Genomic DNA, 144179 nt, shown 5'->3' on the forward strand with positions numbered 1-144179 from the left:
ATCCTTCCAAGGTCCACTGGCTGACATGGCTCACCCAGAGTCTCCATTCGCCCAGGTACTTGCTGTCAACGCAAGGCTGGGGTAGCTGTCCAATTTGTTCTGCCCTCCTTCTTCTGCTGTGGTACCAAATGTCCTCTACAGGTCTCAATGGGACTGCCATATCCTCCATGTGCATCTGAGCACACTGTTCATTGCTCCGCCTAAGCCACTGAGGCGTGCTCTCCACTGTCAGACCACACATCCTGTGATTCTCCCCATGGTTGGAGTTCTGAGTCCAGCGGTTCATCTGGGGGACCCTCAAAGAAATCCTGACTGAGGTGTCCCAGACCTGGCCCTGTGTGTGCTTGCCGGTAAGGGGCTGGCTCTGTCTGTCCCCACGCCAGCCTACACACACAATGGTAGTTGCAATTGCTGGTTCAGTTCTGTCTCCAGCGCTGTCTCTTATATAAGCCAATGGATGCTGTGTGCAGCCCAACCCTGCCCACCACACACTCGGTCCTCATGTACACCAGTAGGGGCTACAGCCTAGTCGCAGTGACCCCAGGAAACCCTCCACACGGACTGCCCCAGCCCTGGTTCCTGTGCTTGCCAGTATGTGCAGCAGACTGGCCTAGCCCGTCACACATCCCATTCAGTTCTCATACACATCAATGAAGCCTCGCTCAACCCAACCAACCCCACTACCCAGCCCGTACTCATGTCAGCAGGTGCCATCCCCAGCTCTGATTCTCATGCTTACCAGTAGGAGTTGCAACATATCAGAGATGTGCCCAGTTTCCCTACGGGGCCCACTCTCAGTCCCAGAACTTGCATTCCTCAGGTGGTTCTGCAGACTAGTTTGACAGGACTTGCCCCCAGCCCCGGCATTTGCCAGCCAATGTTGCAGTAAAGCCCACTTACTCTGCACTTACTCTGGCCCATGCACCGCTGGATACCAGCCTGGGTCTCCGCCTAACCCAGCTCACATGTAGGCCAACAGGTGTTGTAGCCCTGCCTGGCCTTGTCTGTCCCTAGTCCCAGTTCTCATGCTCACCAGTAGGGGCAATGGCCCAGCAAGGGAGCATCCGCAGCTCCTCTATTGGGCTCGCATCCCCCTGCCCTCAGGTCTCATGTGTGCTGTGGCCCAGTCTGGCATGGCCTACCTCGCCTTGGCATTTGCCAGCGGGTGCTGTAAGCTGTCAAATGTCCAGCCCAATCTACCCCTAGTTGCAGCTCATGCTGGTGGGTGCTGCAGTCCGGTCCAGACAGCCCTGTTGTGAACTGGCTGGTGCCACAGCCTGACCTGGCCTGTCCCACACCCTGTCCTGGATCTCAGATCTGCCAGTGGGTACTATGAACTGGCCCAGACTGGCCCCAGCCCCAGACCTGACCTACATGTATGCCAATGAGTGCTGTAACCTGGCTTGGTCTGGGCTGCTCCTATCCTTGGTTCTTGTACTCACCTGCAGGGACTCTGTCCTTGCAGGGGCGTTCCCCATGTTCCTCCATCAGGTCTCCTCCCAGTTGCAGATCTTACGTACACTGCTGGGTCCCTGGCCCAGGCTGACTTGGTTCACCTCTTGTCCTGGCAGGAACACTGGTTTTGACCAACTGGCCCACACCCATCCTTTTCTTACTGTTGGGTGTTACAACCCAGCCATTCCTGGTCCACACCTAGACAGAGTTCTTGGGTGGCTCAGCAGGTGCTAGCCCAGCCTGCCCTACACGCACCGTTTCCCAGGGATACCACTGGGTACTGGAGTCTAGCCCAGTCTGACACACCCCAGGCCCAATCCACACCTATGCTGAGGAACACTGCTCCCATTCTGGCTTTCATGCTTGCCAATGGGAACCACAACCCAGCTGGTGTCCTCTTTGCTCCCCACCCAGGCCTAGTCCCAGCCACAGATCTTGTGAATGCCAGTGGTTGCTCTGACCCAGTTTGGTATAGCGCATTCTGTCTTGGCCTTTGCATTGGGAGCTGCCGCATGGCCTGTGCTGGCCTGCCCCAAGTCCCAACTGTCACTGGCAGGTCCTGCAGCCTAGCCTTGCTCAGTCTGCTCCCATCCCTGGCTCATGCAAACCAGTCGGTGTGATAGCCTCGTCCTACATGACCTGCACTCCAGCCTGCCTCCTGCACATGCCAGTGTGCTGTTAGGTCTGCCCTGCCTAGTCCACTCACCTCTAGAACCAACCACACACCTGTTGGCCTTGTCCATCCTGACCTGAATAACTTATTCACAAGCAGGAGCTATGTCCCACCAGGGGAGGCTCCCAAGTGCCCCCGCCAGGCACACTTCCAGACCCAGAACCCACATGTGCCAGCAGGTATGAGGCCCTTACCCAGCACAGTCTGCCCCTCCTATCCCAGCCTTTGAATGAGCTGGTGGATGTTGTGGCCCGGCAATCACCACACCCTATTCTTGGGTGCGCCCATGAATGCTGCAGCTTGCACCATCCTGGCCTATTCCCAACACCAGTACCAATAAGGGTCAGGGTGATTCCATGGTCATGCCTAGCTTAGCCCATCACCACCCCCAGTTCTTAAACAAACCAGTGGAAATTGCAGTTCCACAGGTGTGGGCCCACATACACCCCACAGCATCTGTTCCCAGACCTGGTTTTCATGTGCTGGCTAGTGTCCTGGCCTAGCCCAACATTACCCGTCCCTTGTTCCAACTCTCACTGGCAGGTACTGTGATCCAGCCCTGCCAGGGAAGCCCCTGGCCCCATCCACAGTGTGCACCAGTGAGTGGTGGGCAGTGATCTATGCACACTAGCCCAGCTCAGGTTTCCCAGTGGGCTGGTGCATCAGTCTGAGCCATAAAGGTCTTTTAGTTTCTCCTCTCCAAGCCGCTGGGTCTCAGCCTCCTTACCTGCAAGTACAGAGTGGCCTTGATGGGAGTCTGCAGAAGCCATTCCTCACCTGCAATATACTTCCTCAGTGGTCCTCCCTCCCACACCTCCTTCCCTCCTTTCCCCTTCCTCGGGCAATCCGTAGTTCCTGTGCCCAGGAGCACATGGGCTCCGCAGCCCAGCCTTCCAGAGCCTGCTCTTCCGGTGGGGTGGAGTGTTGCTCTGGAGTTCTGCCTGCCCACTAGGGTCCCAAGGTCCTGGCGCATGTGCTGGCCTGGGACCTTGCCCTTTTGCACACCCAAGACCCAAGCCCATTCAAAGTTCCCCAAACCCGGTGCACCAGCCCACCAGGCCAGCTTGCTAAATTAGGCTTTTCCCTTCCCTTCCTATCCTGTCAGGGACCAAACATATGGGGAAATCCCCAAGCTGGCTCTCTCTGCCTGGACGTGAGCCCCAGGTCCACGCACGCTCTGGCCGGCGCCATCCCCCCGACCTCCTGCAAGCCCACACCCCTAGGCTCCCCGCTAGCCTGCCTTCCGCCCTGGCACAAAAGGCTGCTGCCATGCCCTGTGGGCAAACACCAAGTGTCTTGCTCTGAAAAACAAAATGGGGGGAGATGATGGCGCGTTGTGTAGGGAGGGAAGGCCCCTGGGGGCAGGTGCTGTGGCTTCTGGGGGAGGAGTTCCCAGGAAGCAGCCAGTTCAGGCATGGCAAAGGGCCAGCACACAGGCCTGGGCCGTCCTCTCTGCATGCCTGAGGGGCAGAAGGGGCCGAGGTTGGAGAAGTTCTGATCAGTCAACATTGGGACCATAAGAAATCGACATCTAAAAGCTCAATAAATCTGAATGTCAACAGGCTTTTGGGCTTCCCAGGAGCGGCTTTCTCAATGTTCATAGGTTTTCCTGAACAATTCAATAGATCTGTTTCTGCTGGGATACCCATTCAAAGTGAAATACAGAGCTACAGGACAGTAACGTCCAACCACAAAGAATACAGAATCCCATCTGGTGCAGGTAGGCAGTGGATTATGCTAACAGTAAATGAGTTTTATTAACAACCAACTCTATCATTATTTAAGTTCTATATTGACTTCCGGCAGATTAAAAAAGTTTTCAAGAAGCCAGCTCTTCTTTATCAGCACTGCAAATGAGATCAAATCGGTGGCTTCAAAAGACAAACATAAATAGCAACATGACATGAAATTCCTTGGGACAATAACACAGCCGGAATAGTAATTCCCATTGGGAAGCCACGGGCGGCAATGGTTCCAGCCAAAGACCCAGGAAATGGCTCCATTTGGGTCATGGACAGGGCAGGGAGGGGCAGGGCTGGGCTGGGATCAGGACAGTTCATTCCTTTCCTTCCGGAAACTGCAAGGCAGCATCAGACAACGGGCAGGGGTTAGGGCTGGGGGCAGCGTGGCAGCCCTGAGTGGGTGCTAAGCTGATCGCACCCTCCCATCCCTCCTGGACCAGATGGGAGAGTGGGAAGATCCTCTCCGTGCTGCCATCCCTGGAATCCTAGGTGGTGGCCCGGTGCACCCCCAGCCTGACAGGAACAAGGGCGTGCACGGCTGGCTCCGCTGCCCAGTGCACTTGCTTGCTTCTCAGTGGAGTAGGAATGAACAGCATTGACCTTAGAAGCTGCCCCGAAGAAAAGCTAACGCGCATTAAGCACGTAGACATTCTTCATTTAACAAATATTTATTGACTGTCTGCTTTGTCTCGGGAATTTCTCAGGGCACTGCGGACACTTGGGCAAAGACCCTGGCCTTCTGAGTTCACGTCTTTATCGTCGTTACCGTCAGAAGGAACTCGGAGGCTCCTGTGAGGCCCACACACAGCAAGGCTTCACCCGGAAGCCTGGAAGCGATGCTCAGCCTCACATCCTGTCTGGATTAAAACTTTGCATTTGATCTTCAGGGAATATCCTCACCCTGCACGCCGCAGAGAATACTATGATTTAGAAACTGCTCTGAATGAAACCACTGTCAGGGTTATCTTCCTACAGTGTCAACATGACCTGAGTGTAGAAACCGGCTGATGACACGGCTCTGCCTGGCGTCCTACAGACACTGTAGTCAGCGTTTATCCAGCTAACTGGCTCCCTCTAGTGGACGCAGTTTCACGGATATCGTTCAATATACTGAATCTGCACTTTTGGTTCCTTTTTCTGCCAAGTTCTCAGGAACTGGTGTCCCCTGAGCTTGCTTTATAAAATTTATTTATTTATTGCCACATTAATGTACATAAAGCTATTTCAGCACTATCTGTCTATGGGCTCTTGTGGGTTAAGGAGTCAGGAAATGAGTTTAGGTCAAAGAGGCTGCAACAGGTGTGCACTGCCTAACAGTCACTCCACCACTGACTGTGTACACACATACAGCGCTGGCCTGACTGTGTCAGGAGCTTAGGTAGCTTTCAACCAACCACGCCCACCACTTTGAATTAATCACACCCTTAACTCATTTCTCTATCTGGTTATCTTAATGACTTGTGAAGTGTAGCTTGAACCCCTCCTCACCTGACACCCCCACCCCCATTTTTTTTTTTTTTTTTTTTTGGTGAAAGGACCTACAAAGTTCCCCAAACTGTCATGTAAACTTTCTCTTAAAGACAGTGAATTGAGAGGCAGAGAGCTTCCATCTTCCAACTGACTTCCCAAAAGGCTGCAATGCCTGGAGCCGGGCCGGATGGAAGCAGCGAGGGTGGCCCAAGCCCTTGGTCTGTGGTCTGCTGCTTTCCCAGGCACATCAGCAGGGAGCTGTACTCCAGGTGAGGAAGCCCTGAATCCAAAATGGTGCTGGCACGGACGCGGCAAGTTCTCAGCTTGCTGAGCTCACACCATTGGCCACAAGTCTTAGAAAAATCAGGGGCTCTGGCTGTCAGCTGGGACACTCACTTCGCATGTGCCAAGTGCAGACAGTCTGTTTGACTAGGCCTTCTGCTTTTGTGCTTGTGGAGGCAGCGGAAGACGGTCCCAAATATTTGGGTTCCTGTTACCCAGGTGGGAGATTCATCTGGGAGTTCCTGGTGCCCAGATCCCGGCTGTTTTTCTCTAGCCCGCAGATGACTTTGGTTTCGTGGGCTGAAACACCAGGCCTGGTGGCTAAATCCTTGTCTTGCATGTGCTGGGATCTCACAGGGGTGCAGATTTGTGTCCCAGCTCCCTGCCTGTGGCCTGGGGAAAGTCGAGGACGGCCCAAAGCCTTGGGACCCTGCACCCGCGTGGGAGACCCGGAAGAGGCTGCCTGTGGCCTGGGGAAGCAGTCGAGGACGGCCCAAAGCCTTGGGACCCTGCACCCTCGTGGGAGACCCGGAAGCTCCTGGCCTCGGACCAGCTCAGCTCCAGCTGCTGACGACCACTTGGGGAGTGAAGCAGTGAATGGAAGATCTGTCTCTCCCTCTTTCCAATAAATTAAAAAAAAAACCCTTAAAAAAATTCATTTTCTATCTTCAGTCAGGTTATCACGCCTGAACCCTCTCATGCTAACCACTTCTTAAAGCTAATGGCTGAACCCAAAGGGCGGAAAGGCCAAAGACCCACAGCGCACGCGCAGGGCTGAGCTTGCAGGCTTGCCCTGAGACACGCCCACGGCTCCTCTCTGCCTTCGCCACTGCTGCCCTGCGGTCTAATCTCTTGCTACCTTCCCATCCGCCTCGCTTTGGGCATTCCAGCTCTGTGCCCGTTTCTCATGTAACACATCAAGCTCTCCTATTCCACAGCATTAGTCCTTGCTTGCTTCTCCTGGAACAATCTCAGACAACTCAATCTCAAGTTCCTGCACCCTCACTCTTGTAGCTTCTCCCCCACAGTCCACTTGAAACAGCGAGTCTTTTTTTTTTTTTAAAGATTTATTTTTATTATTTTTTCATTGGAAAGGCAGATATACAGAGAGGAGAGACAGAGAGGAAGATCTTCCGTCCGATGATTCACTCCCCAAGTGAGCGCAACGGCTGATGCTATGCCAATCTGAAGCCAGGAGCCTCTTGCGGGTCTCCCACGCGGGTGCAGGGTCCCAAAGCTTTGGGCTGTCCTCGACTGCTTTCCCGGGCCACAGGCAGGGAGCTGGAAGGGAAGCGGGGCTGCCGGGATTAGAACCGGTGCCCATATGGGATCCCGGGCGTGCAAGGCGAGGACCTTAACCACTGCACCACCGCGCCGGGCCAGAAACAGCGAGTCTTGTGCAGACATCATCTTCGGCTGCTTCTCATGGCACTCCTGAGCAGGCAGCTCCCTGTGAGACAACGGCAGCCTGCAACGCAAGGCTGGAGATTATCGACCATGCCATATGCAGGTTCACATCGTCTGCATGGAACATCACATGATCACACCAACAGTGCACCTCGGCACAACTTCCACTGGCCACGTGACTCCACCCACCTGGTCTTGACCCGACACATCCACTAGGAAGCCACTACTCATGCACACAGCCTCGGGAGCCTCATCACAACCTTCTGCGAAAGATTAGACCTGATTTCTTGCTAGTCCAACAGTAAGGAATCTGTAAACTGAGCACAGAGCCTGTGGCTCCAATGGGATTGGGTATTTCCTGCCAGCCTGGATACAACATACCTACTAAAGAAATGTCCAATATTCATTGCCCATCTGTATGCTAATGCTTCAAGAACTTGTGCTGAACCTTCAAACGGACTTGCAAGCAGTCCAAATGAACACTACAGACGTTGCAACGTGGTCTTATTCACAAGTTGACAGATTCAGCATTACTGATGAGTCACAGTTCCAGGCAATTTCTTTACTCAGTTGTTCAGTGGAGAAAATCCAAGCTTTGCCCCGTGTAGCCCCAGTGCCCGTCTCTGTGATGAGCCCTAAGCACGTGGGATGGGAGTTGCTGGAACCAGATCAATGTCTTGCAGGTAAAAACGCCCGTCGGCTTTAGAAACCAGAAAGCCAGCCTCGCTCATTTACCAAGGCAGCTCAATTGTTCAAATGAAGAAAAAGACCCTTTACCTAACACAGGTAGTGACTCTCAGCTTCGAGCACAATTTCTGATTGTAGTAGCAAATTAAAACCTAGAATAACTAGTGATTTATGCAGACCTGAACTTTCTCCTATAACCTAAGTCTGAACTGGAATCTGAAACTCTCTCTTGAAGATGTTTCAGAACATGATACCCAAGTTCCAATTTTTCCCTCTCCTCAAGAACTGAAGTCTCTCAAACTTCTCACACACAGGTAAGCGAGGGGGAGAGATCCAAGCCTCACTTACTTTAAGCAGGTTTTGGGGTGCACTAGTTTGTCCTTAGGCCCTTTTCTGTTCTAAATCTTAAGTAAACTAAACTTTCAGTGATGTATATGTCTACTGAAGTATTGATTAATACATTCAATTAGTAACGCAACTATATTAATGGATTACTGCCTCCGTCTTCAGTGTCTGCAGGGTAATGGGAAGGCCTTACGGGACAAACACAAAGCACAGCCAGGCAGCCCGCCCTGATGTCGCGTTCTGTATTGGCCACTTCACCTGGAGTGCCCCTTCTGCTAAGCAGTATTCTCCCCACTCTCAAACAGCTGCAGGTAAAACTGTTTAGACATTTCAACGTAGAGAAAAATAGGTTCCACTACCCTATACAAATGAGAAAATGCTCAATTAAAGAAGACGTTAAATAGTAAGAACGCTCTATCGTGTAAGCTAAGGGAAAAACAGAAAGTCCAAACTAGACAAAAACAAAACAGAACAAACAAAACACCAGAACAAAACACAAGACCTAAATGACCCCAAATAGGGCAGGGTTGTGAACAAAGTTCATTTCCTTTTATTTAAAAACCAGAGTGCAACATCTATAGTTAAACAACTTTATTAACAGGGTCAAGCAGTGATTAACATTCACATCTATTATGTCACATCATACAAATGTAAATACAAAATTACTACAGTACAATATATATTCTCTGCATGATCCAAAATATTTGGTGGCCCCAAAAAACTCTCTTTAAAAGTCAGCAGCTTATCAAAAATTAAAACCGTATTCTATTTAAAATGAAGATCTGTTAGCACAGAGTTAGAAGGAGTATCAATTTAGTACATTTGGAGAAGTTGCAGGAAGATCTGTTTGAAGGACATATTCTAACATAGTGTGGCAGGTACAGGAAACGTCAGACTTAAAGCTTTTTAAGCATAACTCATACAACCCAAGTTGTCAGCAGAAAGATCCAGTTATTTATAACTAAAGCTAACACTACTCAATTATTGCACCCACTGTTAACACGAATAGCCGAACTGCTTCAGAGTATGAAGACATTTGCTATGTTTAAATGTCTCTTCTCATCAGATAAACTATTAAGTAAAATTAATTCTATAGTATGGTCTAATGATTATCTCCGTTAAGTCACCCACACTCAGTCCGGTTACACATTCACAAAGAAAAGCAAAATGATGCGGGAAGTACAGCAGGATCCCTTGAGGAGGCCCCTGTCGGGGGCCAGCACTGCCAGGCTAACCAGAACACAGACAGGCATCAGGATAGCTGGCTGGACTGGCTCCTACCACACATCAACAAAAACTGCGATACAAAGAAACCTACTGGTCTTCTAATTAGCAACAGACTACCTTGGCAAACAGATTTTTTTTCATGTGTAAAAGGTGACAAAAACCATCACTTTCACTTTCCTCAAAATCACGCACGTATTTAGTCATAATGCATCTCTAAAAAACAAAACCACAGCACATTCTAAGGATATAAGCCGTAAAAAAAGTTGCTGTAACTTAAATGTTTAAGAAACTAACACCTAAAAAATGTGTAATAATTAGACATAAAGATGATGTACGATGAAGTAATGCCAATGTGGAAAAAAGCTGTCCTTGACTGTCTGCAGGTGAATGAACCAACCTTGATGTAAAGATTCGGGAGACAGGTGCCGTCTCCATGGTTACTACGCTATGAAACGCACTGTTGGCGCACAGAGCCACTGCACGGTGTCACTACGAGATAACATTGTCCACACAGCTCTTCCTTGGGAATCTCCCGGGTCCTCGACCACCCTGGACCAGCTGGCACGGGCCTCAGTGCCTGCACTTCACAGTAAAAGTACCAGCAGTTAGTGTCTGCTACCCAGTCCCTGTATTATTTGCAAAAATTAATTCCATAAGCCAAGCTGTGTTTCTCACTACTACCGAAGGAAGGATCTGTACTAGTTACGCATGAGGCATTCTTCTCTCGGGAAGAATGTTTTTGCACCATTATCTGTTAATACATTCAATATGAATAATATAGATTAACTTTATGAAGCTAAAAACCATTTTCCTCATGGCAAAAGAACTTATGTTTAGACTACAGAGTTTAAGACACAGTTTTATCCTGGCATTTCAGCTATGCGGAACAGTTTTACAGAGCAGAGACAAATTCGCATTTTGCTGTTTTGAAGTTTCGGAAAAAAAGGAGGGTCAAGTTTAACTCGCTTTCAGACAAACCTGCACGCGGAAGATCTGTCGAAGGAGTTTTTACACCACCCTTGCTTGCTAGAGTAATTGGGGGGGGGAGGGAACTAAATAAAAACAAAACCAAAGAAATAGACCAAATGGGAAGATTCTCAATGAAAGTTGTTGAAAAACGTACGGCGACCCTTTATAGCACGTCACCAAACAAAACTGGCAGGAGTATTCACCTGAGATAAAACGTGTATCTCAATATTTTACAACTGAGTAGACAAAGCATTAAGAGGAAAGTTGAAATTATTCTAAAATATACATCTGATTCTATCTTACAATATATGCAATTTAAGCAATTCAGATCAATGAAAAAGTCTTAACCAAAAAAATCACAGTGTTTATATCAATATGTTACTTATAAAACGTATGCTACTTGTTTTGTCTGTAATATGTAATGGCTTGGTTAAGTGTTTTACAACCTATCCTGCAGTTTGCTTGCTTAGTAACAAAATCAAGTAGCAATAATGCAAAGCATCGGAACTGGCTCTCAAAGACTATTTACATGTTGATTATTTGGGAAACAACCAACCAAAAATATAAAAGTGATTTTTTTTTTATACAATATGAAGTCACTGAAGAGATCAGACAATACAAAAAGCAAAATCCTTTGCTGAACAAATGACAATCTGTGGCACTAGGTTCACTTGCTAATGGACTGTAACATGGAACTGCCAGACGTGCATTTAAATTACAACTAAAAACACACTTTCTGTTTCCAACTTAGGTTGATCAGCAGCTTTTGTTCTGTTAGAATCCTTCAAAGAGAGAAGCTCAGACAGGAAAAAGAAGGCATATATCAGACAGTAAACACGGACCTCCTGAGGTTCCTACAACATAAAAAGATTCAAGTAGAAAATCTCCGTCCCTAGCAGCGGCTAGCCGTGCAGCCGAGCACAGCAACGGCACCCAGCACTTAGCGTGTGAGCAGCAGCTGCGGGAAGCCGTGCCCGAAGCCTGCCGAGGCAGGAACACTGCAACGTCACCAAGACAAACCCACCATCGAGGACGCTCAGGCAACACTCAGAACTCGTGAGACTACACGCCAACTCAGTTTGGTTTATATATATATGTGTGTGTGTATATAAGTATACACACACACATATATATAATATTCATCCCATGATGGATCAGGTCTTCTCAGAACAGTGAATGCTAAATCAAAGCTTACCTCGGAAGAGAACTTAAGATGGCCTCTGCCAACTCCTGCGCTACACTATGTCATCTGCAACACGAATGAGAAACAGTACCCTCCAGGGGGCGCACACACGCAGGGCCAGCCCAGCCTCAGGCTGCCACGAGTATGCACTTTTATGTTCTTTTAAATTCTTTTTCTTCAAATTTGGCATTTTTAGTATTAAATGGACTGCAAAATTGGGCACACTGTCATTAAACATCTGCCTCACTTCACGACATTGCCTTCGGTCAATACAAGCCCAGATGCATGGAGTCCGTTCTTCCCATGTTTGTTTTCCACTGTGATCATCAGAGAGGAAATGGCTGTTTCCATTTAAAATAGTCACTACCCACTCCAGGATATTTATCTCCCATACTAAATCCTAAAAAAATATCTGAAATACTATCCAGTATTACTACAACTTAAGGTTAAAACAGCGACCACACACTAAGACTGAACTTTGAGCTCCCAGCAACGTTAACTGAACTAGAAAGCAAAAAGCCACAGCCCTTTCTGAATCCAAGTCACAACTTTAAATAAACTGGGCATTACAAAATGGTTTTGTTTCAGGCTCTACCGACTGAAATTTGCAAAGCCAAAGGAAAGGAAAGAGGATGAAAGAACATATTAAAAAAATGAAAGCAGACACACACACACGCACACCCCTTTCTGCATGCCACCATGCATTTGGACTTTCCAACAGTATTTATAAACCCACACACATAGCTCAAACTTGAGTGCAATGGCTGCATCATTCGAAACTCTGAGAGAACAGAACCATGCAAAGAGGAGCAACTGCTTATAAAAATGGTTATCCAGGGTTTATTACGCAATGCAAAGGTGACAAACTGAAATATAAAAAGGCTGTTATGGCTTAACATTTTTTTGTTGTTGCAGATTAAATATGCAGCATTGAAAAATGGAAAGGCGTGGCTTCATCTCTGACCAGCAGAGTTAAAAAAAAAAAAAAAAAACAAAAGAAAAAGAAAAAAGGACAATCTCTCCATTTTTCCTTCATCATGGGATACACTGCACAGGCAATCCAAACTAATAAGATCTGCACTTTCACATGGACACAAGGTCAAGTGTACCAGTTAGGTTCTCACATTCACAGTATATAAGAAAATACACATGGAAGGAAAAGTAAAGGGTTAACTGAACAAGGATTTATTCACAGGAATACATGTAAGTAGAGAAAAATAACAGAAAAGCTAACCAAATGAAATGAAGAGGATCCAAAGCGACTGTCACTCTGTAGCTTTGAACTTGCACCCCGTGTGCTTATGCTTAGGGCACAGAGGGCCACCAACATGCGCCAATACAGTGTAGGAACCCTGCATCACATCCATGAACCGAAACACATCTTCAAGATCATGCTTTGAACAAACAAAAAGGAAAACAACAAAAGAAAGCTTAGAAGGCAATGCTGAATGGGAATAAACATTGAAATATAGCAATCAATTGTTTTCAACTTGTACAAATGGTCTTTCTTATGTGCCAAGTAACGCTTATGCAGCCTTTTACAGATCTCCGACCATGTGATTTGAATTTTAGAATTTTTGATAAAATCACTAGTAGCATATAACCATGCAGAAAGCACACCACACTGACAGTACATAGGCAAGGTTTTGCACAGTATATCAGCTTTCCACATTGTGCAGGTTACACACGATACAATACCAATCTTATTCCTAACAGATCCTAAAAAAGGTATTTCAAGGCCTAGCTGTAAACTACAGTACTTTATATAGCTATAATCTTAATAAAAATAAAACCCACAAATCTTATAAAGGAATTTTAAATGCAGGGCTAACTTGAATCGGTAAACTGCAGCACAAACTGGCGCAACATAGGTAAATGAATACCAGTGTCACTGATGCAAGCATGCTACTTTCCCACTAGTTTTAATTACTCTCAAGCACTATGAGCCAGAAGGCATGCCTGAACCTTAAACTGCACTTTAAAGTCTTGGCCTAGAAATTAAATCTAATCAAGTACAACCATCAAATTATATCCACTACATTAATGTTTTAATGCAAAAGTAAGATGACAGATTTGGGGCTGGTCCGCCCAACCCCACTTATTCCCCCTCTCTCCCTGCCCACCCCACAAAGTTAAAAGGAGTGACTCATTTGGCATTTCACAGGGTGTTTCATTGTTGAAATTTCTTTTGCTTTATTTCCAACTTTTTTTTTTTCTTCTTTCTGGGGTACCTTAAATTGTAACTTCCAAGAACCGGTATCTACTGCGGGAAGGCAAGCCGATTCTAACACTATTGGCTTTGTGTAGTTCTGTATCAGCATGCAAAATGAGGCCCCACCACGTGGGAAAATTTATATAAAAACCTTTAACTTAAAAAAAAAAAAAGCTCCTTTACTGTTTGTAACCCCCATTCTTAGGTTTCCTTTATTGTGCGCTGTAAATTTTTTCCTCTTTCTTATCCCTATGCATCATTTGTATGGTTCTTGTTTGGTACAATTCCCCATCATTTTCCAGAATGTACTGTTTTGTGAGTAGACTGAATAGATTTGTTTTTGCTTCTTCACATCCAGTGCAGAGTTGTAACTGGAGACAGATTTCCACCCACAAAGGCTCCAGATGTTAAAACGTTTCCCAACATCGACTTAATACAGTGACGGCCACACCTCCCTCCCGCCCCTCCCAGTAGGGTGGGGATTGTACTGTGTCCCCTACTGGTTTACCCTTCCCCCCGCAGTAAAGGGTAACATTTTCCCTGGGTGCAGAGGCTCCCTCAGAGTCTCCAAGACCGAAGGACCTGTAAGAAAAAGAACAACATCAATTTTATCTTTAACAACTGCTTCTCTTTAAAATGAAACACCGCTGGATGAACTGCCTAGACTCGCTCATTGCAAGTGAGCTGCGTCCTGTTACAGTCCTGCCCTGCCACTGTATCAGACAGAAGGGACACCCAGGGAGGACACTGAGCATTCCCAGCCCTCAGCAGAGATGAACCGTGCCCCACGTGATGCCAGTTAGTCTGCCAGGGTACTGGTATTAACTGCTGCTAGGTAAGAAATAGGGACGAAGAAATCTTTCCAGGCTTAAAATCTAGTTCCTGATGAATAAGCAAACAACAATTCCAACGGCAAGCTTCCACTACAGTTCAAAGCTTAAAGAAGCTACATCATAACCCTGACTGACATTTCTACCCCTTCCTGAGCCAACTTACTGTACCAGGCAATGTACCAAGACAGTACAGAACTTCACCTGTAATTCAGTTCATGAGAGAACCGAAGCTGAGAGTTCAGAATTAGCAGCTCCTTGTAAGGACAGAAAATCTCAAAGACCAGGAGTCCACTTGGACTCTGCCTTCTGTCATCGTTTAATCAATCTCAATCTCCCACTAATTATTTTAAAGCACAGGGCAGGTTCTCAGTAAGATACACGCAAAGAATGAGCGCTAATGACTGTGGGCGGGGGGAAGGACGGAACTGTGCCACAGCACGTTAAATTGCCACTTGCAGTGCCTGCTTCCCATGCGGGTGCCACTCCCAGTCCTGGCTGTTCTGCTTTCAGCTCCCTGGTTACGTATTTGAAAAAGAATGGAAGCTGGCCCAAGTGCTTGGGTGCCTGCACCACGGTAGGGACTTGGATGCAGCTCCCAGCCCCTGGGTTTTGCCTGTTCCGACCCCAGCCACTACAGCCTTTCGGAAGCAAACAAGTAGACGCAACAACTTTTTCTCTCTCCCCCTCTAATAACTGCCTTTTAAACAAACTAGTCAGCTTGCCAAACAAATCTTTCACCAAACGAAGGGGGGTGGGGTAGGGAAGAATTAGCTACACAGCCAAAACTTTTACCTCTACTTGAACTCTCCTTAAAGGCCTCTCAAAGCATACTTAAAAAGTCAACCATGTTTTACTCAAAGTTCTTTTTAAAATAAATTAATAAGCTAACTGAAGCAGTGCCAGAAAATCCAACCAGCATACCAACCTGGATTTCTTCTATCTAGGATTCAAATGGGTCATTCACTTTATTTTGCTCACTAGTTCATTAAACAAAAAAAGAGAGTTTTCAATCAAGTAATTTTAAAACCTAGGGCGGGCAGCATGATGCTACTCTAGTCCAACCACCACGGGAAACAAAGGCTTTTAATCTGACTGAGCACTGCTGGCCTCCTGCGAGAGTGCCAAACTCCTGCCACTTACCCCGAATTCTGGGATTGCAGCTGCAGTGTACTCAATTAAACACCATAAAACGCTGCAAGACGGTCTTTTAAGGGAAGAGGGAACTGGTCAGAGAAACGCCTCCAATTTTCATCCCCAACTTGATTTTTAAATCCATGTAGGATCTGTAAAGAACGAAAAATGATGACTTTCTCAGTAACAAAAGGGAAAGGCTCAGTCTGCACAGCGCATGACAGCAACCACCACGGATCCGGCCAACTTGGATGCAAGCTGCGGCTCTCAGCTCGTCACCTGCTGCATGATTCCATAACTGGCTTAATCACTTCACAGCAAGTGTTTAAATTCTGCTTTGACAAAGCCAGCAGCCTTTGACCTTTTACTAAAGAGAAACCAACATAAAAAAAGTATGAAATTCACCAAAGTAATTTCCATGTCAAGTTTATAAGTGCTTTGGAGCCACTGTTCAAATCTGATTCACTCATTTTAACATTGGCTGAAATGCATAACTGCTTCATTCTTAAATCTGTTACAGCCGAGAGTAAGTAATAAAGCAAAGAACTACACAAGTTCCCTTTCCGTGAAGCTCGGACTTCTTGATCCTTCAGCTTCGGGCCACACTCACACTGCATCCCCTACATGGGGTGGGACCACGTGGGTGAGGGGGACGGTGTGGCTCAGGGGGCCGCGTGGCTCGGGGACGGTGAGGCTCAGGGGGCCGCGTGGCTCAGGGGGACGGTGTGGCTCAGGGGGACCGTGTGGGTGAGGGGGCCGTGTGGCTCAGGGGGACGGTGTGGGTGAGGGGGCCGCGTGGCTCAGGGGGACGGTGTGGCTCAGGGGGACGGTGTGGCTCGGGACTGCGTGGCAGAAGAGCTCTCAAAGCACATGCTCTCCCTGTCACTGCTGCAACCCTGAAAAGCGCCTCACCCAGAGTCCAAGCACTGAACTGAAGAGCCTGACTCTCATGCATAGTGTACAAATAATTCAAGCTTTCAACTACGACTTTAACAGTCCCGAGAGCGGGTACCATAAAGACATAATTACCTTACAGAACATGTCTCTGAGGTCATCCTTTGGGTTAATCCATGATGCAACAGCATCACAAAAAAATATAAAATCCTACGAACAAACAAGACAGGCATCTTAGATTGGTGCCAATCTGTCAAACCCAGCAAAATCTGTACTTCCGTTCACGCTGCAGCAGAACCCTAGCTTGTTTAAGGCACAAACATTTGCAATCGACCATGTTCATAAACTAACAGCAGACTCCCAAGGAACAACCATACTTCTTTCTTTCGTTTTTACTGAAAATTAATGTCTTCTCATTATTTTACAAGACCAAAGCAACAGCATCAAAAGTGGACTTAAAACAACAAATCAACACTAATAAAAATAAACCATGATTTACTGGATTAAAATACTACTTACTTAAAATGCATGGTTTATTCAAATTAACCCCTTTCAAGTCTTCCAATACCCAAATAAGATGCTACAAATTTGAACAGACATCTAAAATTTATGATACTTCTATCAACTCTTAATTTGGAAGATTTTATAATCATATTGATGTTTTCTTTTTGAGCTGTTTAAAAATGGTACCATATTTTGACCAAAAGGGAAAAAAAAAAAAAAGTCAGGAACAGCCAGGTGAGAGGTTGTTTTCAAAAAGCACACCGTCAACGCCTCTAATGCATCTGAGATGTTAACAAGCTTCTCAGGCATCACAACAAACAAGCAACGCCAGGAGGCTACTTGGTGGGGAGGAACTTGTAAAGATTTTTTTCTTTAGTTGTAATTTGTATGGTATTAATGTCTGTTTTTGTAACAATTCGTATTTGTGAACTGATTCAAGGCCTCAATTTAAAAATGTCTGGGCCTGGTGCAATAGTGTAGTGGTTCAAGTCCTTGCCTTGAACACGCCAGGAGCCCATTGTGGGTGCCGGTTCTGGTCCTGGCGGCCCCACTTCCCATCCAGCTCCCTGCCTGTGGCCTGGGGGAGCAGTTGAGGATGGTCCAAAGCCTTGGGACCCTGCACCCACATGGGAGACTCAGAAGCAGCTCTTGGCTCCTGGCTTCGGATTGGCTCAGCTCCAGCTGTTGTGGCTGCTTGGGGAGTGAACCATTGAATGGAAGATCTTCCTCTCTGTCTCTTCTCCTCTCGGTATATCTGCCTTCCCAATAAAAATAAATAAATCTTAAAAAAAAAAGTCTGAAGAACCTTTTTCATGGACGTGAAAGGTTTTCAATTTTTTGAAAATAAACTATTACAGTCAAAGCATGTCACTGCAGCTGTCACCAAGGGGATATCCCAGAGGCGAGGCCTGCACTCAGCAACCCCCACTCCTGGGCACTTCCCATTTGCAGATTTCCCATTTGCAGATTTCCTTTCCATTCTGCCCTTTGCTCACATTTTATCTAACCTCAACTCCCACACGTCTGCATTTTGTTGACTGTGTAGACTTAGCATAATTTATGCTTTGTGAGTCTAGCAAACTGACAGGTGAATCTGGAGGTCTGAATCATATTCAGTACTGCTGCCAAATTAAAGCGTCACCAACTCCAGGCAGTTTCATTTTGGCTTCCAAGAAAACGTAAAAGTGAAAGACAAAGCTCCCAGGAGTGAGGCTGGGAGCCAGAGAACTGCCCAACGAAGGCAGTTTCAATGGCTCGTTCAGCATTGGATGCGCTCCCACCATTTCTAAGTTTGATCCTAAGTGTCATAAAGACGGTATGTCAAGCTCAGCAAGTTCACAGAGGCAAACGCACAGTCAGTCAGGACAAGAGAAGGGCTGGCTGAATCCGGAAGAGCATGAGCCCGCCCGGCACTTGGGCTGCTGACACTGTTACTGCATGACAGAAACCGACGTGGGGAACAGGAGCTGGCGTTGTCATCTCATGGTGTCACTAACCACGGGGACAGGCGCTGGGCACAGCAAGGACATACAGATGCTGGTCTGCTCCAGCACCCCAACGCATCTGGGCAGGTGGGAGTCCCAGTGCTTGAGGGCCCTGCACCAGGTGAGAACCTGACAAGTTCTGGCTCCTGGCTTCCACCTGGCACAGCTCCTGCCTTTGTGGCCATTTGGGCAGTGAACCAGGGAATGAATGATCTGTTTTGCCTTCACTAACTTTGCCTTTTAAACCAATCAATCAATCAATCTATCTATCTTAAAACAAACAAACCCCTAAAATTTTAAGTGCATAGTATGTTTGGATGTCACCATTTCCAAAACGCAGCCAACTCGAGCAGCCCTGGGACTGTCTTACTTGGATCACGCCGCTGGGATTCACACTGATCATGGTACAGATCCCGCGGAAGGCAGAGTCCTTCTCCTCATTGTCTCTTATGTTCCTCAGAGAGGTGCACCTATTGAATCACACAACCAAGTTCAGCATGTGGGGAAGAAACTGGTTCAGTCACAAAACCAATGGACAGTATTTAATGGAATAAGCACCAGAGAGATAATGGTTCTAATTATAAAGAGTTTTCAGAAAACGTTAAGTTTCATTTTCTTTTACTTCCTGTATATGAGGTCCATTTAACCCCATTATAAAGAGTGAAATTCACATTTGCTTAATAGAGTACATGTGAAAAATGGACTATGAATTAACTTAAACCAAGAATAAACAGCAAATTAATTTTTAAGTTGTTTTATGACTTATATTCCATTAAACACAACTAAAAATGATCTGAATTGAAAGATTATCAGTTGAAAGAAGCAGAACATAGGATATACTGCCACAATATAACTATTACTATACAGCTAATGGAGTAGATGTGTACTTTTTATAACAAGCAAATAAGATTTTTTATACATAACAAATTTAAACATGTATTTCTTAATGCAATCCGAGTTTCCAAATTAACTCTAAAAATAAATGTAATGCAAAAACCTAAATTTATAGACTTTGCATGCATCTTTTTTTTTCTGGTGGATATTTAAATGCTTTTTATGTATAATCAAGCTTTTAACACAGCAAGCATGTGACAATCTTATCCCATGCATCAATTAGTCGTTAGCCACAACATAAAATCAATATACATCACGATGCTACTGAGAAACCTCACGGACCTGATAGGACAAGATTAGTCACATGGCTGGCAATGGCTAAGGATTGTGATTTTTGTAACCAACTGAAAATATATCTAAAAGTGAGATAGAGAAAGAAAGAGTGAAGAAAAATGAATTAAAAAAAAAGATTGAATAATACACACCAGGGTCTTATAAACTGCTGTAGCATGGGGGCCACCTCTTGAGGACAAACGTAACCAAGACGACCAATTGTTATTGCTAAGGTAACGCAATCACGGTTATACACCACCAAACGCCAACCAAGACATGAGCAAATGAGGGGGAAGGAGAAAAAATAAAGAAAAAACAACAAATAACTCAGAAACAGAAACCAACAGAATCTGTGTATGATAATAAACATAAGATTTCACCAGTGCTGTTTATTACCACCCCCTAAAGCAAGGGGCGGCAACACATATGGCATACTTTTGGAAAAGAAAAACAAAAGGAATTAAAAAAAACTCTAAAGATTGAGAGAACACCAAAAACCAGAATTGCTTTTTTCCCTTCCTCAGTCAAGTGCCAGATACTGTCGGTGAAAGGCGAGCGACTGGAATGACGGGTTTCATTCAAAGCCATCAAAACGGAGTGCAAGGTTCGTTTTTCTCTCCAGGAAGCACAGTCAACATGCTCACTTCCTTCCATCTCTGTTGCTAAGGAATTTCCATTCTTTGAAATTTATCTGGGAAATTTAATCCAAATGGCTGGTTCTGGGGGTGGGTTGTGGTTAACAGTCCCCGAGGCAGTGGACATTTGTAACTGCTGATCGTCAGACTTTAAACGTAACGCTAGACACTGAATTAACAGTTTGGGAAACCGCTATGCTGCATTAGATGTCATTCCAACAATTTCTGGCAACTTAAAGGTTAATTCACCAGTTTATAATCATATTTGATACATAAAGCTCTAATAAAGGTAATGAGACAGTCCACTATACTGACATGATATGTGGACCAGAGGAAAAATAATGACATTTTGTAAAGGCATAGCATAAAACACATGATTACACCAAAAGTTTCTTTTTTTTTTTTTAATTTTAATTTGAAGTGGACAAACATATTCTTCACCAAAACTCAGCAAGTCTTACACTTACAAAGAACAAGTGCAACTCAGACCTGCATCGTGCAAAGGTACACATAAATACACTTATAGCAACAGGCAAAATGCGCACAGCCAACCAACGCTGACGTATTTTAATGGTGTTCTCTCAAAAACTTACAGGTTAACCTTTCATAAAGAGAGGGTGGGGGCGGGGTAAAGAAAAATGTTTAAGGATTACTTGAAGCAAACTACACAGATAATACTAAAAATCCAGCAGATTTATATGAAGCAAGAGAAAGAAAACCTATGTTCAAAAGACACAAACTATGCAACATTCTCATTAAACAGGCAAGTATGAACAATCCAATGAAACATGCGATAAAGCAGGTGATGGTCCATTGAGAAAGTTCAGTGTAGGATATACTAGTTGGAAAAAAGTGGGGGGGGAAGTAGCAACAAATTGAGAAATTGGCTTTACAAAATATTGCCATAAATACTAAATAGGCTGCTAAAGATGATATTGGCCACCGGCCATGATGTTTCATTTTAATAATTTAAAACACTCCTTTTATGCGGCCACTCTTGAATTCCAAATGTGTTTCTTAATGGATTATAATCACACATGGAACATAGCCTTAGAATAAAGCCAATTTGTTCGAAGGAACTGCAACCAATTCAGCAGCTGATATCCCACAAGAAACTTTAATATACATTACACTCAACATTTATTTGCAGTTATGCATTCACATTAAAAAAAATATACAAAGTTCCTTTCGGTTCAACGATAACTTTATAGTGGCAAGTGTTTTCAAATCTGAATGCCATGTATAGGTCTGCAGAGCCACCTGACAAAGCTTCCAAAATCATTACACATTTGGGGGGGCACTCTTCAGCCAGAAAATCTAATTTACTTGGTGAAATACACAGTACCCAGACAGCCAAACAGCCTCCTAACTGTTTCATAATGAAAAGATTTCCTTCCATACCAATAAGCATGATTGATTTTAGTAATAATAGGATACAATAAGCTTTCTGCAGTCTCAAAATGCTAAATTAAAATGCCTTTAAAAAGGAACTTTCTTATGTGGAAAAACCTTAATTTTTGTCCAATATTTTGGAAATATTCTCAATCACAAGGCTAAACAAATAAGTGTCGTCTTAGAACGGAACGAGACGGACCTGAATCTAAGTAAAATCTACCCCGTGCATCAGCAGCGGCACGTGGGAAGGCCGCAGGCCGCAGGCCCTGCCCTGTGTGCTACAGTATGGAAGGCACTCTACCATCAACATGCTCTCCATAAACGCAAGAGAAACTGGCCTGCAAAATAAAAATCCTACGAGGAATTGCTCAATTTTCCAATCTGAAGAAAATGTTATGATCAAATAGAAAATACATAGGCCTCTGTTAACCAGTCAGCCACTGAATTGTAATCTATTTTTGGCCATATTTTTATAGGGTAAACAAACAAAAAAAAATCTCTGTTGCCCACCTCCAATGTCTTTCTAATTTAAAGGCAAAATTCATGATTCAAAGGCTAGTCGGGGTCCATTTTAGGGAACATTAAGATAAAGAACTAGGAGAAAAATACTTTCTGGGAAATTTCTGAAAATTGGTTATGGAAATGTAGCTAGAACAGTACATTTCATCACTCAGATTCTAAAACAGCTACTACTAGTAAGTTGTGTTTTCAAAGCTAACTCTGGTTTGGGTTTTCTGGGCATCTTACTTTAAAATTACAAGGCAACTAGTTTTCTCTTCACCGTAACATTCAGGCGGATGGTACCTGTATTCTCTAACAACGTCTTTGGTGTGTTGGGTCTGTTAATGATTTCTACAAGCTGGCGCAGCACCATGGGGATGTAAGGCTGCATCTCTATACCTACATCAGCCCACAAAGAGAGAGAGAAAAAAAAAGGGAAATGTGATGTTAAATGGCAACATAAGATATTTCGCTTCTTAATTTTGACATAAGCCACACACAGACAGAAACTAAAATAATCTGAAAAAATTACAAAGTCTTTATGGTTTTCAAGGGGAAACGAAATCTTACCCATTTGAATGGAGATTTCTCCAATAGCCCAGGTGGCATTGTTGCAAACTGAAATGAACTCTGGATTTAGGTTGGTTCCAAGTATTGGCATGAAATCAGCTACAAAACAAACACACACACACACACGCACAATGGTAACAGTTGACACAATGCAGTGGCCGGCCTCATCACCACTACACCCACTGTATTTCAATGTACCAGGCCGAAGCTGAAAGCCAGGCAAGAAATACCGAGTTTCAGCATCAAACAGTTATCAATTATAAACACTTGAGCAATCCTTCCTCATCAGGTTCAAAATTCAAATCAGAAGAAGAAACATGATTAAAATATTTTCCTCCAAGCTAGTTTTTCAAACAAAATTTATTTTAAACCTAGATCTGAGTCTCTTGGGGACTTTCCACCCTCGTATTCAGACCAACTCTTTACACACCACGTTCCACTAACACGGACAATGCTGTCAGGCACCGCCTGCCAGGCTGGAGCAGCAAGCCTGCGAGCGGCTATCCCATCAGAACAGAAAGGACTGGGGCCAGCAGTGCCACTGGAGCATCCCGAGATGAAATTGACTTGCAGAGAACTCGTGGGGCGGCGGGGAGAGGAGGGCTTGGCCATGCTGGGTTAAGCCACCCACTGACATGTGCCATCCATGCTGACCGAGCACTGGCTAGTGTGCAGTGCTGATCCAGCTTTAAGCTCATGCATGTGGGGTCCTGCTCTTCACATTAGAGACCAAGGTGGAGCTGCGGGCTCCTGGTTATCCCTGGTCTAGATTTGGCTCTGGTGTTTGGACAGTCAGCCAAATAAATCTTTACCTTTTAAAAGATTGCTCTATTCGAAAGAGGAAAAGGAAGGGGTGGGGGAGACAGAGCAGAGGGGACGGAAGGACAGAGACACAGAGCAAGAGATTGGTTGGATCTTCCATCTGCTGGTTCATTCCCCAAACGGCTGAATCTTCTGGGCCCAGGCCAGGCTGCAGCCAAGAGCTAGGAGCTTCATTTGGGTCTCCCACGTGGGAGCCATCACTTGCTGCTTCCCCAGGTTTCTGTGGGGAGCTGGACTGCAGCAGTCGGGGCTTGAACCAGTGCTCACACGAGGAGCTGGCGTTGCAGGCAGGACTTGAACCTGCTGTGCTACAGCAAGCAGCCCTAAACAAACCAATCTGCAAAAACAAATCAAAGCTCAACTCTGAGTGGCCCAGGAAGGATGCCTTCTGCTGTCCCCCAGGATCTCCCAGTGTGTGTGTGCTCTCCAGCAAGAAGGCCCTTCCCAGAGGCAGCCCAGTGACCTGGGACTTCCCAGCCCCCACAACAGTGGGCGGAAAAACCAGTGTTGTGCTAGGGCAGCAGCAAATGAACTGAGGTATGGTCCGAGTGAATGCTCCCCCCACCTGTGGCAATGCTGACTGACAGTTTGGGTGAGATCGCTGTTGTAGAGAAAGAGGCTGTCTCATGAATTTTAGGATACTTTGTAGCATTAAAAATTTTTTTTTTATCTCAGGCCTGGTGGTGTGGCCTAGTGGCTAAAGTCCTTGCCTTGAACGCCCCGGGATCCCATATGGACGCCGGTTCTAATCCTGGCAACTCCACTTCCCATCCAGCTCCCCTGCTTGTGGCCTGGAAAAGCAGTCGAGGACAGCCCAAAGCTTTGGGACCCTGAACCTGCATGGGAGAACCAGAAGAAGTTCCTGGCTCCTGGCTTCGCATCTGCATAGTATTGGCCGATGTGGTCACTTGGGGAGTGAATCATCGGACGGAAGATCTTCCTCTCTGTCTCTCCTCCTTTCTGTATATCTGACTTTCCAATAAATAAATAAAATCTTTAAAAAAAAAAAACACATTTTTTTTTTTAAATCTATATTCACTTGAAAGGCAGAGTTCGGAGAGATACTGTTGATCGGTTGTTTCACTCCCAAGTAGCTGCCATGGCCAGTGGCAGGCCAGACTGAAGCCAGGAGCTGCGTCTGGGTTCTCTCTCGTGGGCTGCACGGCCTAGTCATTCAGTCACCTCTGCCGCTTCCCCAGGTGCACCAGAAGGGTGTCACTGCAGGAGTCGGGCAGCCGGCCCTGGAGTCAGCGCCCGCATGTGGTGCTCACAGGGTGGTGGCTTTACCGATGCTACCCCACTGTGCTGGCCCGACAGCACCTGTGGTCAGCAGCAGCTCCCCTGGCAAACTTTCCCTGGAGGGCAAAACTCACCGCAATGAGAACTGCAATTAGACAAATTACCATAACTGACAACATGATGCTGAGTGCACTGTTCAAAATGGTACGCGAAACCAGAAAGTCATAAACAAACAAACAAAAAAACCCCCTTCTGAACATTGAACCCCTGCCCAAACTAAGATCTTACTGAATCCCAATTTCTGGATTTCACCATCATCTAAAATAATCACAGAAAACAGAGGAATGTGAGAGAAGAAACCTAAGATTTAGAGTGAGACAGTCTGTGTAACCAAAAACCTCAGGCACAATTCTCCAAGAAGCACCTGCATGACACTGTGCAGCTCGCGGGCGCCTGTCAACAGTGCTGTGCTGCTATCGGAGCAGGGTAGGAGAGCCTGCTGTGCACAATACATTACATCCTTTCATTTAAGTTTAACTTAGAAAACGTAAGTGATAAATACTTATGCTAAATACAGTAAGTTTCCCATAATATCAGAAGTCATTAGACTAGGCTTAAATTTAATGTGAAACTCAAAGTTCAGAAATAAAAAAATTACTTTTTCAAAAGCAGAACTATAAACACAAAAGACCACTTGGGTCAGTTTTTAAAGTTTCAATCAAACACTTTCGGTTATAATCCGACATGCTGAGAAAGACGCAGGGAAGAAGGAACACGAACCCACATTCATTTCCCCAAAGGGTCTGAGATCAGCTCAGGGAGCGGGAGCCGAGCAATCCCGCACTCCCGTCACAAAAAGACAAATGCTAGGCTACTTCAACAGAAACAAACCATCACTTATTCTGGAAGTGACGCTCCTGCGAAGTTTCTCATGACTCTGGTTTACCACTCCTGGGTACCTCTGCCAAAGCAGCCACGGGCTTCAGCAGGGGCTCCGGCCTCGGATGCCGACTTGCCTGCAGTCAGAGGCGTGCCTCGTGGAGAGGACAGGGAGACGCACACAAACAAGAGAGGCCTCCTCCCATCCTGCCTGCTTCAATCCAAGCAACGACAACCGGGAAAACGGGAAAACGTGTGCTTCCAAAAGTCCAAATCCTTGAAACCACATCCCAGAGCATAAAATATTCATACCTATACAGGGTTTAACGTGCTGAAAGCAGGCTTTTGTCAGGTCACCCAACAGGGCAAAGGAACTCTGTCGAACTTCCGGCATTTTATCCTACAATGAGAGAAGAGCAATCAACCCCCATGCCCTGGGAGCCCCTCGGGCGACAGAACCACTCACACAGAGCCGCTCTGGGTCTTCCCACCCGTGGCTCACCTGCATGCACTGATACATTAGTGTCAGGATGTTGCTCCGGGCGACCAGCTGCTCAATGTTGCCTCCGAGCCCTTCAGCCAGGCCGCTGAGCAGATCAAGGGCCACTATCATAAAGTCTTTATCTGGGGCCTCATATTGATCCGGCTGAGCATTGTTCAGCTGAAATCAGACATGATGGCTTGAAAATTTGGCTTTTAGTTCATTACCGGAAAAGCATATACACATTATCTGTCTTTAGAAAAGTGTTCATGCTAAGAAGGGAAAGACATAAAAAGAAAATACCATGGCTTGTGCAAGAGTCTTCTGTACTAGGTTCACACAACGTTGGTAGACGGGTTCGCAGTAGGGCAGGAAGCCAGACTGCAGGGCCGTGGCAACTGAGGACAGACACTAGGAAGAACAAGGCAAGCTCAGTGCTCTGAGGGTACTGAGGACGACAGGTGTAGGGACTGCGATCAAATGACAGCAGAGCTGTCTTTCCAACCCTCTCCTGTGGCTGACACTGCCACCCTCAGCCAGCAGAGCTTGTGTGAATCCGAAATCTCCTAGAAATAGTTCCAGAAAACACCTTGCAGGACATACTGCAGGTGTAATGCAAACACTACGCCATTTTACATTATGCTACTTCAAAAAGTTTGTGGGAAAATGGATTAAAAGCATGTGTTCATTTGATTTTCTTAGTTGAAGTATGTTAAAGTAACAAATTACATATTTATTCAGCATCAACAGAAATGGGTATCAGCATAAATCTACTAGCACTGCCTAACAGGAGCACACACCTGTTCTGACTGCGACATCTATTTCTGATGAACTACAGTGTTGAGGAACTTAAACACCACCAGCCCGACATACCTCCAGTAAAGGGAAGAGATCTTTATCTTCGTCCTTCAGCATATTCCATTTCTGAATCAGAGGCGGCATTAACATCTGAATATATTCCTATTTATAAGGATGAAAAACCATAAAGCTCCACTATCACAAGAAGCATGTCCACTTGGAATCTATGACAATTGAAACCCACTTAAAGCAACTCTGTAACATTACAGAAGGCACTTTAAGGTTCATTCTTTGCTCTACATAGTCCTGTCAAAAATTCTTTTTAATTAAGAAACATTGCTTTAAGTAATACCCTTTTTTTGCAGCAATATAAATATATATATTCATGTGTGTGTATATTAATATGTGCATGGGCATATCAGAATATATTCCTTGATTGACAAAAAAAGTCCTCTATGCATTTTACTCTCCTGTGAGTCCTGGGGCCTGTGTCATGTTATAAAAATTACAAACTGTTAAGCAGAAAGAGAGATTTGCAACCATCTAAGTGTCCCCACTCAAACTGAATAATGAGCCAAGTAAATAAGTTCACTAATCATGAAAACAGAATAAACTCTTAAAAACAAAAAACCCACCCCAAAAGAAAACCAATTAAATTCACTAGCACCAAAGAAGTAAAAAAAAGCCACTGCATCACACCAAACTTCTGGTTAACTGAAAATCAAAAGACAACATACTTCCGACTGTTACTGAACAAGTCCAACCCATTAATTCCAATTTCCAATTCCTTTAACTAGTGCGCTTTCCTATGTTGTGTGTTTTTGTAGCAAAAGCAAATTTAGATGGGATATTCTAAAGTTACAATGTTCACACTGAATTCGAAGCTCCTGGTTTCAACCTCTCTTTCAGATAAACAACAGCCCCCCACCCAAATTCCAGAGACGGAAGGACAAACACTGGGGCATCCATGCGTTTTCCACAAAGCCCACAGTGATATCTGCGGCACTACCTGAAAAGGGGGATGTACCTGCTGCCTTTCACATGTGAGAAAAAAAAAAACCCTATTTCCAAATATTGACAAACATTCTCCATTTCTTTTCCAAAATAACTGATCAACAGATACTTACTGGTTTGTTTAAATGATGTCCTACGGAATCGGCTAATGTTCCTATGGCATCGTAAAGAATGAGCAGGTTCTTATGCTGGTATTTACTAAATGCGAAGACCAGAGTATCAAGTATATAAGCAAGGTAAGGAACAAGCTCTGTACACGCCTCCTCTTCCAGGGTAGCAAAGGCACTGTCATTTTAAAAGAGAACAAGTCTTTATTATATTAGAGAAATAACATCGACAACAGACAAGACACTGTCAAATTCACAGTATTCTTGTGACACGCCCACCTCCTTCTCTTATTGCATGCAAACTGATTTTCATTAGTCTATTCTCATTTCACTCCTTCCTTTCCAAGAGGTTGTTACTCACTGGCTTTGCTCAACTCCAAAGGGAAATTTATAAGACTATAAAGGTTATTAGCTCATATTTAATAAGTTTATCTGCTGCTGTCACAACGAATCAAGCAATCTCATTTTCAGGAAGCTACTCTGCAACTCTTTGAAATTAATAAAATCTACAATTGAAACTGAAGCTCTACTTTACACTTGAGCCTTCACGGACACACATTCTAGCGCTCCGTGCTCCAAATGTGGCAGAGCGTGGAGGCGCGTAACCAGGCTGTAAGCATGAAGACGGAGTTAAGTCCAGCACTGACTGTGCGTGCAACTATTACGAATTTCAAAATGTGCTGAATTAATTACAAGAACCTAAACAAAATTAATCATCACAGCCCATTTGTTCAACTTTCTTTCATTTCGTTAGGATTCAGAATTAACTCCACCAATTACTGCTTCAGATCTTGTAAGGTTCAACTCAATTTTACTTTCCTTTTCTCAGCAGCAGTTTCATCCTATTCAAAGGGGTCAGTAGTAAAGGAACCCTACTCGATACCCAAGAGCTATAAACATACATGGCAAGCCCTACTGGATCTTAAGTGTGTTCCAGGGGGGCCCGGCTTGAAGGTTCAACTGGCTAATCCTCCCTCTGCCAGCACTGGAAACCCATATGGGTACTGGATCATATCCCGGCTGCTCCACTTCCCATTCAGCTCCCTGCTTGTGTCCTGGGAAAGCAGCTGAGCACGGCCCAAAGCCTTGGGACCCTGCACCCACGTGGGAAAAGGCTCCTGGCTTCAGATCGACAGAGCTCCAGTTGTTGCGACCATACAAACCAGTGGACAGATCTTTCTATAAATCTACCTTTCTGATAAAAATAAATCTTAGGAAACAAAAAAAAAGCTTGTTCCTGGAAGATGGAAACATCTTTAATAATGCAAGTCTAGTACAAGAGTCCAACAAGTAATGGTACTAGAACAGAACTATATCCATGAATAGGTATCTGCCAAAAGATTTATTTTTATTATTATTTAAAAAATTATTGTTTTTATTGTTCATGATTTTTACATAGTTGATTAGGGGCAAGGGCTACAGGAGGAGGGTGAAACAAGGAGAGAAGCCACATCCAGCCTCCCAAATGCCTCTGCACCCTGGGATGGAGGGCAGCCACCCGACAGCACCCCAGGGCCCCCGATGTGGGGCATGCTTCGAGCAGGAGCCATACCATGGCTTCAGATCACTGATAGAATTAAAAGGTAATTCTGAAGTCATGGCAGTTATTGAGAAAGGAAAGCAAAGAACCAAGTCTCCTGAGGGTCCCATTTAGATGTACAGAAGTGGGGTGGGCACTGGGCCTGGTGGCCAAAATTCTGGCTGGATGCCCACAGCCTTCCAGCTCCGGCTCCAGTCACCAACGTGGGAGACCTGGAATGGGTGTTGGGCCCCCGGCTTAGACGCAGCGCAGAACTAACCATTGAAGGGAAAACAAGTGCTTTCGAACTACTACCACAAAAACAAAAACCAAATACCTCTGACAATGCCCCCGGCCACCCGTACCAAGCAGAAGCAAAGAAAACTAAATTGTGTGACACAGCCAGAACTAGCACTCCATCTGTGGTTTGAGAACAACACTCCGACTGAGTTACCCACAGCACAATGACTCTTACTGGAGGGACCAGCCCACCTGCAGGCAGCTTCCTGGACTCTCTTGTTGCTGTCCAGGATGCGCTTGAGCAATTCTGTCATTAATGGCTTCAGGTATGTGTCTGGCGGCTGGCTGACTACCCAGTGTGCATAGCGGCTAAGAGTCCAGCACGTTATGGACCGCACGAGAGCCTTTTTATCGGAGAGGCACTGGATAAGGTGAGGGATGAGCTCAGGGAGATAGGGAATCATGCCTTGCATGCAGCCTGGAAAACACAAAATGACAGAAATGTTCGTTTGAAAGGCTTTGAAAAATTTGATTAACACAAAATTATTGCAGTTGAATCCTAAAACTAATGCAGGTGGCCATGAAAAATGTCAGTACAGTCTACTGTATTACTACTGTAACAATATGTACCAGAATTACTAACCAACTGAACTTAGAGCTCGGTATCCTACAGCAGGGCCAGGACACCATTTCAGCAACTGTAGCTCACAGAAGTGCCTGCAAAAGGTTTCAACTGCTTGCTGCTGGCTGTTTGCAGCCAGTACAGAATGAATGATAACCTTAACAAACATGAAGATACTTTGTCTCTATTCATGCTTCCTGTACATAATGAGAAGATCCTTCTAACTGTAACTTCAAACAAACAAACAACATTAAAAAAAAAAATCATATATATAGGGCTGGGCATGGTAGCCTAGTGGCTAAAGTCCTCGCCTTGCACGCATAGGGATCCTATATGAAAGGTTCGTGTCCCAGCTGCTCCACTTCCCATCCAGCTCCCTGCCTGTGGCCTGGGAAAGCAGTCGAGGACGGCCCAAAGCCTTGGGACCCTGCACCTGCATAGGAGACCCAGAGAAGCTCCTGGCTTTGGATTGGCTCAGCTCTAGCCATTGCGGCCATTTGGAGAGTGAACCATCGGATGAAAGATCTTCCTCTCTGTATCGCCTTCTGTATGTATGACTTTCCAATAAAGGCAAATAAATCTTCAAAAAAAAAAATCATACGTATAATAAAGTAACAATCTTTGTCTATGAGGTAATAACAACTCCTAAAGGAAAACCAGTCTGAGTGCAATTCCACCCGGCCTTACCTTCAGCAATTGCTCCTAAAACCAAGATGCCTGATTCTTTAACAACCCATTCATGATGGAAGAGTAATTCTTTCAAAAGGGGCAGAATGTGTGGCAGCAGCTCATCACGATACACGTTGGCAAGAACATCCAGGGCGGCGGCAGAGCATTTTCCTAAGGAAAGATTGAATTAGATCATGTCACCAACTTCCATCATAATGTTCCATTCTAAATGAGGTACTTGTGTATACATATGATGCTTTCTTAATACCTCTACGGAGTTTCAAAGCAAGAATAAAACAGAAGGTAAGTCTGTTACATGGAAAGTTCTATTAAAAAGAATATATAATTTTTTAGGACAAAGGCAGCAAATTAATCACTACGACAAGTCTATTCCATACATGACTGTAATACTAAAAATTCTTCATTTTTATGGAAAAGACAAACACTGTTGCACTTAACTCACTGCTTCCAGATCATGACGCCCACCGTTCCAAGTCCTTGGCCTAGTGCTGGCTCATCAGGCACCCTAATCACTTAGAGTTATTAGAAATTCCAACATTTAAGTAGTGGCTCTTAATTGGGTGTTCCCCAGAGGCTATCCGGCAAGGTCTGGAGACATTTGGTTGTTAAATTGTGTGTGCACGGCAGCATCTTTGAGGTCCATCCCCTATAACCACCAACTACACAACCCAAAATGCTGAGGTCAGAAACTCAAACTACAGGAGTGGGGCTTCAAGTCAGAGCAGAGTAAGAATGCAGCCCAAGGGTGTGGGGTTCTCCCAGGGTGACACAAAATGGCAGCTCCATGGCTAATGTGGATCGGTAGCTAAGACTGAAACTCACAGTTCTCTAAGTTTATTTCCTATATTTTCAGTGTGACAAGATAATTTATATTATTTTACAATCATAAGTTATCATCAGTCAATTTTCCAGCAAATTATCACACATAAAAGTTTAGGGAAAATCTGACAATGTTTTCATTTCATAGTACCAAAACACACAACTTGTGAGAAACAATTTGAGGTGAGAAGCCGTTTTGAAGAACTCCATGATGATGCCCCTCAGGGATATACAAGCCCCGATACAATGAAGTACCCCTTCACATCCACTCAGACTGCCCAAAATGGAGCAAGAAGTGGCACTGAGCGCATGGACCTGCAGCCCTCAGACACCGGACGCCAGCCCTGTGGACAGCACCCTGGCCGCTCTGAGTGAGCAGTCACTACGTTGTGGCTCGTCGCACTCCGTAATGTGCATGCTGAGGTACTGAACACACGTCCACCCACACTCAAAGCATCACCCACATCCACCGACTGATGACTGCGTGTACTTACAAACCAGAAACGAAATGTTCCTATTATGCAATCCTGTTTCATAATATTGAAAATTCGATGTCATGGACAGACCATGCAAACATTTTGCTAAGCCAAAGCAGCCATTCACAAAGGTCTATGTATTTTATGATTCCAATTCTATCAATTCTACCCAGAGGTCTGGTACAATGGCTCAAACAGGTAATCCTTCCCCTTTAAGCGCCAGGACCCCACATGGGTGTCGGTTCATGTACTGGATGCTCTACTTCCCATCCAGCTACCTGCTTGTGGCTGGGAGAGCAGTAGAGGATGGGCCAGTGCCTTGGGACCCTGTATCCATGTGGGATACCTGGAAGAAGCACCCGGCTCCTTACTTAGGATGGCCTCAGCTCTGGTCATTGGGGGAGTGATGGAAGATCTTTCTTTTTCAAATTTGCCTTTCCAATAAGAATAAATAAATCTTTAAAACAATCGTAAGAGTCTAAAGTCAGCCAATCCAAAAACAGACCACACACTGATAGTGGCCTAGGGCTGCAGGAGAATGGTTGGTGAAAAAGAAAAAAAAGTTCCAATATTGATTAGAGTGCCGGCTGGACACATCTGGGAACATACTACACACCACTGACGCGCACAGAAGGTGAACCGTAGCTCCATGAAGTTATCAGAAGAGCCGATGGTATCCCCTCTCGAGACTTACTCAGATTCCAGTCAGAAATGGTGTCGTCGTCATCAATCTCATCGTCCTCGTCGTCGTCCTCCTCGATGCCATCCTCCTCGTGCTGCTGAGCCACGGTCCTGGACCGATGGAAGCGTGGCCTTATGTCCTGCTCGCTGTCAGGAATTGTCTCATCTTCTTCAACATCACCCTGCAATTTGTTTTTATTTTTTTGGGGAAAGGGGAGACATTAGTAGCTCATAGTACATACGCGGGTATATACACTATCCAAATACCCAGAAATAGAGCTGTGCTGCATTCAGAAATTCATTTCCTGATTAAGAATCACTCCTTTTGTAAACTTTCATGGAGGGCAGCTAAGTAACACCTGCCAGGGTCATGGGGACAAGTTCACTATGCTGCCTCCCGAGCGTGTATGAAATCAAACAGAGATCAGCGTATTTAAGATGTGGTACTTTGCAATGAAACCTCTGCACTCTAGTATATATAATAGGAAGCCTACTTCTATAACAACTATTCTTTTTTAAAAAAGTTAAAATTTGAAAGAGACAGACAGACAGAATCTCCACCCAGTGGTTTCCTTCCCAGAGACCTGCAAAGGCCAGGGCTGGGCCAGCCCGAAGCCAGAGCCCAATGTGAATATCTTATGTAAGTGGCAGGGATCCAACTACTTGGTCATCAGATTAGGGGTAAGGGGCCTCTACAAAGTCTACATGTTTATTGCTCAATCCCAAAGACTCACCAAGTGAACAGGTCTCCTTACCTTAAGAAGGATAATGTCAATATCTGAGTACTTCATGCCATTCACCAACACAGGAATCAACCTATCAAGAAATCAACACTTGACATCAAGATTTATGCTTCAACAAAATTCAACAAACTTATGCAGACTAAGACAACCACCAGTTAACAGCTTCTGGGCACACCTCAGACCCCTCCCCCCATGAGCTGCAGGGACAGCGACAGACAGAAGGCAGCAATGGGATTCCCAATGCCCTGGTGCAGTCTAAGGAATGCCAGCAATGCTCCAAGTTCTTCTGAATCCACAAACGCCAAGAGTAACAATAATTAAGCACTACTGTACTTGAGAAGACTGCACAAAGTTTGTGGGAAAAGTAGTTCAAAGTTTACTTTGGTGCAATAGTTTTGAAAGCCATGCCATTGTTTTATAATGCATTTTCCATAAATATTTTGAAAACCTCTAGTAAGCATGGAGTTCAACTTTATTTTTGCACCAAATATTTTGTCAGATGTTTATTTTCATCTACTAGAAAGGCAGAGAGAGAGAGAGCGAGAGAGAGAGAGAGAGAGCGAGCACGAGAGTACTGTTCCACCTGCTGCTTCACTTCACAAACACCCACCTGATCAGGTCAAAGTCGGGGGGGACTGAACTCAGTCTGGGGTTCCCTCACGTGGCAGGGGCAAAGAACGCCAGACATCATCTGCCGCTTTCCCGAGTAACGGAGAGTCCAGGTACTCCCATGCGGGGTATGGGATCTCAAATGGCTGCTTAACTCACTGTGCCACAGTACCTGTCCCCCAAATCAAACTTGTAATCTCATTCTCTGTGGACACTGCTCCCACTGAACATAAACAAGATGCACAGAACACAGAACCAGGTCTCTCTGGACTCTGACAGTTAAACCACTGATGATCTTTGCCAACGATTTCAGAGAAACACTGGAGACAGGTCTGAGACTGAAAAATTTTACATACTTGGCAAGAACTGATCTAAAGAAAAGGCAGACTGCAGCCTCATCTACTTCTTGAATTTTAAGACATCAGAAATTGCAGGAAGTTAACAAGTTAGGCAAAGACGGTGCAACAGAAAAAAGCTGGAACAGAGACTACTGTCTGATTAAATCTCTAGGGACAAGGAAAAAAAAAAAAAAAAACCACAGTCTAGACCATAAACAGAAAGAATGGCTGAGGAGAATGCAACTCATGAAAATGTATCTGAGTGTTGGGACAGGACAAAGGGTCACCTGCTTTGTCTACAAAGTAGAAGTGCTCAAAGTGAAGAACTCCCCGGGGCTGAGAGAGGCATGCACACAGAAAGCCTGTCTGGAGCAAACACTGGTACACAGCAGGAAGGGGCCACCTGCTGAGGAAGACTAGATTTGCACAGTCACTAACCCAGTGTAATTCTCCCTAAATACCGGAAAGGTCCGTTTTAGCAGCAGAGGAGGAAAACAGTCCAGCTGATGCCGAGTAGGGGAGACACAGGCCAGTCGGTAGGTTCACCTGTGCTCACGTTTGCTACAGGAAGCGTGAATGTGACATCAGGAGAGCACAAGGAAATGGTTGGTAAGGTCTGCCAGGAACCAGAGCCTGGTCAAGTCCAGTGAATAGGAACAAGAGGCTGCCAAATGAGTCATGGGTACGACTGTGCCCGCGTGGCACTCAGGGACGCCTGACTGAGTCTCACCAAGCCAGGCAGATCACCATTTCTGAATATGTCTGACAGAAAGGGACCCTCTTGTGAAATTTGTTTTAATGCAAGAGTTAAATACCAATAACCAATTCTAATGAATAGTTAAACATGCAGCAGATACTGGGTTGCCTTCCATGGGTAACTCAAAGCTCTAGGTTATGGCAACAAATTATTTCCCAAATGCCCTGAATGTGTGTATATGAAATACAGTACTTACACAGGAAAAAAAAAAATCCATAAAAACCAACAGAAATAAGACACTGAAAGTTTACACAATGGTGACAAAAAATAATTTCTACATTTTCCCCATGAAGAAATTTTATTCCCCCAAAAAGGTAAGCTTAGATTTAACTTCAAACTTCACTAGAGTCCAGTGTCAAATTCAAGACTATAATTTAGAATAAACCATCCCCATATGGTTTTAAAAAATATTAATTACTTATTTTAAAATGCCTTTGCCCGTAACAAACAGCAAAATGAAGCCTGGCTTCATTAGAAGGCGATTCCTTGATGCTAAAAGAATTGATTTTGTGAAAACCCAATGGAGAGGACAGGCTGCTATGAGAGAAGAAGGCAGCTTTACCGGCCAGGGCACTTACTTAGGGAGATGCCTCACAAGCACATCTTTGCATATGGGCTGCTCAGCTAGAGTGAGCCAAAATTCACAGGCTTCTAACGCCACGTTTTCATCTTGATCTTGGGTCCGCTGTAGCATGTACTGCAAGCAAACAATTCTTAATATTAACCAGTTTAAAGTCACACAATTACTTTCCATCTCAATCCTGCATTATTATGCTTTTGCAATTTTTATGATTCTTTTTTTTTCTTTAAAGATTACATGTGTGCAGGATCCCAAGGCATTGGGCCATCCTCCACTGCTTTCCCAGTCCACAAGCAGGGAGCTGAATAGGAAGTGGAGCAGTCAGGACACAAACTGGCACCCACATGAGGTCCCAGCACTGGTAAGGAGAGGATTAGCCAATTGAGCCACCGCACCAAGCCCCATTGATTCTTAACTATACACTTAGGTATTAAAACAAAACCCCAAAATGAGTAAACTGCAGCTAAATCTAAGAACCACTGCTGTAGAACGTTGTCCAATTAAAAGTGTTCAGTACATGCATTATTTATGAAAGTATTATTTGAAGTGTATTTCATGAAATCACTTTTGAAGTGTATTAATAATGAAGTATTAAATCTTAGATAAAGACAACTTTATAATACCTTTCTTAAAAAATAATTGCTATTTTTATAAAACAGGCATTAAAAGCTGACTCTTTTATGTCCATTTTCACATAAAGTGATATATAATACTAAAATTACAGAATTGGTTATGTTGCAAAGCAGTAGTGATGTGTCTTAGCATGACTGTGGTTTGTAGCTTTCCACAAAGCATGCTTACTACATCTTGTAAATTTATGAAGCTACAATCAGTGTGATTTCATACCCTGGGCTGAAATTGGGGTCAACTGATCAATTCCTTACAAAATATCCTGAACTGGAATGTTTCATGTGACATGATACGGCAACACAACAGATGTTCCAGGCCAGCCCCTAATCACACGCTGTCTTACCCCTTTGCTTTTGAACACTGCTGAAAAAAGAAACTGGCATTGTGAATTAAGATTCTAACTCTCCCCTAGCAATCGATACAACTTCTTAATTTTCTGGTTAACTACAAGCTTTCAACACTTTCCACAAATCCCACTTATTTGTTTCGAGAGAAAGGGCCCTTAGTGAAAATGGCACGTAGGCTGCTCTGTCTCCACACTACCCCGCCAATGCCTAACAGCACTTACACCAGCTAGCTGTTCAAATCCACAGCTTCCTCCTCTCATAAAACAAAATCACCATTAAGACAGTTATAATGCTTTCTTTAGGCCCTTAATTAGCAATATGAGATATGTGTTCAAGTTCTTCTCAGGGGAATCAGAGGCAGGAGTTTTTAAGTTGTGTTACCTCGACTATGTTGTGCATGTGAGGGAGCAGGCGATCCATTCGCACTTCCAGCAGCATCACCAGGGCCCGGCACACGTTCTTCCGTACCTCTGGCTCTTCGTCACCAGCCAAGGCGAAGAGATTCTATTGCAAAAGAAATACATTGCTTTGTAGTTTTAAAATTTCAATACTAGAAAGACCTACAAACATTAACGTATAATCTCCAAGTTGATGACATTTAAAGAAACCCTAAGAGATAAAGGGCTGAATTAATTGGCCTACAATCTTTGATTATATATATGAAGCAACACAGGTAAGGAATAAATGCTAAAGATTATATTTTTGATTAAAGATGAAAAGCCATTCTTCCCGATACAGTTAAATAGGTTGTGTTTTGAGGCAATTTTCAATTTTAAAGAATGAAACCATGTCATCCAGACACAGGGGCAATTACCCAGCTTCTCTGGAAGCATAGTGACACAAGGTGCTCTAGCCTTGAGGAGCATGGTCTGGAAAGACGCAGGCTCAGGTTCCGGGAAAGCACTCCCAGCTGGGAGATGAGCAGTGAGTGCTGCTGTGCACCAGGTCAGCCCCTTCAGAAAGAAGTATTAGCCGCATGCTGAACCCAAGTCTGCAGCAAGAAGTCGGGTACGAGCGGGCCCGGGGGGACGCATCAGGTCGACTCCAGCCAGCACGCAGTCTCCTGCAGAGGCTGCAAGCAAGCTCGGGAGAAAACAAGACCACAAAACCTTCCTCACTTCACTCCCAAATCCCATTTTATTTAGATACCCACATACACATGCGTACCTTAAAAGCAGCAAAAAGCTCATTAAAGAATAAGTAATATCCAGTGCGTCCCAATGCCCTTTTCCAGGAAATCACAGAAATGTCTCCAAAATGCTACTGGAAATCTTACCACAAGAAAGACATGGGAGAAGTTCAATGATTAAAAATAGCAATATGTGAAGCAGCATCGCAGCATTTGGGAAACTTGTGCTTTTTCCTGCAAGTTTTGCCTCTACAGTGGACAGTCTCCTATGCTTCAGGTAAGCAGGTGTTTACATGGCAGAGAAGAAAACTTTCAACAGCAGGCATTACTTTACATATTAGACATGGGGTTCACACTGTATTCACTGGGAGGAGGCCCACTGCCATTACCCTGCACTGGCCCTGGTTACCATTCCAGTCCCATGTGTGACAGGAAGGCATTCATAACCAACACACTTTTCATCAGTGTTCTGTCATACTTAGCACATAGAACCCCCGTGGATCATTGGTAACAAGGAAATAATTAGTCCAGTAAATTACTATTGAGGACCTTGTGCGTGTCAGACACTTCCTCTAGGGGGTCTACAACCCCGTGGGAAGGAGACCAGGATCAAGCTTGCGGAATCATCAAATAGTAAAATCAATAAATAAACAAACAAATAAAAATTACCCGGTGAGCATAGTCTTGTGGAATTTTGTTTTTAGAGAACTTAAAAAATAAGCTTTATTTCCTTGTAAGACATTGATACACCTGCCATTCTTCTTTCTATTAAGCTATGAAAAGGATGTAAAAAAAAGCCAGGACTGTAATATTATAACTACTATTACTTCCATCACGATTACTTACAACATGAAGTACTTATTTCACGGCATGGGTTTTCCCGATTTACTGAAGCAGTTAGCTTTACTATCCAACAGGGTAAACTAGGGATTAGATCAAGTGACAAACTACAGAGCATCAGTTAAATCAACAAAAATGCCCACGCATGGTCTGGCGCATAGCCTAGCGGCTGAAGTCCTCGCCTTGCATGCACGGGATCCCATATGGCTGCCGACTCATGTCCCAGCGGCCCCGCTTCCCATCCAGCTCTCTGCTTGTGGCCTGGGAAAGCAGTCGACCTACTAGGCCCAAAACACAGGAGATCCAGAGAAGCTCATGGCTTCTGGCTCCAGATTGGTTTAGCTCTGACAACTGTGGCCACTAGGGGAGTGAATCAGGAGACAGAAGATTTTTAAAGTAAGCAGCAGTCTTACTCTAAGCTGATTATATTGAACACTATACCCCACCACCTCTGATCCCAACAAGACTAAAAATACCTTGTAGAAGTAAAACCAATGTAGCCCAGCATCAAGTACACAGCCTGACTCATAGGAGGGATTCCAAGAAAGTAAATACATATATATATATATATTAAAGATTTATTTTTATTGGAAAGGCGATATACAGAGAGGAGGAGAGACAGAGAGCAAGATCTTCCGTCCGATGGGTCATTCCCCAAGTGGCCGCAATGGCTGGAGGCGAGCCAATCTGAAGCCAGGAGCCAAGAGCTCTTCTGGGTCTCCCATGTGGGTGCAGGGTCCCAAGGCATTGGGCCGTCCTCAACTGCTTTCCCAGGCCACTACACTATCATGCCGGTCCCGAAAGTATATATTTTGATTTGAACTTACTAAAAAATGTCTATAGGATCTTTATCTTAGTCTGTCTTCCTACTTGTTTTTTTTCTGGACACCTCTAGTTTGAGGAAACCCATTAGTATGAAAGCAGAGACATCACTGCTTAGACGTGTTCTGAGACACTGCCTGTTTGGAGGTGTCAACAGAACACACTCACAAAAAGCTAAGCTAAGTGGTGCACCTGCTACAGCCACAGGCTCTCTGGAGCCACTGTCACGTGTGGTCTGTCCCTGATGGAAACAGGGATTGCACCACCTCTTTTTTTAGTCTTTGCCTCCTGATTCTTTATGGAGTAACTTCCTCCAACCTCATCATTTTCCATTTTCAAATACTACAAGTAAGTCAGACGATTCAGTTTCTATATGTGATTTAAATAGCACAGCAAGAGATTATTTTAATAGCAGGTATATACTAAACACCTTCAAACCATCCAAATGAATGCTTATTATATAAGTAAGAAAATTACCAACAGTCTTTTATTTTCAGCCAATGCTGTGCCCAATGTTAACGCTATCAGAAGTAATTTAATATTGACAGTACGCAATAGTCACAAAATAAATCCAATAGAGCAGGTATTATTTAAGCTTTTCAAAAACAAAATGAGAGCAAATCTTACCTCAATGAAAGCATCAATGTGCAGCATGAGAGCCTGGGTCCGACTGATGATAAACTGATTGACACACGCAACGGCATGAGACCTACAAACAAAGTTTAAAGTGTAACATACACCCATGGGGCCTTTTTTGTCTACAGAAGACCGGTAAGAATGTAAATATTCATTCATAAAATCACGGTATACACAGATCAATATGTACATACATGCACTAAAAGAAATCAGTCAAATCTCTGTGTCTCAACAGAGACAGGAAGTGAATGAGAAAGTGAGAGAAGAGGCACAGAACAACACTATACCTTAGTCTAAGTAGGTGAACAGTGGCTGAAAGGGAATGTGCGAATGTTTAATGGTACATCTCTGTAAAGAGCAAGAACTTGGTACATGGGCACAATTTATTTCCTACACCTACAGAATTTAAAATAGTGTTCTGGCACATACACGATTCAATCTTCCGGCAACTTTTCTGGGTCTACACTCATTTTCCATTGCTTACCTTTCTTCCCTAATCCGAGTAGCTAAACTATCTGGAAACTCATCTGGTGTGCTGCATACTGTCTACCACCCATAGCAGCAGAATCCCAGAATCCCCCAACACCATCAGGGGAAATCAAGTGAATAGAGTAAGTCATGCAATGGGATACCACACGGTCAAAACAAATGAGCCACAGTGATACAATGCGGATGAATCTTACAGACACTAAATAGTCACTGAAGATTTTTAAATAGAATTTGCATATATTAACAAGGAAAAAAAGTGAAGAAAATGCAAGGAAAGGATAAAGTTGAGATTCACATATAAAACCACATGCGGGGGCTGGTGTTGGGACATAGCAGGTCTAAGGTGGCCATCTGTGATGGGCACCAGTGTATCCTGGCTGCCCCATTTCTGACCCAGCTCCCCGCTAACAGCCTGGAAGATGCAGTGGAAGATGGCTCACGTGTTGGAGCCCTGCCACTCACGTCCAAGACCGGGATGAAGCTTTTGGCTTCAGCCGGCTCTGGCCCTGGCCATCGCCACCATGTGTGGAGTGAACCAGTGGATGGCTGTTTTGTGTCACTGATTTTTATTAAATAAATCTTAAAAACAAAACCAAAAACCCCACATTTTAATTGCTTTTCTGTATAAATGCCAACAGTTACTGTGAGGAACAAAACCACTTAAAAGTAGATGGCAAGCATGAGTTACACTGTGTTAATAAGGCATCATATAGGCAACGATATAAACATGGAAATGTTTGGGGAAATATCAAAATGAACGGCAAAGTCATTCTCTCAAATATACATTTAAAAGAAAAGTGAATGAGAATAAAATATACAACAGTTCGGTAGGACATTACATCAACTCAGCATTTACCACTGAATGTTATCTTGTTTAAGTTTCAACAAAATGATCCCCTACAAAGTTCTCAAGGATATTTACTAAAATTCACATTTAGCAGTGGGGCTACCAATTATATCAATGTTCAGGAATATGTTTTTGGATTTTTCTGTCTTAACTGCTGAGAAAGTGTCACAAAAAAAGTCAACTTCCTAGAAGCGAAGTATGAAACCTCCACACAGTCATCACCAGAGTTAAAGAAGGAGAACTGGGGAATATGAACTTAAACCTTGCTAATGCCAGGAACAATTATATTCTATTTTGAAAGCATACGATTTGAACGCATCATTAAACATTTCTACTCTAAGTACAACATAATTAACTGCTACTTAAAATTTTTCATTTTAATAGAATTTAAGCAAGAAACACCTATTCCTGATTGCCCTCTGGCTACACTGCTGAAACTGTGATCCCATTGGATAGAGCTTAACATATGGCAATAAACTCCCATGGGACCAAGGTCCCCTCATGGATTCCTGCCTTACTGGAGGCTTCTCTGCAGAAACCCATGCAGCACTGACAACTGCAAGCAACAGAAACCCAAGCATTAACATGCACAAGACAGAACAAGGACATCCAGACACGAGTGAGGAGTTCACCTCACAGCTGCATTGAGGACAGCCAGACTGCAGACCGACAGGACCACTGATGATGGTAGGTCGAAGGCTAACATACTACACAATGTCGCAGTTATCTCAACACTCTTCTAGCAGCTAGGAAAACAGAAAGCAATAGAGCAAACCAGGCTCATTTCAGGGATGCTCAAAAGTCCTTACACTGGGCCTGGCACAATGGCTCAATGAGCTAATCCTCTCCCTTCAAGCATTGGAATCCCCTATGGGTGCCAGTTCATGTTCTGGCAGCTCCACTTCCCTTCCAGCTCCCTGCTTGTGGCCTGGGAAAGCAGTCGAGGATGGCCCAAAGCCTTGGGACCCTGCACCCTCATGGGAGACCAAGAAGAAATTCCTGGCTCCTGACTTTGGATGGGCTCAGCTTCAGCTGTTGTGGCCATTTGGGGAGTGGACCAACGGATTAAAGATTTTTGTCTCTTGTCTCTTTAAATCTACCTTTCCCATAAAAAAAGTCCTTCCATGTACATGATAAAACAACTTTTTCATAATCAGATAAAAACTCTTCGGTTAAAAGTACTTGCTTCAAATATTCTGAGATTCAATCAGTCCATTAATCACAGGATGGAGAAAGCAGAGAACAAGCTTTTACGGGATTAAACACGGGACAGACTGGAAAGAGAATGCTACTTGAGGGTATACTGTCAAAAGTTCTGAAAAGCGGAACTTGATTAACTTTAGTGAAAATAATTTCAAAGTTCTTACAAAAAGATGTCCTTGAAGAGTTCATGGAAACTACAAATGAAAAAACTATGCATGGATGTTAATTTTTATCATCAAAATAAAATTCTTTTTAATTTCATTTTTACATACACAAATTTTTAAAAAGGATTTATTTGAAAGAGTTACAGATGGGGTTGGTGGCTAAGGGAGACACAAACTGTTTATCCTCCAGTTCACTCCCCAAAGGGCCACACTAGCCGGGGCTGGAACAGGCAGAAACTAGGAAGTAGGAGCTTCTTCTGATTTCCAACCCCAAAACAAGCGAGTAAATGTGTTCTGCAGGTACAGATCAAGTCCTGGCTGCGCTACTTCTGATCTGGGGCACTAGGGAAGCAGCAGCGGATGGCCCACATGGTTTGGCACCTGCACCCACAGGAGCGACCCAGAAGAAGCTCCTGGCTCCTGGATTTGGACCAGTCTAGCCCCAGCTGCTGTAGCCACCTGGGAAGTGAACTAACAGATGGCAGATCTTTCTGTTACTCTGCGTTTCAAACAAATCCTTAAAAAAAGAAAATTTACTTGAAAGGGAGGGAGGGAGAGGAAGAGGGAAAGGGAGGGAAGAAAGGGGAGAGAGGGAGGGAGGATGAGAGAGAGAGAGAGAGAGAGAGAGAGAGAAGGAGGATAAGAGAAAGAGAGGGAGGGGGAGAGAGAAGACCGTGCAGCTGCTGATTGACACCCCCAATAGCCACAGCATCTACAGCTAGGTCATGACGAATCTAGGATCCAGAAACTCCACCCGAGTTTGCCATGTGTGGCCCACCTTCCATGTCATCAACAGGAAGCCAGGCTGAGGCACAGCAGCTGGGTCTCCCAACACTGCAAATGGTTGCTTAGCCCTGTCTTAACACTGGCTCCTCTGTAAACTTTCTGAAGTATCTTCAAATGCTTAAAAAGCACAAAAACTCACAATCTTACAGCTGATAATCCTGTCCTGCTCCAACAGATAGGCATATACATCTGTTTTACTGGAGGAACTTTGATTACATAGCCACAAAGGAAGGTGTCCGAACTTGGCAAGGTTGGCAACTGAAGGAGGTAGAGAATTACATCATAGGCGAAATAATATTTCATGAGTAGTGACTAAAGCAGTAAAATTTCAATTCACCTTTGTAAAACATCGTATTAGGAAACGCCACTCCAGCGGCAGCTAGGCTCACATCAAAGCTTATAAATCAGTGCTAACTAACATTACCTGATTTTGGGGCTGCTATGCTTGAAGAACTGTAAGAATTTGGGAATCATGATGTTGAGAGGACGATCTAGAACATCACTATCTAAAATCTCGGCCGAATCTTCACATATCTTCTGAAGGGCACCGAACGCTCCCTGGAAGAAACAGCCCAAGTCATGACAAACGGAGACATTTAAGAGCAACATACGGACTAATGTATCACATTTTTGAAGATGGCCTAACCTAACCTCCAAATCTCATTCTTACACAGCTGTGTCATCAAATCGGTCTCTGGTTAAATTCACACAGAAGTCTATTTAACCATTTCACTGCCTGGTTTCATCAGCAGTGATCCGGTGCTTATTCTTGCTGGTTCAATTTAATGTCCACAAGGTCAAGTTCTTGAAGGACTCTCAGATGTCCTTTTCAGGTTTACGGCACATGAAAATGTTACATAGTTGAAAATGTACTTGTCAGGTTCAAAGGACTACCAGAGACTATTATTGGTTCTTTAAGAAACATTTTTATTTCTCAGACTGTTGAACTGAAATCAAACGTCACCTTGTTACCTATGACAAAAACAAAACAAGAAAGCACCTGCTTAACCTCTGCCCTTTGACGGTTCCCATCATACTAGCACACTGCGCGCATGGGAGCCACTAGAGGATGGCTGCTCTTCTTCAGACTTCCTGTAACCTTGCTTCCCAAGGCACTACTGTGCCAGTATGAAGGATGGCCTTTCTTTTCCCTCTGAGGGAGAGAGACAAGTGGTTTTATAAACAACACTATGCTGATGACTCTCCCTCTCCTAGCTCCTCTTCCTGCTTCCCCCTCCCCAGGACATGCCAGGTAATGAAGCGCCGAGTCCTAAGACTGCAAGGTTGTTCCTGGGCCTCCTCTGCTTCCCAGACCTGCTCTGCTGTGAAAGGGGGGGGGACTCACTGCTATGCAGTCACACAGCTACGATGGTCTTCACCTTCGTGCAGCATTTCAGTAGATTCAGTCTAACTTTAAAGATACCACAGTGGCTGCTACCCACAGTGGTGTAGCCAGCTAATCCTCTACCTGTGGTGCTGGCATCCCAGACGGGTGCCAATTCATGTACAGGCTGCTCCATTTTTGATCCAACTTCTGTTAATGCACCTGGGAAGGCAGCAGAGGATGGCCCACGTCCATGGGTTCCTGTACTGACGCTGGAGATCCAGAAGAAGCTCCTGGCTCCCAGCTTCAGACAGGCCCAGCTCTGGCCACGACAGCCATGTGGATGGTAAACTAACGGACGGAGGATCTCATTCTCTCTAATCCTTTCAAGTAAATTAAATAAATCTTTAAAAAATCATACCAACTGTTCTTGACAGTAGCTGTTTATGTATATACCCAAGAATAATTTCAGAATGGAAAACATCTAAATAGTAGAGGTTTTATAACATGATAACAATCTTACGGACAAGTTAAGAAATTTCACAAACGTAAACCACAAGGGTAACTTGAGGTTTTGAAAAAAAAATTCTTTTTCCTTAACATTCATTTGAAAGGCAGAGTAACAGACAGAGATCTTTCACCTGCCCTTCCTGAGGGACCCCAATAACCAGGCCGGAGCCAGTCCCAGAGCAGAAGTCAGGTGACGCAGAGACCCGAGTCCTGGGACCGCTTTCACTGCCTTCCTAGACACACTGGGAGGTGTGATGCCAGCATCGCAAGCAGCAGCTTAACGTGCTGAACCACAGGACCAAGCCACAAGTTTCTAAGTTTTGAAGTCAGATATTTCAGAAGCATCTTAGAGACTGTTAGCACACAACATGCCAATAGAAGCAATGATACATGAGGCAAACCGCCTTACCTCACAGGTGTTGTAATCTTCAGAATCCAAGAGGCTACAAAGTTTGGGTAAGAGATCAGGCCAGTTCTGTAATTCTCCCTTGGAGGCTATGGTTGTAATCAGAATACCTGGAAAGAAAATGATGTTTTAGGAAACCTGACTGCATTGAGGCATCATGTGAGAGCAACTGAGCACACATGCTCACACTGCTTGAATGTACCCAGTCAGATTTCCAAACCATGTAACAACTTCCATCCACAACCTCGCATCAGCAGCGTACCTAAGAGAACGCCACAGCATAAACAGAGCTGCTCCCGGTTTCCCAACACTTCACCTTTCTAAGTCTGGGACAGTAGTTTTTTTCTTTTTAAAATCACTTATATGCACAAAAGACTGCAGCTTATTCTTCTCTAATAATGGCAAGGAAAGCTCCAACAAAACAATGCTGAGCTCCCAAGGCGGCAGAGCCAGCGGAGGATCTGGGCTCCTCCTACCCTCCCGACCCTAGTCCCGGCCTAGGACTGTCCACTGCGGTGTGTGGATAGTGAACCTGGACCCAGGAGGGGGCTCTCTACTCTCCTAGAGACCCCCTGGTTCTGAGGGCACTGAAGGGGCTCTCTGTTCTCCCATCTCTCCCAGAGACCCTTGGTTCTGAGGCATTATGCTGCAGATGACACAGGAAGGGTGTGCCTGTGTGTTCAACTACTTCAAAACGTGAAGGCTGTGTCCCCAGAGCAATTTCTCCCCTTTTTGTAGGTCAATACTTATCTTCCACCACCATCACTAACCTGCATCAAAAGGAAGGTGAGCAGTAAAAAGGACCTTTCCAGTCTTGTACAACAGGAAGCAAATAACTTAACTGGTCAGGGTTCTTACTTCAAGGTGACTGTTTCAGGCAGTTAATTTTATTATTACTATTTTTTAATTTGGAAGGCAGAGAGAGTCCCCCCCCCCCCATCTACTAGTTCACTTTCCAAATCTTGTTAACAGGGTGGGACAGGTGAGCGCCAGGAGCCTCAAACTCCATCCGACCCTTCCAATGGTGTCGCAGCACCCCTGTGCTCCAAAGACGATGCGCTGCCTCCCAGCGCGCACTAGCAGGAAGCCAGACTGGAAGCAGAGTGGCTAAAACTCAACCAGGGGGGAGGTGACATATCGGCTGTAGAACATGCCAGCCCCCAGAAACTAAACTGCACGAGTACTTACCACTTCCAAAGCACCCAAGTTAGGATATTTGAATTAGGACTGCTCACCAGACAGAAAGTTTATGGAAACATTACAAAATCCAAGAATTCAAACACTTCTGGTTCCAAGCACTTTGAGCAGAGGTTCCTCTACTTATATACATGAGTGTGCAAGCCGACTGAAGAAAGGATCCATTTCCTAGATTCACGGCAGGCATGAGACTCGGCCAGTTTTGCTCACCTGCACTGCCAGCCTGTCTACCTTCACAATTCTGACAAGTCACTGGGAAACACACTGCAGCTACACTCAGAGAAGAATATGACATAACTAGATGAAACCACTTGACTGGCTTATAGCCTAAAAATTCCACTGGCTTACTAATATAAACTAGAATTTCCACCAAAAACATCTATCTCAACCATCTCTGTTTTAAGACAATCAAATTATAGTTAAACAATTTAAATACTTCCCAAGACAAACCTAGCACCCAAATAGGCTCACCAATTTTGAAGAAGGTAGAAAAAAAAATCAGAACTCACCAGCAGTAACACCAATCTTCCTCTCCCTAATACTACTGTCTCTAACCTTTTAAACGAAGACACCAAGAACAGTAATTTGTATCAAATGGTATTTAAATCATAAAATACAAGCTAGGAAGAAAACAAACGTATTTGCAATTTCTTCCTTTTCTAAAAAATTTTAAGAGAATATTCCTTTTAAAGGCAGACTTCTGGAGGGGAGAAAACACAGACTCTTCTACTCCCTGGTTTAGTCCTCAAATGGCTTCAGCAGCCAGGGCTGGGCAGGACAAAGCTGGCAGCCTAGAGTTTCTGAGGGGGCCTCCGGAGCACTGAGCCACCTGCTGATGCTTTCCCAGGCCCACTAGCAGGGGACTGAAATGCAAATGGTGCAGCTAGGATTTGAACTGGTACCCATTTAGGATACTAGAACAGTAGGCACAGGCTTAGCCAGCCACACCACAATAACAGCCCCTACTTATTTAATCTTATTTTTGATGATGTTTACATGGTTGATTAGGGTGGGAAAGGTAGAGGAATAAGAGAAAGTGGGTGAGACCATTATTTTCTAACTGAAGGAACACCCAAAACTTCCAATGGTCGCAGTGCCCAGGGATGGGCAACAGCCACCCAATGTCATCCCAGGGTCCCCAGTGTGAAGCATCCTCCGAGGGCTCTGCTCAAGTGGTTTTGATAAGTCTGAAATGCTGTCAATCTCACAGATACAAGGATGAGGAAATCCTTCCAAGGTCCACTGGTTGACATGGCTCACCTAGAGTCTCCATTCGCCCAGATACTTGCTGACAACGCTTGGCTGGGGTAGCTGTCCAATTTGTTCTGCCCTCCTTCCTCTGCTGTGGTACCAAATGTCCTCTACAGGTCTCAATGGGACTGCCATATCCTCCATGTGCATCTGAGCACACTGTTCATTGCTCCGCCTAAGCCACTGAGGCCAGTTCTGCTATATGCTCTCCACTGTCAGACCACACATCCTGTGATTCTCCCCATGGTTGGAGTTCTGAGTCCAGCGGTTCATCTGGGGGACCCTCAAAGAAATCCTGACTGAGGTGTCCCAGACCTGGCCCTGTGTGTGCTTGCCGGTAAGGGGCTGGCTCTGTCTGTCCCCACGCCAGCCTACACACACAATGGTAGTTGCAATTGCTGGTTCAGTTCTGTCTCCAGTGCTGTCTCTTATAGAAGCCAATGGATGCTGTGTGCAGCCCAACCCTGCCCACCACACACTCGGTCCTCATGTACACCAGTAGGGGCTACAGCCTAGTCGCAGTGACCCCAGGAAACCCTCCACACGGACTGCCCCAGCCCTGGTTCCTGTGCTTGCCAGTATGTGCAGCAGACTGGCCTAGTGTGTCACACATCCCATTCAGTTCTCATACACATCAATGAAGCCTTGCTCAACCCAACCAACCCCACTACCCAGCCGGTACTCATGTCATTGGGTACTACTGCCTCTCTAGCCAGGCCCACCCTAGCCCTGGTTCTCACACTCACAGTGGGAGTTGCAGCCCAGAGATGTGCCCAGTTTCGCTACTGGGTTCACTCCCAGTCCCAGATCTTGTACTCTCCAGGTGGTTCTGCAGTCTAGCTTGACAGGACTTGCCCCCAGTCCCAGCACTTGCCAGTTGATGCTGTGACAAACCCCAACCTATACTTACTCTGGCTCATGCTTGCACCAGTGGATGCAGCTGGTTAGCCCAGCCTGGCCTTGTCTGCCCCTTGCTGCTCCCCCCCAGGTCTCATGTGTGCTGTGGCCCAGTCTGGCATGGCCATTTGCCAGCGGGTGCTGTAAGCTGTCAAATGTCCAGCCCAATCTACCCCTAGTTGCAACTCATGCTGGTGGGTGCTGCAGCCCAGTCCAGACAGCCCTACTGTGAACTGGCTGGTGCCACAGCCCGACCTGGCCTGTCCCACACCCTGTCCTGGTTCTCAGATCTGCCAGTGGGTGCTATGAACTGGCCCAGACTGGCCCCAGCCCCAACCTAACTCACATGTTTGTCAATGAGTACTGTAACCTGGCTTGGTCTGGGCTGCTCCCAGTCTTGATTCTTGTGCTCACCTGCAGGGACTGTGTCCTGACAAAGGAGCTCCCCACGTTCCTCCATCAGGTCTCCTCCCGGTGGCAGATCTCATGCATAATGCTGGGTCCCTGGCCCAGACTGACTCAGTTCCCCTCCTGTGGCAATGCCCTTGCCAAACTGGCCCACACCCATCTGTTTTCTTACTACTGGGTGCTATAGTCCAGTCACACTTGGTCCACACCCAGCTACAAATCTTGTGTGTGTTAGTGGTTGTTCTGACCCAGCTCGGTATAGCCCCTCTCCCATCTTGGCCTTTGCCATCAGATGCTGCAGCCTGGCCTGTGCTGTCCCAACTCTTGCTGGTGGGTGCTGCAGCCTAGTCCTGCTTAGTCTGTTCCCATCCTTGGGTCATGCATACCAGTAGGTGCGACAGCCCAGTCCTGCATGACCTGCACTCCAGCCTGGCTCCCGCACATGACAGCATGCTAAGGTTTGGCCTGGTCAGGCCTTGTCCGATTTGCCCTCTCTCAAAACCAACCCACATACTTGCTGACAGGTGGAGCTACTTGCCCAGCCTGACCAGCACCCAGGCCTGAATCACAGGTTCACCAGTGGGAGCCAAGTCCCACCAAGGGAGGCTCCCAGAAGGCTTGCCCCACATCCAGGTCTCACATGTGCCAGTGGTGCTAAGCCCTTGCCCAGCACAGTATGCCCCCTTCAACCCAGCCTTTGTATGAGCTGGTAGATGTTGCAACCTGGTCCACCCTGGCCTGTTCCCAACTCCAGTACCAATGAGGATCAGGGTGATTCCATGGTCATGCCTAGCTTAGCCCATCACCACCCCCAGTTCTTATACCAACCAGTAGAAATTGCAGTTCCACAGGTGTGGGCCCACATACACCCCACAGCATCTGTTCCCAGACCTGGTTCTCATGTGCTGGCTAGTGTCCTGGCCTAGCCCAACATTACCTGTCCCTTGTTCCAACTCTCACTGGCAGGTACTGTGATCCAGCCCTGCCAGGGAAGCCCCTGGCCCCATCCACAGTGTGCACCAGTGAGTGGTGGGCAGTGATCTATGCACACCAGCCCAGCTCACGTCTCCTACATGGTTGGTGCATCAGTCTGACCCATAAAGTTCCTGCAAACTGCTTGGTCTCAGCCTCTTTGTTTACCTGCAAATATAGCAGCTTTGCAGATGGAAGTCCCCAGAAGTCAATCCTCACATGCAACATATTCCCCTGGTGGTCCTCACTCCCACCTATTCCCTTCCCTTCTCCCTGCAATCCAGAGTTTGTGTCCAGGAGTGCGTGTGTTCCCCAGCAGACTTTGGTAGGGTAGTGTGCTGGTCTGGGATCTTACCCCTTCACACACCCAAGACCCAAGCCCATTCAAAGTTCCCTAAGCCCAATGCACAAGAACAACAGGCACCATGCTAACCCAGGGCTCTCCCATCCCCTCACCCACACAACCTACAACCAAACAAGCGGGGGAAATTCTAGTCTCATTCTGGCTGCCTTGGTTCGAGTCCCCAGTTGCTGCTATCCCCCAGTCCTCTGCAAGCCTGCATACCCAGGTCCCCACAAATCCATGCACCCGCAGTGGCAGCAGCCACCGCCCCTGGCAGGCGCAATGGCAGGCTCCCATGTTTCTACAACCTGTCCTGTCCAGTCCTGTCTCTTGATTTGTCATCTGTCAGAGGATTCCTATTCCTTTCCAAGTGCCACTCCAACATATATATGGTGCTTTTACTCCATGATTTTTAGTCAAAAAGGATGGCTTATACCAGGTGTGTGTTTGTGAAGAGATGGCCCATTTAAAGATCAGAGTATTCTCTTTTCTCCAAGTACAAATGCCTCCTACCCAGCCGATTTTAGAATTGGTGTTAATAATGGCATTGTTACTGGCATGAAGTCATAGAGCAGCTGCTTTATAGAACAGTACTTTTCAAATCCACAATAAAAATTAAGGACTCTTGTGAAAACTGACTGCCCAGGTAAGCAAGTGGTTAGAGCTTTCTAGGTGGGCCTTGTAAATGTCAGCCAATTACATCACAGGATACCCAATGCTGGGCTTCAGGAAGATGGGGCACACTTGCCTACTCTGGTTTCACTGGATGGTAATGCATGCTTGCCAACAGCCTGTGTATTTATGAGCCCCTCCACTCCCAAGATCTCAATTCTGCAAATATTCAATGAAATTGGCCAAGGAGAAAAAGGTTATTCTTAAGTGGCATATTTTATTGTTCAATTTCAAGTTTTAGTAGATGCCCTACTTATAGGATAATGGGTTACATTTTTAAGAAATCAAATGTTATACAAACTGACATGACAAGTTTGTCTTTCTCTGAAGACTAAGGAGTTCCAATCTGCATATTTAAAAGGGCAGATCCTAAATTGATAACATTAGTTGAAGCCCTATTTTAATTAGCTTTGATTAAGCAACTATCAGTGTTCTTGGAGAACTGAGACTTTACGGAAGCTAATATTATTTCCAAAGCATTTAAACAGTAATGAAAATTTTTGCCCATCACAACTTTATACTAAATGGATAATAAAAAAGCACTATATAAATGGTCCATCACGTGTAAAAATCCAGTTACGAACTCGTTAAGACTGTTGCCATATGAACTTACCTACAGTGGCTCTGATCAGAGGAGAGGAGTCACCGATGTTATTCAGACATTCACTTTTAATAAAGTCGGTTACACCATTTGGAAAGTTCTGAAAATGTGCTTTCACGTTATTCTTTAAGATGAGACCACTCAATGATCTCGTGGGTTCATCTGCAAGGAAACGAGAGACTGAGGTTCCAAGTCATCAATGTGTCGAACTGCATCCGCATGTCACATTAAAACATTCATTGCTGAAAAGCTGATTCAGACCCTGCAGTTTGCTGTGACTGGGGGGGTGGGGAGAGGATGGACTCAACCATCAATATCTGCCATGGTTTACAGTTCAGTGCTTTTTACCATGGACGGACACTGTCAGTTTCAGGACAACTCCTCGTTGCTGGGGACTGCTCTACCCATTATGTCTAGCAGCATCCTGGGCATAAGACGTTACTAATATCCTTCTAAGCCACGAGGATCAAAATCTGCAGCTAACGCCAAGCCTCTCCCAGTGGGTGGCTGCCAATCTGCTCCCTGCCCAAACCACTAACTTTCGTTTACATATAGCTACTGGACTCAAGCTTTATTCATGTTTTGATATAATCATAGATATGAAAGTACTAGTGCTAATTAAAAACACGTGACTGAAAACATTAAATGCACAAAGAATGTATGAGATCAACCTCACACATATACAATTGTTCTGAATTTTGTATTTTCACCTGCCTCAGTTAAACTCTCCCCAAATCTCTAAAATCATTTAAAAAGAGAGCTTTAAGCCTAATACATTAAAAGGAGCTTGAGAACGTCCTAAAATTTTTTCTTTTGATTGTAAAGGCAGAGCTTAGAGAGAAAGAGAGGGAGAATGTGTGCTATCTCCCATCTGCTGGTTCACTCCCCAAACAGCTGCAACAGCTGGAGCTCGGCCAGTTCGAAGCCAGGATTTTCTTCTAGGTCTCTTACACAGATGCAAAGGCCCAAGAACTCTGGCCATCCTCTGTTGTTCTCCCAGGCCATAAGCAGAGAGCTGGATCGAACATGGAACAGTCAGGACTCCAACAGGTGCCCATATGGGATGCTGGCTGCAGACATACTTAGGATACTAGGTCCCTGTGCTGGCTCCTGTGTTTAATTTTTATGAGCTTGTGAGACATGACAACTGACTCCCCCCCCGCCCCCACAGAGGCCTTGCCAGATGCACAAAACCCAAACACTCGCAAGCACGGGAGTCTGAGGCAGGTTGCAGGGCACATCTGAACCACCAGCCTCTCAAAGGGCTGCAAGAAACGAAGAACTGGCATGCTGATCACAACATACAACTGTTCACACTAATGTTCTAACTATCTTATTAAAAATAAAAACTATTTGGGCCCGGCGCAATAGAGTAGTGGTTAAAGTCCTTGCCTTGCACGCGCCGGTTCTGATCCCGGCGGCCCTGCTCCACTTCCCATCCAGCTCCCTGCCTGTGGCCTGGGAAAGCAGTCAAGGACAGCCCAAAGCCTGGAGACCCTGCACCCGCGTGGGAGACCTGGAAGAAGCTCCTGACTCCTGGCACAGATTGGCTAGGCTCTGGCCGCCATGAGTACCTGGGGAGTGAATCACTGGATGGAAGATCTTTCTCTTGTCTCTCCTCTCTGTATGTCTAATCTTCCAATAAAAAGAAAATAAATGTTAAAAAAAAATGCACTGGAACCTGGTGTGGTGGCTTATTCGGCTAATCCTGGCTTTGTGCATGCTGGGATCTCATCTGGGCACCAGGTGTCCTGGCTGCTCCACTTCCCATCCAGCTCCCTGCTTGTGGCCTGGGGAAGGCATCTGAGGTTGGGCCGAAGCCTTGGGAGACTGCACCTGCCTGGGAGACCCTGAAGGGGGCTCCTGACTCCTAGCCTTGCACTGGCTCAATGCTGCTGTGGTGGTCATTTGGGGAGTGAATCAGTGGGTGGAAGATCTTCCTTTCTCTTCTGTCAATCTTTCCTTTCAATACAAATAAAAGTTGGAGGAATACAATTCTGCTTTCATTTGCACTTGAAGAGAAACCATGTGTAATAAGTGTATTTATTATACTAGAACACTACTATATTTAAAACTACTGGCTTTTTAGAACCTAGAGTTTTAAATTTCCGATTAATGCCTCTCAATCACAAAACCCAGAATTATTAACTTGAAAATCATTTGGGTTGAAAATTATCTGAGAACAATGCAAATGAAATCACGACACTGTGACTGAGTTCTCAAAATCTGAACACAAGACTATCGAGTTCCTACAAGACCTGCGACCCGGCAGAGTGTGAAGCTGCACTCTGACAGCTGGGCTGCCGGTCCAGGCAGCGGCTACCTCACAGCCCAGGCAGCGGTAGCAGCAGCAGCTGTGGGAGCCTACCATGTCTTTCCCAACTCCCAGAGCGGCAGTTCTCGGGGATCACGCCGTGGCCTCTCCAGGCACACTAGGCTACCGCCCTGTGCTCCGGAAGCCAGCTGCTAGCAGCAGCCCATGTCCTGGGGTGGGGGGACAGTGTTCCAGCGCACTGCCCACTACGACCTAAGCACCTTGGGGACAGGGGCTTTTGTTTTGTATCGGCCTCCTAGCAAGACTTATGAGGTCTAGCGGGACACATTCTGTGTGTCACAACAAGCAAACCACGTCATCCAGAAAGCAGGCACTTCGTCAACTGTCACAGAAGCAAGTTACAGACTGTTTAGAACGGCTAGTCACAGCTTCCTATATACCCGCAGTGTTACTAGGGGTTAGGAATAGGATGGTCCCTTTTTGGGCAAATTTTTGAGTAGTACTTAGCCATATGAAAGAGTGTGGGAACATGATGACAAGTTCAATGGCAACTACTCTTGGGAGACAGTGTATTTTCCACTTGGATTATATGACCTCTCAAACTTTTCTACAGTGGACAGATATTTAGGCAATTATCAAATCCTGCAGTCAAACTCTACATGAAAGGTGACCAGTCTCCATCCACCAACTCCTACGCACGCACAGGAGGCAGGCACAGAGCAGACCTCACAACGTATTTTTCACTCGTAAAGAATGAGGGAATTTATTCCATAAATGCGTAATTAACAACTGGACGCTTATTAAACATCTAACTGCTTACGGTGGCAGTCCTAGGGCTCCCCGTCCCACGTCTGCGGAGCATGTGGTTACCCCAAAACAAAACCCTCCGAGATGAATACCAGGCTTTAACGGGTCTTAAAAACATTTAGACAGCTATTCACACAAATCCTACTTACCTTCAGATTTCAATTTTGTCAGAACAAAGATCAGGTAGTTGTTAAAATCTGGGTATTGATTGAGTTGTTCCAGTTTCTAGAACAAATAGTAGTTAAGGAAACTTCTCCGTAATCTAAGGAAGAAAACACTGTGACATTGTTGGTGCGAGAATAAAGTTATTTTATCCAAATCATATTCAACGATCATAGAAGCAAGTTCCAGCTTCATGTCCGAAAGAGCAGACACCTGTACGAAGAGAACAGCTCTGCAGGGCCGCTTCCTCACCCCCACCACGGGGACACGAGCGTGCAGCATCTGTGACAGCTCCACCAAGATCACATGCGCTTTCCAACTGTGCTCTACAGCAACACAAAGGTTAAGACATCTTCACCCAGCAAACCTAAACTTGTAACTCAGTCCCTGACGAACCCGACAGTGCTATCTGTACTAGCCGTCCATGACATATCAGCGCCCTCAGCGTTTAGTGCTGTAAATTAGCAACGTATACTCTAGTAAAACGCCAAGCGTAATTACCAACCAGGAACGACTTCTCGCCTCCCTCCGTGAAGGTTAGCCAAGAGTAACAGTACTCCACGTGCTAGTACGTTTTCCATAAATATTTCCAGATAAAGTTTACTGTCTTACAATTTGAGCGACACTCATCATTCCAGCCCATTTTCAAAAAGGGCTCGAATCAACACAAAAATCCAAACAACACGTTAATTCTTTAGGACACACAAAAGTGCGAGGGCGACCTCAGCACCATGCAAGTGTAAGGCAGGGATTATTTATAGTAAAAACTCCATTTCCCTCCCGGTCTCTGTACCAGCAGGCGGTTCTGACTGCAGGCACACGGGATCAGCTGTCCCACTGGCCCAAGCACAGGAGCAGGCACGCAGGCAGCCTGCAGCAGAGAGGAGGAGATGCTGGGGCTCCAGGAGACGCCACAGCACTCGTGGGCTCGGCTAACTGAAGAAACGAGTAATTGTGTCACAGAACACCTACGACTGTCAACTCGAGTTACTCCTTGAGCTATGACAATACGAATTAAGACTGAGCCATAGCAGAGCTTCAGGCATTAGCTCCAACACACCTCCGACTACAAGCAGGACTTAAACAAGATGGCTTAAAAAAAGAATCCCAGCAGATCTAAATCATCCCCTCCATCTACACGGCAGAACACGAACCAAGAAGCTGGGTGCTCATTAGTCACGTACTGAGGGCTGCAGCCCACAGCAGCGGGGAGCTCTCTGCCTCCCCCGGCTCCTGACTGCACCCGAACAGCAGCGGGGAGCTCTCTGATCCCCCGGCTCCTGACTGCACCCGAACAGCAGCGCCCAGGCCCAGGGCTCGGGGCCCCGTGCCCGGCGCGCACCGTGCAGCTCCGGCGGCCCAGGCGCCTGCCGGGACCGCTACACCAGCACCCCCGCTCGGCAGACGTTCAGATAATCGGGCGGCCAGCCTTGGGCCAAAGCTTTAAAAAGAAAATCTCACTCGAGTGCCAGGGAAGTCGCAACAGGTGTGCGGGCGGGTGTGCGGGCGGGCGGGCGGGCGCGCGCGGGGCGAGGCCAGGCGGGGACCCCCGCCGCCCACGCGTGGGTGCCCCGGCCCGCGCGGCCCGCCCGGCGCGGGGGCCTGCGGTTCGAGCCCCGCGCGCGGCGGTTCAAACCCCGCGCCGGCCCCGCCATGTGGCCCGCCCCGGCCGCCCGGAAGCCGGAGCCCACGCGGCGGGAGCGGCCGGGCCGAGGCCGCGTGCGAGCCGGCGGGGGAGGGGCGCGGGCGGCGGCCCCGGGAGGATACTTGTTGCACGGTCCTCTGGATGGTGGTGTCGGGGGACTGGGACTCCTTGAGCAGCTGCAGGATCTGCTGGAGCCCTTGCTCGTCGGGTTTCCACTCATACTCCATCTTGGTTTGCTGCAAATAAAGCCAGACACAGGAAGAGACGGCGCAAACGTGAGTCCCTGCGCGCAGGCCCCGCGGCCGCCCGCGCCCGGCCGCCCCGCCGCCCCCGGCGCCCCCGCACGCCGCCCACCTGCCTCCGGGGCCCCGCGGGGAGTCTGCGACGCGCCAAGCCGGCCCACCGCTCCCGCAGCCCGGCCGCCAACGCCTGCTGCTCCGCCGCGGCCGCCGAGCGCCAGGGCCGCGCACACTGAGTCACCGCCAATTTGCAATCTGGCCCCAAGATCCGCTCTCGGGAGCCCCCTGGGTCCTAGTGCCGCGCCGCTGCTGCAGCCCAGCCCGGCTGCAAGTCCTCGCCCAGAGAAACACCTGAGCGAGCGAAGCCCATTTAAAAGGGGTGGGAGACCCAAGGCGCCGTCGGAATAGTGAGCGAGCAGCAGGGAAAAATCAAGCTGATGCGTAAACAAATACTAATAGGTAGTCTGCGGTAAAGATATTCAATCACAAACATTAAATGCAACATTGGCAGTGCTTGACTGGAGAAGAATTCTTGGGTGAACTTCATAACTCATTATTAAGGTGAAACAGGTGTCACGGTGACATACCTTGGGCTGAAGGCACGGGCAAGGCTAACATAGCTGGGCGGTGGGGGAGTGTTTCCACGGAAGCAGCTTCACGTGTTTTCTCATTTGCTGCTCACTGCAATCCAGTGACTTTCTGCCCCTACGTGGGAGCTATGGGGCGTGCGGGACAGTCCCATCCAGGTGCCACAGCTGACCCGGCTCCGGGGCGGCCAGGGGGCACAGCTGTCACCGTCAAGGGAAGGGGACCTTCGTTAGGACGGACTGTTTTTACACGTCAAGCTGAGCTTGATCACGGAGGAGGTTTTTCCTCCTACACGACAGTCTCACAGCTGGAACTGGTCAAGGTACCTTCCTGGGAGGCAGTGGAAACCCCTGCCCGCGCAGCCGGCTTCTTCGATTTAAACAATGCCTTCTCTGTCCTCCTTCACCTCTACATTTTGCTTAGGATTCGGCATCTCACTGCTCACCGCGCTCCGCTGACTTCTGAAATGCGCCAACTCAATAAACTGTCCTAACTGCAAGTGAGCACAACCGTCACCTGGACATAATATTTACTGTGCTGCGCTGTTTTGATTCCAGGCTTCATTCTCTGTGTTTATATGTACATGGTGTTTTATAACAGCAGGTTGGTCCTGGTTCTTACCTGACTTTATGTGTCATTCCATAGTTATTTTCAGAAAACAGGATTCCATTGTTTTGCCATGCCACAATTTATCAACTTGTGATTTGTCTTCTATAGACACCAAATTGCCCGGAGGAGGAGCACGTGACTGGACGGACTGACCAAGTGGCCACACAGTCGTGGAGCCCCTCGGGGTCTGGGTGCCCACTCACAGCCTTAACCCTCCCCCAAGCTCTCCTGATAGGAAAGGGACTCTTGATGTCGCCCCTTCCCACTTTCTGCTTAGGAATCGCACACACTACATTAGCGCAACAAACCAATCTCTAGCTGTCCTTGTGAACAAGGCCTGGCGCCAAGGGCACTCGGTGTGAGACGCCTCCTCACCCCGTCCCCATGGGCTGCGCCACCAGACCGCCTCATCGTCACCTGACTCCTTTAGCCCGGCACTCAAATAGGATTCTCTCGCCACAGAAAAGATCCGTGGACACGGATCAGCCCGTGATGACAAGTATTCACATCTTATTACTCAAATTTTCTGGAATCTGACCCATAACTGCTTGCTAAGAGATCTCGAGCCCGGCTCACTTAAAGTCTTTGCCTTGCACACTCCGGATTCCCATGTGGGTGCTGGTTCTAATCCCAGCGACCCCTCTTCCCATCCAGCTCCCTGCCTGTGGAGCTCCCAGTCGAGGACGGCCCAAGGCCTGGGGACCCTGCACGTGTGTGGAACGAGCTCCTGGCTCCTGACTTTGCTCAGCTCCGGCCGTTGGGCTCACTTGGGGAGTGAATCAGTGGAGAGATCTTCCTCTCTGTCTCTCCTCCTCTCTGTATATCTGACTTTCTAATAAAAATAAATAAATCTTAAAAAACAAAAAAACACACAAGCTGTACAGCGGTGGCATTCAGGGGATCCTCACAATCATTGCCACCACTCATCTCCAGAGCGTTTCTCATTTTAGTAGCCAATGAAATGAGAAAAGCTTTACCCCAGGGTAGCCAAAGACACTGCAGGGTTAATTATTAAATACCTGAAGCACTTCAAGGTAACCAAACACACACGCTTTAGTCTATATGGAGTTGAATTCATGTATTTAAATAGTGAATATGTTAGTAGACTTTCAGAATTAAGCCTTGTTTTTCCTTTTCAAATTTAAATTACGACTATGTGGGGGGGCATTCTTTTTGCACGTTTAAGACCAAGATGTAAATGCCTCAACAAAATGAATTTTAATAATTATGCCTGATTGGCCCATGACATTCAGTGGTGACCAAAAAAGACATTTCATTAAGCCACAACAGAGATGTTATTTGAAAACCATCTAGATAGAAGAGCTTACTAAAATACGAAGTTACTGTGATACCGTTTGGAGTTTGAAAAGATCAAAACATACTTATGAGTCTAATTTGTAAAACTTACATCCAAATTTTGAGTTTGGAAGGCCAACTGTCTAGAAAAAGTAAAAAGGAAAAAAACATGTATGTAGCTCCTGATGAAGGGAATGTGAAATATTTTAAGATTTTTTATTTTTACTTGGAAGTCAAAGAGTTATAGAGAGGAGAGACACGAAGAGACCCACACACAGAGCTCGCCCATCTGCCGAGCTAAGCTGCTGAAGCCAGGAGCCAGGAACTTCCTTCAGGTCTCCCACGCGAGGGCAGGTGTCCAAGGACATGAGCCATGCTCTGCTTTCTCGGGCTTTGTTCAACGGGGAGCTGGACCAGAAGCAGGGTAGCAGGGACACAAACCAGTGCCAGTGAGATGCTGGCTTGGCCTGCCATGCCATGGTGCTGGTTCCTGTGACACGCAGTTTACAAAGCAGATGGGAGTTGGTTCTGTACTTAGTAGCTGTGAAGACTCGGGCTGGTCAGTCAGTCTCCCAGCCTGACTCCCCAACCCTAACATGGGAATATACCAACTCTGGATTGGAACTATAGGCACCTCACGCATAGATGGTCTGAAAATCCGTCTCACTAGTTAAAGCTTAGTTGTTGAGCTACTAAAAACTAATTTTACCAAGAGAAGATTCCTCGTCTCATGGAGGAACTAACTCTTCAGGGTGTCCATCGTCTTCAGGGACAGCTTTATCTACGACTCACCCGCCAGTTCAATGCTCAAGGATTTTTCCTGCATCTTTCCCATCTGTAAGCCTTTAAGACTCGGGGATCTGCTGTCTGGACACCCTCTGTTATCCCGACCATTCGGTAGCCGCCTTCTCCCTCTTTACAGCTGTCTCCTCCACCGATTTCCCAACCGTTCACGGAGGCTCTTCCTCGGCATGAATGATGGCTACTATTTACTGTATTTCCTCCTGTTTCTATGTCTCCCCACAAGACTTATTTTTTTTTTCCATTATACATCTATCGTTACAGATCTAATGATTCTATGATAATTATTTCCAGGACTGTCTCAGGAATAGATCATGTATATACTCCTTGAGAGTACAGACTGTCTCCGCCCTCCTCACCCCCACCCCGCCTCGGCCTATCTAACTCCACAAATATTTGGTGCATAAATACTACTGTTGTTACTATTAATTCAACTGATTACATATCACATCGAACAATGGCCATGTCCTTGGTGAATCCAACACATTCTCATGCTCACGAGGTTCTTATTTAGTGACAGGGAGAGGTCTGTGGTCTATGGATGAAGCTCACGGTGGAGGGCTGCTGGAATCGAGACAGGTGCTCCCCCATGCCGGTTCTGAGCCTCTCGCCCGTCTTCACGTAAATTCAAACATTTCCCCAGCAGTCAGCCCCACCTGGATGCTGAGCCACTGGGAATATGATCAATGTTGCCGTGAATGACATGACTTCCCCAAATGGGACAGCTTCAAACAAGACCATAAAATCTTCCTTCACTAACTCACTCCTGGACAAGTCAACATACATTAAAACCCTGCAAAAAGTTCACACATGTGAAAGCGACTTGAAACTATTCACAAAAGTACTGGAATGAAAGAGAAGTGTACTTTGATGTAAGGGTTCTGAAATCTATGCGTTAGTTTTTTTCACAAATTTCCGTGAACTCTTTGAAGATATCACATATACACTTTTTTTTTTTAATAAAACAGATTTGAAAGAATTACGGACACACACACACACACACACACACACACACACACACACACACACACGTGCGCATGCTCCGTCCACTGGTTCATCTCCCAAATGGCCACAAAGGCTACAGGTAGGACAGGAGCCTACATCTCCCACATGGACGGCGGCGAGCATCATCCACAGGGAACTGAGCTGGAGGGGGAAGCAGCTAGGATACTGAACCAAATGGGATGCCGGCCCTGGAGGCAGGAGCTTAACAAGCTATGCCACAACGCTGGCCCATGCTTTTCAAAACATTTTTGTGTCCGAAATTTTATTCCGGTTTACATATTGGGAGTATAAATATTTAGTTGAGCAACTAGTATTTGAAGAACTCCCTATCTATAATATAGTTAGGCTCTTGGCTCTGATAACCATAACCGTTTTCTTTCCCCCACCGGTCTGACCATTGAGTGGGCCTTCAGAAACCATCCCATGCCCAAAACAGCGCTGTGCGATGAACATCACAGGCAGCAAATGACGCCAGGTCCAGAGAGCAGTGCGGCCTCCATGGCTATGGCTACAGGAGGCAGGTACGGGAGTGAGGACACTGCATTGGCCCAACAAGGAGCTCAGGAAAGACTTTCCAAGGAGCTTTTATCTAAGATTTCATAGGGAAAGCAAACGTTGGAGGAAGGCAGAGGCGAAGAGGACCTCACAGCCTGTTGGCAAGCCGGAACCCTCAAGATCCTAAGGCTAAGAGAGCCTGTGAGAGGGACCTTAATCCGAGCGGAAGACATCACTTGTTAAAAATTTCACTTATTTACTTTTTAAAGATTTACACAGGGGGTTGGGTGAGAGAGAGGAGACAAAAAGAGAGTGAGAGAGAAAGACAAAAAGAGAGTGAGAAAGAGAGGCCGTTGTCTTCCACTCACTGGTTCATTGCCTACATGGCTGCGGTGACTAAAGCTGAGCTGATGGGAAGCTAGGGGCCAGGAGTCACCAGGTTCCTCCGTGGGTACAGAAGCCCGGGTACTTTGGCTCACCCTCTGCTGCTCTTCCTAGGCCACTAACAGGGAGCTGGGTAGCAAGTAGAGCAGCGGGGACAGGAAGGAGCTGCCACACAGGGCACTGGCAGTGCAGGTAGTGGACCAAATGGCCCAGCTGGCCACAGTACCAGCCCCTGAGAAGAAAGGATTGAATACAAAATCTGCCAAGGGGGCAGTAGCCTTGCACATGTCAGGATCCCATGGGACACCGATCTGTGTCCCAGTGGATCTGTTTCTTGTCAAGCTCTCTGCCTGTGGCCTGGGAAAGTAGTGGAGGACGGTCCAGAGCCTGGAAACCCTGCACCTGCATGAAGAAGAAGCTCTTGGCTTCAGATCGGCTCAGCTCCGGCCGTTGTGACCACTTGGGGAGTGAATCAATGGATGGAAGATCATCTTCTCTCTCTCTCCTCCTCTCTGTATATCTGACTTTCTAGTAAAAATAACAAATAAATCTTAAAAAAAAAAAATCTGCCAAGGGATTAATCCTCCCAGGAAGTAGAAACCTGCAAAAGGATCAATCCTGATAGGAAGCAGAAAGGAACAGAGATTCTTTTTTTTTTTGCTAACTTAAATAGTATGCTCATTTTTATAGCCAATGTCACTTTTTATAATAAAAACGGTGTTTAAATCCACCACGCTTTTAAAAAATCTTTTATTTACTCTTCTTCTTATTATCATCATTTTGATATATTTCCATAGGCTCCTGGGATTTCCCTTATCCCATTCCCCCCCTCACTGAGTTCCCCTATATTATTACTACAGTGTAGTTCTTCATACACAGTCATATGTCCATCACTGTGGGCATGGACAATGGCAGAGAGTCCAACATCCTATTGTCAAGATATAGTAAACAACTTCATTGTAAGTCCATCCTTGTCTGGAGGTAGAGATGCATACTGCATTGAATCCTCACATCTGGATATGTTAGTCCCATTTCATAGTAACTGCACATCCTCTTAAATGAAAAGTCACACTACAAAATCAACAATAGGAATAAAAACAGAAATTTACAATGCCAGGAAGTTAAATAACATGTTACTAAATATGACAGTCTCCATTACACAGCTATAATACATCCCCTTAAATGAAAAGCCACAAATCCATCAGGCTTTAAGGAGAGCAGGAGACACAGGAAGACATAACTTTCCAGTCTTCATATGAGATGAAATCTCAGGGCAGGTGTAGGGGCTCAGCAGGTAAACACACCTCTTGGAGCTCCGCTTCCAGTCCAGTTTATTGCTGATGCACCCTGGGAGGCTCTTGAAGGCACATGGGGAATGAACAAGGAGATGAGAGACAGTCTCTCTCCCTCCCATTCAAGTAGATGAAAATAATAACAACATTTTTCAAAAATGAAATTCAAGTTGTTAGGTGAGGGGCAACCCAGACACTCATCGAAAGAGGAATGGATAAAAAACTGTGGTACATCTTCTCCATGGAATACTACTCAAGCCACAGAAAAACAAAATGGTCCAACCATAGACCATTCTGCTCAATGAAATAAGCCAGTCCCCAAAGGACAAATACCATATTGCTCTCTCTGATGTAAGGCAACCTTCATGGAAAATACAAGATCAACAGACATACAGGTAAACATGTGTGTAGATACATATATATATACTCACCCGGGGAACGGGGTAATGGAGACTAGCATACAGGGAAGCAAAGACACGCTGTAGTCCGCGTCTCTATTCCCACAACTTCACCCCCGGAAGACCATCAAAGATGACCAGACATGCTATTCAAACACTGATACTTAAAAATAAGCACTTAAGGGCCCGGCATGGTAGCCTAGTCGCTAATGTCCTCACCTTGTATTTGCTGGGATCCCTTATGGGCGCCAGTTCTATTCCCAGCAGCCCCGCTTCCCATCCAGCTTCCTGCCTATGGTCTGGGAAGCAGTCGAGGACGGCCCAGAGCCCGGGACCCTGCACCCGCATGGGAGACCCAGAAGAGCTCCTGGCTCCTGGCTCTGTCAGTCCAGCTTGGGCTGTTGTGGCCGCTTGGGGTGTGAACCATCAGAAGGAAGATCTTCCTCTCTGTCTCTCCTTCTCCCTGTATATCTGACTTTCCAATAAAATAAAATAAATTTTAAACAAAAATAAGCATTTAAAAAAAGGAATGAGGGGGGCATGGCTTAGCAGGTAAAGGCTGCCTGCAATGCCAGCATCCCATATGGGTGCCACCTGTGCCCTGTTGATCTAGCTCCATGCTAATGGTCTGGGGAAACACACTTGGGGATGACCCAAGCGACTGAGCCCCTGGCTTCGGCCTGGCCCACCGCCGGCTGCTGTAGGCATCCTGGAAGTGAACCGAAGGATGGAAGCTCTCTCTCCCTCCCTGTCTCCGTAATTCTTTCAAAAAGACTTTTTTTAAAGGAACATTTAATCTCAAAATTCGATCCAACCTACAATCATGCATTTACTATAGCCCAGCCTATTTAACATTCACAATACCACGAGGCAGCTAACTCTTGTTTATGTTAACTGAGGTTCCCTGAGTAAGCAGCTTGCTTCACTTGTAGGTGGCAGACGAGCACTCAACAGCAAGTCCGTGTAATTCCCGAGTCTGGACTGGGCCTGCTAGTCACAGCAGACCTGTTTCCCGCAGCGGAGTGGTTCTATGTATCAGGAATCATACCAAGTTCCCCAAGTGCACAACCTCATTTAATGTACTATCATTGTCTGCATAAGAGAACTTAAGGAATGGATCCAAGGTCACACAGGTCGGGGGACCCTGGAGCCTTGGCACCGGGCCACTCTGCCACACTGGTCTTACCACGCCAAACCCAAAGCTGTGAGCCGCCTTCCAGGAAGGCAGCCGCGGGGAAACACAGAATGAATTCTCCTGGAGACTCTGCTCATTTCCTACCTATCCCACACGCCACCAACAGTCCACCACTCTCCTCACAGGCTTCCGATCAATGACCTATGATAACTACACCTAGCCTCTCACAGTTCGGACTTCCCTTTTAATCACAACAAGGGGCTAACGGGGCACACCTGTTTAGCATCTGGCCCCATCTCTGCCCTCAAAACACGAACGTTCTGCTGAGTTCTACGACAGACTGAAGCTTTTGTGAGGCACCTCCATGCAAGTTTCAACAATTTAAACTGGTGCTTAAATCGATAGCCCAGAGGCCGCAAGGACCGGGGACTCCCAACCAGCCGAGAAGCGCGCCAACTCACTAAACATGCGCCTGGCTCTTCTCACCATTTCTTCCTCTAGTAAGCTGCAATGCTCCCAGTGTACTGGCGACGCAAAACAATAAAGACTGCACTGATTAACATACATTATCAGTGGCTAAAAACAGTCTCTCATGGCAGGTAAAAGCTAAGAGCATGTTGTTCGGTGTCACCTAAGAATCTGAACTACTCAGCTAGACCTGGATGTGTCATAAGCTACAGAGTACACTCACTTAGCAAGGCAGCAACGATAAGAAACTGGGTAAGAGGTGCACTGATCTATACAACAGCAGTGGCAAGCTGAACGGTTTCGAGTTTAGAGAAAACCCGAGTGTTTATCTCCAGCGAATCGTAAGTCAAACCAACGAGCAAACTCCGGTCCTTGATTGGCCAGCTATGACCGCCATTTGAATATCAGACCAATCAGTCCTGAGACTGAGAGTCGCGTCTTGCTTCCAACAGTGACACTAAGTCATTCAGAAAATGAAAAGTAACTCTTCCAAATAATAAGTCTAGACATTAAAATCCAAATACACAAAGTAGAACAGGCCCCTGGCTCTCTTAGCATTGCTGAACTCATCAGGGAGCTGCGTCCAGGATCCTCCCGTTGCTGCCTTCAGCTGAGGCAGTATTTACTCCAATGGTTTAACGGGCTATTGTCAATTCCTACAGCATCTTACTCCCAGAGTTCTCACTTTTGTGACACCGATTCCTGGCACAATGCCCCCAAGGTGCCAAGTGAGCACAGTGCTTGGTGATTTTCAGAGCACTTGCATACTGTATCTCGTTCAACTTTCAAAACTCGGCTGTGGGATACAGACACAGCCTCAGTGACACAACATCTCCTGCCAAGAGTCACCCAGTTAATGGTAAACATTTGGTGGGAATGTCTTTCTGCGTCTGGCTCAATCTTTCCACTACTCCAAACTGGCTCTTTATTCAGGGATAATCACGGAAGGGCCAGTTCTCAGGGTTTAAGTCTGCCAGCAGGCCCTAAACTCACCTTAAGAACCACTGGAGACAAGCTGGTGCCGGATGTCTTCTTTATTATGCACAAGTTGCAGCTTCTTTTTTTTTTTATGACTTGTTTTTATTGCGGTCAGACATACAGAGAGGAGAAGAGACAGACAGGAAGATCCATCTGTTGATACACTCCCTAAGGAGCCACAATGGCCAGAGCTGAGCTGATCTGAAGCCAGGAGCCTGGAGCCTCTTCTGGATCCCGAGCATTCAAGGTGAGGACTCAAGCTGCTGAGCTACTGCACGCCGCCCAAGTTACAGCTTTTAAAGGTTAAGAGAGGGGAGGGCAGCTAAGGGCAGGCCCAAAGACGCAGTGATTGGCTACACAACACGTCCATTTCCCTTGACCTTTCGGTCATGTCAGAGGTCATGTTCCAGGTGCATCCCCTTGACCTTCTAGTTGTGAGAGTTGTCAGAGGTCACGCCCCACACGTGGGCCTGGAAGCTGTGCCTCAGGCCACAGCCAGGTGAGCTCGAAGCCACACCCACCAGGTAGCAGACCTGGCGGCGACTGCCCACCTTCAGGGATAGGTGCTGGGGCACCACAGGGCAAACCTCTGCTTCCGCCACCCACTTCTCATGCATCCTGAGTCCTGGACACTCTGCTTCCCACACGGCTCCCTGCAAACTGCGAGAGAAGAGAGCTGGAGAGAGCCCCGGTGTGGGAGACCAAGAACTCCTGCTTCTCAGCTTCAGCCTGGCTGCGCAGCCATTTGGGGAGAAGACCCACGGAGGGAGGATCTTTCTCTCCTTCCTTCTCTTGGATGCTGCCTTTCACATAAACAGATTTCAACAGTAGCATTTATTTAAGATTGCATTTGTTCACTGGATCTCCCAGTCCATGTGCACATTTCAGTTACGGCAACGCAGACACCACAGAAAACCTGTCAAATGAAGTCAACTTTTATCATTTGAGCTGCTGAGCTAGCTGAACATGTCTACAGTACTTCCTGCTGGACGGCAACGAGACAGTGGGGGAGCAACTGGATCCAGAATCATAGACGTGTGAGTTCCAAACCTGGTTCTCTAAGTCAGGGTCTACATCCGTTTTAGGAAAGTTAGTTATCTGTGAAATGGGGTTGAAGAAAAAACTACTTGGGAGGGGCCCCATGCAGTAGCCTAGCTGCCAAAGTCCTCACCTTGCACGCGTTGGGATCCCATATGGGAGCCAGTTCTAATCCCGGCAGCCCCGCTTCCCATCCAGCTCCCTGCTTGTGGCCTGGGAAAGCAGTCAAGATTAGCCCGAAGCCTTGGGACCCTATACCTGTGTGGGAGACCTGGAGGAAGTTCCTGGCTCCTGGCTTCAGACCAGCTCAGCTTCAGACACTTATGACCATTTAGGGAGTGAGCCAAGGGATGAAAACGCTCTCTCCCTTCTCTCTGTAAATTTGCCTTTCAAGTTAAGAATAAATCAATCTTCAAAAATAATAACTCAGGTTTATTAACTAAAATAACTCAGCATGTACCATCAGCTAATAATACAATGATTACTTAATTCTTTATTATCAAAGAATATGCAACACAATGGGCTGTTTCACTCATTATTTAAATAAGGTGATGTCTGTGCCACTTTCAAATTCCTGCCAAAATTCAATCCTCGCCATGACGGCACTAAGAGAGGGGCTCTGGAAGGGGCTCAGGCCGCAGGGCCGAGTCCAGCGAATGGACGGGGGCCTCTCCCCTGTGAAAGGGTTGGAGGAAGCCAGGTCAGCCCTTCTGCCGTCAATCAGTGCAGCCCTCCCCACTGAGCGAACACATCAGGAAGGTCCTGCTTAGGAAGGCAGCAAGCGAGCCTGCCCCGGGCACCCACTCCACGGGTACCCACTCCCGGAGCACCCACTCCCCAGACACCCACTCCCGGGCACCCACTCCCCAGACACCCACTCCCGGGCACCCACTCCCCGGGCACCCACTCCCCAGACACCCACTCCCGGGCACCCACTCCCCGGGCACCCACTCCCGGACCTCAGTGACTTCAGAACTGTGAGAAACAGATCTCTATTATTTACAAATTACTCAATCTAAGGTATTGTGTCAGAGCAGCAGGAAGGGACTAAGGAAGGGGAACCTGTTTTAATGAAACAGAAAAGTCAAAAGAGAAACACTGGCTCTGGCATGTGGTGCAGTGTGTTTAGCCACAGCTCGCAACCCTTGCATCACAGAGCCTAGCGGAGTGCTGGGACCCGCTGCCCTGCTTCTGGTCCAGCTCCCTGCTTCTGTGCCGGAAACAGCAGCCAAGAGGGATCAGTACGTGGGTCCCTGATCTCTGCCTGGGAGCCCAGAATGGAGTTCCTGGCCATGGCTTCGGCGTGGCCCAACCCAGGCTGTTACAGCGCTGGAAAGCCAACGCAGTGAATGAAGACTTTGTCTCTCCCTCTTAGAGTGTTTCCTCTTGCTCTGTTTTTCGAACAAAATTTTTTAAACATTTATTTTATTTTTTATTGCAAAGTCAGATATACAGAGAAGAGGAGAGACAGAAAAGAAGATCTTCCGTCCGATGATTCACTCCCCAAGTGGCAGCAACAGCTGATGCTGCGCCAATCTGAAACCAGGAGCCCGGAGCATTTTCCAGGTCTCCCACGCGGGTGCAGGGCACCAAGGCTTTGGGCCGTCCTCGACTGCTTTCCCAGGCCACAGGCAGGGAGCTGGATGGGAAGCGGGGCCACAGGGATTAGAACTGGCACCCATATGGGATCCCGACGCGTGCAAGGTGAGGACTTGAGCAGCTATGCTAATGTGCTGGGCCCTGATTTCTCTTTTTAAAAACATAGTTAGAACACTCATTTTATATTGTGAGGCTTTTACTCCTTTCATTTTCACGTGGCACAATGACTTTCTGATACACAGCGACCAGTAAAGCCAAGTTTCTTTTTCCACAGGAACTAGGGAGTTTATAGATCGTGTCTAAAAAAAAAGGGGTTCCTTGGCAAACCTTGGATTTTGTGACCACATTTTCAAATCACAGTTGGTTAAGCCAGGGCTGGTCACCTGACCCTCTGTATGATGACAGATCCTGGCAGAGAGATGAACCAAATCGATCACATTTCCTTTCTCGACATGTGAGCAGGAGGTAGTAAGATAATTCATCATTCACCAGTTGTGAAAGTGAAAGCTCCAAGGGCAGGGCGTGGCAGCAGGGAGCCACCATCGGTCCCCTACGCAAGAGAAAAGCATGCAGGGGCAGAAACTAAGCAAGCAGGGAGGAGAATGGCCCATCAGAGAGAGAAGCAGTGAGTGCAGAGCTGGCCACCTCCACCATCAGCCAACAGCAGCCCCCCTGCTTCCCACTGGCTTGCCTATCCCAAATCCACCAATGACGAATGATGTAAACATCCCTTTTTAGAGGCCTGGCGTGATAAAGTGGTTAAAGTCCTCGCCTTGCACACGCTGGGAGACCATACGGGCGCTGGTTCTAATCCCGGCGGCCCTGCTTCCCATCCAGCTCCCTGCTTGTAGCCTGGGAATGCAGCTGAGGACGGCCCAAAGCTTTGGGACCCTGCACCCGCATAGGGGACCTGGAAGCGCTCCTGGCTTCTGGCTTCTGATTGGCTCAGCTCTGGCTGTTGGCGCTCACTTGGGGAGTGAACCATCGGACAGATCTTCCTCTCCGTCTCTCCTCCCCTATGTATATCCACCTTTCCAATAAAAATAAATGAATCTTTAAAACAAAACAAAAAAACATCCCTTTTTCTCTTAAGACAATCTGAATGAGTTGCTCTTTCTTGGAAACATGTAGTTTAATCAGAATAGTAATCTTAAACAATTCAAATAAATGCACAATATTATACATTCTAACAAACCATTACCCACGTATCTTTTGTTGTAAGTGGAAGGAAGTGCATTTTTTCAGAAGTTCTTTAGGAACAATGAGGGTGGGCAACCCTCTCGGGAGCGACTTTCCTTAGCTTGCACACCGGGGTACAGGAAGTCTGAGGCACCGAGCACACGAACACAGCCCGGTGGATGCAGAGAGAGCCGAGTGCCAGGACACAGATCAGGAACCAATGCCAGCAGCCCAGTCAGCAGTCAACACAAGTCTGTCCAGTCTCCCACCCCCTGCCCTTCCGGGCCACTGTGGTTCTGAACAATGGCCACCACTGCCACCGTTGCCACCAAGGGGACAATGCCTCACAGGTTCACTCTGTTGACACTCCTGCACCAGCGCAACAGGCAGGAGCGATAATCTGCAAATCTGACTAGGATGCCAGCTGTCAGGTAACACTTGCTGCTCCAGACACACACCCCACATCGCCACGGACATACAGCACCGCTTCCACATTCCCAAGAGGCACTGCTGCTTACAAATACAGGGGATGTAGCTTGATCTGAACAAGCATAAGCAACGTATCTTAGTAATACAAGGTTTGTATATTCCAGTAAGACGGTAATAACTCTATGGCTACAAAAATCTAATGGAGAACCAATAGCAAATGAAAGAAAATTCACATGAGGAAACAACATTAAACAAACTGGGAAATGAAGAACCTCGCTAGTAACCAATATATGTAATAATGACGTAATGCTTTGAGTGTAATTAGCAAAGCTAATTTTATGATAACGTCTGTTTTATGTGAGATGGGGTGAATCAACTTTAACACACTCCTCTAGGTAGTGTAAAACTAACAGAGTCAGAAATAACTCAGTAATTTAGAGCAAAGGCCACACATTGTTACAACTTTTCCTTCATGATTATACATTCAAAAACTTATTTATTTATTTTGAAAGAGTTACGAGAGAGAGAGAGACAGAGACAGATCTTCCATCTATTAGTTCATTTCCCAGAGGAGCACAAAGACCAGGGCTGGGTTGGGCCAAAGCAGGCCTAAGAGCTGCTTTGGAGCCACCCATGTGGCTGGTAAGGGCCCAAGGACTTAGACCATTGTCCACTGCCTTCCTAGGTGCGCCACCAGGGAGTTGGATCGGACACGGCGCAGCCAGGATGGGAACTGGCACCCAGGAAAGTTGCAGGTGCTGGAGATGGCAGCTCTACCCACTGTATAACAACGCCAGCCCCTCCGTGTTTATACAGCTAAGACACACTCGCAGGATTGAAATAAAGACAACAATATGGATAACTCAAAGCTTTCATCTGAGGTTGGGCCCGGCGCGATGGCACAGTGGTTGGGGTCCTCGCCTTGCACGCCCAGGATCCCATATGGGCGCCAGTTCTAATCCCGGCGGCCCCGCTTCCCATCCAGCTCCCTGCCTGTGGCCTGGGAAAGCAGTGGAGGACGGCCCAAAGCTTTGGGACCCTGCACCCGCGTGGGAGACCCGGAAGAGGCTCCTGGCTTCGGATCAGCACAGCATCGGCCGTTGCGCTCACTTGAGGAGTGAATCATCAGACGGAAGATCTTCCTCTCTGTCTCTCCTCTCTGTATATCTGCCTTTCCAATAAAAATAAATCTTAAAAAAAAAAAAGCTTTCATCTGGGGTTAATTTATAATGTTAACAATAAATAAATGGGTAATTAACACAATATTTAACTATGGGCTATTCTGCTTTATCAAAATGGATCATATTTTAAAAAGTATTTAGTTTTATTTGAAAGGCAGCATTATAGAGAGAAGGAAAGACAAAGAGAGAAAAGGAGATCTTCCATCTGTTGATTCACTCCCCAAATGGCTGCCATTAGCTGGAGCTGAGCCGACTCGAAGACAACAGCAGGAGCCTGGAGCCAGGTGCCGCCTCCCTCTCTCCCACGTGGGTGCAGGGGCCCGTGAGCTTGAGCCATCCTTCATTGCTTTCCTAGACCACAAGCAGGGAGCTGGATTAGAAATGGTGCAGCTGGACTTAAACTGGCACCCAAATGGATGCCGGTGCCACAGCAGAAGTTTAATCTACTATGCCACAATGCTGGCTTCCGGATAACTCTTATAATTTATAAAAAGAAAAAAAAATAAGTGAAAACTTATTGTATATAGACTGCAAAGCAGCAGGACAAGCTAGAGGCCAGCAACAGCCTAGCTGGTACAAGCAGCTGCCTGCGGTGCTGGCACCCCACATGGTGTCCGTTCATGCCCTAGGTGCCCTGCTTCCTAACCAGCTTCTTGCCAGTTTGCCTGGGGAAGCAGCCAAGGGCCTCTGCACCCATGTGGGAGATCCACAAGAGGCTCCGGGTTCCTTGCTTCATACTGGCCCAGCCCTGGTTGTTGTAGCCATTGGGGAGTAAAGCAGCAGACAGAAAATCCATCTCTCTCCCTCTGGCTCTTTGTCGCCTTTCAAATAAATAAATCCTTAACAACAACAACAAACAAACAAATAAAAAAAAAACCCACCCTTTTTAGATGTTTACATTTCTCAGGCTTGGAAAATGATAATTCCATCTGCAATTATAACCCTGGCTGCTGAGCAATTGGAACTCTACTGCAATCACACTGGAGAGGAATGTGTATATTCTGTTTTACAAAGAAAAATTGCCTATTGTGTATTGGATCAGCAAGTATCAAGCTTGTTGCCCTAGAAAATATGGTAGAAGTATAACTAGAACTTTTAACGGGCGCTTGTCTCTTTTTATGTCTCACCCTATTCTTTCTCTACTGGCACAAGCGACTCGCACGAGTTTCTACAGTAATACTGAAGCGCCACTGCGCTCTTGTCCAGGGCTTAACCCTCTACTCTTCCGCTGCTCCATCCTTCACTTCCGGAGGCTGGGGCGTCAGAGCAAGCAGAGGAGACAGTGGGAACCGAAGCAGAGCAAGGGCCAATCAAGGCTGGAGGACTGCAGTGCCAGCTCCTGCACGGAAGAAGAGCTCAGTGGGCAAACCAGTACTAATGTCAATCCAGCATGGCCTCACCTCTAACCCAGACAGACACCATGTTGCTTTGAGCTTCTGGAAGTAAAACAGCAGACTGTGAAGAACGAATCTGCTTGTACTACACAAAGTTGTCTTTCTTTATACTTGCTATTCAAATGCGCTGAGTTCCTGCCAGCCGCCAGGGAATCTGCATTCAGTCCCACAGCTCAGGGATACTGAGTTACCTGAGTGACAGCTCCGTGCCACCTGATTCCTTTGGCAAAAACTTGGGCTCCTGTGAAAGGGCACAGCAGTGTCAGGCTCGGCCACTGGTCACGGGAGTCCGTCACCAGCAAGAATCACTCCAAGCTGAAAATGTTACAATTTTCCATCAGAACTTGGGTTTTCTACACAACAGGAGTCCTTACTCACTATCCCTCAGCACTGTGTGACAAGAGATTGCAAAAAGTTAGGAGCCAAAAAGCCAAGGGAGCAAGCCAGTTCCCGTGCCGGGGCACCTGCGGCTCTGACGGCTCAGCCTTCACCGCTCTTTCTCGAAATCATCTCTTTCAACACGTTCTAAAAGAGGTTTGACGAGCAGCACTGTACGAGTTGGGTCAACGTTTTAAAAGATGCATCACAACGCTTCGGACCATGTCCACACACAACTGAATTAACCTAAGTCATATTTTACCTTCCTACACAATCAGTACGGATAACTCTGAGACATGTCATGGCCAGGCTAGAAAATTTTACATGTAAAGTTTAAACAGCTTCACTTGGCGCTTACCAGGGAGGCCTGTGAAATTTACCTACCTTTATGAGGAAATTTATATTAAAGGCCTAGAAACCTAAAAATAATCTTCTGATAGAAGGGCTATCTCTAATCCAGGTATATAATTCATCTGTCCACTTGAAATAAGGAGTTTTACTTTTTTTTTTAAGGATTTATTTATTTTTATTACAAAGTCAGAGAGGAGGAGAGACAGAAAGGAAGATCTTCCGTCCGATGATTCACTCCCCAAATGACCGCAACGGCCGGTGCTGCGCCAGTCCGAAGCCAGGAGCCAGGAACTTCCTCCAGGTCTCCCACGCGGGTGCAGGGTCCCAAAGCTTTGAGCTGTCCTTGACTGCTTTCCCAGGCCACAGGCAGGGAGCTGGATGGGAAGTGGAGCAGCCAGGATTAGAACCGGCGCCCGTATGGGATCCTGGTGTGTTCATGACGAGGACTTTAGCCACTAGGCCTTGGTGCTGGGCCTAAGGAGTTTTACTTTTTTCCATGTATTTATTTCAGAACATTCAACCTTCACTCCCTCAGCTTGGCCTTGAATTCTGGCTCTGCCACTTAGTAATCATGGAAAAAATAGTTAACTATGATCTATACATAACATATTACTCAAGGAGTTATTTGAATAAAATTTTCAGGTTTTGTCTTCACAAAAGAGAAAAAATATCTAAAAAGACATGACAATTAAATATGATATAAAACCCTTGATGAGCCTTGTAGCGCTGGGGGAAAATGCTATTAACGATGACACAAATCACAAAATCACAACACGGGCTGTTAAAAACCGAATTTCCTCACTGCATGGGGTTTCCTCCGAGGACTTCCTGCTCTCGGGACACACACAGTAGCACAGTGAGGGATGAAGGGCCTTCGGGGCCAAGCTTCCTGCAGCCTACTTCAAAATGACCAGCAAGTTCAGAACTAGAGTTACTTGCACATTTTTTTTTCCTGCGAGTTTAAAATGATTATAAAATAACATCGTGACAAGCCAGCACTGGTCCTCCTGTCCCCCTGGAAGCTGCAGTTACTGCATGTGCTTCGCTGTACTCCACTGAGGCAGGCATCCCTGTGGCCAGGCCCCCATCTCATGCCCCTCACAGCGCTGGGCACAGGGGACCCCTCCGTCACCCCTAAGCTGCGGCAGCCCTCTCCCTGGGTTTTCCTCTTGTCTCAATAGCCGCCCTCCCCCTAGGTACCACAAGTCTATTTCTCCTCTACCCACTCAATGCCAAGACTCAACTGGCATCACAGGGCTCGAGACCCCAGCCTCTGGTTGAGTTCCAGCTAGCATCCCTTTGCTAGACAGGCACAGCTTGGCTAAAAGCCAAGTTTTGATTCCTTTTTTATCCCACTCAGCTATGTTCCAACAGTGCCCACCCAGCTGTTCAGGCCAAAATACTAAGAGGTTACCCCACTTCTCTCATATCCCACCTGCAAGCCACCAGCCGGCACTCGAAGTCGGCACGCTCACAGTGCAGGCTGTCCCCCCGACTCCCATCCCTGCCACCGCCATTCCTCAGGAGCCTGCTTTACCACGACACCTTTCCCTGTCTCCTCTTTTGTTCCTATTCTGAGACAAAGCAGCAAAAAGCTCATTAACCTTCCATTCATCATATAAATGATCTTTGGGAGGAAATACATATTCAGACCAACCAGGAGCCTCTGCATAGCCCTGAATGGAGAAGGAACAGGAACTGCCTTCATTTGTACAAAGCTCACTCCGTCGGTCGTATTAAAAAACGCAGCTGGGAGAGGCCAGGGCAGAGGAAGAAGACATCGCTAACCCGTTTCAGTATTAACCGAGTATGATAACAGTGGCTTATGCCGGGGTGGTGGTAGGGGATGGGGGCTTGACGGGATCTGGGGTGTATTTGATGACACATAAAATACTTTCCGAAAGAAAGGATTTAGACGACAAAAGAAAAAGAATAGGGCGTAATTTCAGCCAGAGCTACAGAAGGATAGAGTTGTCACCAACCTAAACTGGGAAGCTTGCAGGTAGGGCAGGCACTGAGTAGGAAATTCAGGAGTTTAGCGTGGACATGTTGAGTTTGCCATCTTATCGTCCAGGAATGAAGCAGCGATGCTGAACTGGGAGTTGTGAGTATGTGATTGGAATTAGGGAGAGAAGCTAAAGATCTGAATTCGGGCACTGCTGGCAGTAAGGAGGTATTTTTCCCCTGCTGTGGGCAACCACCTAGGTTGCCTTGAACCTAGCCAAGTGGCATACATCTGTGAAAAAAGCCGCCCATAGTTGGAGGGCATTATGGGCCTGTCAATGCCAAATCTGTGTTACCTATACCAGCGTGCCAGTACAATTGCCTATTCTATTTTTTTTGTTAAATAAATATATGGGGGGGGGGGCCCAGTGCGGTGGCCTAGCAGCTAAAGCCCTTACTTTGAAAGCACCAGGATCCCATATCGGCACTGGTTCTAAACCCTGTGGCCGTGCCTCCCATCCAGCTTCCTGCTTGTGGCCTGGGAAAGCAGTCGAGGATGGCCCTGTACCCACGTGGGAGACCCGGAAGAAGCTCCTGGCTTCTGGCTTTGGATTGGCTCAGCTATGGCCATTGCGGTCACTTGGGGGAGTGAATTATCGAACAGATCTTCTCTGAATATCTGACTTTGCAATAAAAATAAATAAATCTTGAAATATATGTGGGGAAGGCTGAGGATACTATGGACACATCACACCAACACGCAGTAGGGGAGGGGTGGGGTGCTGCAGACCCCTGGGGAAAGGAGTCCCGGGATGCACTGGGGTAGCAGCAGCTGAGGGCATGTTTGACACGGAAGGAAAGACTTTTGGCATCTTCCATGGAGCAGGCTACCACACCCACAGGTAGGCAAGGGAGCTGAGACAAGGTGGTTTGGAGGGAGGAAACTGGAGGGCTGGGTCAGGCCACCCACCCATGAAGGAGACCTGGTCTAGGCTAAGCAGCATTGCCTTCCATCCACTGGCACACACGAAAGCTGGGGCTCAGGGTCTGTGGTCAGGCTGGGTTGGGCAAGAGCTAGGACAGGGCACAGGCCATGCTGGGCAGTACTAGACTATAACACCTGCTGGTGAGAGCTGAGACGAAGGGTGGCCAGACTTGGCTGAAGTACCCACCAGGAAGTGTAAGATCTGGGGCTGGGAGCGGGCCTGGTAGGGAAATACTGGGAACTTCCCTGCTAGGCTATGGCTCCCATTGGTGATCATCAGCCAGCGCTTCAAGAGGACTGGGCTGGGCAAGGCTGCAAGGCCCACTGGAACGCACGTGGGCTGTGTCTGGGGGCAGGCCAGGCTGAGCTAGGCTGCAAGGCCCACTGGAACGCACGTGGGCTGTGTCTGGGGGCAGGCCAGGCTGGGCAAGGCTGCAAGGCCCACTGGAACGCACGTGGGCTGTGTCTGGGGGCAGGCCAGGCTGGGCAAGGCTGCAAGGCCCACTGGAACACACATGGGCTGTGTCTGGGGGCAGGCCAGGCTGAGCTAGGCTGCAGAACCTGCCGGTTCACAAGAAGAGTCAGGTCTGGGGCAAGCCGGGAGGCCACTGGCATGAGAGCCAGAACAGAGTGTAGGGCAGAATAGGTTGGGCCCCAACACCAGCAGTTCACATGAGTGCCAGAGCTGGGAGTGGGCCAGGTTGAGCTGGGCTGCTGTACGCTCTGGTACATGATAAACGCGGAGTTGGGATTAGGCCTGATAGGTGAACTTCAGGGACTCGTCTGCCGGGCTGCTGCTCCCGCTGGAGAGCATATCAGGTAGGACTGGGGACAGGATGGCCCAGCAGGGCTGTGGCACCTGTCAGCTGGTATGTGGGCTTGGTCTGGGAGAGGGCCGGGCTGTCGTACCTGCTGGTGCACACGAGAGCCAGATGGGTGCAAGGCCCCAGCTCTGGCTGGCAAGTGTGAGAACTAGGTGTGAGTCATGTCAGGTTGGCTGTAGTACCTTCGGGCAAGCGCAAGATCTGGGGCTGAAGTGGGCCTGGAAAGGGGACTGCAGGAACGCCCCTGCTACTCAGCGGGTCCCACTGGTGAGCATGAAAGCCAAGGTGAGGGATGGACCATGCTGGGCAAGACAGTAGTACCTGCTGACATATGTGTGAGCTGCGTCTGGTGGTGGTTTGGGCTGGGCTAAGCCACAGTACCCACATGTGTACATGACAGCTACACAAGATGCAGGACAGGCTGGGCTAGGCCACAGCACATGGCAGCATGTGCAAAACCCAGGCCTGGGGGTGTGCCTGATGGGGGTTTTGGGGATTGTCCCAACCAGGCTATGGCACCCACTGGTGTGCATAAGGACCAGGCCTTTGCTGAGATGGGCTGGGTTAGGTTGTAGCACCTCTCAGTTCTGGTCAGAGATGGGGCTGTGGGGAGAGCTGCCGAGACAGCTGCACCCACTGGGGTGTGCCTTGACTGGCGCAGGCAACGGACTGAGCCTGAACCGGAAACGGCACTGCCTGACACACCCGAGTCGAGTCTGAGGTCCCGAGAACTCCTGAACTAGATTTCCAGACTCAAGAACCTGGTCACAGCGAAAAGTGCAAAAGACAAAGTGCGGATGTCAGGACTGGGACCCAGGTGCCGACGCCCGTGCAGTGGTCTGCATGCCTAGATGCACTTGGGGGACACGACAACCAGACCACCCCACCAGCAGAGGGTGACGACATCCTCATTAGAGGATGGAAAGCAGAACAGGTTGGACAACTCTCCTAGCTGCGAGTGTCTGGTCTGCGGATGCACTAATGCGGACCTGTACAGCCAACACACCTTGGAAGGATTTTCTCAACTCTGGAGCAACAAAATCAACAACTTTTTAGAACTATGGAAATCATTCAAGTAATATCCTTGGAAGCCCACACCGGGGTCTCCAAGGCATCATCAAATGACTGTCCCCCATCCCTGGGTGCTCATGTAGTCTGATAGCAGGGAGTAACCCTCTCCAGATACAGGACGGGGAGGAAAAAAGAAAAGAAAAAATTAGAACTGAAACATTTGTCCCACCCACCCACCTTCCTCCATACCTTGACTCTCCTCCCACCCTAATCAGAGGCCCACGTGGGCATGCATTCCTCTCAACTTTATAAGCAATATAAAAAATAAATTTAAAAGGCAGGTATGTAATGGCTAATGGCATAATCTCTCGTGTGAATCTGTCCATTTTAAAACTCGGATCTTCCTTTTTCTTAATGTTTATGATACTTGAAAAAAAATCTATTTTATGCGGCTCTTTTTTGTTTCAGATTCATTTCATTTTATTGCAAAGTCAGATAGAGAGGAAGCACTTCATCCAGTGATTCACTCACCTGGTGGCCACAGCAGCCAGAGCCTAGCCAATCCTAGGAGTCAGGAATCTCCTCCAGGTCTCCATGCAGGTGCAGGGTCCCAAGGCTTTGGACCATCCTCAACTGCTTTCCCAGGCCACAGGCAGGGAGCTGGATGGGAAGCAGGGCCACCGGGATTAGAACCAGTGCCCACAGGGATCCCAGCACATGCAAGGCGATGACTTCAGCTGCTAGGCTACCACGCCAGGCCCTATTTTGCTCTTCATTCACACATATTACTGTTGGAAACTACTTCTTCCAAATCTTTCGATGGCTCACACTCCAGCCACACGGGCTCAGCTTACCTCGTCCCCAAATCCCTCCCTCCTCTATGTAAGAAGGTACCTAATGAGGCCCCCCAATAAATGTGGCCATACTCTTGAGCAGGCTTGGCTCAGTCCACACGTATGTCTACTACACGGCGTCTTTCCTGCAGAAAAGGCGTGTGACCCCCGCACTGGCTGCCTCCGCGTGCAGGACCACAGCGGGGCCCATCCTTGTTGGCACTGTCACTGAGACTGTCATTTGCCCAAATGCCCAGCCCCCGCCCTCACCCTCCAAGGGACCGACCTACCCTCCTCCACGCTGTAACTGTGTTTACCGCACTGGCTACCTGCTTACCGTTCTCTCTCCCCAAAGGGGACACAAAGGCCTCATTTGCCCTCGAGAAAAAAAGAAATTCCTTTATTTACTTTTATTTTATTCAAAAAGCAAAAGAGAAAAAAAACCTTTTCTCTTTGCATCACATCTCGAACCCCTACAGTTGCAGCCGGTGCTGGGCCAGGCCACACCGGAAGCCAGGAACTCGATTCAGGTCTCCCACGCGGGGGTGTCGGGGGCTCAGGACCCTCACTGCTGGCTCCCGGGGGCGTCAGCAGGAAGCTGGGTCAGCAATCTAGGCACTCCAGTATGACACGTGGGTGTCTGCACTAGCCCCTCGCCATCTTCCTTATTGTCCCGGACCTCGACTCTCCACGTAAAATAAACTACTAAAATTTTATTGAGTTAAACATAATTTCCAATGGCAACAAAAGTAGTCAGTGGTCCTATAACTTCGCGTTCATTTTCTTTTTCTAAAGATTTTATTTTTTAAAATTCTGACTGGAAGGCGAATTATACAGAGAGAAAGATCCTCCATCCGCTGATTCACTCCCCAAGTAGCCGAAACGGCTGGGATTAGAACCGGTGCCCATATGCGATTCTGGGCGCACGCGAGGTGAGGAATTTAGCCACTAGGGTACCGCACCAGGCCTTCATTTATTTTATTTTATTTTATTTTTTATTTGAAAGGCAGAGTTACAAAAAGGAGGACGGACAGAGAGAGCTCTTCCGTGCTGGTTAACTCCCCAAATGGCTACAACTGCTCGAGCTGGGCCAGTCTGCAGCCAAGAGCCAAGAGCTTCTTCTGGGCTTCCCATGAGGGTGCAGAAGTTCAAAGCCTTCAGCCATCCCCTACTGCCTTCCTAGACCATAAACAGGGAGCTGGATTGGAAGTGAAGCAACCAGGTCCTAAACCAGCGCCTATATGGAATGCCGGTACCACAGGCAGAGGCTTGGCCTACTATGCCACAACACTGGCTCCTTATGTTCATTTCTCTTTTTTTTAAGATTTATTTTTATTTTTATTGCAAAGTCAGACATCAGAGAGGAGGAGAGACAGAGAGGAAGATCTTCCATCTGTTGATTCACTTCCCAAGTGAGTGCCAGGAGCCAGGAACTTCTAGGTCTCCCCTGTGGGTGCAGGGTCCCAAAGCTTTGGGCCAGCCTCGACTGCTTTCCCAGGCCACAAGCAGCGAGCTGGATGGGAAGCGAGGCTGCTGAGATTACAACCGACGCCCACATGGGATCCTGGTGCTTTCAAGGCAAGGACTTCAGCCACTAGGCTACCATGCCAGGCTCCTATGTTCATTTCTTTAAAATGTGAGGAATAGCACTTACTCCTAATCATCTATTTATAACTAGTTCTCTTCCCTAATTCTCTCTTTAATACAACATACAAAAGTAATCAATCTTGCTCTCGTAGAACCCAGCTTGTCATCTATAGCACGGATTGATGCACCTCAGATAAAGTGACATGACACATAACCACCTTACCAGTGCATTCAGAGTCAACTGTAAAATGTAAGTCAAATGTATTCTTTGTATTAATTTTCAGTATAAAATGAACCTATACCTTATGGGTCATTTTATTCTCCATATCTGGAACACTTTTATTATGTTTTGTTTCTTCCCCGGCTGGATTTTTGCTCACCTTAGCAGGGATTTGCCAGGTCTCTTTTTCAGCGTGATTATTCAACAGCCCTTTTTACTCTGGGGTCCCCACAGCTCTCAGCTCTGCTGGGTGACCTTGATCTTCTTCCCCCATTGGTGTTAAGGTCCTTACAAGGAACGCTGCACCACACCTTCTCTGCATTCATTCGCAATCCAGTTTTGTATATTACCAATTATAACTCGCAAAGCTATGAAATTTTTTTCTTTCGTTTCTAAAATGTATGTGGAAAGTTAACTGGTTTAACTTCACAATGTATCCATTCATCATTTCCAACTTTACTTTATTATCTTAATAATGTGATCTATTATCCACAGTTAATTGCCGCCAGCAGGGGATGCCGGGATGGAGTCCTCGGGACGCCCACCGCCAGCAGGGGAGGCCGGGATGGAGTCCTCGGGACGCCCACCGCCAGCAGGGGAGGCCGGGATGGAGTCCTCGGGACGCCCACCGCCAGCAGGGGAGGCCGGGATGGAGTCCTCGGGACGCCCACCGCCAGCAGGGGATGCCGGGATGGAGTCCTCGGGACCCCCACCGCCAGCACGGGATGTGGGGATGGAGTCCCTTGCTCTTGACTTTGGCCTTCGCCAGCCCTGTCTGTCGCGGGCATCTGGTGAGTGATGGAAGATCTCTTTCTTCCTGTCTTACACTGCCTTTCAAACAAATGAATCTTAAAACAAAACAAAACAAAACACTGCCTTTCCAATAAAAAAAATACTGAGCCCTTGGGCAAAGTACTTATCTACATTTCCTGTTCCTATCAGTAAAATGGAAGTAACTTCCATGTATAACACAGGGCTATGATAACAAGCGTTATCATGATAACAAATAGGCTAAGTGCCTACAGATCTATCTAGTACATTACCAGGAGAAACTGTTAACACACTCTTCCCTCTTTATCCCAAGCAACAGGGACAATAAACACTGTGTTGTCTCACTTCATGTTAGAACCAACAGTGAGTTCCCTGATGTCAAAAGCAATTTAGCAATATGGAACCTGGGCTTTGTCCATATACTTCAACCAGTATTTCCAGCCTGGGGATTCTATCTTCATGAACTATTCCAAAGCAGCATATCCAGTTGCTTTATATATAAACAGGCCCATGGCAGGGGACCTGTTGTGACAGTTTGTACTGTGACATAGCAGGTTAAGCTGCTGCCAGCAATGCACGCGCATCTCCAACGAGGCAGTGGTTTGAGTCCCGGCTGCACTACTGCCAATCCAGCTCCCGGCTACTGCGCCTGGAAGATGGCCTGCCACCCTCATGGGAGACCCAGATGGAACTCTGCTTCAGTCTAGCCTATCTCTGGGTTCTGGGACATCTAAGGAGTGAACTAGCAGATACAAGATTCTCTCTTTCCCCAACTCTGCTCTGTAAACCCGGCTCTCAAATAAACAAATTCACTGCAGTGTTTCTTACATCTGCCAAAAACAAACAAAAAAGATAAGAAACAGAGACATTCACACAGATACACGGTCACTTAAAAGTACTAACTAACAGCATTAAAAATGCTTAAGTCTTAGAAATATTAAGGGCTGACACAGTGGCACAGGACTCTAATCCTCCACCTGCAGTACCAGCATCCCATATTAATTATTGGTTCGTGTCCCAACTGCTCTACTTCCCATCCAGCTTCCTGTTTGTGACCTTGGAAAGCAGCGGAGATGGCCCAAGGCCTTGGGCTCCTGAGAAACCAGGAAGAAGTGCCTGGTTCCTGGCTTCAGATGGGCCCAGCTCTGGCCATCTGGGGAGTGAACCAGCAGATGGAAGATCTCTCTTTGTCTTTTTCTCTCTCCTTCTCTCTGTGATGCTGCCTTCCAAATAAAAATAAATCTTTAAAAAGACATATTGGAAGGAAATACACGAAAGGGCTTATAGTAGCTATTATGCAGCATGGGAATTGGTGATTATATGGTTACCTTCCATTTTCTGTATAATAACTACAATGCTGATAAACAGCAGTTAACTGTTTCCGGAACACTTCCTACACGCCAGGTCCGGTCTTAAGAATTTACTGTATTGATTCATGCACTTTCGGACAGTATGAGGCAAAAATGCTGAGGCGCTGGGCGTCCGTGCAGCCTGCATCTCCTGTCATAGCACTAGGGTTCCAGGCCCAGACCGCAGCCAGCAGGCAGGGGGGGCAGCAGCTGCGTGCCCAGAGATGCCAACGGAGATCCCAGCCCCTGACCCAGCATCACCCATTGCAGGTGTCGGGGAAATGAACCAGCAAGCAGATCTGTCTGTCACTGACTTTTTGCAGTGTCCAAAAACTTTGACCAGGAAATTAAAAAAACTGTTGAGAGAGACCGAGATGGGGAAAGAGATATTTTCCTTTCACTGGCTCACTCCCCAAATGGCTGTAATTTCTGGATCCAGGCTGGGTTTAGGTCAAGAGCCTCGACACGGGTGGCAGGGCCCCAGGTACCTGTTTATTTCTGCCCCTTTTCCTGACACATCAGCAGGGAGACTCAAGTCAGCACTCCAACATGGGGTTAAGCAGTGCCTTAACTCAATGCTGCGCCCCTCATTTTTTTTAAGCCGACTGTACACACAACGAGATTAAACAACGTGGCCCAGGGTCACACAGGTGCAGAAGGCGCATAGCTCTGAACTCCAGCAGTCTGGTTTTAGAACCCCTCTTCCTGACCGCCACGCTACACTGAAAAGTTTTACTTATTGTAAAATTTTAAGCATTAAAAGTTCAAATATTTGCTCTACCACCGAGAGAGTATCTTTTTGGAAAAGGGTGTGGCCACCCTTCCTGCACAGGGTTCTATTTATCCAGAAAACTCCAATCCATGCTTCCATTTCTGACTTCAGCATCTCAAATCACCGCCCGTCTGATGGATGGTTCCCGCCAACAGTACCAAATAAACCTGCTTTCCAGAACCTTCCCAAACTGCAAATCGGTTTGCCACTGTTCACTCCCTGCTTCCCCTACCAACACTCACCAGGGAACCGCTGTGACAGTAGCTGAATAGGACTGGGGCAGACCCTCAAAGTCCAGAAAAATAGATGCAACTGTTCTCTTCCGTTCTTGAAAACCGCATCATGTAACCACGGATTCAGCTTTCCCAGCCTGTGACTGGTCAACCAAGCTGCTCTGGGAGGAACCAGTTTTTTTTCTCACACTAACATATCTATATTCAAATATCAATCTCAGGAAGAAACAGGCATAATCCATATCCTGGCAAGCTAAAATAACATCCACTTATCACCATGTTACTCTCTGAAGTGCATATTTACTAAATGTATTTGATTACACATATTACTTGCCTTGGCTTCCTTTAGAATCAAATTTCTTAAAATGTTTGGAGAATCCAATGTGAGGAAAATGCAAGAAATTCTAAGCATAAGATATTAGCATTTCAATGCCATTCATTTACAGCATTTAGAAAAACAGTTATAACATTACACAAGAAAATCCATGACAAGTTTAGATACTGGAAACCAATACAACCAGAATGGTCCCATTTTTTCTTTTTTTTTTCCCAAATCCTACCCTATTCAAGCTACATACTCGTAATAAACCATCGGGGACTATCGGTGGAAACATAAAGGTTTTCGGATGTTTTGTGGGGAGGAACATGACAGCTCTTGACTAAAGTGCCAGGCCACCACATCAAAGCGAACGCCAGAACTTGGAAGAAAAAGAAAATGGAGTGCCTCACTGGGTTCACGTTATTCCACGTGAAGTAAAAGCCCTTCGTTCAATCCACGATGCATTTATGCAGCACGCATGCCACTACGTGGCCTACCCACAGCACCTGCAGGCCGGTACTCACTCTGTGCAAGCCCAAGTTTTCCACTTGGAGGAAGACAGGGGGACAGGAGGAGAACAGAATCCTTTCCCCCATATTAGAGTAACCTGCCACACTAACATGAAAGCTGTCAGGAACTCTAGGCACAGCCATTTTACAACCTTACATCGTCAAATCACCCACCACACCATACAGTTCGCATTTAAAATGCTCGTTCCTTTAGGCTAAACAACCACCACCACCAACAACAAAAAACCATTAAGTGCCACTTATGCACTCATCCTGGAAATCACCACGGTGTCAAAACAGGGCTGTTCCTAAGCTTCTAAACCCAAGTGTCAGCATCGACTGGTGGATAAGCCTCCCGATTCCCACTCCTACATTCCGATCCGCTAATGGTCCAAAGGGGTCAGTGAGGACAGGTAAGAAACCGAAGCCGTCAGAGCAATCTTTGCCCAACCTAGCTGATGTTTTTTTAGAAAACCAGAAGAAAACCCGTCATCCGTTTTTTCGTCAAGGAAGCAGGCTGTCTCTGAAAGTTGGATGGCGCCGGTTCCTGGGCAGCTGTTTCCCCAACGTCGCCTGGATGATGCGGGGCGGGGGAGGGGAGACACAAGTGCAAAAGGCGCAAGCCAGTCCCCCCGAATCAGTACAAACACGGTCATCGGCAAGTGTCGCGGCCGGAGGAAGGCTGGGCAGCCCCGGGGCGCCCGGAGCACTGCCAGGGCCGAGCAGTGCCCACTCCGGGCAGCGCCCAGCCGGGCCGGGCAGGGCCCACTCCGGGCAGCACCCAGCCGGGCCGAGCAGTGCCCACTCTGGGCAGGGCCCATTCCGGGCAGCACCCGGCCGGGCCGGGCAGTGCCCACTCCGGGCAGCGCCTACTCCGGGCAGCACTCAGCCGGGCCGAGCAGTGCCCACTCCGGGCAGCGCCCACTCCGGGCAGCACCCAGCCGGGCCGAGCAGTGCCCACTCCGGGCAGCACCCGGCCGGGCCGAGCAGCAGCAGCAGCAGGGAAGCAGCCTTTCCGGGGGAGCCCTCCGACGCCGGCTCCACAGGCGAGAGGCGGCTAACGTCCTCCCTCCTCCCTCCCCGCCGCCCCTCAAGGCTGCAGGCCCCGACCTCGGCCACCCAGGCGCTCGCCCGGGCCCTCCTTGGGTCCCGAAGGACGCCGGGGCCGGCAGCTGTTGGGCTTCGAACCGCGCCGTCGCCGGGCTCCAAACCGCCGGTGGACGGGCCAGCGTGGCGCCGCTCCCCACGGCACAGAGAGCAGCTTCGGGACTCCCCGCCCGGGCTGCCGCCCCCTCTCCCGCCTCGGGCCGCGAACCCTTACGCCACCTACCCGGTCCCACACCATCCCAGAGGCCTCCGGCGCTCGGGCCTTCTGCCTTAGCGGCGCTGCCTCCCGTCCGGGGCCCCGAAATGGCTGCGGAACAAAGAGAATCTGGGCTCGGGCGAGCGGCCGTCCGATTGGCTGGGGGGCGGGGCCCGCCGCGGGAACGTTCGGCGGGCGGTCTCCTTGGCAACGGCGGCGGGGAGTGGGAACCCGGCAGCCGGGGGGGCCCCGCGGGGCCTGTGGGCGTGCGCCGGGAGCAACGCCTCCTCCGCGGCCACTGCGGCCGGGCCCGGGCGCTCGGCCCTCGGCCCTCCTCGGCCCTCCCCGGTCCTCGGCCCTCCTCAGCCCTCACCGGCCCTCCTCGGCCTTCCCCGGTCCTCCCTTCAGCCCGCCTCAGCCCTCCCCGGTCCTGCCCTCAGCCTTCCCCGGCCCTCCTCGGCCTTCCCCGGTCCTCGGCCCTCCTCAGCCTTCCCCGGTCCTGCCCTCAGCCTTCCCCGGTCCTCGGCCCTCCTTGGTCCTGCCCTCAGCCCTCCTCGGCCCTCCTCAGCCCTCCTCAGCCCTCCTCAGCCCTCCTCAGCCTTCCCCGGTCCCCGGCCCTCCTCGGTCTTCCCCGGTCCCCGGCCCTCCTCGGTCTTCCCCGGTCCTGCCTTCAGCCCTCCTCGGCCCTCCTCAGCCCTCCCCGGCCCTCGGCCCTGGGCCGGGACCCACAGTGGCTCGCGCTGCCGTGCAGTCACCTCGTGACAGTGGAGAGTCCTTGGCGGAGGCTGACCCCATCCCACCCCCGGTGACCCGTGCATCCTAGCGGAACCCCCACCCCACACCCCCAAATGGCCGCGGCGCTGAGGGGCCACAATAAAGCCGTCGCGGCGCTGCCGGGGCGGGGGAAGCCGACATGGTTTGGAGAGGAAGATGGGGGCTGGTGGCTGCCTGCTTCGTGCTGTGCTGCTCCGGATGCCACAGAATAAAGTCCCCAAGTGTGTGTTTTAAATAAAACTGTAAGGGCTTGCGTTTAAGAGGGAAAACATGCCATTCTCTCGTTAACCAGCCATTAGGAGAAATTAAGATGTCCTCTTTTTTTTTTTTAGCAGGAAATAATTAAAAATGGGAGAGACAGACATTTTTATGTCCAGTTTTAACCATGGTAACGGAGGAATGACTTCCTTCCGCCAGATTATCCGTGTACATAAACTTGGCTGTAGGGAAGTGTTTTGAATGGGCACAACCAGGTGCTTTTCTAAGATGACGAGGCCAGTGTTAATAGTGCATGATCAGATTGTGTAACCCTGTCAGCCAGTTTTGACTCCTTTGAGAGTTCTCGGTTTGTTTTGAAAAATATGAAAAGGTTGTTGCCTTCCAGGCATATTCCGGATAAAATTACAGTACCTGATCCTGGAATTTCTTTAATTAACTTTTTTACTAAGATTTTTTCTTGTTGTTATTAACAGGCTTATACCTGTTAAGAATGTTCATTTGTAACAACAATCCTTGTATACAAACGACTAGTTTAGTTTCCAATTTGAGTCTGCAAGGACCATTTTGTCCATTTTGTCAGTTGGAAATGAGCACAGCAAGGAGAAAGTTTAAATAACTAAACCACATAGGATTGCAATCATGTCTAAAGTTGACTTGATAGCAATTAGATACCCAAGAGGGAGGGATTATTCTACAAAAACAATTCGAGATAAACCTTCCCAACTGTTTAGTATATCTGCAAGGAAATTTAACTGGAACAAGTGTATTTGGCAGGACTCACTTCTGAATTGAAAAAGTTTCATATAAGTGAAATCTGAATCTCTCAAAGCCGGCGCTGTGTGACATCTTTTGCTGAAGAAAGGATATTTTAAAAATCTGAAGGATTACAAAGGACGGATGCAATAACATATGTAAACCAGGTGAGTCAACAATTTAGAAATCCATCGTATTCATAGTTTGAAAATTACTGAAGAAACATGTGCAGTGTTATTTAGTATATGTAGGGGGACTTATTAACCAAAATCTTAGGGGAAAGCCCCCCAAATCTCATCTATTAGATGTTGTAAGTTTGAGATTTGCTGAGTATTCTTTTATAAAAATTTAATGAAAATATTAATATAAAATTGGGATTGAATCAAGATGCTTACCCACTGAGCCCCTTTTTTCCATCTTATAGCTTAAATTAGAGGGCTGAGTTAAAAACAGTAAACCTTTCGGCCCCAGAAATTGATTCACGTGGCTCGTGGTCCTTTCTGTGTTGTTTGCTTCATCTCTGCGCAGCTTGCACCTCTAGGAACAGCTGTCCGCTACTGTCGCTGCTTTTCTTTCTTTCTTTCTTTCTTTTAACATTTATTTATTTATTGGAAAGTCAGATATACAGAGAGGAGGAGAGACAGAGAGGAAGATCTGTCCGATGATTGACTCCTCAAGTGAGCACAACGGCCGATGCTATGCCAATCCAAAGCCAGGAGCCAGGAACTTCTTCCAGGTATCCCACACGGGTGCAGGGTCCCAAAGCTCTGGGCCATCCTCGACTGCTTTCCCAGGCCACAGGCAGGGAGCTGGATGGGAAGGAAGTAGAGTGGCCGGGATTAGAACCAGCACACATGTGATCCTGATGCGGTCAAGGCAAGGACTTTAGCCGCTAGGCCTTGGTGCTGGTCCCCATTCCTTTTATTTCTAAACACAATGCAGCAATGCTCATGATGTTAAAAACAAAGTGTTGGTATTTTAAAATGACATATACTGAATTAAAAAATAGTGAATCAACTTTGTTTTTAAATTTAAACTCTTATAGATCTGCTTTAAGTTTCTGTGTTGTTTTTTTTTCTTAGTATATCTTAGTATCTACAAATAGACTAAAAACAAGAACCAAGCCCCACGTAAAGACTGTTGGAAATGACAAAGGGACAAAGCAGACCAAGAAGGTTTACAAATGCAGGGGTGTCTAGACAAGTGTGACCCCTGTTGGAGGGGTGCCTGGGAGCTGACGCTGCCTTACCGCTTGCAAACACCTTGGTTCAGTCATGCCACGTCTTCAACAGGATTCAAGGGAATGAAGAACAGCAAGGTATTAGCACAGTGCTGGGCAGGTGTGTGAAGAACAACAAGAACAAGCAAAGGCATTCCTAGACGTTGATGTGTCTTAAGAGCCATGTTTGAGAAGGAGGAATGGCTATTTTAAAAATAAGCATGCAAAAGTCGCTAAGTGAAGGTCTTCAATAGACATTGATTACACTCATTAAGACAGGAAGGCATGTTTTAAAATACAAAGTTCTAAAATAGAATCATTCTGAGAAATACTGTTTCTACTTATACACCTGGAAAGGCATGTTAATTCTGTCCTTTAACGATGGACAGTTTAAGGAATTTGTGCAGGGTGACTTTGAGGAAAAAAGCATTCTAAGGACTCATTTAAAGAATTTGAGCATCCTTGAACACCCCATTTACGAGAAGCACATCCTGTATCCAGTTACCTAAGCTTGAGTCCCAGCTGCGCTTCCGACTCCAGCTTCCTGCTACCACGCACCCCGAGGGGTAGCAAGTGATGGCTCCCATACTTAGGACCGTGATACCCACAGGAGACCCAGAATGAGTTCCTAGCTCCTGATTTCAGTCCTAAAAACCTCTGTTTCTGCAATTAGGAGAACGAAAAAACATCTCAGTTTCTCTTTCTGTCACTCTGCTTTTCAAATAAATAAATAAAATAAATAGACCTTAAAAAGCAAAATAGCACAGAATTTGGGGCCTGGTGGCTAAATCCTTGCCTTGAATGCACCAGGATCCCACATGGATGCTGGTTCATGTTCTGGCTGCTCCATTTCCCATCCAGCTTCATGCTTGTGGCTTGGTAAGGCAGTAGAAAATGGCTTAAAGCCATAGGACCCTGCACCTGCGTGAGAGATCCAGAAGAAGCTCCTGGCTCCTGGCTTCGGATCAACTCAGCTCTGTCTGTTGCTGCCACTGGGGAATGAACCAGCAGATGGAAGTTCTTTCTCTCTTACCTTCTCTCTGTAAATCTGTGTTTCCAATAAAAATAAACAAATCTTTTGAAAAATAGAACAGAATTTAAGTGTTGATAAGGAAGAGCTATAGTAAATATCCAGAAATGTTAAAATAATGTTAGTGTTTATCATCTACAACAAACCTGTATATAAAATTTGAACTGTTAAAAAACAATTAACGGGTCTGGCAGCGTGGCCTAGCAGCTAAAGTCCTCACCTTGAACGCGCCGGGATCCCGTCTGGGCACCAGTTCTTATCCCGGCCACTCCACTTCCCATCCAGCTCCCTGCTTGTGGCCTGGGAAGGCAGTCGAGGACCGCCCAAAGCTTTGGGGTCCCTGCACCCGCATGGGACACCTGGAAGAGGTTCCTGGTTCCCGGCTTCGGATTGGCACAGTGCCAGCCGTTGCAGTCACTTGAGGAGTGAATCATTGGACGGAAGATCTTCCTCTCTGTCTCTCCTCCTCTGTATGTCTGACTTTGTAATAAAAATAAATCTTTAAAAAAAAACAATTAACAAGTTATTAATGATGGGAAAGGATTAACTTCCAAATTTTCTGTAACTACCACTAGAGGTGGTGATTGATACATGATTTTAATTTTTTAAAAAGATCTGTTTGAGTTTCCACTTCTGAGGAGATGGAGAAGACGTTCCTTATTCCTCATGTAAAGCACAATTAAAAACTCCTGAGCTTCCATAGGAAATAGTGCAGGTAGACTGCAACACAGCTCTGAGCACCGACTAGGCCCCGGGGGTCAGCATGCGATTAGCTGAAACCCAAAAGGTAAGCAGCCTGGAACCACCACACGCACACACAGACACACAGCACTGCTCTGGCTGAAGAGCAGGACCCAGACTGAGCGTATGCAGCAGCCAGAAAGGTGGTCTCACTCCATACCAGCAAAGGCCACTTGTGTTCCTGTTCTGCTACCTTTGTTGGGCTGTACAGCATCATTCCCAACCTTCCCTTCCCAGAGTGCTGTTGGAGAAAGTCAAGGTGGGAGTCAGGACTTCCGCCACGCAGGGCAATGGAGCATCCTATCTTAGGTGGAGTGGCACCTGCTCCCCATCTTCACTTCCTGTGCCCGCATTGTGTCTGAAAAAACAGAGCCAGTAGAGAGGCCTTATGCAGGATTTCAAATTTTATAACGTAGTAGCCCAGTATGGTCCAGATTTCATTTGAAAAACAGTTAAGAACCAAGAAGATCTCAGAGTACATGAAAAAAACAAACAACAACAACAACAAAAACAATGACAAAACTAGGAACCCAAAGATGCAAGATTTACTTGGCAAACATTTTTTTTCAAAGATTTATTTTATTTTTATTGGAAAATCAAATATACAGAGAGGAAGATCTTCCATCCACTGATTCACTCCCCAAGTGACCACAATGGCCGGAGCTGCACTGATCTGAAACCAGGAGCCAGGAACTTCTTCCAGGTCTCCCACACGTGGGTGCAGGATCCCAAGGCTTTGGGCTGTCCTCGACTGCTTTCCCAGGCCACAAGCAGGGAGCTGGATGGAAAGTGGGGCTGCCAGGATCAGAACCGGAGCCCATATGGGATCCTGGCCTGTGCAAGGTGAGGACTCTAGGCTACTGTGCTGGGCCCACACTTGGCAAACATTTTAAAGCAGAAATCATAAAATACTTCAGTAGGCACTACCAAAACACTTGAAGTAAATGAAAAAATAAAGTCTCCCGAAAGAAATAGAAGTATCAAGCCAGCACTATGGCATGGTAGGCTAAGCCTCTGCCTCTGGTGCCCACATTCCATTTGGGCACTGATTTGTGTCCTGGCTGCTCCACTTCTGATCCAACTTTCTATCTCTCGTCCTCTGCAGTAATCTACCCAATAAAAAGAAGTAAATCTTAGAAAAAGAAATAGAAGTTTTGCAAAAAAACAACTGGAAATTTTAGAATTGGAAAATATAGTAATCAATTTTAATAGGTTTTAATAACAGGCTGGAGAGGGCATGAATAATTAGCAAACTTAGCAAGGAACTGGATTGGAAGTGGAGCAGCCAAGACTGGAACTGCTGCTAATGTGTTATATTGCAGCTGCAGGCAGAAGATTAGTAATGCTATACCACCATACTGACCCTGAAGACCAAACTTTCCTTTTTATTTTAACAGTGATTTGTTTTATTTGAAACGCTGATTTTACAGTGAAAGAAGAGACAGAGAGGTCTTCCATCTGCTAGTTCATTCCCCAAATGACCACAATGGCTGAAGTTAAGCTAATCGGAAATCAGGAGCTTCTTCCAGGTCTCCCATGTGGGTATAGGACCCAAACATCTGGGGCATCCTCTGCTATTTTCCTAAGCCACACAGCAGGAAGCTGGATTGGAAGAGGAGCAACTGGAACACAAGCCAGCACTCACATGGAATGTTTGCACAGCAGGTGGAAGACTAGTATGCTGTGCCACTGTACCAGCTCCAGAAGATCAAATTTTCAACAAAGATTTCAAATCAGTGAAAGGATATTCTTTAAAACAAACAGTACTGTGACAACTGGGCAGCCATATGCAAAGGGATGGAATTGAACCTCTACTTCATATGGATACAAAAAGTAGCTCACGGTGAATTATAGAACTCAAGGTAAGAGTTAAAACTTTAAAGATCTTAGAAGACAACATGGAAATAATTTTTAAAGGTTAATTGTATTTATTTAACAGGCAGAGTTGCAGGGAAGGAAAGAGAGAGAGAGAGAGAGAGGTATTTATCATTAGCTGGTTCGCTTGCCAGGTGGTTGCAACAGCAAGGTATGGGCCAGGCCCAAGTCAGGAGTCAGAAGCTCCTTTCAGGTCTCCCATACGGGTGGCAAAAGTGCTAGGTACTACGTACTAAACACCAGGGCCATCTGCTGCTATCTTCCCAGGCACAGTAATGGGGTGCCAGATCAGAAGGAAACAGCAGGGCCTTGAGCCAGCCCTCATATGGCAGCTTAACTCTCTGTGCCACAACTCAGTCCTAGAAGTTGATTTTTGCGACATTGAGTTAGGAAAGGATGACTAAGATCATGGCACCAGAAGCACAAGGGTCAGTTGAAGAACTAGTAACTTAAACTGCATCAAAGTCGAAAACGTTAGTGCTCAGAAGAAAGTTACCACCGAAAAAATGAAGTGGACAGACCACCTGCAGAAGAGGAGAGAATGTTTGCAAACCGTGTATCTTACAAGAGACTTGTTTCAAAGCGCGCGACTACCGTGTCACACCCAGCAGCATGACTTAGAAAGACAGGCAAGAACTGCAGGAGGGCGTGAAGAAATTGGAGCTCTCCACCGTGGCCGAGGGGCATATAAAATGCCACTGTCCTTTAGGACGAGTCTCACATTTCCTCAAAACGTTAAGTCTAGAGGTGCCACATCACCTGGCAATCCATCACTCTTGAAGAAAATGAAAATATATGTCTGTGCCAAAACTTACTAGCAGCATTATTCACAATAATTTGGAATAACCAATAAGAGGAATAATTCAAGTTTCCTTCAATGCAATAATAAGCAAAATGGTGGAATATTACTTGGCATGAGAAAGAAACAAAATACTAATAATGGTTCAATATTAGTCAACCTTGAGAATATTATGCTAAGTAAAAAAAAAAAAGTAACATGCACCACAGATTGTGTAAGATCTTTATGTGAAATTTCTAGAATAGGCAAGCGCGCTGAGAAAGTGTGTGGTTCATTTCTAAGGACTGGTGGAGGGGAAATGCAATAGAATCTTAGTAGGCGTTCAGTTTCTTTTCTTTCTTTTTTTTTTAAAGATTTATTTTTATTATTTTTTCATTGGAAAGGCGGATATACAGAGAGGAGAAACAGAGAGGAAGATCTTCCGTCCGATGAAGTGAGCACAATGGGCCGATACTATGCCGATCCGAAGCCAGGAGCCTCTTCCGGGTCTCCCACATGGGTGCAGGGTCCCAAAGCTTTGGGCCGTCCTCGACTGCTTTCCCAGGCCACAGGCAGGGAGCTGGAAGGGAAGCGGGGCTGCCGGGATTAGAACCGGAGCCCATATGGGATCCCGGGCGTGCAAGGCGAGGACCTTTAACCACTTGCGCCACCGCGCCGGGCCCCGTTCAGTTTCTTTTTGAGGTGCTGAAGGTTTTCTAACTAGATGGTGGAGGTTGCATCATCTTGTGAACACACCAAAAATCATCGCATGTAAACTTTACAAGAGTGAACTTTGTGACATAACGATGACATCTTAGTGAAGTTGGTATTTTAAAGACGACGAATGAAACCTAAATGGAATGAAAACAGTGAAATCCGTGTGTGACACATCGTAGTTCAACTTGAAACATGAACAGTGGGAAAAAAAAAACCCTTGAAAGCACGGAGTAAGAAATGACACATTACCTGTAAGAGTCATTTGAATGACAGTGAAGTTCAGCTCAGAAGCCAGCAAGTCTAGAGGGAAGTGACACAACATTTTTCAAGTGCTGAATGGGAAGCACTGTCCGTTAAAACCCAACATGCAGCTGAAATATGCTTTAGGAACAGAGAAAATGATGACCTTCTCAAACTAGGAATATTTCGTCATTAGCAGAGTTTTCCCAAAAGAATGGATAGTGGAAATTCTTGAAACAGAAAAGAAACTACGAAAGAAGGAATATGGGACATTCGGAGCCAAGAAAAAACAAATCATGCAAAAATTTGGCATATTCCAGAAGGCTTTCCTTCTCTTAAGCTGATGGTTAAAGTAAAAATAATCACATTATTCATCATGCTTCTAAATGTGTCTGGAGAAAACACTTATTATTGAAGGAGAAGAATAGAGAAGCAGATAAAGTGACATCATTATTCTTTTTTAAAAAAGATGTAGTTATTTTTATTGAAAAGTCAGATATACAGAGAGAAGGAGAGACAGGAAGATCTTCTGTCCTCAGTGACATCAGTATTGCACAATAAGCTATGCATATCTATTGTCTTAGCAATTTGTGCTGCTGTGACATCTGAAGCTTGGCCATTTATAATGAATAGAAGCTTAATTTCTCACAATTCTGGGGGTTGGAAAATACAAGATGAAGGCACTGGTGCCTGATACCTGGGGAGGATCTTGGTGCATGTCAAGCCTCATTTATAAAGGCCCTGATCCCATCAATAAGAGAAGAGCCTCAAGGCTGAGTCACTCCCCTAAGCCTCCATCTCTTCCCTTGATGTTAGCCAAAAGACCAAGAAGTGATGAAGGTCCCATCTCTTGACGCTGTTGCATCAGCAACACCATCTACAGGAGACACATTCAGTCCATTGCAGGTGGACAAATATAAAATATAAGCTGCAAAGCTATGAAAATATGTACAACGTAATAGCTAGAAAAAAAAAAAGATAAAAACCCCGTATAAAGAGATACATTAAGAAATGCAGATAAATCAACATGGAATTCTAAAATAGGTGCCATGATTCCCACAGGAAGATAGAAAAAGGAAGCATAAATGGAAAAGAGAGAATAAAAAGCAGAATGTAGACAGACACAAGCCTTAATCTCTCCATAATTATTGTAATCCTAAATGGCCTAAATATAGCATTGCATTATGATTGGCAGAATAGATTGGAAAACATGACCCAAATATATGCCATCTCGAAGAAATTCACTTCAAATATGATACAGGCTGGCTGAAAGAAAAAAGAATGGAAAAAAGTTTATCATACAAATATTAAGAAAAGATAGGAGCAATCAAAATAAAAAAATAAGATCAGAGACCACAGCAATATTACATGGTTTACGATGAATTCTCCAAGATGCCACAGCAGTCATAGCTATGCACGCCAAATAACTGGGGCACAAATTCTATAAAGTAAAAGTTGGTAGTGCTAAAAAGTGAAATTAGGAAGTCCACAATTAAAGACTTCCACATAATGCTTTCAACAGTTTATAAAACAACCAGAGGGAAAATCAGCAATGATGAAGAAGAATGTAAAGCCATCAGGGACTGTGGTGTCTTAAGCCAACATTGACGATGCAGGCATCTCACATCAGCATGGCAGGTTCGAATCCTGCCTGCTTCACTTCCTACCTTTTTTTTTTTTTAAATATTTATTTATTTGGGGCTGGTGTGTTGATGGTTCAACAGGTTAACCTTCTGGTGGCAGTGCCAGTATCCCAAATGGGCGCTGGTTTGTGTCCCAGCTGCTCCACTTCCATCCAGCTCTTGGTCTATAGTATGGGAGAGCAGCAGAGGATGGCTCAGCTCCTTGGGCCCCTGGACTCATATGGGCGACTTGGAAGAAACTTGTGACTTCAGATCAGCTCAGCTGCAGCTGTTGTGGCCTTTTAAGGAGTGAGTCAGAAGATGAAAGACCTCTGCGTCTCTCCTTCTCTCTGTAAATTCTTTCAAATAAAAATAAATACATTCTTTTAAAAATGATATTAAAAAAAGATTTAGGGCCCGGCGCAATGGCGCAGTGGTTAAGGTCCTCGCCTTGCACGCCTGGGATCCCATATGGGCGCCGGTTCTAATCCAGGCAGCCCCGCTTCCCTTCCAGCTCCCTGCCTGTGGCCTGGGAAAGCAGTCGAGGACAGCCCAAAGCTTTGGAACCCTGCACCGGCGTGGGAGACCTGGAGGAGACTCCTGGCTTCAGATCAGCATAGCATCAGCCATTGCACTCACTTGGGGAGTGAATCATCGGACGGAAGATCTTCCTCTCTGTCTCTCCTCTCTGTATATCCGCCTTTCCAATAAAGATAAAATAAATCTTAAAAAAAAAAAAAGATTTAAAAAAGTGTGTGTGATCAGTAAAAGAAAGTAAAAGAAAGATAACGGGAAAATATTCCCCAGACGTTTGCATAAACTAAGCAACAAACTTCTGTTAAAATGGATGAAACGAGTCTCCAAGGAAACATAGAGGGAAAAAAAAGAACCGAATCGAGATGAAATAAAACAAACCAAATTTGAAACAGTTAAAATGGTCCCAAGGAGGAAATGTATAGTTTACATGGGATTAAACTGACGTGGAAACACGGGAACTGTTGAAAAGTCTCAAATCGGGAATGTCGGACACCACGTACTCATCTTCACGCTGCTCTGCCTCCTCCTTATATAATTGGCTGCAGTGCTTCCTCCAACTCTGTTCAGAATCACCTCTGTTAATTTTTAAAATTTAATAACCAAAGATCATCTAGAAAAACTCAGGGGAGGAAGAAAGCCTGTTGGATTTTTCCTTATTTTTGTCCTGTATGTTTTTTTCTTGGTCCTCGGTGGTCCTCTATTGCGTCCTTTATGATTCCATTTCTACTTAGAGAACCCAGGAAGTCATTCTTTTAGAAAAGACATTTTGTTAAGAGTAAAGCTGGTCAGGAAATCTCTTGTGGTGAGAAATTTGTAGACAAGTACAATAATTTTTTTTTAAGATTTATTTATTTTTATTACAAGGTAAGGTATATCGAGAGGAAGAGAGACAGAGAAGAAGATTTTCCGTCCTCTGGTTCACTCCTCAAGTGGCTGCAACAGCTGGAGCTGAGCCAATCAGAAGCCAGGAGCCAGGAACTTCTTCCAGATCTCCCACGTGGGTGCAGGGTCCCAAGGCTTTGGGCCGTCCTCGACTGCTTTCCCAGGTCACAAGCAGAGAACTGGATGGGAAGCGGGGCTGCCGGGATAAGAACCAGCACCCATATGGGATCCTGGCGCATGCAAGGTGAGGACTTTAACCATTGCAGTATCGCACTGGGCCCGGTACAATAATTTTAAAAAAAGCATTTATTTATTTGTATTTGAAATGCAGAGTTAGAGAGAGGTGCCATTCATTCTCCAGTTCATTCTCCAGATGATCTCAGTGCTTCAGGCTGGGCCAGGCTGGAGCCAGGAACTTCTTCTGGGTCTCCCACAGGGATGCAAGGGCTCAAGCACTTAGGTCATCCTGCTCTGCTTTCCCCAGCACATTAGCAGGAGATGGAAGTGGAGCAGCTGGGACTCCAATTGGCACACTTATGGGATGCCAACAGTGCAGGTGAAAGCTTAACTTGCTATGCCAAAGTGCCAGCCCTGACAGTGTTTTTTTGTGCTGGGGACTCTGGACCTCGTGGGCAACACCTTTGATGTCTTGATTTGGAGGATTAGGCGTGACTGCTAGTGTTGTGGGACCTGGAGGTAGTTGTAGTGTTCTAATTATCGGCTTGTTTCCAGGCTGGTGTGCCATCCGTGCCCTTTGCGTGCTTGCAGCTCTCGAATCTAGGGCTTCTCTGGCTCAATTTTCAGAACAAACCCCTTTTTCTCGTAAGGATGTGGAAGATGGACTTATACTTTAGTGAGGTCACTTCAGAATGTAAAGCTTCAGAGATGTGGTCAGCACCTCCTTTTCTTGGCTTTGTTCTTTCCTGCCTTTCTCAGTGTCTCCAGTTCTTGCATGTTCCCTGGGTTCTTTGGGGAACATCAGCTTATGTCAGTCTCCTCTTCACCATCTGCTTTCCATGTTCACAGACTTAACATTCTTCAACTGCTGCTGTTTCCCAGTACTCTTTGTGCCTGTAGGTTTGTTACTTCTTGGGGCAGGCATTCAGCCCAGCAGTCAGGATGCCTACATGTTACATACAGCTAGCTGGCTCCGAGTCCCGCCTGCAGCTTCCGACACCAGCTTTGTGCTCACGCAGACCCAGGGAGGCAACGATGGCAGGAGACCTGAACTGAGTTTTTGGCTTCCGGCTTTGGCATCACATTAGTTGAAGATGTTTGAGGAGTGAATCAGTGAATGGAAACACTCTTCTCCTCTCTCTCTTTCTGCTTCTTGACTACATGAGTAAAAAAAACTTTACGTTTCCTTGATAGTCATTTTTTTTTTCAGTTGATTTCAGAAGAGAGGGGGGAAAAAGTGTCTGACAGGTTAAGGAGAAGTGCTGCATTATTGATTAATTTGAGAAGAGGAGAGGAAGATACAAACACACACACACACACACACACACACACCAGTTCATTCCCTAAAGACCCACAATGGCTAGATGGCCAGAGCTGGACTGAAGCCAAAGACTAGAGCTGGGACTCAATCAGGTCTTCCACATGGGTTACCAGACTCCGACAGACACCGCACTGCCTCCAGGGCCTACGCTGCTGGGAAGCTGAAATCAGGAGACACTCCACTCACCACTTCCCAAGCCAGAATATTCAACACTGCTTTTTGAAGTAGTTAAATCATATTTTGAACATGGCTTCATTTTAAATTTTGAATAAAGCAAAAAAAAAAAAAGTGTGTTTCAATACACGTAATTTTGAGTCAGCAGTCTAACAACTGGAACAGAACAATTAAAAATTAAATTTAGATTTGATTCTATTAATAATTCAGGAATCAGGATATGGTTTCTTTTTTTTTATTTTGATCCGTGTGGAATTGCATGGAATTGATCCAAATAAGCTCGTCTGTAATTTCCCCCCAAGTTTTCTCTGCCTTGTAAATTCTGCATAAGTTATAAATGAAAAACTTAGCGGCATTCAGAAAACAGAGACATGCAACCCAGAAAGACTCATAATTTTATGAGGATCACCATAGCAAAACTGACAGAGTAGAAAGTCAAGATGCCGACACACACATCTAAAATAAGTCATCCCTGGAAATAGAAACCCAGCAAAAGCAACAAGAAAATCTGTTCGTAATTTTAAATTTCTGTGCCAAAAATTCTGGCGTTATAATATCCGAGCCATCACACGCATTCCACCACACTGTGGGGCCTTGCTGCTGCGGAAGCAGGCATTCCAGACCCTGTGGAACGACATGGGGTTTCCTCAGGCAGTTTTCTCTGACGTCACGCTTCTGCTGGCCTGGCTCCCTTTTGTATTTTCTTCCTTTGCATTGTTTGTTCAATTTTTGAATGCGTTTCTCAGCTATGTCTTTGGTAGGCACTTTTTTTGGGGGGGGGGGTCAATAGATGGGACAATTTGGCAAAAGACCAATTTGTGATTTTATGCATTTTGCTTTTCCTAGCATGCCTGTCAGGGAAGATCTGAAACAGTCTGAAATGAGGTCACTTCCGGTCTAGCTGGCCTGCTGTGGAAGTGGCCAGTCGGATCTGTTTCGGCCACGCTGGCCGTGACTGCACGGGCTGAGAAACCGGGGGAAGCATAGCTCATGGTCCCCGAGGCTTTCAGGTTTTCTGAGCTTGGGGTGGGAGTTTTCTAAGGGCATATATATGTATTCATATAAATTAGAAAGACAAGCTTTTAGGGAATTTTATTATGGTAAATATATGTGTGTGTATTAAAAATCAAAGCAAAAACTTCAATTGTGGATAAGCTGTTTATGTCTTACGAGGGGCTGGCATGGTGGCATGGTGATAAGGCTGCAGGATCTCCCACGTGGGTGCAGGGTCCCAAGACTTTGGGCCGTCCTTGACTGTTTTCCCAGGCCACAAGCAGGGAGCTGGATGAAAAGTGAGGCTGCTGGGATTGGAACCGGTATAGGATCCTGGTGTGTTTAGGGTTAGGACTTTAGCCACTAGGCTACTGTGCCAGGCCCTAAATAAGTAGATAAAGCTTAAAGGTTTGTCTGGTAGCAAGAGTTATGTCTGGTAACACTTTTCCCATTTCTTCATTAGCCTTTTGCTTTATGCTGATGAGCCCTGTTCAAATTCATTTTCACTTAATTTGTGTGTTTTTTTTCTCACACATGTATTCTGACAGGTAAAGTGTGTAGTTGTGTAATTACACAGATATAAAACTGGGATTTTGGTTACTGGGGAAGCAGGATGCCATCGAATTGTAATGTTGAGGGCTTGCCACAATTCTAGTAAATCTCACGTGTTTTGGTTGAGAAGTTTCTTTCTAACAAACGGGCGCTCATCTTCTGTTTTCCATCTTGCTGCAAGATGAGTGGTTGCCTTGCGGGCTACCTCGCAGGTCCGACGGACAGCAGCATGGAGCTTAATGCTCGGTGTGAACTGGCCTTGAGGGACATCAGCGGTAATGTGCCACAGGATCTAAGGGGAAGGACTGACAAAGCAAGAGAAGGGAGATTTTATTTTATTCCAACAGAAGTCAAAGAGCTTGGGACTTTCTTTTTTTTTAGATTTATTTTCATTGGAAAGTCAGATATACAGAGAGGAGGAGAGACAGAGAGGAAGATCTTCCATCTGATGACACACTCCCCAAGTGAGCGGAACAGCCGATGCTATGCCGATCCGAAGCCAGGAGCCAGGAGCTTCTTCTGGGTCTCCCACACGGGTGCAGGATCCCAAAGCTTTGGGCCATCTTCGACTGCTTTCCCAGGCCACAAGCAGGGAGCTGGATGGGAAGTGGAGCTGCCAGGATTAGAACCGGCTCCCATATGGGATCCCGGTGTGTTCAAGGCGAGGACTTTAGCCGCCGGGCCCTGGACTCCTGTTTCTGTAGACAGTCTTGCCATGCCTAGCATGAGAGAACTTTACAAATGTGTGGAAATGTGCATTTTTCTATTACAGCCGGTTTATATTTTATGGGCTCAATCACGGGAGACCAATCTGCTTTCTATTTTTTCACCTCCTATCAACCACATTTCTCCTTGGCTCTCATGGGGTGAGTGGCCCCTGTCTGGGTTCCCTGAGTAGCAGAAGAGCCGCGTTACAGCTTCATTAGAGTGAGAGGAGAAGGAGGGTGAGGAGGAGAGAGGGACCATTCCTACAATAAACAGCGGGGTTACCGAGACTGCGCACAACCCTCCATTGTAGATGTGCTCCAAGACATTTGAGTCATGACATCTGATTGGAAGATATGATTTGATGTTTGGGCACCCAAAATTCCACTCTGACCATCAAATTTTGATTAACTGGCAGCCCCTGAAGGTTTACTAAGGTTTGTTCGATGGAACAGTAATTTATCAAAATTAATTTTTTTAAAAAGATTTATTTTTATTATTTTTTTATTGGAAAGGCGGATATACAGAGAGGAGAGACAGAGAGGAAGATCTTCCGTCCGATGATTCACTCCCCAAGTGAGCACAATGGGTCGATACTATGCCGATCCGAAGCCAGGAGCCTCTTCTGGGTCTCCCACGCGGGTGCAGGGTCCCAAAGCTTTGGGTTGTCCTCGACTGCTTTCCCAGGCCACAGGCAGGGAGCTGGAATGGAAGCGGGGCTGCCGGGATTAGAACCGGCGCCCATATGGGATCCCAGGCGTGCAAGGCAAGGACCTTTAACCACTTGCGCCACCGCGCCAGGCCCCAAAATTAATTTTTAAGTCTCTTCTAAGTTACCCATGCATTCTAGCCTTCACGATTGAAAGGGCCCGCAAAGCTAACACAGTTTGACAGAGGGGACTATACAGCCAGGCAGGAAACGGTTAAAACAAACCACGTGGGCAGGAGTCCAGGGGTTCATTCTTCTCTGTGGTGCTAATCCTGATTTTACGTCGTCTTTTGCTAAAAAGATTAGGTTCTTATTTATACAGTCTTTGGATCAAAGTGTGCATAAATCCCAGGCTTCACAGTGTCCGAGCGCTGGTCAGGACTGAGCTCAGGCAGTGAAGAATGTCCTTGTCCCGGGGGAAGAGGCGCCAGGGCCAGAGCCCACTGCAGGAGGGACAGGCCCAGGCAGAGGGAAGAGGGGCCAGGGCCAGAGCCCACTGCAGGAGGGACAGGCCCGGGCAGAGGGAAGAGGGGCCAGGGCCAGAGCCCACTGCAGGAGGGACAGGCCCGGGCAGAGGGAAGAGGGGCCAGGGCCAGAGCCCACTGCAGGAGGGACAGGCCCGGGCAGAGGGAAGAGGGGCCAGGGCCAGAGCCCACTGCAGGAGGGACAGGCCTGAGCAGGCGGCTGAGCCCTGGGGACAGCGCTGTGGCACTGGGCAAGGGGACAGCGCAGTGATCATGGACCCCAAGGAGGTGGGGGAAGCCCTGGGCCAGCTACACTTTGTGTCAACAAAGTCATTCCAGACAGCAGGGGGAACTGCCACCTCTGAGCATGCGGTGTGGGCGTGACTCGGGGCACGGGAGGTCAGGGCACTTCCCTCCCGTCCAAGGAATGACTCGATAAAAGGAAAACTGAAAATGAAGCCACGTATGGATGACTCTGATAATTCAACCATGTATGGCTACGCGGTCACAACAGCCAGAGCTGGGCCAGTCCAAACTCAGGAGCTGGGAGTTTGTTTGTTAGTTTGTTTTAATTGGAAAGAGGAAATCACAGAGACAAGGAGAGGCAGAGAGCGAGAGCTTCCCTCTGCTGATTCACTCCCCAAATTGTTACTACAACAACTGCAGCTGAGCCAATCTGAAGCCAGGAGCCAGGAGTTTTCTCTAAGTCTCCCATGAGTGCAGAGGTCCAAGGCTTTGGGCCATCCTTGACTGCTTTTCCAGGCACATTAGCCAGGAGCTGGGTGAGAAATGGAACAGCTGAGGCTGGAACCTGTGATCCTAGGGTATGCCAGCATTTCAGGGAGTAGCTGATGGAGTAAGTACTTGAATTCTGGCTACCCATGAGGGATATTCGGATGAAATTCCTGGCTTGTGGCTCCTCCTGGCCCAGCCCCAGGTTGGCAGCATTTGGGGAATGAACAGCAGGTGGAAGATCTCTGTCTGTTCCTCTTTCTGTGTATCATTGTGTCTTTCAAATAAGTGAATCTTTAAAAATGACAAAAAAAAAAAAAACCTGGAGAAGATTTATAGATCTTGATAGAATTACATCAAAATGATTTTGAGAATAGTGCTTGATAAGGAGAAAACAAGGAAAGAGTAAGGAAGAACTGCTTTTGGTGGATACTAAAATTTAAAGAAAGCGAGTGGAAGTTTTATGGAACTAGTTAACAATGTAGAAAGTAATAGAATGGTTAGGTAACATGGTTTATATATATGTTTATTTTTATTAAAAATTTAGTATTTCATTTTCCGCACAGTTTCTCATAAAGGCTAGCTACTAAACACACACACACACAGAGAAAGAGAGAGAAAGAACATCCTCTCACTGCTGGTTCCCTCTCCAAAGGGCTGTAACAGATAGGAACGGTCCAGCCTGGAGCCGGGAACCTGGCATTCCATCCTGGTCTCCCACTTAACTGCTTGAGCCATTGTCCACTGCCTGCCAAGATGCATTAGGAGGGAGCTGGCTGAGCAGGGGACTGCCAGGACTGGAACTGGTGCTTTTTAAAATATGGGATGCAGGCTTCCCAAGCGATGCCTAACACGCTTGTCCCTATGTGTAACTTTTACATACTAAACCCAATCCACTCAAATGATGGAGGAAGCAAGAACTAATACGGAAAAAGAAACAGCTTAGACTTCCACCTTCATACTACAAGATGTTGTTCATCAAAATGACACTTTTTTTTTAAAGCTGGCATAAATTATTTACAAATTGCTAGCTGTTCACATAGAGGTGAAGTGGTCAACTCATCTTTGTTTTGTGAAAATCGTAAGAATAGATCTTTTTAGTCACATAAATGTAGGGCTTGTGCTCATTTGTTGATTTTGGACAAAAATCAAAATTTGCAGTTAGCGGACAAGTTGAATTTATAAGTATAAATTGGGTTGTATTTACAAGGATACATTTTTGGAATCCGAGAAGGAAAAATAAGTCTCATCATGAAATGTTTGCAATAGCTATATGAGACAGGGCATGGGGGAGGAGAGCAAAGGTCTATCTGAAAGTCTCTGCTATATCTTTCTCTCTCCTTCTCTACAGACACACATATAAACATGCACATATTAGCATGCACACACATGCCTGAGCATGCCTGAACCACACACACACACAGCTCATTCACTCCCACTCCAGGAGTGCCTAGGGCCACAGGGCATGGAGATTCCTGGAGGTGAGCTGTTGGTGGTATGAGCTGGCCGCTGTTACTCTGGGTGCTCCCAGAGTCACTTCTAGTAATTGTTGCGATATGCCCTGTGTCCAATTTCTTTCCTAAACCAACCTGTAAGTACACTCTTGGCAAGTCTTTTATTTCTGTCTAGCGCTGCTTTGCAGAATGTAGCAAAGGGTCAAAGTCTTTTGCTGGAGAGAAACGGAGAAGGCAGAGTGGCCTTCCGGAGAGGCTGGCCATCGGCTGGCAGGAGTGACCTGCTGGACTCCAGCAGTGGTAAATGATCCTGAGGGCTGATGCTGTGGACCATGTGACAGGTCAGGGGTTCCGGGATGGAACCCCTATGGAAAAATGGGTTGCTATTTGCCTCTAGAAGGGAAGTTCATAATTTTCATAATTTGGCTGACAAAAAGAAAATGTGACCATTTTGTAATCTCAGGTTTGTGTAATCTGTGGACATCTGGGATCAATTGACCTATTCATTCATTCCTAAAATATTTATTAGTTGTTCGCTGTGTGGGCCTGGGCTAGGCATGTAGATGCAATGATGACTGACAGAGAGAAAATCACAGGAAGTTAAATATTTACAGAATTATATATAAAAAAAAGGCAAAGACAAAGATGACCAAGTAAAAATATAGCTGGATATGCATGATTGTATGGATATTTGAAATGTTTATAAAGTAAAAAATAATAATAAAGGAAGCTGAAACATGCAACACAAGACTGAGGGAATTACTTGCAGGAAATATAAAAGTGAAATAATGAAGCTTTGGATGTGTGAATTTCTAAGTAGAGCCTAACAGCCGACTTCTGAAGAGCAACATAGGGAAAGCGCTGTGCAGAGCTACAGCTGAGACCCCTGTGCCCCACATTCAAGCGCGTGGGTTCATTTCCTATTGGCTGCTCATGACTCCAGCTTCCTGCCAATGCGGAGCCTGGGAGGCAGTGTCAGGGCTCAAAGTGGCTGGAGTCCTGCCGCCCAGACGGGGAACCTGGCTGGAGTGCCTGCTTTCCAGCTTTGGCCTCAGCCTCGCCCAATGAAATAGATGCATAAATTAAAAACAACATGAAAGCAAATCTTATACTTCACACATCTGAAATGATAAGAAAAATCACAAAACTATAAAGAAAACCATAGAGCTGATGCAATAATGACTTAGCACTAAATATTAACATAAAAGAGTAAATGTTGTTTTGTAATTGAAGATAGAGGATCAGTAGCAGTTATCATGCAGAATGCCTCATTCACGCCAGTATTTTTCCAAGCTCTTTATATATATTAACTAGCGTTATCTTCAGGGCAGCCACACAGGCAGGAACTTTGAACACTCCCATGCCACACAGAGGCAGCTGCAGGACAGTGGTAAGAATGTAGGTGCAGCAGACTGCAGAGCTGGGTGGCTGGGGCTCTGGTAGTTAGACTCACCCTCCCGCTGCCGACTACAAAACTGCTCTGTGCACAGAGGTGCTGGTGGCATTGTCATGCGTAATGTCCAAGAATAAAATATAACAAGAAATTTGCATAGGAACCTGAATGACAGCAGAATGATGAGCTATATCACGGTATATTTATTTAATAGGCATTTGCTACTGGTTGAATAGGACTTGACGCACCCCAAACTCATGTATGTTTCAATGTTAGTGGTTGATTGGTCAAGAGTTGAGATTTGATGTAATTTTGGTGGCTGATAGGGGCCGTGCTTTCAGAGGGAGTGGTCATAAAAGGACTGATGACTTGAGGTCAAGTTTGGCCTGGCTGTTCTCTCTGTTTCCTGGCTCATGAAGTGACTGATCTTGCCATAAGCAGCTGCCACCAGCCGCCACCAGCCACTAGGCTACATGGCTGCATAATCCTCGACTGGAACCTGCCAACGATAGGCTGGAAGAAGTCTTTTCTCCCTCCCAGGAACTCCTCCCCTGCACTTTGGTTCGTGTGCAAACTAATACAAGAATTCCACCCAAATGGTTCAGGAGAACGTGTGTGCCCAAGATGCAGTGATTCAGGCTCAGGATATCACAAAATACTACTCATCCTTTTGCAGTCTTTGCTACAGTCTTACATACTTGGATCATTCCTAAGGTTTGGCTAGTCCTGTCCCAAAAGGCTGCCTGCGCATTTCCATCTGTGCCTCTACATGTGAAGTCCGTGGATCAACTGAGTGTTGCTGCAGTGAAAGTTCTTTGGAAGTATATGTTTCACGAAATTTTATACTTTTTGATTTCTTTTTTAAAAAAGATAATTGCATTTGGGAGGCATATTTACACAGGGGATATCAACTGATCGATTGGTTGATCTTCCATCTGTTGTCTTACTCCCCCAAAGGCTGCAATGGCCAGAACGGGGCTTGTCCGAAGCCAGGAGCCTGGAGTTTCTTCCAGGTCTCCCACGTGGGTGCAGGGACCCAAAGACTTGGGCCAGCCTCCATTGCTTTCCAAAGCACATTACTAGGGAGTTGGATGGAAAGTAAAGCAGCTGGGAGTTGAACAGATGTGCATGTGGGATGGTGGCCCTGCCTATGGAGGCTGAGCCTGCTATGCCATGCTGCCAGTCCCATTTCTTTGACCTCATACTTCCATTCTTGTTACCTTTTCAATGTGCTTCTTAACACAAGTGCATTGTAAATAGTCACTCACACTTTTTAGTCCTAGAGTGTGAGGAAGATCTAAGTAGATTTTTGTATTTTAGATGTTAGGAAAAGTATTTTGAAACATTAAAAGTAATTTTTAAATGCAGAAACAAAATTGAAATGCACGAGGAAAACATGATTTTTTTTTTGGCGTGAATTGTCTTCATGCTTTTTCCGTATAAATTACAAAAATGACTCATATCTATTAAATGTCTGCTGTGTGCCAAGAACTATTCTAAACCCTCCTGATGATGTATTGCTCTTAATTCTTACCACCACTGTACAGATGACAGCACTGGGGCTTGGAGAAGCTGAGTGACTTGCAGTAGATCTCATGGTTTCTAAGTTGCAGGAGTCAAGTCCAAGAGGCAGGATTCAGTAGCCTCTGTTAGCAGCATTCTAGGTAAACACTTGGCCAATAGGTACACTTTCTGGTACCTTGTAGGAGGCTGCCTGGTGAGTTAGACTCAAGTATAACCTGTTTATGTGTTGACATTGAGATTCGTCAGGTTTAAAGGCACACCATCTAGTAAATCATTAGACCCGAGTCTTTGTGTATCAACTAGACCTTTTGTTTCCAAGAATGCCATCTGATAAATGTGTTTTCCATTAACTTGTCTATTCTGTTGCTTGCTTGTCTTTTCTTGTTGCGTGCCTGTATGTCTTTCCTTTTAGTTTTATTTCACGTGCACTTAACAACTCTAGGATGTGTAACATTTACATATATTTTTAAAGAAGCATTTATTTATTGTTTTTATTCAAAAGGCAGATTTACAGAGAGAAGGACAGATAGAGAGAGGTCTGACATCTGCTGGTTTACTCTCCAAATGGCTGCAACAGCCAGAGCTGAGCTGATACGAAGCCAGGAGCCAAGAGTCTCTTCTGGCACTCCCATAAGCACAGTTTCCTAAGGACCTGGGCCACTCTGCATTGCTTTTCCAGGGCATCAGCAGGGAGCTGGTTTGGAAATGGAGTCGTTGGGACACAAACTGCCATCCATGTGGAATGCTGGTGCCCCAGAGCAGAGGGTGAGCCTGTTGAGCCACAGTGTCAGCTCTGTGTGTCTTTTTTGTGCTGTCTTGTGCTGTTCATCTCTAATGACCATGTAAGGAAGTGGCCCACTAGGAGCAGGTGAAAACGGGCCTGATGAGTTTCCACATGAACATGAATCTATTCTTGAGGGCTGGTGGTTGGGGGTCCATCTGATCAGCAGTCAAACAGTGGAGAAAGGGTTGGTCAACCCTTGTCCAGGGAGAGAGCCTATAAAACCTGACGGCACCATTTTGCTGTTAATGTGTGAAAGACGCTCATTTTGTTTTGTTCTATACTCAGGAGTCAAGGATTGTTAGAACTCTGTGTGGCCTCCTTCCTGGTTGGGGAACACAAACACTTTTCAACACCTCCCTCTATAGGTGGATCTGATTGGCTTCCTTTCCTGTCTGTCAAGGGTTTGTCCAATGCCAGTATCTTATCCTCCTGCAAGAGCTTTGGTTTCCTCTGAGAAACATGATCAATTCTGACTTGGTACTTTTCTTGGTAAAGGCAAGAAGAATGTTTTGATTCCTCCAAATCTTTAGTGTCTTTAAGCAGAACTAAAAGCCAGTGAGTAGGCCAACTACCAAATGGCCAACAACCTTCTTATTTTATTTATTTATTTTTAAAGATGTAGTTATTTATTTGGGAGCTTGTTTGGATGGTCTAGCCAGGGGTGGCACATCCTTGACCAAAGCCCAGGAGCTTGTCCCCTTCTACCAGACTGGCAGCTTTAGGAAGGATGCCCACGGAGAGGGTAGGTCTGCCTGACTGGTCAGATCATCAACATGAGCTCAGACCCTCTGTGGGGTGACAGATGTCCTAGCAAGATCACTATCATCTCCTTTTATTTGTTTGAAAGATGGGCTTATGGCCAGTGTTTTGGTGTAGTTGGTGAAGCCTCTGCCAGCAAAAACATTGTCCCATGTGAGTGCTGGTTGGAGTCCCAGCTGATCTACTTCTGATTAAGTCCCCTTCTAATGGCCTGGGAAAAGCAATGTAAGATGGTCCAAGCATTTGGGCCCCTGAACCCACAGGAGAGACCAAGTGGAGTTTGAGGTTTGTGGCTTCAGCCTGCCCAGTCGTGTCCGTTGTGACCATCTGGGGAATGAAGAGTTGATGGAAGATTCTCTTTCTCTCCTTTTTCTTCCTCTCTCTATAATTTTGCCTTCCAAGTAACTATGTTAATCTTCAAAACAAAGCATGAAGAAGAAAGACAGAGTTGCCTAACATGGTTGGATTCCACATGGGTCACCTAGATTGAATTCCCCGATTCCAGCTTCAGCCTGGCCCCAGTCCCAGTCCCAGTCCCAGGCCCAGGCCCAGTCCCAGCCCCAGCCCCAGTCCCAGCCCCAGGCCCAGCTCCATCTGTTGCTGCCTTTTGGGAAGTGAAGTAGTGGATGGGATATTTTTATCTGTCTCTGCCTTTCAAATAAATAAATATATTTTTAAAAATTTAGAAAAGTCTGACCTAGAGTCCAGTGAAGGGCCCAAACTGGATTTTCTAAAACTTTGAGTACACTTGGAAAAAAAAATGTCACAGTACTTCTTTTATCACATACTTGATTCCTTCAACTGGGCCACCAAGCTGGTAGCCTCTCAAATAGGGTAAATATCTAACAAGAAGAAAGGCAAGAAAGGAAACATTGAAGTCACCCAGTCATGTAAAACTAAGCCAAATTCTAACATCAGGGCCAAAGGTCAAGCAGGGAGCGAAGGGGTATGCAGTGAGTGACAGCTGCACAATGTGGCAGCCACCATGAGGTTGGACAAGTCATGAAGACAACTTGAAAACAGAAGACCAGCTTGAACAGCCGGAAGCATCTCCCTTCTTAAGATTTCTAGTAAAAGTTGATGTGAATAGAGTTGGGAGAGATAACGGGGTGGTAGACACCAGGACCATATTAGTGCTGGAAAATAGCAGAAATCGGGCAGCATGGAGCTGTCTGCAGACGCTTCGAGACTCCCTTGCCCCTCTGAGGACAACATTACAGAGGCCAAGTAGCCGAAAACAAATCGTTCAGCTGCGCCCTGGCCCTCCTGTGTCTGCCTGACGCAGCGTTGTTTCCCCAGGTAGTACACTGCCCACCTGCATCTCACAGACGTCAGAGTACCAGACAGGAAGCTCCGATCAGAGGGCTTAAGACTCTGAGAGACGTGCTAATTGCCCACTTGAAATACTTTTGCATTATAAGAAGAAAAATCAATGGAAATGTAGAAATGGACCACAATAAGAAAATTTAAAAAAAGAAAAAATTCTTTTCAGGGGAAAAGTTTTTAAAAGGTCCAAGTTGAAGATGTATCTGTTTGAAAAGTGAAGTGACAGAGGAGAGGGAGAGTCAGATTTTCCAACTACTACTTCACTCTCCAAATGGTCGGTCAGGGCCAGAAGCCCGAAACTCCATCCGGGTCTCCCACGTGGGTTGCAGGGACCCAAGTACTTGGACCACCACCCACTGCTTTTGCAGGCACATCGGAAGGGAATGTGAAACCCGAATTTGAACTGGTACCTTGGGTATGGGATGGTTATGCTTATCTTTTCTTGTAAATAGACTCAGTCCTGGAAAAGGGAATTGAAATATAAAAAGTTGCCAACTTTGGGGAATAAGGTAAGGACACGTTTAAACAGACGGAGAAACATTAGCCACTGTGAAGCACGCAGTAACCTCGTAATGGAGACTGTCATATCTAGCAGCTTGTTATTTAACTTCATGGCATTGTAAGTTTCTATTTTTCTTCCTGTGGTTGATTTTATATTGTGGCTTGTCATTTAAGGGGATGCATAGTAACCATGTAACGGAGACTATCATATCCAGTTACGAGGATACAATGCAGTATGCATCTCTACTTCCAGATCAAAAATGAACTCCCATGAAACTGTTAAGTATATATACATTAAAAAAAAAATTGCCAACTTTGGGGCCTGGCGTGGTAGCCTAGCAACTTAAGTCCTCACCTTGCACGTGCCGGGATCCCATATGGGTGCCGGTTCTAATCCTGATGGCCCTGCTTTCCATCCAGCTCCCTGCCTGTGGCCCGGGAAAGCAGTCGAGGACAGCCCAAAGCTTTGGGACTCTGCACCTGTGTGGGAGACCCAGAGGAGGCTCCAGGCTCCTGGTTTTGGATCAGTGCAGCTCTGGTCATTGTGGCCACTTGGGGAGTGAATCGATGGAGGGGAGATCATCCTTTCTATCTCTCTTCTCTGTATGTCTGACTTTTTAACAAAAGTAAGATGAATTTTTTTAAAGACAATTGCCAACTTAGAAAATGTCCAGACAATATCAAGATGGCTACATAGCGTCAGAAAATCAATAAGCTAAAATCAAGTAGAGTGTTTGATTCTCTAATTGGAAAAAAAAAAGCATTAACGTTCCCTTTTCTGTAATCACTGGGAAACTTTGGCTAGGACACCTGTAGATGCTGCAGGTGTCAGGGTGATAGAATCAGCTTTGGCTATGACATAGAAGGATGATTATGCAAAATCGTCCCAATGTCGCTGCTTTGAGGGAGACATCTGTCCTGTCCTGGCATTTCCTTTTCCTAGCACTGAACTCTCAGAGGGATCAGTGCAGTGTTCCTGTTGCTATCTGCCATTAATCTCTTTGCTGTAGAACATTAGGCTCCACACCATAACGTCTCAGGTTATCTGAAAAACAGCAGAGACGTTCAATACAAACGAAGAGAAAAGCATTATCGCGAAGCAAACGTGGGTGGCTGTGCTGGGTGGTTGTGAACTTCATAATGATAAGACCTGGCAAAACCAGACCCTGGAGCACCAGATGAAACCTTAAATTGGTACTTACCGAAATTCTCCCTGAACCAGCCCTGTCACTGAACAGTGACTGGAAAATGTCTCCAGGACACCAGAGAACATGGCCAGTTTCAGTCTATGTATAACTACATTAAGCTGAAAATATTATCAGTGTTGGGACAGATTAGAACCATGCCCGAGGTGGTCCTTGTGTCCCTTTATAGCTTATCATGTGTGCTCATAATAACACATTTATTTTCCGGATGGGTTGAATCATTTCCTCATCAAAATCATCGACACTTGTGAAAGTAAAAATATAAAACTTATAGAACCAGCGCACAAGTGGATTTTAGGGTACTTACTTAAACCTCAGGATAAGAAAAATCCAATTATTTACCTACTGATGCATAGACTCATTTACCTAGAATACTTCCTCATAGAGTGAAATCCTACAAGGCTTTTCCTATTACTTGAAAGTTATATTTTCCTCACCCTCTGAAGAAAAGGAAGATCTTTAACCCAATACTAGAGTCACATCCACTGGGTCCCTTAAATTGAGGTCCTCCTGGGGACTTGACTGCTAACTCAAGATCCTCGGGACAAGTTCACTACATGGAGCCAACAGTTTAAACTCAAGACAATTGCAAGAAATTTGTTCTATCACACTCTTGGCTGCATGTTCTTTTTGCTTTTTTTAAAATGTATTTTATTGATATATAATAATTGCATAGATCTACTGGGTACCAGATGATGTATCTATCCTTGTATACCCAGTGTCGTGTTCAAACCAGGTAAACATGTATACTCAAATAATTATCATTTCCTTGAGTTGAGCAAGTCAAAATCTTGCTTTTTTTTTTTAAAAAAAAGATTTATTTATTTTTATTGGAAAGGCAGATTTGCAGAGTGAAGGAGACACAGAGAGCCAGAACCAAGAACCAAGAAAATCTTCTGGGTCTCCCACATTGGTACAGGGTCCCAAGGCTTGGGGCCGTCCTCCACTACCTTCCCCAGGCCACAAGCAGGCAGCTGGATGGGAAATGGAGCAGCCGGGACATGAACTGTTACCCATATAAGATGCCGACCCTGCAAGGTAGAGGATTAGACAATTGAGCCATCGCACCTGCCCACAAATCCTGTCTTTTAGTTCTTCTGAAATGATGCTGCAAGCGTTTGTGTATCATCTTTTATTGACAACGATTGTATCCTTTCTTTCTAGCAGGCATTACATCTACTGCTTGGTCTATCCTATTCCTCTGTACTAGTAATAGCATCTTGCCTAAATCTAGACCATGAATTGGCAATCCACATACAGCTTACAGGGTAAATCTGTCCTGCCATCTGTTTTTTTAAAATAAAGTCTTGTTAGAACACTCCCACATCCACTTTAAAAAACACATATGGTTTATGGCTGCTTTAATATTGCAAGCATAGTTGAATAGTCACAAAGCAAGTATGGAATCAGAAAGCACAGAAGTATTTCGTGCCTAGCTGTTTAGGGAATGCGTGCCGTTGCTGACCTTTGGCCTAAAATATTTACATTATAACTCTGTAGTTCAGTGTTTCAAAACTATTTTGTTTTAGCCACTTTAATAAGTGATGTAAGGGCATGTTGCTTTAATGTTACCAACAGTGTTACTCGGTGCAAGCAACACACAAATGAAATTTCTGTACACCAGGGCAATCGCAGACTGCGAGTAACTTTTTCCTCATAATTCCTAGAGACAATGTGAGAATATTTATAGTTTCGCTAAGTCAAATTATCCCTTGCATAGCCTTTTTTACTTTTTTTCTGTAAGGAAACCAGACTCTCCAGTGGCAATGGAGCACCACGGGTAATTATACTGCTGGATTGTCAGTGAAGGAGTGGGGAATGCCCGGCACGTTGAGTCATATAAAGCTCACACAAAACCATTGATTTGGTCTGGCCCTACCGAAGCAACTGCAGGTGGAACCAAAGATTCAGTAAGACTAGCAGGCTCATTTTTAAGTTGACAATTTTGAATGGCGAGGGAATGGTGTGATCCATATCTACACGTCCCTTCGCAGAAGAAAGAAGTTTCCATTTCCCACCCCAGTTGATAATCAGTTTCTAGGGCATGGTTCGTGGGAGTCAGTCTCCAGGGTGGGCACTGCTCTTGGTGCTTGCATCTGTATCCATTGCACTGATCTTGTTACCAGGCCAGTGTTGGTGCGTGTCACAAATAGCATAGGGTGACCATGATGGCATGTCACTTTCAAGATCAAGCTATAGAGGAAATTGTGTTTTCTGCTTTCATCTCTGTCGTGTCATTCCTTCAAGAGCAATGCAACCGTCATGTTTTGAGATGTCCAATGGAAAGACTTGTGTGGCAAGCAGAGGAGACAGCCTAGCAACAGGTGGTGAGGAATAGGTCCCAGGTAACAGCCAGTGGAGCAGGACTTCTTGGAAGTGGATCCCGCAGCCCCTTGCAAGCCTTCAGAGGACTGAAGCTTTAGCTGATCCCATAGCTGCTACTTCACAACAGACCCTGACCCCGAGCCATCCAGCTAAGCTACCCTTGGACCCTTAGAAACTGTGTGAGTTGGTCACCCTGCTTCAACCTGTTAAATTCGGAATAATTTTTCCAAAGCAATGGAAAAACCAATACAATTCCTCATCAACCCAAAGGATCGCAATCTCAAAGAGTACAGAGGGGTGACGCCGTCTATGGCGTGAGAGTGTTGTGAATGGTGACCACAGCCACAGGTAGAGAGCCACTGGAAATGTCCATCAATGCTTGGACTCAACGAAGAGCCCAGCCCAAACCCAGAGGCACAGCAGAGCAGCTTCAATTCCGTAACTCAGGCAGTTACAAGGAACAGGGGAGCCTCCAGCTTCTCTTCTGGGCACTGAAGAAAGATCCCCTACCCTGTTAGCATGATGTGTCATGTTTAAAAACTGCGGGTGAATTAGAATAACTTGCATCTAAGCCAAAAGGGAAGGTGACCTGCCTATTTAAAGTAGACTTGGCATCTCCTTTTTTTTTTTCTTTACTTTTATTGGAAAGTCAGATTTACAGAGAGAAGGAGATAGAGAGGAAGTTCTGCCATCTGCTGATTCACTTCTCAAGTGCGTGCAATGGCCAAACTGAAGCCAGGAGTCAGAAGCCTCTCCGGGCATCCCACATGGTTACAGGGTCCCAAGGCCCTGGGCCGTCCTTGACTACTTTCCCAGGCCACAAGCAGGGAGCTGGATGGGAAGCAAGGCAGCTTGGATGTGAACTGACACTCACGTGAGATCTTGGCACTCAAGGTGAGGACTCTAGCCACTAGGCTACCACTCCGGGTCCATACTTGGCATATGTTTGAGATTTGCTTTCATCATCAGATCTGGGAAATTTGGGTATGTAATCTTTAGAAATGCCTCCTAGGAACTTCTGGACATACTTATACTTACTGGTCTCACTTTCGTTCAATATGTATTGAGCAGAATCTCAGATGCTTTTGTGTTGTCACTGTTTTGAGACATGGTTTTTTAAGGGCAAAAATGAAATGAGAATAAAACCACACCCACAGATGTAGAAGCCCAAAACAGAGTCTGTGCTGAGAAAGCCTCCCCTGCAAGGAAAATCAGTACCAGTCGTTGAGGTCCCCACAACGCCTGAAGCCCCGTTCTACAGCTTTGACCGAACCAGGATCAACAGGAAGGGTTGAAACGAAGACGTTCCCAGAAGCACAGAGAAAAGCGCAGGTGTCCTCTGCAGCTATGGGAACAAGCAGCTGTGAGAACCCAGCTGGAAGCCCAATCCATCAAGAACGTCTTGCTTCAGCGAGCTCCTTGCTCGAGGGAGCCAGGCCATCCGGGACAGACTCACCCCAGTAAACACACTTCTGAGTGCCAACTAATCAACGTGAGTCTCACCTGAATAACCACGCCTCTTCCAGGTGATGCCAGGCCACTCCCACCCTAAAGGCTGTCAGTTCCTGGCACTGTTGGCTTTGCCTAAGCAAAGACCCTATGTGAGGTCAACAGAGTGCTATACCCGGTGACAATGTCCCTCAACCGGCACACCCAGACCTCTGTACGGGAAGCAGTAAAGGCTGGCAGTCAACAGCAGTGAAAATGTGCCCTGCTGAGGGCCTTCAATGCGTGATGGCAGCAACTGAAGACTTGCAGTGTTCTTTGGCTATTGGCATCTTCTGGGCGTTCAGGCAGCACTCAGGCTGCAAGTTATCAGCCCTGGCTGATTCGGTGTGCCAGTCATGGGCTTGTCGGGATTAGAATCAGACAAGGCTGGCTTGTGCAGGTGGAGCGTCTCAGGCTCTTGCATCAGATGGCATCCGACGCAACGCCTGCAGATGGAGATCTGTGGTGCAAGATGGAAGCCAGGGAAGGCGAAGGAAGGTGGAAGGCTACCCTTCCCCTCTCGGGCCTGGGCAGTAGCTGTGTTTCTGTTGCTCCAGCCCCCTTGGCAATGTCTTGTTTCTTGGTGCTAGTATGAGGCTATAGGCATGCGGGCTATTTCACAATGTTGTTTGGGAGCTCAGCTTTTACACCATTCACATTAGGCTCTTTATCAAAAGACTGATTGAGGTATTACTTGAAAGGAAAAGAGAGAGCGAGAAGGAGGAGGAGAAGAGGGAGAAGAAAGAGAAAAGGGAGAAGAAAGAAAAGAGAGAGAGCGGTTAATTGATTGAGAGATCTTTTTTTTTTAAAAGATTTATTTTTATTATTTTTTCATTGGAAAGGCGGATATACAGAGAGGAGAGACAGAGAGGAAGATCTTCCGTCCGATGATTCACTCCCCAAGTGAGCGCAATGGGCCGATACTATGCCGAGCCGAAGCCAGGAGCCTCTTCCGGGTCTCCCATGTGGGTGCCGGTTCCCAAGGCTTTGGGCCATCCTCGACTGCTTTCTGGGCCACAGGCAGGGAGCTGGAAGGAAGCGGGGCTGCCGGGATTAGAACCGGCGCCCATATGGGATCCCGGGCGTGCAAGGTGAGGACCTTTAACCACTTGCGCCACCGTGCCGGGCCCAGAGATCTTTTATCCTCACATGGCCACGACAGCTGGGGCTGAGCAGACCAAAGCCAGGGACCCCACTCATCGTGCTCTCCCCCATGTGCGGCACCAGGAAATCTCAACTCGGCGGCCCAGCTTTGGGGCTTTGGATGCTCAGTAAGAACCCTGGCGTTGTCAGGGCTGCCAAGGGGGTGAACACAACTCTGTCCTGTTCAATGACCTCATAGGTAGGCAACTGAGAATCTTCCAGAAGTGCTGTTCCATGACTATTGATGTGGTTGGAGTAAACCTGTGCAGAGACGTTTCTGAAACCAAGTTTTAAAAGGACACATTCATGGGACAGAGTGTAACATTTCAATACAGGTTCACGGAGTGATCGGATCAGGGGAGCTCATCACCCCAGACATGCTTCATGTCTTTGTCTTGGAAACTTTTGAAATTCTCTTTACTTGCTCTTTTGAAACAGTCAAATATTTATCATTAACCATAGTCATTCTCCTGTGACACAGAACATTCGAGGTTGTTCCTCCCAGCCAGCCAGCTGCCTCTCAGGCCCATTAACCTTTCTTCTCCACCTGCCCGGCCGCAGGGCCTTTTCTGGTTGTGTTAGCTTGTGGCCTGGGAAGGCAGTCAAGGACGGCCCAAACCCTTGGGACCCTGCTCTTGTGTGGGAGACCTGGAAGAAGCTCCTGGCTCCTGGCTTTGGGTTGGCTCAGCTCCAGGTGTTGCAGTCCCTTGGGGAGTGAATCAACAGGTGGAAGATCTTTCTCGTTGTTTCTCCTCCTCTCTGTATATCTGACTTTTTAATAAAAAATAAATAGAAATCTAAAAAAAAAAAAAGCCCCAAACAAACAAAAAAGTACACTTTTTTTATCATGGAATATTTAAAACACACACAAAGAAGCAACAGGAATATAATGAACCTTTCCTTAGGTGCATGTCACCTTAGCTCCCATGAGTTCGCGAGCACTTTCTGTATCCAATTCCCTCCGTTCTGAACTATTTTGAAGCAAATCCCAAGCATTATGTCACTTTATCTACAGATATTGCAGCATGTATCTTCAAAAGATTAGATATGGTGATTTCATTGAAAAATGAACAATTCGTAAGATTATAAAATAGCTATGTTTGAATTGTTTGATCTTCTTTTTACTTTCAGTTGTTTCAAGGTCCACATACTGCTTGCTAACAGCAAAATGATTTCTAAGTGTCTCACTCCCAGCCTTATTTATTGAAAGGCAGAGTTGTAGACAGGAAGAGATACAGGTGTTCTGTCTGCTGGTTTACTCCCCCAAGAGGACACAACGGCTGGGGGTGTGCCAGGTCGAGTCAGGGGCCAGGAGCTTCTTCCGGGTCTCATGAGGGTGCAGGGAGTGGGCCAGCCTCCACTGTTTTCCCGAATACGTTGATAGAGAGCTGGATTAGAAAGTGGAGCAGTTGGAAGCGTTGCTCATTTGAGATACCAACTCCACAGACGGAAGCTTAACTCACTACAGCTCAAGGCTAACTTGATCCCAAATGTCTTTTAATATGTACTTGCCACATCCTTTGTTTCCCCCTTGACAATTCATTCATTGATGAAACTGGAGGAGGAGTGAACCTGGGCAAAGCTGAGGGTGCAACAGGTAAAGGTGCTGCCTACAGTACGGGCATCCCATACGACACCAGTTTGAGTCCCAGCTGCTCCACTTCCAACCCAGCTCCTCATCAATGGCCTGAAAAATGTAGAGTGAGATGATCCAAGTGCTGGGGCCCCCTGCTACCTAGGATGGGGACCTGGACAATGGCTTGGTCCAGTTCTGGCCATTGTGATCCTGTGGGAAAGCAGCAGATAGAAGATCTCTCTCTCTCTCTCTCTCTCTCTCTCTCTCTCCCTCTGTGTGTGTCTCCCTCTTCATCTCTCTGTAGCTTATTCAAGTAAATAACTAAATGTTAAAAAAAAAAAAAAAAGAAAAGAAACTGGATCACCTTGTTGTGCAGAATGATTCCTGGTCTGGATTTGGCTTATTGCAATCCTGCTAAGGTCTGCACGTCAGTGTCTCCAAAAGTCACATGCTGACACGATGCGATGATGCGATGATGCTAGCAGGTGGAGCTGTCAGGATGTGATTAGATCACAAGTGGGACTCACGCCCTCACAAGGCAAACCAGCAAAACGCCCCGTGTCCCCTCCACTGTGTAAGGACACAGCGAGTAGCAGGTGCTTTCTGTACCAGGCAACAGCTTCTCTCCACACAGCCAGTTTGCCCACACCTTGGCGATAGCCTTCCCGGCGGAAATGAATTTCTGCTGTTTCCAAGCAGTTCATTGTATGTTGTCCACTGCCGCCCACAGGGACTAGGAAACAGCCGTGTGACACTGTTGAGCATGCTTTGCTGTCCCTTTTATGTTTGTAGGCCCGAGAGATGTATTGTTGGTTGTTTGGCATGAGCTCACAAGGGTTTACAAGGGGCTTGTATTTAAATGATACAATTTAGAAACTGAATTATTCCTAGAAAGAGAAGCTTCTCCATGTGAAAGCAAGTGACAATGGTCCGAGGAGTAACACACACACAAAAGACAAGATAGACCCTGGGTGATCTCTCCCCATTCTTCATTTTAAAAATAATGGATTGTTCCTCCAGCATGCTCTTTTTGCACACAGTTATGAATAGCTAGGTTGAGACCTGTGTAAGGAGTATTGGTTCCTTATTCATGCTCAAGCCGTCTCATCTTCAGCCAAGGGGGAGTGTCACCAATTGGTCCCTTCGGTCAGAGGCTTGTTGATTTTCACAGTCTCCTTACTTTTTGGTGTAATACGATAATCTTACTCCATCAGTACATTTTCTGCCCCCTATGTGGGAGCTTGCTTCTCTAAGTTATTCCATGTTTTTAGTGAGAATAATATTTTGGAGCTATCGTCAAGTTTTCAGGCTTTGTGTGGATACAGCTGGGGATTATAAAACATACACATCATGAAAATTCGGGATTAGAGCATTTTAGGGACCCATGACAGTTGGCTTCTGAGGACCCCAGCGTTAAGTACGCCTTTGTGCCACATCGTAGCCCCCCCATCAAACTCACAGTAGCAGTGTTGTTGTCATAGCAACAAAGGTTGTGACCTGAAGATGGAACAAAGTCTACTGTTTCTTGATTGCATAAAGGAAAAAAAAAGAATGTTCCAAGTACTTGAGAGGATCCTGGGGAGCTGGAAGACAGACAGTGGTAATGATTCTTTTATTCAACACTTACGAGGACCTATTGTTTTGCTGGGAAGAAACAGGTGCACAAAAGACACAGTCTCGTTCTTTAGGACTTGTGTGGTCAAAAAGGAGGAATGGGGCCAGTTATGGTCACTAAAGTCTTCACCTTGCATTGTGCCAAGATCCCATATGGGAGCAAGTTCTTGTCCCAGCTGCTCCACTTCCTTCCAGCTCCCTGCTTGTGGCCTGAGTTGTGGAGGATGGCCCAAAGCCTTGGGATGCTGCACCCATGTAAGAGACCTGGAGGAGACTCCTGGCTGCTGGCTTCTGATCGGGTCGGCTCAGCTGCGGCTTTTGTGACCACTTAGGGAGTAAACCAGCGAATGGAAGATCTTTCTCTTTATGTCTTCTTCTCTCTGCAAATCTGCCTTTTGATAAAAAATAAGTCTTTTTTTTTTCTCTTTTTTAAACATCCATGTATTTACTTAAAATGATTTATTTATGTTTGTGTTGGAAAGGCAGATATACAGGGAGGAGGAGACACAGAGGAAGATCTTCCGTCCGATGACTCACTCCCCAAGTAACCGCAATGGCTGGAGCTGAACTGATCCGAACCCAGGAGCCAGGAGCCTCTTCCAGGTCTCCCATGAGCATGCAGGGTCCCAAGATTTTGGGCCATCCTTGACTGCCTTCCTAGGCCTCAAGCAGAGAGCTGGATGGAAAGCAGTGCTGCTTAGAACCGGAGCCCATAAGGGATCCTGGTGTTTTCTAGGTGATGACTTTAGCAGCTAGGTTATCACGTTAGGCCCAAGTCTTTTTTTTTTTTTTCTTTTAAAAAAGGTGGAATTGAGCCTGGCACCGTGGCCTAGTGGCTAAAGTCCTTGCCTTGAACGCACTGGGATCCTATATGGGTGCTGGTTCTAATCCAGGCAGCTCCACTTCCCATCCAGCTCCCTGCTTGTGGCCTGGGAAAGCAGTCGAGGATGGCCCAGAGCTTTGGGATCCTGCACCCATGTGGGAGACCCGGAAGAAGTTCCTGGCTCCTGGCTTTGGATCGGCATAGCATCAGTCATTGTGCTCACTTAGGGAGTGAATCAGTGGAGGGAAGATCTTCCTCTCTGTCTCTCCTCCTCTCTGTATATCTGACTTTCCAATAAATAAATAATAAAAAAATTTTTTTTTAAATTAAAAAGGTGGAATTAAGGGGAACAGGTGCCCTAAAATACCATATAGCCAATAAAGACTATGCGGAAACAAGACCAAAGGGGTCATGGGGACCATTAGTGGAAAGGTCGATTTTGGATGGCAGGCATGGGGAAGTGTTTCAGTTCCAAAGTATTTCTGGATTTATCAGGTGACAGCTGGGCAAGAGCGCAGCATCTGGATGGGCAAGGAGGAAGACTCAGAGCAGGAAGAGTAAGATGGGTGATGCGCTTCATTTATTCGTGGCTGTTCCCGAATAAAACATGTTGAAAAGTGGGACTTGTGCCAACATAACTCAACCTGCTTGAAAGCGTGCGAAGGTTTACCAGTCTGGTTTAAGGGGGCCAGTGTGAAATCAGCAGTTAACGCTCAATAAGACCTGATGGCTGGTTTCAGGCAGCGGGAGCCCAGAGGAAACATTGTCTCTGAGGGTAGCTGTGGAGGTGCTTCTAGAAGTTAACCTTTGAGTTGGTGAAGCCAGGAAGATCTGCCTGCCTCCCAGACCAGAGTGGGCTTCTCTCAGTCTATTTACATGATCTGAATAGAACAAAAGGTGGAGGAAGGAAGGGTTGAACCCTTTAGTTAGACAGCTTGCCTAAGCTGGGCTGTGTCCTCTCACCGTCTCCACCCTTTGGGCCCCTGGATTGGGATTTGCACCATTGTGTCCCCTGGTTCTCGGGTCCTCAGACTTGGGCTGAAACATGCCAGCAGCTCTCCCGGTCACCAGCTTGCAGATGGCTGGTCATGGGACTATTCAGTTCTATTCAGTTCTTGTAACAGTGAGTTGAATCCTCAAAATGAATACATCATTAAAAAATATATATCCTGACTGCTGAACACATTTCTGTTACTTTTTAAAAAGATTTATTTTTATTATGTTTTATTAGAAAGGCAGATATACAGAGAGGAGAGACAGAGAGGAAGATCTTCCGTCCGATGATTCACTCCCGAAGTGAGCGCAATGGCCGATACTATGCCGGTCCAAAGCCAGGAGCCTCTTCCGAGTCTCCCACGCGGGTGCAGGGTCCCAAAGCTTTGGGCTGTCCTCGACTGCTTTCCCGGGCCACAGGCAGGGAGCTGGAAGGGAAGCGGGGCTGCTGGGATAGAACCGGCACCCATATGGGATCCTGGGCGTGCAAGGTGAGGCCCTTAACCACTTGCGCCACCGCGCTGGGCCCCTATTTTTTTTTTTTTTAATTTAAAGATTTATTCACTTACTTGAAAGGCAGAATGACAGAGAGAGAACAAGAGAGACAGGAGAGATTCTCCATTGACTGTTTCACTCCTCAAGTGGCCTGGGCAACCAAAGCCAGGAGTGCCATCCTGGTCTCTCCCACGCAGGCAGGGCACAGTGCTTGAGCCATCTTCTGTTGCCCCAGGCACATCAGCTGGACTGAAAGTGGGGACTTGAACCAGCACTCTAGTGAGGCTGAGGTAGCCAGCAGCAGCTTAATCCACGCACCTCCAAGCATCTCTGCTACTCTTTGCAATAGATTTTTTAAAACCATGTGAACACTTTTCATTTCTGGCAAACCCTTTTGGGGTCTCCACGGTGTCATACTGTTGATTCATTTTTCCATGAGGAATATTGATTGTTCATTAGCCTGGGGAAGGATGAAGGCAGGACAGGTTTAGCCTTCCCCAAAGTGGATTGGTAGTTGGTACATAGATACCATCCAAAGAGCTAAAGTAAATAATTCAGCGTGGACTCTCTAAGGCTGAGAAAATCCAGTCCAGAGAGACTCCCTGATGGAGGGGCAGCACAGCAGCAGTTTTCAACCAGTGGCAACATTGGGAACCTGCTAAGAGGACTTTTTCAAGTTCAGGGTGGCCCACTTGCTTGTGTTGGAGTCCTAGGGACAGGGTCAATGCAGTAGGTTAAAGCCTGAGTCTTGGGACAGGCTTCTGAGCAGGGAGTGAGGGCGCTCAGCACACGTGTTTACAGTCAGCACAGCACAGTGTGGGCAGGAGGCAGCTGCAGCTCAGAGGGTCTGTCGGGGCTCAGGACCCGGAGTGGCACCCTGATCCCTGTGGTGCGGGCACAGCCCCACACACTGTCCAGGTGCTGGGCCAACACTTTGGGGGTGGTCTCAGGGACCAGAGCTGGGGCCGGCAGGTGCTTACCTCCTCTACTTGTACCAGAACCGGAAGCAGCTGGAGCAGGTGCCAGCGCGCTGCATGCCGGGCGATCCGACTACTGTTCTGTTTATGCTTCAGGGTTCAGATTTCTCATAGCGTGGCCACGCCATACCACCTTGAATGGCCGCACCATTTAACCTTGAGTAGCCTCAGTTTCCTTTAGAGGAAAGTAAAAATGACATGGAAATCATAGATTCACTGCGAGGATGAAGGCTGAGCCATCAAAAGGTTGATTTCTATGTGAGTTCCTCTCCAAGGACCCCCTCCCAGCTCAGGCATTGAGCACATTCATCTGTTTAAGGCCCGTTACCTTCCCCTCACCTGAAAACGGCAACAAAGGAAAATGATTAACTGTGCCCTTCGGTTTCCTAAAAGCTGTTAAATTCATTACCATATCTTGTCATCCTTTGCCAAGAACGCATTGAAATAGACAGCAGATATTATTTATGTTTGTGTAAGTCCTTGTGCGCATATATTTGAATGCCAAAGGCCATTAACTGTGCAAAAAAAAAAAAGTGGTTTTCCTTTTTAAATAGTGACTAGCTAATATATCTAATACCTGTGAAAAGAGTTTCTGGCCAAGGGGCATTATTGTGTTCAATTATAATAGAATGTACAGATGCTTTTAACAAGACACGTCTTCGTTGCTTTTAGAATGCTCTGGGATACTTCCGCTCTCCACCACGGAAGCATCCACTTATGGAAAAGCAAAGTACATGTGATCCGTCATCCAGCTGAGAGCTGAGCTCTGAGGATCTGAGACGCTCCACCCTGTAAATACTTGTCCGTGGGGTGAAACATCTCTGTTTGAAGATGGACTGCTTGAGTGAGTCCTTTTAGTAATGTACTTGTAAGGCAAACACCTATTCATTTTTCTTGGGGTAGCCCAGAATATAGGCTAATAGTATCAAATGCAAAAGCGTCAGAGGAAAAGACGAAGCACCTGTTTCAGGCCATACAAACAAGATAGTGAAAACGATGTGTCAACCGAAATCTGGATGTAGGCTATCTTTCATCTGAAAATCCGTTATGTTAGTAGAATTCTGTAACTCCTTTGCTAAGCAATGCCCCTTCAAGTTGGGAAACTAGAGAGAAACGTCGTATAGGCTTGGCCTTGCTTCCCCTGCTGGCCAACGGGCATCTGTGATCAGAAAACAGACCAGGGAGTGGTAGTGCTGGGTTGGCTGGACCGTCAGTGTCCTTCACAGAAGCTACTTCAGACAGAACAACCCTGATTCTGGGAAGTTTCAAGAACTTGAGTCTTTGGGATGAGGGCAGCAGCATCTTGAAGAAAACAGATGCTCATGCGCTTGCCAGCCTGGGCTGGAAAAGGGAAGGGGACTGGCTTGGGGAAGAGAAGGCCTTTCTTCCCTTGGACAAAGAGGGAATTACACTCGGATTCCATAACGTGGAGGTCTCTGAAGAGTCCCGTGCGTTGGTTGCAGCTGCCCCCATTGCCCGTAGGGAGAGGAGCTATGAGAGGCGAGTGGAGAGAGCCAGCCTGTGCTTGGGCCACAGGAGTCGGCACAAGCGCTGGCAGTACAGTAGGGGTGCCTTCTACGTGTGTTCTATTTCTTTCAACTTTAAGGAAGTCTTGCTTAAAGTGATAGCCCCTCCCTAGGTGTGCCTTTGGACACTAATGCAGGGGTCTGTGGCCGTGCTGGGGGTGGGGGTAGGTCTTTGGGGAACTGGGAAAGCTGGAGGAGCCTGGGATCTGTGGTTGAGTGTGTGTGGAGGTGCCCGCAGCAGTGGAGAACCTGAGGGTGGATGGGGCTCATTCCTTAGGAGTCCACTGCTATGCTCGAGGGAATAGCTCAGGGCAGAAGCCAGGCCTCCTGTGATCGGGTGCTTGCAGTTTGGCCATTTAAAAAGATGCTTGTTCTGTGAGACCTGGAGAGCTTGATGTGAGAGCTGAGCTTCACGTCCTTGCACACACAGCCTTCTTGTTCTCCTGTAACTTTGCTGCTGTTCCTTGAGCTCCCGGGATGCCATCTGCTACATGAGTAGGCAGTGATGACCGGCAGGTTTCCGGTGCACAGGGAGTGGAGGGCTTGGCAAGGGTCCTTGCTTTCAGTTCCTTTGCATGTCCCCATTTTCCCAGCGGAGGACATTGAAACTTAGAGAAGGAAATGTCATCTGCCTGCAGCCTCCCAACAGCCGGTGTCTGAGCCCAGATGATCTGGCCCAGAGCCCCCAGCACTCATAGGAGTCTTTAGAGGGTACTCGTGTGAGTTCATCTTTCGTCCACTAAAGAGAAACAAAACAGAACTCGGGCTTCCTTAAGATACTGTCTGTCTTCTGTCTGCATCCCAAGCTTTCAGCGCGGTGTAAAGCACGTAGCATTCATTTCGCAAATGTTTGAACATAAGATGGAGCCTGAGAAATAACATTCCAAGACCTTTCACTGAGGATTTTTCACAGTTCATGAATAAGATAAAGTGTTCAGCTCTCTTAGCATATAAACACACACACACACACACACACACACACACACACACACACACACACACGCCAGCTGTTATCACTAGCTAGAATAAAGTATGTATTTATTTAGCAGAACAATTTTTCTTGCACAGGAGCAAAATATATACGCCTTCTTTTTCCCTCCCCAATTCCCTTTCTTTTATCACACATTTCTGCATGCTTTTAGGAACAGGCGGCTATTTCATTTCTATGCAATATTTGATGGAGAGGAGTGACATGTCACTTTCAATCGAGTTTTCTCTCGAAATTTCAACTGTGCTTGCTGGAAATATGAATATCATTAAGTGGCAGAGTGGGCTGCTGCAAGCCCCAATCTCAGCAATCTACAATGTCACCACGCGAGAATACAGATGATAATGAACGCGGGGGGGCTTCCTTATCAGACGCATTCAGCCATCCCGGCCTGAGGACAAAAGGCAGCTGCCGGGTTAGAGCAATATTATGATTCCAGCAGAACACCAAACTCAGTTTTCTCTCTCTCTTTTTAGCCTCATAGGCAATCTATTTCCATTCTTTTTGCTACAAAACTATGTTGCTTTTACACTATTTTGTAAATGGAGAGTGCACTGCGGGGCCCGCTGTGTTGGAACATCTTGATGAGGATGCTTCTGAGGGCGTGGATGGAGGAAGCCATTGTGGTGTCACACTTAGGGTTTCCTTTTGCTCATTTGCAGCCGAGCGTGTGAGCTGCACATCCCAATATCTCTTTGCTCTCCTCCCTCAGGAATAGGACTGTGCATTTATATGGGTTCCATGGCTCTCACCAAAGGGCTTAGTCTTTCTTGCAACTTGGTATGGGAGTGATTACATGGTAAGACTTATCAGTAAGTTAAAAGTGCACGTGTGAGTTATTTTTGGAAACCCTCTTTAGAAGGGAAGGAGTACTCTGCTTTTTTTCCTCCTTCCTTCTGTGACCTGGATGTACATGCAATGACCGGAGCCCCAGCAGCTATTTTGCACAGAGATCTGACCTTGGAAAGGGAGGTACTGAAGATAAAGCAAAGAGGTGAGGATGATCCTGGGTTTCTAACGCAGCAGCACCTTCACAGGGATGATTGGTGATTTGCTGGAAAGTGGAGACGGCACGGACTTCTGTCCTATTCCCACTGTTATTTTGCGTCTTTCTGGTACATGCAGAAAAATCCAGCTCTGATGAATAAGCCATTGCTCTACATCCAAGGAGGTTAAAGAAGCTTTTTCAAGAAAACTTTCTTCATGGTCCCATCAACATATGAAGGCATTTTCATCAAAGCTGTTCTCCTGCTGCTGGTCTCCACTTCCTGGTCCTGTCTTTCTTCTTGCAATAATCTTTCCAGCTACCCACTAAACTGTGAGCTATTTTGGAGAGCTTTATTACTGTATTCCTGTTTCCAGTCTTTCTGTAAGGGTCTCCCAATTCCCTCATTTCTCTGTCCTGCCTGTGAAATCCACCTGAGACTTCAGCAAAACATTGAAATTCCATCAGCCAACGCGGAGGCTTCTTATTAATTCAGGTCCGGGAAAGCCGTGGACAGAACTGGTTTCAGCAATTTTAATAGATTTGTTGGAACTAATTTTCAGAAAGTATTTCTAGGATGATAGAATTGCACACGTCGAATTGAATGTAAGTAGTTTTGGATTCAACTAAGCGCTTTCCAGTGAGAAGCAATGAAAAAAGCTAACTCCACGCCCCCAGCTCTGACGCCTTAAGCTCTAAATCTTGGAAAAGATATCTAAACTTCTTCTTTTCTTATGAAGGTTTTCTCTTATTTATCTATTTATTATTATCATTTTATGATATAGTTCCATAGGTCCTGGGATTTCCCTTTTATCTAAACTTCTTGAGCCTCATTTTCGTTATCCGTAAAGTGAGTCATGGTGAAGATTAACTGAGCTACGGCGCACATACGATGATTGTGTTTTTAATTTTAATGTAATTTGCACGTGTAAAAGAATTTGGGTTGGTGGTAGAAAGATTTTATTCCAGAGTTAAGTATACATTCATTCACTGGTTGTGTGATTCTCGGCAGATTGCTAAGTCCCTCTGATCTTCATTTTCCTTGTTAATAGAGTGGGCATTCTGGAATGGCGTCACAGGATTAATGCAGGACTTTAATGAAACTATCATAAATAATCTGCGAAAAATTTTTGGAAAACGCATTTTGTATGATTTTGGTCACCAAAATAAGTTGTAATTCCATTTTCCATGATTTTTTTTTTTTTAGGACACTGTTGCAAATGGTGAGCTAGAGCTGGCTGACATTTAAAGTAGGTAAATGGATGGGTAATTGACTAAACTGACACCAGTCTAAAGGAACATTGTGTAGAACATTGCAGGCTCGGGCAGCGTGTTTATTAACCAGACGCAAAAATAATGCTTGCTAGCTACATTTGATGATGATAGAGTTGATAATAGAGTTGGGTGAAGTGGATTCACAGATGCAGTATAAAGAAAAATAGGAGATTTGATGACGGACGGTCCGGCTTCCGGCACCCGAATCAGTCATGTAATCTCGGTTTCCTTATCTGTAGAATCATCATAACTCAAGCAAAAATATGAATATGTATGTTTGCAATCTCAAATAATTCACCACTCATTCTCCAAAAGGATACTGAGCTGGGTTTACCACCCAAAGTGGCCTTCATGACAAAAATACTCCCAGAAATATCATTCCCTGGATTCAAAATGATGCGGTTATTGACAGTTGCTTAACGTGGAATCATCACTATTATCCTTTAAATCCGTTTTCATTTTACTTGAAAAGTAGAGAGACCATGACAGAGAAACAGAGAGGTACCTTCCATTCACTGCCTGCAGCAGCCGGCTCTGGGCCGGTAGAAAGCCGGGAGCCTGGGGTTCCATCTGGGTCACTCAAGTGGGTGGAACCTAAGGGTTTTGTTGTAGTTGATGAAGGCTGTAGGAAGCCTAGCTGCTGGCACTTGGCCCAAGGATGGCAAACACCTGCCCCAGCTAATGTATTTTTAAAATAGGCAATTTAAATGATATAAATTTTTTTTGTGAAAAATGTGATTTTACTATATTTTAAATTCATGTACATTAAAATTGTTTTTTATTTGAAAGGCAGAATTACAGAGAAAGAGAGAGAGATTATCCATTCACTGGTTCATTCCCCAAATGTTTGCATTGGCTGGGGGAAAGCCAGGAGCTTCTTTCAGGTCTCCCATGTGCATAGCTGAGGCCCAAACATTTGGGCCATCTTCTGCTGATTTTTCTGCACCATTAACAGAGAGCTGGGACAGAAGCAGACGAGTTGGGACTAAACCAGTGCTCATATGGGATGCCAGCACTGCAGGTAGAAGCTTTAGTTGGGGTGCCACTAGCCAGCCCCCTAAACTCACATACTTTACATAAAAGTAAGTGAATTAGGCTGCTAAAGAGAGGGCTGCAGTTTTTGAGATTCTAGGGTTCACATGGATCATTGGAAATAGCCATTGAATCCAAAACTTAGGGTTGTTCGTAAGATCAGTGTCAAAAGAGCAGACACAGAGAAAGCTTTTGTCTTCCATCCCCTTCTCTGAGATCGGAGTGTTGGGGGAAAACTGGCTGGAGCTGGATGAGTTGAGTTAGATTTAGGATGGAAAGTTGGATAAAATTGGACTCTGAGGCTATTTTGGGTGCATGATATTTTCTCACTTGCTATTCAGAGTATAGGAAAGTCCTATACATAAGTCTGTTATATAGTGAATGCATTCTTTTTGTCTTACCTGACTTCAAAGGTCTTTGCAGCTTAGGGTTCTGGGTAGCCACTGCAGTGCAGGAGTCAGCGCGGCCTCATGAATTTCTCTCCTCTGAGCTCATGCTCGGTCTCTGGCTCTTCTTACTCTTTCCCCATTTCCATGCAGTCCTACGCCACAAAGCACAGTATGCAATTTCCTTAGTGGCTGCTAGGGGACCACCCTCTGTATGTTCAGGCGCATAAGATCACAGAGCAAACTTTGGTCTGGGAAAGAGGTGCCAGGCTGGAGGGCAGTAACAACGGCTTGCTCGATTTCTTTCTGCAACTCACTGTGTTTGCATGGAACCTGAATAGACAAGTTGATCATGGCCAAGCAGGGTGCTACCCAAGCTACACCTCACCATGTAGGGGTACCTGGCAAGGCCAAGGAATTGCCCCACATTTGCTTCCCATCTTTCTCAGCTTCAGTTGTCTTTGCCACCACTCTCTGCCCTGAGACAGATCCATGATGCGTGACCTGCAGTACAAAGCCAAGCATGTTGACCATGCCTAATGCCATCTTTGAGTAGTTGTCTCTAGAGCTGGTGGTTGCTAATTCTCTGAAGATCCTCATCCCCTAGAATGTTGTGGGTAGTCCCCGGAGTTGACGTGGAGGGCTGCCTTGCCCCTGGGGTTTGGATATAATGCTGTGAATGTGTTCATGTTTGCGTAGGCATTTTGCTTTGGAAAATACACCATTCAATTTTTCTTGAGTAATGGCATTTTATTATAGTTCTTGTCGAAAATCAAATTACTGTCAGATTTTTTCCTTCTCTCCCAAGCCAGATAATTGAGTATAATGATGTTGTTTACCCACAGACAGTGTCTACATCAATGGTTTGGCCTGCTTTTCTGAAATTAATTTGACAGTCCCTGCAGCCTAGCTCACTGTAGTGGGTCTAAACCTTCATTTTTTTTTTTTTTTAACATTATTGTCTGCTGGTAGGGACACAAATGTGATTGAATTTGAAAAGTGCCAAAAAAAAAAAAAAGACCTGTTGCAGGGGCAGTCTTCTTGTTCATAGTGGGATTTTGATTAGTTGATTTGTTCATGTGGATGTAAATTAAGTCTGTGGGTAAGATATTGCTGCTTAACAAATGATCCTAAACCTCGCAACAAGATTAGTAATTTATTACTTCTTGAAGTCCTAAAAGCCATTAATCTAGAAGCAGCTTGACTGGCTGGTTTGGGCTCCAGTTCTCTCATAAATTTGTTGCTAAGAGTCTGGCCAGGGTTCCAGGTTCCAGAGGCCTGGATTTGTCCTGGATGATGCACACCCAAGGTGTCTCAGTCAATCGGTGCTGGCTGTTGGAGAGGGCCTCAATTCCTCACCATTTGTGTTTTTTTTTTTTTTTCCCATAGCACAGCTTTGATATTTTCAAGGTAATCACTTAGGGGTTCAATCCTCCAGAGCGAGTGATCCAAGAGGAAACGAGGAATTAGCCACAATGCAGCTTTAAGAGTCATGAGCTGTCACTTTCAAGGTATTGTTTTCTTTCTCAAGATGTATTTATTTATTTGAGAAGGAAAGAGAGACCTTGTCCACTCACTCACTAAAAGTTAGCAATAGACAGGACTGGGCCAGGATCACTGGCTGGTGACCAGGACATTGTCCAGTGGCAGGAGCCATCACTGCTGCCTCCCAAGGTAGGCGTTAGCAGAAAGCTGGAGTCAGGCAGTGGAGCAGGGTGTTGAACCCAGATGTTGATATGGGAAACGAGACTCTAGGTCTGCCCTGTGTCCCTACATCCAGCACCTACACACACACACACACACACACACACACCCCAAACCTGTTGGTTGTACAGACCAAGCTTGACTTAATGTGAGAGAGGACTGTGATCGTGAGGAAGGCTTGCTAATACTAGAAGGCAAAAGGTACTGGGGAGCCCCCGGAGGCTGGCTTCCCCATTAAGCAGTACTGGCTGCATTTCCTGAAAGCCTTTTAATGGTGCGGTAGCCCACATGCACAAGTAAGGATAAGAGGCTAGGATGAGAGAGCTTTGGTTTAAGGATGGCATAACAGTGAGGCAAAAAGATGCCCATTGCAAGGATCGTGCAGGTGGAAGAAAACTGTAACTTTTTCCAGCTGAATTCCTGGTAGCTGAGAGTTCCTGTAACCCACCCTTCTGGCAAGATCTCCAGAGGGGCCCTGGCTTCACACATGCCCATCCTCCAGCCCCTCTGAGGGACAATGGCCATGACGTTGCCTTGGGGTCCTTCTCTTGTCTGCTTCCTTGGAATCCAAGTCTGCAGTCCCCACCTAGTTTACGCTAACAGTGTCATCTTGAGAGCACCAAACACCTGGGCCAAACATACTTTTCCTCCAATGCTACAAATCCCTTGGAGGCCAATGGGGTACAGTGCAGGTGCAGACCTCTCCCCAGCTATTGTTCCTGGTTGGACCCTGAAGCCGGGACACCTACACTCAGTCAAGTGCAAAACCAGATCTGTCCACAGATCCTTCCTGCCTCTCAGTAACTTTCCCCAAGCACACACAAGGATGAGGAGTCATTTTGAGGCACAGCTCAATAGGAAGCCAATATCCAAAAGGAAACAAGCCTCACGTGGAAACAGGATGTGCAGAAAATCATGTCATCCTAGAGCAGAGATAACGCTTGCTCATTTTATCCCAAGTGTTCCTGTTCCTTTGAGAGGCGGTCTCTCGAGTACTGCTTTGCTATGACAGTCTGTGCCTTGCATAGCCAAAAGACCTTTTCCAAAGCAAGCTTTCTAAAACTAAAGAGCATGGCGTCTGTACAATGATCTATTAGCATCTCTCCATGCAGACTTAAATCTCTTGTCTACTTGGAGGAAATTGTACTTGGTCATGATGTGTAATTTTTTTTATACATTGTTGGATTTGATATGCTAACGTGTGTGTGTGGTTAGATGTATGAAAGAAATCATATTGGAGCTCTCTGGTCTTTGTGCTGCTTCTGTCTGGGTTGGGCATCAGGCAGTAGAGCTGTCATAACAGGAATTGGCAAGTGTTTCTTCCCTCCTCTATTTTCTAGAAAAGATTGTGTAAAGTTGGTGTGAAATATTTGGTACAATTCTCCTACAAAACTCTGAAGATTTCTTTGTTTTAAATACAGTTTATTTATTATTATTGTTATTTTTTTATGGTTCTCAGATATACCGCAAATTCAACTGAAGGCTGATTTCCCACACTCTGCCTCCCACATACCGTCTCTGCATGCCAGTGGAGGGCCTTCATTACAACTGATGAACTTCCGTCGCCACAGGACAGTCACCCAAAGCCCCGATCTTCCCATCACTTCACTATGAGTGTTGCCTCTTTTCTGGGACTGGACAAATGCAGAATGACAGGTAGCCATGTAACATTGTGGAGTTGTGTCACTGCTCTACAAATCCTCTCATCCCATCGTTTTGGCCTTTTCAGACTCGCCTAGTTGGCAATCGTGAAGTACAAAGACTTCCTTTACCGGAGCTGACATGTCTTTTCACGGCTTGATAACTCATGCTTTCTCAACATTCAATCATAGTCTATTATTTAGATGTACTACTGTTTACCCATTCACTGACTGAAGGGCACCTTGGCTGTTTCCAAGTTTTGGTCATTACAAATAATGTTGCTCTGGGCATCGGCATGCAGGTTTTGATCAATTACATCAGCTGATGGATGTGTTGTTGAGTTTAGCCATGTCATTACTGATTTTCTGCCCGCTGCATCTGTCCATTTCTGATGGGAAATTATAGCAGTGGATTTGTTTCTTCCTGTGCCCATGTGGATGTCTGATTCATTCATTTCGACGCCGACCTGCTTGATGCAGTCAGGTGTTCTTGGAGATCTGACCTTTATGTCTGTCTCTCTTAGCTCTCTTTTCTTGCTCTGAAGTCTGCTCTGCCTGAAATGAATATGGATGTACCTACTTTCTTAGGATTAATGTAAGAATGGTGTTTCTTTCTCGACATGTTGACTTTTAATCTCTGTGTCCTCATGTTTTAAATGGGTTGTTGTAAACAGCCTCTAGTTGCAGCTTTTTGAACCACTCTAATAATCTCTAGCTTTTAATGGTCAGTAATTACTTATATGACTGAATTGTTATTTTCCATTTGTTGTCCCATTCTTTGCTTCTGCTTTTGTCCTTTATTCTTTTTGGATCTTTTGTGGGTTTAATTATACATTTTACATGATACTAATTTCCCCCATGATTTCTTAGCATGTAACTTGTACTTTTTATTTTATTTTTATTTTTTAAGATTTATTTTTATTGGAAAAGCAGATATACAGAGAGGAAGATCTTCTGTCCATTTATTTATTCCCCAAGTGGATGCAATGGCTGGAGCTGAGCCGATCCGAAGCCAAGAGTCAGGAGCCTGGGTCTCCCACGCAGGTAAAGGGTCCCAAGGCTTTGGGCCGTCCTCGACTGCTTTCCCAGGCCACAGGCAGGGAGCTGGATGGGAAGTGGGACTGCTAGGACACAAACTAGCACCCATATGGGATCCTGGCATGTTCAAGGCGAGGACTTTAGCCGCTAGGCCACTGTGCCAGGCCCTTATTTTTATTTTTAAATAAAAATTATGTGGTTTTTTTTTTTAAAAGATTTGTTTATTTTTATTGTCAAGTCACATATATATAGAGGAAGATCTTCTGTCCAATGATTCACTCCCCAAGTGACTGCAACAACTGGTACTGCGCCAATCCGAAGCCAGGAGCCGGGAACTTCCTCCAGGTCTCTCCACGCGGGTGCAGGGTCCCAAGGCCTTGGGTCATCCTTTACTGCTTTCCCAGACCACAGGCAAGGAGCTGGATGGGAAGTGGAGCTGTCGGGATTAGAAGCAGCGCCCATATGGGATCCTGGCCTGTTCAAGGTGAGGACTTTAGCCGCTAGGCCACCACGCAGGGCCCAATAAAAATTATGTGTTTGTTTTAAACATAAACATGATGAGAGAAGGGGAGACAGAGATCTTCCACCTGCTGCTTCACTGCACAAACGGCCACCGCAGCCACTGGGCAGGTAGTAGCCAAGAGCTGAACACCATCTGGTCTCCAACAGAGGCCCAAATACTTGGGATCCCTCCAGCTGCTTTCCAAGGCGCATTAGCAGGAATGTGGATTGGAGGTGGATCATCCAGGACTCCAACTGGTGCTGAATGAAATGCTGGTCGCAGGTAGTGTAGTGTGAATGAAAGCACTGGCCCCAGGCTGAGTGACCCTCGTGATGGGCATGAATGGGCATGAATGGGTGAGTTCCTTCCTGTCACCGTTTGAGGATGCCCCAACAAGGCACTATCTTTTTTTTAAAAAAACAACATACACTCTACATTATCTTAAGGGCAATTTTTTAAGACATTACTTTCTGCCCTGGTGCTTATCTAACTTTCAGGGCCTGTAATATATAAGATCCATTGCCTTCTGGCCTTCCCCGTTTCCTGGAGAGAAATCTGATGGTGAATTAGGGAGAAATGATGATGGAAGATACTTTTCTCCCAGTTCTGTAGAGGGTAAAATGTATCGGGTGGTGTTTTGGCTCTAAGTTTCCTGATACCAGAGGAGTTGGGTCATTATTTTGAGACCTGTCTTTCAGAGGTTAAAGAAATGTGTATTTGGAATGTAGAAGCATGTGGTCTCCAAATGTCATAGTTATTGTGGCTGTTCAAAAATGAAAAGGCTTTTGAAGCACAACACAGGTTTTAATGTCTCAAATAATGAATGTCAATCTCTATCACCCACCTAACCAAAAAGTTAACCTAACCAAAAGCCACCGAACCGAACCGAACCAAACCCACCTAACAACAACAACAAAAAAAAACCCCCACATTTTTATTTATGTGTGTAGGTTCTTGAGAAAGTCCCCTCCCCCACCCCAGGAGTCCTGCAGCTGTGATTGGTCCATGACTGCTCTGACCTCACAAGGACCAGACCAGCATGTGTCCCAGCACCTGCTGGACCGTGATTGGTCCATTTCTCACTGACATCATAAGGATCGCTATGGTGATGGAACTCCCGCAGCCTATATAAGCCCTGCAAGGGCCTGGGTTCTGGTCCACTTTGCCAGGGAGCTGTTTTGGTGACCTGTGTGACTTGGCCCCATCTTCCCTAGTGTTTGCGATGGGTGGTGGTGAGTGCTGTTTGGTTGGTTTGTTGGTTTCTTGTTCTGTTTGGTTTATCCATTTTCCCACTTTATTTTAGTTTATTTTTTTTCTACCTATTTGTTATTTTGGCCCGTTTGTCTTTTTTTGTGGTTTTGCTCATTTCTTGCTGTGCCCACTTTTAGCTAGTTAGCGTGGTTAGACTGGTCAGTGTCAGTGCAGTTAGGCAGTGTTTGCTGTTTGGAGTGGTTTTCCTGTTTGTTGTTTTCAGTTTTGGTTAGATAGCACCTAGTCTTGCCATTTCACGTCGTCAGCGTAGTTAGCTTAGCTAGTGTTGTGTCTTAGTTATCTTAGCCGCTAGTCCCCTTGTGTTTCTTAGCTAGCACAGTCAGGCTGTGGGTTAGTTAGTCAATTCCTTAGAGAGAGTAGTAGTTGAGAGAGTTCTCAGGGACTTCCCAGTGGAAGGCCAGGAGCACTTCCTGGCTGATGCTAACTGCCAGGCTGAGCTGGACTTCCTGTCCCTCCTTGATGACAGCACCCGTGCCATGGTGCTGCTGGCTGCTAGTGGCTGTGAAGGTGGCCTTGGATGACCGAGTCAGCCCCAGCAGCTCGAAGGAGCTGACTCAAAGAAGCTGGCATCCTCAGCAACCTGCAGCACGACCACATCATGTGGCTGCTGCAGGTGTGCCACGTGGGTCGCCACCTGTGTGTGGTGATGGAACTGGAGGGGCGTGGCAACCTGTGGGACCTGCCCGCTGGTGAGCCCCTGTCACCCCAGGACCACCAGGAATCTGAGCTCCAATTCTCTAGTGCAGGTCCTGCTGCTGGCTTCTCCCCTGCCTGGCCAGGAGCAGGAGGAGGGGCAGCCCAGTTCCAGCCCAGCCCTGGCGCCAGTCCTTGTGGTCTTCCCGGACACTTCCAGTGGCAGGAGCAGCGAGGCCTAGGCCAAGGCAGAGGCCCAAGCAGCTGTTTCCGAGGAGACTGGGCCCTCAGCTTGCCCCTCCGACCAGAGCTGGGGCCACCAGGGGCTGTGCAGTAGGATCGGTGGGAGGATCATCGGGTTCTTGTGGCAAGTCTGCTGCTGGTAGCCTGAAAGTGGTCCCCACTAGACAGACGTGGGATAACCCTATAGTGGGGGTCCCTCCAACAGAGCAGCCTGAGTGTTCCTTGAGCCTTGTGTGGGGTATTCATGAATAAAAATCACAGCTGTGTACATGGATTTAGTTCTATGGAAGCAAAGGACCCTGTATGCACCTTGGCAACAACCAAGCCAGTTGACTGTCCTGGGGACCCCGATGGAAGGAGCAGGGCTCTCCCATCTCACTGCTCTGGGAATTGCTCAGGGGACCTCACAGAGGTACACAAGGAGTGATGGTTCCCAGGGGCGGGAGGGGAGGAGGGAATAGGAGGAGGGAGAGGAATGGATGGACGGTGAAGAAGGGTGGGGAGGTCGAAAATGAGGTGGCAGGAAGGTGAGTTTGGCAAGGGGGAGGTGAGGGGTGAGGAAGGAAGAAGGGACAGAGAATGGAGGAATATGGGGGGGAGAAGAGAGTAGGGATAAAGGAGTGAGGAGAGGATAGAGATGCAAGGGGAAGGAGAGATGGGTAAGAGGGCGAAAGAAGGGAGAGGTGGAGGAAGGGAGGACGGGAGAGGAAAGGAGATGGGGGAGGAGAGGGAGGGGCAGGCGGAAGGAGAGCATGCGCAGTTGCTCCACACAGAAAGCACGGCTCTGAGAACTGAGGCCTAGCTGAGTTCCTGGTCCACATGATGTGCGTTGCAGAAGCTCGGCCGGCCCCAAGGGCCATGGGCCCTGATGCATGGTGTGGGCGATGTACCCCAGGTGTGGGCTCACACAGCTGCAGGGCAGGAAGCCCAAGTGTGGCCTGGGTCCTGCAGATTCTGTGTGTGGTGTGCAGGTCCACAGGGGCCCTGGCAGCGCTTTGGCCTTCCAGAACCATCGAAGTAAAGCGCACGTGAGCAGGAAGGAGGGCCTGAGGCCACTTGCAGAAGAGGGGCCGTCAGCTGCCAGTTGGGGAGGCTGGGAGATGGGGCCTCCCCCTCACCTCTGTCTGCTCTGTTGGGATACTCGGTTTCTGGGGGAGGGGACATGACACACAGAGAATGAGCCTTTCTTCCAAATTAACGGTAACACAGATGGTTCCCCAAGACGGCTTACAGCTTTTGTCGCTCGGGTGGCGCAGGCAGCCATGTGGGCCTGTGTATGTGCCCGCCTCTGGGCATCAACAGGTCCGCGTCACCAAGCCAGGAGCTGCCAACTCCATCCGGGGCACCGTGTGCGTGTCAGGGATCCGAGGATGTGGTTCTTCACCCGCTGCCTCTCAGTGTCCATCAGTGGGCAGCTGAAATTGAGAGCAGTGCTCAGACAGGAAGCAAGGCCCCCTGGGACGGTGTGCGCATCCAATTGGGGTCTTAACCCCTGCCCCCACTCGGCACCTGCACCTCTGGGATGGAATCCTGTCTCTCTGGAACTCAAACACTTTCAAAGTGTTCAAGAGAACCACAAGGTTTTGGAGACCATTCTTTGAAAATTTTCGGATAGGATAAGGTAACTGTCCAACTAGTGATTGCCACAAGGCTGACATTGGGACTGGCAGGTGGGCGGCCAAGATGGTGACGCCTGACAGATGGTCGGAGTCTGGGAAAAGGCTTCTTGCCAGGTGCTCTCCCATCCAGCTCTGAGTGATGAGGCGTGGCCAGCGGGTGCCCTTATGTTGGCTGGCCTCGGGCCTGGAGGCAGGGAGCAGGACCTGCAGGTATGGTATCATCAGGTCTTGGGGGCTCAGGGTTAAAAGATGTATTTATTTTTATTGGAAAGTGAGATGTACAGAGAGGAGGAGAGACAGGAAGATCTTCCATCTGCTGATTCACTCCCCAAGTAGCTGCATCGGACAGGGCTGAGCGGATCTGAAGCCAGGAGCCAGGAGCTTCTCCTGGGTCTCCCATGCGGATGCAGGGTCTCCAGGCTTTGGGGCCGTCCTCGACTGCTTTCCCAGGCCACAAGCAGAGAGCTGGATAGGAAGCGGGGCTGCTGGGACACAAACCAGCTCCCATGTGGGATTCTGGCCTGTGTAAGGCAATGACTTTAGCCACTAGGCTAGTGCGCCAGGCTGTACAGGTTTTAAAATTAAAAACATTCTCCAAGTGGCTTGTTGCCATAGAACGGGCAGTGTACACTTAAAACTAACCCAGGCCCACATCCATAACAACACTGCACTTCTTCATCAGTAGTGCAAATGGCAATGATGGTTATTTATTTATTTGAGAGGCAGAGAGCAAGAGGGCTCCCACTCTGCAGGCTATTCCTCCAGCACCCGCAGAGGACTGAACGGAAGTGGGAAGCTGAGGGTTCACTCAGCATCTTCTAGGTAGGTGGCGCAGGCCCAACCCCTTGAGCTCTCAGAGCCTGCGTCAGCAGAAAGCTAAAACAGGAAGCAGACCCAGGGGCTGTAGTGTGGGATGTGGAACTCCAACATGCCAGCTCAAGGCCTGCCCTCACCGTCGCAGAATGCTAATCGCAATTATCCATTAGCCTACATAAGCATGTATTCCCCTCACCCCCCCAATTGCATGATCAAGCGTTATTGCTGTTTGGAAAAGCTACGATTACATCAATACAAATAAGAAAATATCAGTCTTTATTACTTTCACTAACTCCTCCTTGAATGCGCCTTCTTTCTCTGTGTAGATTTAAGTGTGGGAGAGAATTTCTCCCTTCTTTCTAAAGAACATTTCTTTTAATTTATTTTTTGACAATCTTCACATAATTAGGGTAAAAAAGGTTCAAGCGCTGCAGGAAGATGGGCAAGACAATTAGTTCTGTATTGTTTGCTTAATAAAGGACATTTCTTACAAGCGAATATGTTGGGTAATAAAGCTCACTTCTTAATTATCTGAGAAAGTCTTATTTCTCCTTCATTTAAAATTTAAGAAAATGAAGTTGGAGAGAGAGAGAGAGAGAGAGAGAAAGAAGAGAGAGTGTTTCCGTCTGCTAGTTCACTTCCCAAGTGCCTGAACAGCCAGGCCTTGGCCAGAACAAAGCCAAGTGCCGGGAGCTCAATGGAGCCTCCTCCATGGGTGGCAATGACTCAAGTCCTCGGGCCGTCATGGCTGCCACCTGGGTGCGCATTAACCAGAAGCTGGAACTGAGAGCAGGACCGTGGCCCAAAGCAGGTACTCCAGTATGGTTTACAGGAGTCCCAAGTTTGTTGTGAAATTGCCAAGTATGCAGAACGTTTTTAGCACTGTTATTAGCGCATAGTCTGATTCCAATATGTATCAAAATCATACTCTGTATGATTTAATATCTAAGCCTTTAGTGATACCTTCTGGCCCAAGGGCTGAGCTATCGTGGTGAATAATCTGTGGGAATTTGAAAACATGTGTTCTGTTGATGCCAGGTGGAATATTTCATGCATCCGCTAGGTAATGTTTGTTTAGTGCACGCTCAGAGAGTCCACACACTGGCCAATTCTCTATTTGCTAGTTTTATCAGCTTCTATCAAATATTCCTTAGTTCTGAAGAGCAGGTTTTTGGAAGACTTTGTGGCAGCTCTAACTGGAAACACCTACTTCCACTCTTTCCAGGAATCTCTCGGTTGTTTTCCAACTCAAGCCGGAATCCATCCGCAGTGCCTCTCCTTTTGCTGACAGCCCCAAATTCTTTTCTACACTCTTCATCTTTAACTAACTGTACAGTTACTACTGTTTTGAAAGAGCCGTGGGAATAAGAAAATAAAAGAGTCTTACTTTTCTCCTCACTCATTCCTTGCTAAATGCTCTGCCCTATATTCCAGGCTGCTACGTCCTCATTGCAATTCCACTTGGTCTGTTAGTTTTCCCGCACGTTGCTGCGTGTCTTCTGAAACAGCTGTCGGGGTAAGGGAATCTGTTAGCACGCGGTGTGTGGCAGGGCACAGAGCTGAGATAAGCAATGATGTCACGTGTGGGAAATCCCAACCACCCTTGGTGGCGAAGCTTTAAACAAGGGCTGTGTCCAGTCTGAGATGGCTTACTCTCAGTCCTAGTATTTGATAGCAGGTGCTACACTCTGGCTCAGACTAGACCCATCTCCTAGTCCAGCTCTCACCAGTGGTCTACTAACCTAACCAAGCCTGGCCCACCCCTAGCCCAAGCCCTTATGTGAACTGGTGGGTGCTACAGTCCAACTCAACCTGGCCTGCACCCTGTCCTGGCTCTCACTTGTGTCAGTGTGTGTTGTCACTCACTTTGCCTGGCCAGCTCGCAGACCTGGCTTATATGTATGCCAATAGCTGTTGCAGCCAAGCCTGGTCTGGTCCCAGCCTAGTCTGGTCCCAGCCTGGCTCTTGTGCTTACTGGTTAGAGTTGCGGACTAGCAGGGTTATTTTTCTCTTTTTCATATCTGCTTTCACTGGTGTGGCTCAGCCCTTCTCAAATCTCTCCTAGATAATTCCAACAATATGGAAATTGGTCTCGCCCTGCTTTCATTCATCTTAGTATCATTATCAGAGTGATCTTTCCAAATATAAGCAAAATCACATCTTATGCTGCACATGGTTCTTAGGTCTCCCCAGAGATATTGAGCTGAAGTCAGAACAGAGATTTTTATAAAAGTTTGTTGGAGAGACAGAGAGAAAGTGAAAGAAATTCCCTCCACTGTCTCACTATCCAAAATGCTTGTAATGGCAGGGCCTGGATTCAGAGCTAGGAACTCTTCCCAGGATGGCAGGAGCCCAGTCATTACCTGAGCTGACACTCACCCTCCCAGGAAAACGGACTCAGCAGCAGGTGGTGGAAATGGAGGGCAGTCTGACATGAGCCCTGGGTATCTGCATGGCTGGCTCCATGTACCTTGCCAGCCTACAGATTTTTGCCTGCCTCTCTGATCTCATCCTGCTATCCCATCCGGTGTGCTTGCTGCAGGCCCTTGTCCTGGACTCACCTTGGTTCACGCTGTTTGATGCCCTGTGCTATTGTGAATGTTACTGCTCCTCATGGGTATGTACGTTCTACTCATCTTTCAAGATGTATGGCACGTGGTCAGCTGCTCTGAGAAGCCTTGCTAGTCTGGGATAAAAAGGGGCCTTTTCGCGTTTCACAGCATCTTTTACAAGTCTTGCTCACTAGGAGATGCAGTACTGCGTTATTCTGGGCTAAGGAACTACTGAGCAGGTTGAAATCACATTACTTTCATTACTGCCTGTGTGATCTCTGGAAAATTTCTTCGCTTTTTCTTTGTCTCCATTTTCTTGATGATAAATGGTATTAGTATCTGTCTTGTGGCATATATTGTGGTGACATACAGAGTACCTGGAATCGTGTCTAGCTCAATGTGACTATCCAGTCTGTGCCAGCTGTTTCCAACGTGGTTTATTTTGTTGTTTCATAACACATTAAGCTGTTGCAGGGGTGGACAATGGTTTTGTTTTCTCAGCATCTGGTACAGACAAGTCACTTAGTGTTCTCTGAGAGCACACGTGGGAGTAAGTCTCACACATTAGGTATGATTATACTGAATGTTTTTCTATTCCCCAGCACTTTCTGACCCATTTAGTTCATACAGAAACAAGCTATCAGTGTGCAAGTCTTTAAGCAATTATAGTAAATTGCAACATCTATGTGATATAAAGGAGGACATCATTTCCTAGGCAAAGATTATTACACCACAAGCATTATCCTTTTCCCTCGATGGGCAGCATCTCTTCAAACACGGTGCACTGTTTATGGCAATGTTGGCGTAGCTGGAAATCCTATTTCTTGTTTGAATCTTCCCTATGTTTTTGTATTCTAAATCATGATTCAGCATCATATTGTGTATGCCAGTAGGCTAATAGCAAGCAGGCCCTTGCCATCTGCCCTACATAGCC

The 144179-nt window shown here is 46.6% G+C and overlaps 1 protein-coding gene across 2 annotated transcripts; it reads right to left on the reverse strand.

Annotated features, from left to right (window-relative positions):
- Positions 1-11413: 11413 nt before the first annotated feature.
- Positions 11414-87600, reverse strand: TNPO1 (transportin 1). Of its 2 annotated transcripts, none has more exons than XM_040986183.1 (25): positions 87468-87600; positions 57666-57779; positions 55886-55961; positions 52667-52816; positions 46317-46423; positions 44498-44631; positions 40576-40657; positions 37539-37661; positions 36179-36297; positions 33909-33969; positions 33167-33335; positions 31175-31327; positions 30118-30343; positions 28113-28284; positions 27061-27147; positions 26491-26598; positions 26209-26367; positions 26019-26106; positions 22767-22865; positions 22500-22595; positions 19818-19893; positions 18869-18968; positions 16646-16720; positions 15626-15768; positions 11414-14234 (listed from the first exon to the last, which is right to left on the reverse strand). In XM_040986183.1, exons 1-24 carry the CDS (start codon positions 87480-87482, stop codon positions 15661-15663), a joined length of 2697 nt encoding a protein of 898 aa, XP_040842117.1. In that variant the 5' UTR covers positions 87483-87600; the 3' UTR covers positions 11414-14234; positions 15626-15660. The 2 variants fall into 2 exon arrangements, with proteins under 2 accessions (XP_040842117.1, XP_040842118.1); XM_040986184.1 differs by lacking the exon at positions 87468-87600 and adding an exon at positions 57898-58301.
- Positions 87601-144179: the final 56579 nt, after the last annotated feature.

The sequence above is a fragment of the Ochotona curzoniae genome, unplaced genomic scaffold (assembly GCF_017591425.1).
Source record: "Ochotona curzoniae isolate NIBS_2020 unplaced genomic scaffold, NIBS_Ocur_1.0 contig_4501, whole genome shotgun sequence".
In the NCBI taxonomy this organism is placed as follows: domain Eukaryota; kingdom Metazoa; phylum Chordata; class Mammalia; order Lagomorpha; family Ochotonidae; genus Ochotona; species Ochotona curzoniae.

What these genes read in the sequence shown, in the direction of transcription:
- TNPO1 (XM_040986183.1), bottom strand. An exon ending in AGAAATCTCCATTCAAATGG is followed by an intron (nt 22,596 to 22,766) that starts GTAAGATTTCGT and finishes GGGCTGATGTAG; the next exon opens with GTATAGAGATGCAGCCTTAC. An exon ending in GACGTTGTTAGAGAATACAG is followed by an intron (nt 19,894 to 22,499) that starts GTACCATCCGCC and finishes GCGTTACCTTAG; the next exon opens with CAATAACAATTGGTCGTCTT.